We start from the raw sequence: 132,199 nt of genomic DNA, 5'->3' as shown, positions 1-132,199 counted from the left end.
AAGACACTTAATCCCATGTTGAAGCGTGTGAACGTGTGAATGGCAAAACTGTAGTGTAAAGCAGCACATCAAGACGAGATAAGATCTATATAAATACGGACCATTATCAACACTTCTGATAATTATATTTGGTTGTAACAAGTAGATTCAAGATTCTTTATTATAACACACATTCGAACATGAGGTGGGAACAAAATCGCAGTCTCTTCAGAATGATTAAGTAACAAAGATAGCAGAAATGTAGTGGAGTAAAAGTAAAAGTTGCTAGAAATATTAATAACAAAGTAAAGTACAGATATGTGAATTTTGTACTTTGTTACCTTACAACACTGACAAAATTTAATATTCAACTGTTTCTTTATGTTATTTTTTTCTAGTGATTACATTTATTTAACCTAATTTGATCACTATGGACATGGAACCATTCTGTAATGTTGAATCCAACTTGTATGTGCTTCTTATTATATATTTGAATACTTTTTAAGGTAAAATGTTATAAAGTAATGTTAATTAAGAATTACATTTTAATTGGTTAAATAGCCTTTCAGACCATCATCACTGATCTATTCATTTACATCAGGGGCCTCAAACTCAAGTTTGGTCAGTAGGGGGCCAGTCAAGTGGGAAAATTACAACTTTTTGAGAAAAAGAAATCAAAATAATAATATTTATGATGATATTTCACACAATTTCAAAATAAAAGTGTTTGTTTTTATATGGAATGAGTTCACAATAGAAACGTATGTATGATGCAAAATGAATCCATAACAGAAAGCAGAAACAGAAATAACTTTTTCTGTAACAGACAAAAACAAGCACACTGATCACTGGAAACTGACTGGAAAGTGTCCAGCTTGAAAAGCATTTGTCAATCAATTTTATGCAATTCTTTCCCCCCCCCCTTTTGCTCAGCTGACATGGAAATGCAAAGTTCTGGCAGCACTTGAAGGCAGCATCAAAGTCAAGGATTTTGTTTGTGAGGTAGAGCTGCTCATTCATTTCTTTGAGTAAAGACAGTAGAAGTAATTATCTACCTACCTATTTATATTGGCGCGTGGATTGAATTTAATTGGTATAATTAAGTCCACCAATATCATATTTAACTAATTTGCAAGGGTTTATCCACTGTGGTTCAATATTTAAAAAAACTCTATGGTACAATGTGTAATGTTGCTGGGCGTTTACCAGCTGTAATTTAATACACACTACCCATAAGTACTGTATGATTGCATAAGTGTGTAATCACGTTAAAATAAAAAAAACTTGAATTTTCATAACATTAGCATAAGCATTTTTTGTGCACTTTAGACTAGGGGCTTGCTTTACAGGGTCTGGTATAGTTCTTTGGCTCTAAGGGACATGCATTTTATGATTTGATACGATTTTACAACACAAATGAGGAGAGACAGCCCGGCCCGGATAAATCTGATGCATAAAGCAACAAACGAGAGGCAGGAAACGGCACAGCGAGGAGGAAATTTGAAAAGAACACTGAGTGGAGGAGTAAATTATTGCACACTGGACCTTTAATGGCTGATGATTATTTGTGGGGTTGTTTAATAAAGGGTACATTTGCAAAAAATCAAAGCAGAACATTACTGAATACAGGGAGCTTTCTTCACTTACATATAAAGGCAAGAAGCAACTGATGTGTGTTCCTCTGCTCTCCTACAGCAATCTGCAGAAAATAAAATAAAACCACATCGAGAGTGGGGAAGAATGTTCAAGTAATGGCATCTTTCTGAAATATTAATGGCAATGTCTGTGAATACTGAATAATGCCATACTGGTAGTAGGAAAACACCAAACTGTGGATTCCAAAAAAGATCTCAGGTCAAAGAGTCATTCTTAGAGAAATCAAACAAGTGAGATAAGATACACAACTTTTATAATAAACTTGTATCATCAAATTAGTCTACATTCCCCAAACAGTGCTTGACAAACCCGAGCCTCGTGGCTTGTGCAGCGCTGCCTCCAAGTGCAACCAGAGCTGCAGGGACTTGTAGAGCGGTGGGGCCCGTTAGCGATGGGTGCATCTGTAAACAAGAACTACTTTTTAGACGATATGTTTTGCGTGTGCCTGGTGTTGGGCATTAGGTAAGAAACCCGTCTGACGAGGAAAACCAGAGCAGTTTGTAACTGCTACTGTTCCTCTCTGGTTTCTTGGTACATGGAATTGGTTGTGTGGCTGGTTGATGATCGACAAGTCTGGATGGCTGACCTGACATGCAGGGTACATGTCCTGGCTTGGGCTGCATGCTACCAATGGGCCCCACAAAACCCTCCAGATGCGAGCGCAGATAGGCATTGAGTCGTAACTGTCTTACATATTGAGCAACCTTATGATGTATGATGTGAGTAATCTGGATTAGACTGTGTGCACTCTAGTTTCTGTATTGTCTGGGAGTTGTACTTTTTAATGAGGCAACAACCACAAGGCGTGTGAGGACATGATGTCTGTGGATCAATCACGGTGACACCTGCTCTGTTACACCAAAGCTACACCTGTAACAGTATTTCAATTAAATCTTTGAGCTGTAGTTTGAGTTGAGGAGAAATCCTTTATATGTCTTGGGACCGCTCATTACTTAAAGAAAACTTCCAGTGATAAAATTGCAAGTTGTCTGGGCTGATGTCACTTGAGTCAGCGCTAGTTGACTCAACAATATGTTGTTATAGACTGTGGATGGAAGTTCTCAAATTTCCTCCTGAAGCCAACCAATAAATAAGAATATGCTTAACTCATTTCATTTAGGGGCCACATACAGCGCAATTTGATCTCAAGAAAAGGAAAAAATGTCCCTTTGTTTGACATTTAATGAATTATCTTTTTTTACAAAATGAACAACCTGAAATTTCTTGAGAAAATTAAGTGCAATTTCAACAATATTAAGCCTAAGTTTGCGCATTACAACTAACAGATAACAGTGGATTCTACAAAGGCACAAAAAATATAGTATTTCACATTATGTTTAGATTCTAATCATACAAATTCATCCTGTGGTGCCAGATTGGACCCTCTGGTGGACCAGTTCTAGCCTGCGGGCTGTATGTTTGACACCCTTGGTCTACTGCTTTATCCTCCACATGAAGGTCACAGGGCTGCTGGTGCCAATCCCAGCTGACATAGGGTGAGGTGAATGGTGTGTCCATCACAGGGTGGTCCACCTGTCGCACCTATGGGCAATTTAGAGTGTTCCATTTTTGGACACGTGGGAGTAAACCCAAAGAATACCCACACACCTTTTAGAATAGTGCTTATATGTGAATACATAATGTTTCAACGACTGTATTTTAGTTTTGGTATGTATATTGGTGTACTTCATCTAAATGGCTTTACATAACTTTGATAATGCAGTATTAATTTAAGTTAAAATGGGAGGATTAGCCTTTTCAGGCTTTAAACTCTTAGCTAATACAAGCAATTTTTAATCAATAAATGATTGTCGGTCATTTCATCTCTGAACTATATAAAACAATATACTCAACAGAGGAAGAGTCTTTCATATACTGTGAAACTAAAAACAACGAGTACAGGCCGTACAACTATGGGATCTCATCTGTTTAACATGAAGAGCACATTTGTCCTCATCTTGTTATTCCAGTTGCTCAATCACTCGCTGCGTGCGTGTTTGTTATTTTCACTGTCTTTCGCTGCTTTAAAGGAAGCAAGTTAAGCACTTACTCTCCACCTGTCGGAGGTTTCACTGCCGGTGGGAGTGTAGCAATGGGGCACAAGGAGGGGAGAGATCAAATCGATGACAGACAGCAGGAGAGTGAAAACCAGAAAGTTAATCAGACGGTGTGCTCCTGTTGTTGGTTTTTAGATTGAAACTTGGCAGAGGAGCGCTGACATTTAACAGCGAGGAGCAGTTTAAAGTAGGGGATTAGGTGCGGTGGGTAAATATGTGTTATGTTGCCTGGGATAGTGAGGTTGAAGTAAGGTCTATAAAATGGTGAAGTTTGGGGGAGGGGAAGTTTTTCTTTTCACTTTGTCACGCCTGTTGTCCCGACCTCTTGCTGAGCGGGACTCACTTTTATGCCAGGAGCTCGCCTCCAGGTGGAAAAGCAGTCGTAAAACAAATTAGGCTACTGACAGGATGTGATTTTTACTGTTGCTTGTCCTCGCAGTTCCTCACTGTGGCTCGTTCACGGGGTTCACAAATCCTTGTGAAGAGAGCTGTATTTTGTAGTGCCTCAGACAGTGAACAAAGCTCACACTGCCATCTCCTCCTCTGGGTTTAAAAGTACAGTTCATCGATCTGTTAGGCTGAGTTCTTCCCTGTTCGTGAATGTTGAGTTAATTTTCAACAGCCTTCTGGTCAGCGTTCAACCTCCGTTTGATGGATACCTAAACTGTTGCTGAGCCAGACCCGACCTGTTTCATTTAGCCTGCTATCTCTGGAAGATAAACTGTAAACTGCAGTCACACACGCATGTCCGATATCTTGTGGAATGCGCGAGCAGATTGCAAGGTGCTGATACCATCAAGAGGCCGTCTGCCTGTCATCATCCCTCTCTGGCTTCTTTCCAGACCGTCAGAAATGCAGCTGAGCTCAAACCTGCGTCCACATTCCTCTCAGTTAACAAGAACCCTGTCATTTTGAAATGTCAGCCGTATCAGAAGACAGACATGGTGTTTGTATGTCTTCCGACACCTCGCGCGGATTTGACAGTGTTTTTCTCCTGCTTCGACAACACGGCAACAAACACACAATGCACTCCTCCTTTGTCGCTCCCGTGTCTCAATGCGTTGCTCATCTAGTGAAGTCCAAAAATCCAGTCAGTGCGAAAATATGTGGGAAGTGAGTGACAAATTTGAAGTATGCGGCAACTGGCACATCTCACTCAAAATTCCCTGAAGTTTTTGCAAGCCATAGAGACAAGGCCTGTCTTTTGTTTTAGCCCTGATGGTGATGTATCCATAGGCGTATGTATATAGAGTATGTGTGTAATTGGAGGAGGAAGAGAGGGAAAAAAAACATTCTGATATACAGAGAAAAGAAAGGCCAACGTGAAGAAAACCAGAAAATGTCACGGTTGTGCTCCTAAGCTGTTAGGGGTGGCAGAAGAGATTAGATGTTGGCAGGACCTCAAGACAGTGACATGCACAAGTCCATGCAGAATTAGACCTTGATGCCTTCAAGCTGTTCTCAACACCATACTATCAGCTCCTTCGTATCCATCTCTCAACAGCTCTGGGAAACTCAAGGAACCTCTGAACTGGGGGGCTCTGAAGAAAAATGTGGGTCAGTGTCTGTTCTGACAGGGAGCTCGGAGGCAGGTGGACAACTCGGCACAGCAAACGCGAAGTGAACTCTGCTCTGCCTTTGAATTTCACAGAGCTCAGATATGGATTAGGCCTGCAAATCTGAGCGATTCTGAAGCTTGAGGATTAGGAAATCAGTGACCAAACATAAGGACCATAACTGAACAAGGGCAGAGGAACCGGCCTTCAAGGTAAAACGTGACTTTCTAAGGAAAGTAGTCCCAGTGACCTTCCTTCAAGACGATGTCAGCTCTCCAGATTAGCTCTAGGGCTGTGATTCTCATGGCTTCCTTCAGCCCACGTCCCTTCCTCTTCTTCATGGCCCTGTGACATGAGATTTTCCTTGATGCCACACTCATTCTTCAATTCACCCAGTCTTCCTGGAATGCTGCGCACAAAGAGCATCATCCATTAGGCTCGCTGATACCAGGTGACAACCATGATAGATTCAGCGGCTGTAGGGGGAGGTTAAGGATTGGGAGCACTCTTCTTTTTTTAATACTCAATTTCTTGAATTCCTATAGGGGAGATGGGCTCCTCCTGTTTACCCACATTCTCTGGCAGAATAGTCTCCTGAATAATACTTTGGCCTCTTCCTGGGACATTTAGACATATGATTATCCCACTAATGCATGTATTCTTACTGGGCTTTGTTTTTCTTTTCAGGAACAGGAACTCCATAATTACAGTTATTAGGTTTCCTTTATCTGTGATCTTTAATCTGTTACTGTTGTTTGTTTGTCACACGCTACATACACATAACAATAGAAACTGAGTGTATTTACTTTTCAATTATTTCAAGTATTGTATGGAAGTAGAGTTTTGATTTACTGTGATTTCTTTACTTGAGTTTCTCCAGTTTTTATTTCTGCATCTTTACAGAAAACACAGAAAATAGCAAGTAATTAGATGTTGCTCAGATGTTTATTGTGGTTTATTCTGGCTTTGGATTCTGTATGTACACTTAGCTGATATTGTATCTACAGAATATTAATGTCACATTGTGATATTGTTACTTAAGGATCTGAATATGTCTTCCAGCTATACTGCACAGCTGACACGGCCAGCCAACAAGCAGAGTTCTCTCCCTATACAAATTTCCATTAACAAGCCCATGTGTTTACACAAGTAGAGAATGAGAGAAGCAAACACAGGAGAGGAGAACAGTCGGCCTATTGTGTCCATCCACATGCAAAGTGTTATATTAGCACATGGTTTGCCTTAAGAAAAAAACCAATAAACTATTCAGAACAAAACAATCGGTTAAATCTCGGTATAAACTAAGCATGATGGCTGGTTATAGAAATTCTGACCCAGTGGCCTTGTTCTTGGAGTGCTCATACAGAGAAGCCTTTATAACGTCCTCTGAATGGATCTCATTCTGCCAGTAACGAGAGCTGGATTTCGGAAACCCAGTGTTCTGACACCAGTGTGGTCTAAGCTGAAGGTGGTTCTCGCCTCATCTGCTGATTCACAGTGCGACGACAGCTGTAAACATGGGTGACAGGAGGTGACGGGCTCATGGGAAAAGCAGAGGTCAGGAAAACAAAAACACGTCTTAGTTCGGCGGAGAAGACCAAAGACGTAGTGACGTGTTTCGGGTCCCTCACAGACACAAACTTACACTCCTCAGGACTCTAATGAGGAGTTATTTTATCACCCACTGCAGCTCTGTTGTACGTTTCCATGAGGAACAATCACGATTCACACACTTTTTCCTCTTAGTTCTTAATGATCATATGTCTGACTCCTGCACGTGGGTTTCAGGTTAAATTTGCTTTCCCTTGAATTGTGGAGCAGATGTTTCGTCATCACCGCCACTGCAAAACTGTCACATACTGGTATGTTTCCAAGGAAATGCTGCGGACTAAAGTAAACACACACAGCACACATGGTGGGGAAGATGTGTTCAAGATGACTCAGTTTCATCATCATCATCATCATCGTCATGTTTTTCCTCGCCGTGTACGACAAAAAAAAAGTTTCATGCTTAAAGATCCATAACATGAAGTGGTTGCTAAATATGCAAATCTCTGTTTTGTTTTCTGGTCTCAGGTGAAAAATATCACAGGCAAGCCAAGACATGAAGCATGGCACTAATAAAGCAAAACAAAAATAACCTGTTTCGGATCTGAGTGTTCCCGAAATTCAGCCTGAAGTCATGTCACACAGCAGAGCCTGTTGGTAATTAGGACACATTTTCAACTGAGCAGGTAAGAGAGTTTCTTAAGGAAATCAGCTGCTTGGGGTTTGTTTGCCGCATCGTTACACTCACCCTGCATTAGTTAGACTGTGCTGAAACAAGGCCACATTCACATGGAGAGATCATTTCAGGGTCTAAAGCTGGTGCTCCTGGACGCAGAGAAAGTCCGAAGAGTGAAAGTAGTCACTATTCTGGACGGAGATGAAAGTGGCCGATGTGCTGACTGAGTGGAACATGAAGGCCTGGATCAGCTGCACGATCAGCTGAGGGATCATGGGAGCTGAGCAATGAGGCCGAGCACTGTGATCTCATTACTGTAGTTTGTGTTCGTCAGCGCTCAACTCCAGTATCAAACCCAGCTAAGGAGCTCAGAGATACACGGAAAACACGCACCTTTACAGAATTAATCAGCAAGTTGTCTGGCCGGTTTGTCTGTCTGTCTGACTCACATATTCGCCAGGCTGCCACACTCCACACACACTCCGAGGGTCAGATGCCCCAGACACGCTTCAGCAGGTCAAAAGTCATGTGGTAGTGTTATCAGATGTGCTCCCAGAAGAAGACAGAAAGTCATACATTTACAAATACAATTGACTGATTGAAGCAGAGGCATCGCAGCAGAGACGGGAGGAAAAAGAAGGGCTGAGCTGACACTCGTGTCCTCATTCAGGCCTAACTGAGGGGGAGCGTGTTGTGTGTATACACCAGCAGTGCAGGGGCAGGAGGCATTCAGTAGCACAAACTGCTTTTTTCCACTTCTTAAACTTTTCAATGGGCACTTTGTTTGTGTTTTCAGTCACACTCCAGCCAGTGTCAGAGTCATCTGTTCTGACATAAAACAAAGCACTTCCTTAGCGACATCTTGGAGTTTACTCATTTGACAGAGGTTTGAATCTAACAAACATCTGTGTATAAAAAGTTGCGCACCACAGTTTTAATTTGTTTCCATGTTCGGGAACCACCTAACGAGGTCCGATACCACTAATTTAACAACGATAACAACAACGGAATATAAAAACGACAAGTCAAGAAAACAATGGGGATGGGGTTTAAAGACACACCGATGAAACTGTTGGTTAATCCGTCTGCTGAATGTGCCCTGATGCGAGGCAGTTAGTGTTATTGTGCGAGCAGATACCTGTTGGAACACGGGGAGAGTCCGTCATGACGAGACATGCGTCTATGCAGGTGAATCACAGCCGGCTGAAAGAGTGGCAGCAGGTGACACAGCCACACACACCTTCTCCTCACAAAAGAGGCACGAGCAGAGTGTTGCCTGTTGCTCAGCATCTGGCTCAGATTATTACAGAATACAAATTGTGCAACACATCATTTATACAACTTTTTACGACACAATACATTATAGATTATAATTGACCACAGATGAATATAATCACGCGCTTGTGTGCCTGGAAAGTTATAAAGCATAATTTGACAATATGAATGGCAACATCAGATGTGCGTTCACATATGTCTGACACTGCATGCAGCCCAGACTACAGGCAAAAGCTAAGCAGCTTTGAGCTCCAGTCATTTCGACCGTATGATCAAAATCCCAGGATATGTCTGCAAACAAAGCCAACGATTCAGCCGTGGGCTCGCTCTGCACCTCAACCCTGTCCCGCTCTTTTCTCGCCAAGCCTCAGAACCGCCAGCAGCCTGGGGAATCAATGGTTCCATTGTATGTGCTGAGGTAACACCATAATTGTTACAATCTTTCCATTCAGGTGAAAAGCACACCCTCTTTTGACTCCCGGTGACATTTTGAGAGGATGTGTGGCCTACAGTGCTGCTGCATTAATCAGATGTAATGAAGAAGAAGGTGAATGGCTCGCACACCTGAGGCTGTGGCTGGAGCCTGCCCCCTGTTCTTCATGCATGCCGGCGTGAGCCGAGGGACCAGGGCCACAAGCTCTGTGGAGCCAGAGTGACAGATTTAATAACATCCTGATAATTCCACAAGGTGAATCTGAGATCTGTGATGAAAGAACGGGTCTGTTGGAGAAGTTTAATCAGTCTGTGCTGTGAATCTGAAAACACTGTGTTTTCTCTCTTTGGATCTCTTTATTTCTTCTCCTTCTTCTTCTTCTTGACCATCTCTTATCATAGGGATCTAAACATAATGATAGGGATGTCCGCCTACTTGTTCTCCCCACGCGCCGGACACATCCTGAGGAGATAAATCATGACTACAGGCCTGCTGCTGGGAGGGGCCACTGAGGAGGGAACTGTATGGAGGCCTGGGTGGTTCCAGCTGGTCAGCTTCCAAATAATAGTTGAGTCTAACGCAGGCCTGCAAGGAGCTTCCCTGCCTTTCATCCGTTTAGGAAACATCTGGAATCATCTGCCGGTTGAATGAAAGTGTGCACGTATGTGTGTGTGTGTGTGTCTTCGTGAAGGTTTGCCAGGAATGTTATCACAGTGCAAAGATCATCCTCGCCGGCCAGAAAATAAATTAAGGAAAGTCACTGGTGGGTTGCCAAGAGCCGTGACATCATCTCCATCTCCTTGCGGTGAACAAATTCCAGCGGAACATCAACAAGTAGTTTATGACCAGACTCCTCCTCATCACGCACGGCACAATTTCAGTCATTTTTTATGGCTTTTGACTTCTTAAGGAAGAGACTGGATGATACAATAAGAAAAGAGTGATTATAGAGGCTGGGCAGTTGCACTTGTATACTGTTGCTGTTCGGCTGAGTGGATAATGTATCCAGCGCGAGCAGGTGAGCAGACAAAGCCTGTGGTTTGTTTTGTGTTTTTTTTCCATCGGGCCTGGCTGTGTTGACAGAGACAGACGGAGGCTGGGTCAGGAGTCACACCTGTCGATAAAATACCTCTTTCTCTGCACACGAGGTGTCTTCACCTCAGGGAACAAGAGCTACACCCCGCCCCCCCCCCCAACACTAACTGACAGTAACCGGTACACAAAGATGTTAAATCCTTCTCATCCAAAGACTGGAAAATCAAGAACAGAAAAAAAAAAAAAGCATTGGAGAGTGTGTGTGCTGTGTAGGGTGAAAACCTTATGCTTAAAAATGTGTAAAAGACCAAAGACAATAACTCTTTACAGACTTTATACTTCACACAAGTATGGTTTTATGAGTGAATAACTGATGTACAATTTAGAAACAAAAACAAAAATTTGGTTTAATTTAAGTAGTCAAGTATCATTTCTCATTTGTACCCCCACCACTTGACAGAGGGGGGTTGGGTAAGATCTACCCCTATGAAATGGGACACCCCATTCATTGTGTAAGCAGCATTATGTTTGCACGTGATTCAACATGCTGTCGTAAATTTAAGATATGAAATGAAATAAAAAACGTGTCAACTGCACTGAACAATCATGAACTAGCCCTCACTCACACTCACACCCTCAATGCCTGCTGCAATGTGCAGTCTCACAGTGAGATGTCACACATTCTAACACACTGGAGCGTTAACTAAAACTAAAGAAAACAATATTTATAGGACACAATATCACGCGAGGATCTCTCCCTCTGTTTTTCATGTGCACAGTGTGTAAATACACAGAGATAACGGACGTTTGTGTCAGACGTTACAACCTAAATGTTTTCACAGCTGAACGTGTCCGTGCCGTGTTATTGGTTGCAGACTAGGTGTGTGGGGAAGAGAGTTGCTGTGTTTGGACCAGGGAGGGGATGTTCAGGTCTGGCTGAGATGACACCGGGGGGAATGTGATTTTTGGGAGTATTGGGGAGGATGTTTTGCCTCCTGTGTGGTGACCCCTGACCCCCGCCATCCTCTCCTAACCTGTATGACCTCTGTCCTATTGTAACTCTTATCAAACAGCTGAATGTTGTACACACATCCAGTCCACTGGCCTGAGTGGGAGATAACACTGGCTCTGTATCACGTCACAGCAGCCTGTGTCTGTAGTCATAATTGTTTTCTGAATCACGGCGCAGTATCTGTTCCATCTTTCAGTACATGCACAGCTTCCCCTTCCCCCTGTCCTCTCTCTCTCTCTCTCTCTGCCCACTTGTCCTGGTGTAGCCCGGCTCCTTTGCGTTGGTCTTTTGTCAGAGCGGCGTGACGTCCCCGCCTGCTAAGACAACAAGGTGTCGTCCTGAGGGCGCACCATGGCCCCTGTTGATCACACTCTGCCGAGCGGCCCTCATACAGCGTCTCATCTCCGCTAACAGACACTGACACGGGCCTTTGAAGTCATGAAGAGCAGCGTGGACCTGGGACTGGCCCAACAAAAGCAATCTGATCCCCGGATGATGTGTCCAAGCATGCCTGTGGCCTCCCGACAATGGGCTAGGACAGCGGTGGCCCCTCTCGCAACTCCTGTGTGTACCTAAGAATGGACCTGCATGTCGTCTGCAGCGGAGAGGACATGTGAAGATCTGATGAGAAAAGATGCTGCATTGTGAGTTCAAACTGAAAGAGCTTCTTTGTCTCCCCGCTGGCGTGAGGTTCAGCCTGTTCCTGGATAAAAAAAAAAAAAAAAAAAAGATTTATGGAGCATGGCACAATGTTGAGCGTGTTGGCCTGTTAATATCTTTTAGACTTGCAGGTCTTGATGGAAAGTCAATGTTCTCTTTTAACACCAAACAATTGGGTGCGGGAGCACAGGCTCCACTCACCTGCGGCACCCACACAATGCAGCTTCTCTTTGCCTTCTTTTTTGTGATTGGAACTGTTGCAGCTGGCTTTAGCAGAACTCCAAAAGCAACATGTTACTCCACACAAATGATGTTGGGTGAAGGGGAGGTCAGACAATGGAGTGGGATATGAATTTTTTTCTCCCCCCTAAATCCATTCATTTTAGCCACGTAGTATTTAATATGTGATATTAAACAAGAAAGTGTGCACAATAGCTAACAGCTAACGAGATCAGTATGTCAGACATGTGGCTCTTTACATGTCACTCGTTTCATTTTATCTCCAGAAACATGGTAACATAACAAGGTTTTTTTTTTTTTTTATAAAACAAGCTATAAAAGTCTATAAACATGTCTGCATGATGTTATGCATCATAATTCAAGCATAACATATGAGATAAGTCACCGTGCTCTTACTCTGGGGAGGGCCTCAGCTATCAGACTTGTCTCCTGTGGAACCATCTTTCACTTTGGTCTGGGAGACACACTCTCTCCATGTTTCTCCACCTTTCTTTTAGTTTTGAACCCACTGTCTGCACTTTACAGGTGACTGAATCTGGACCTGTTTTTAAAGCCAACAGGACTTACTTTCTTTCTCTTACACAGCCATAAACAAACATTATAACGGTCATCATTGTGCTTTAATGACCATCTAAGAAACTCATGTTACGGGTCACAGCATCATACACCCAATCTGTTTTCCCAGAATCATACACACAAATTTTAAACATGACATATTTTCACACCTCTCACAACCTGAAACAGGGTCAGAGGGGTGAACCCGGAATCTGTATTGTTGTCTTAACAACTCTCCAGACAGTTTTCCAGCCTTCAGAGGCTAAGTGGAGGACAAAACCTTCACAGACAATAAATATGCAAAGCTAACCCCAAAACAGTATTTACATACAAGGACGAGCATAGGGTTTTGAGCCAAATGTAATGTTTGTTGATACTCCATCGTGTGTTGTGTACACTGTTAGAACGGCTTAATCCCTGGTGAATGTCTTGTGTTTATCACCGCCCTCCTGGAGAACATGACAAAGTAACATTTGGTTACTGTTTGCCAACAAGGTCTGATGATTGTCTGGGACATAAGGAGAGAGAGAGAGAGAGAGATTGGCTGCTGATCTGGAAAGAAAGAAAGAAAGAAAGAAAGAAAGAAAGAGAAAATCCAAACAAGGCCTTACACCAAAGGATTTTCATTCTTAATCTGCAAACTATCATCATTACTCATCCACCATCCTTTTTTCCCCCTTGAGTGACACTGCATTCTCCGCCATCTCAAACATGTAATTTATAAATAAGCTATTTATATTCTCATCGCATGTCGTAAATTGGCGATGCTGCTCAGTGTCTGTGAGTGACAGGTTTAAAACGTGGCGGCGGGGACGACCGCATTCCATCTCACCAGAAATGATCCTTCAGGAGATGGAGCACAGAACCTGCTTTTTATATCTCCACCTCAAATGTACAGCGCCAGGGACTCTGCCAAACAAAAGACTGAAGGCTATCTCTGGTTTCCATTGCATGGCCCTCCTCGCTGCTCAATTATACAGCGTATCCTCTTCTGCTGCTGCACCGAAGTGATCCCATTCCTTCAGATCACTCAACGCGCTCGACACCAGGAGCCACTTCTTCAACACCTGCGCAAAACACTTCCTTGTTTGTCTTCAAAGTTTACACCAGCGCGAGTGTGGAAATTATACCCCAGTGCCAAACGAGAGCCCAAGAATTACCTCAGCGCAGAGCAACGCGGCGTGCCCCATCCACTACATCTGGTTCGCTTTAGCTTCAGCATCAACAAGTGCTTCCACTTTCACAGTGCTGCAGCTTGTTTTTAAATCTTAGCCTCTCTCTCACACACACACACACACAGAGACACAGAACATATGAATCATGCCGGACGATGTGCCACAAAGCTTTGTGGGTCACGCTGACAGCATAGCACCCAATGTATATTTCATGAGGCATTAAATGCCATATCATTCACGCCGGTCTACTCTGCTGTTTTGTTTGGATGAGACAGACCTGGACAATAGATTCACGGCATAGTGTTGGAGGATTAGAAATGCCCCCCCGAGTCTGCAAGAGCCCACGAACGCTCTTTATTCAGCGCAGGGCTCCATTCATAATTGTATAACGTGATTTGCTGTGGAGGAATTTGCTTTAACGTTTCTGAGGAATTTCTTTACATGGCCCTGTGATGGACTGGCGACCTGTCCAGGGTGTACCCTGTCAGCTGGGACTGGATGCCCTCCCCGCGCGACCTTCACGTGGAGGATAAAAGATGAAAGAAGAGCAGAGGCGTGTGAGAGAAGACTGAATGCAGTGGCTTCTGGAAGATACTGCAGCATGAGGTGGGACAAAAACAAGCTTTCACCACAGATCATGATGTGTAGGAACATCAGAAAAAAAAAATAGGGTGGGGGTGGGGTGTGCAACTAAGTACTCACTGACCTTAGCCAGGCGATATGCTCCTTAACATTGAACTCACCACATCTATAAACCTGCCTCTACTGTCATCTCTGTGCCCAGAACAATGGTCCCTTTGTCTCCTTTGTGCAAAGAATGAAAAACCAAAGACACTGTGGTGTAAATCAACTCAAACGGACACAGGTTTTGCTTGCACTTCATAACACCTACAAGTATCTGCCCTGTGATCAGTCTCTTTAGGAGCAGGCAGGCAGCTGTTGCAGCTGCTGCCTGCTCTCTGCAGAGCTGAGTGCAGGTATGGCTTTGGCAGCAGGCAAGAGCTCACGGCGACATGTCAAAAGCGTGTACAAAATAGTTTGTGAAGGATCGCCAGTCAGACACGCTGCTCTACATCTGCCGGTACATTCCAGCCGATGAGTGACTGGTGACACAATGTGCTCGCGGCTCATTGTTTTTAGGGAGGAATGTTTACATCTTTAAAAATAAAACCGTTTCTTGCTCCAGTGAAACAATTTCAAAAAGCTTCACAATTAAATTGCAAATGAGTTACAGAGAAGTCAGCAGCTAAAAAAAAAACAAAAACAAAACAGAGCAGTTTCTCTTTTTCTCCCCATGGTTTTAATTTGCTCCACAAGTACTGGTGTGTTTCCCCCCCCGTCCTCCAATTTCCTTATTTTCTTATATAATCATATTAAATGGAGTAATTCTTCATATTCTAAATAAACACGTCATCCTTTCCTGTTGTAATTTGATTTCCAAGACACACCTAATAAGATAAGGAGGATTCATGGCTGAGTTACTTAAGATCTGATGAATTGGTGGTGGATGACAAACTTTGTTGCCTTTTGTTTTATTATAGCTGGCACATAATCGTTATCATGGAGCATTTGTCATATAGAGCCGGGCCTGAAGCACACACTCGACCGTATTAGTTACAGAGATGAAATATTTCCCCCATGAGCAAGTTTTTGGCAACAGAAGCAAAGGGGGAAAAAAAAGGGTCCTTGAAGTTTCTTTCATGTGGGAATTAAAGGACATGCAGTGTCCTAATGTCATCAGGAATCCCTTACAGTGAGCAACGCTGTCTAGACAGACTTTTAGACAATGTGTTTCTCCAGTTTTAAGTTGCTGGTCATTCAGGCCTTTGTGTCCCGAAGACAGGCCTCAATTGTATCTGACTGATTGTTTTAATGAAGCTTGATAAAATTTGCAAAAAAAAAAGTTGATTATTTCTTATATATTACCGGAGGGAAGAATTACGGTGGCCGACAGGGACAAAAAACACGCTACAAAGACCCAAAACACATGCAACACTTCATCTTAGTTCACCTTATTGTCTGTATTTGGCTGTTTGTTCCTCATGGAGGTGATGCGCAAACAGCAGTGTTGTTAATCCCTTCCGATCACTTTTTACGGACTATTTGAGTATTTTCCTCGTCGAGCGCGGTCACGTGACGACCAAGACAAACTTACAGGAGAAGAAATTTTATCCTCTTGTTCAACATGACCGGGTCTTTTAATAAAGTAAGAATGAAGTAGTCCCCAAGTATCGTAACAGCTAGTCGTAGAGCTGGGAGAGCTTCTGTTGTTGGATATGCTGTTGTTTTCGCTCCTGCTGGTGTTTTAGGATTTGTGTGCGGTTTTCGCTGTTGCATCGTTTTGTTTTTGCAGCGTGTTTCTGTTGACGCGTGTGCTTTGACATTGTGCATTTGTTTCTGGATTTTTTTTGTGCTTTTGAATCGTGTTCTGTTTGGGGTCTTTACGGTGCGTCTGCCCCCTGTCGGCCACTGTATGGAATGTGCGATGAAAAGCATCGGATGAAGCAGAGAATCTTGTGGATCGTGAGAAAAGGTGTTTAGTGTGTCCACTGTGGGCTACTGTAAGAACACGGTGGTCCAAAATGGTGGCCTTTGTAGAGCTGATCCTGCTGGGGTAATGTAAAAACAACAATTATTCAAATCTTCACTTTCTGCCAAATGAAAATAACTATATCTAAACGTTACGTACTGTTCCTGTGAAGCAGCAGAGGGAGCAGGGGCAGGTATGTACCGTATGACTCATTGTGTTCATTTTGGTTGACATCTGAAAGGTTAATAAGCAGAATGAGATTCACAGCAAGACAGAGTCAAAAAAAAGAAGAAGAAAAGAGGCTGGAACTGATAAAAGCAAGGAGACAAAGTGAGCAAATCCAATTTAGCCGTATGTGATCCGATCTCCACAGCAACTCTTTGTGTTTGCACTGAGCAGTTTGTGAGCTTTGGCACCGACTCACTCTACTCCCCCTGCTATAGCCCCTTCCTAATTGCCACCCGAAAAAGACGAGCGGACGGATCGAAGGAGGAAACGATAACGGAAGGAGATAAAAATGCGATGTTGGGGGAACGGGGGGGAATGGAGAGAATGTGTGAGGGAGAGGAGGAGAAAATAAAGAGCGAGTGGGGGACAGGGAGGTGATGAAGTGAGTGGAGACCTGAAAGGGGAGTCGCAGGACATTCCTGAGCCAGCTGCGGGTTGGAGGGGGAATTCTCACTGAATGCCTGACAAATAAAACAAGACACAGGCTATTTCAGTATTCCAAGCAACAAAAAAAACCAAAAAAAAACACTGGCACATCACAATGAAATGAGGGGGGAAAGTGGGATTTTGGAAGGAGAAAGAGGAAAAAGTCTAATGAGAGAAGCAGCTGGCTGCACGGTCCGCTAAGGCAGGGTTATAACCACAGCAGTCCAGCGGTTAACCTTTCACTGCCTCTCCCCTCTCCTGACTCCTGCAGCAGCAGCAGCAGCAGCAGCAGCAGCAGTGGATGTTGGGGCCTCACAGCACACACACACACACACATTCCTCTCGCACAGACAGGTGGGGAGCTGTTTAATAAATACAGGATTTGGTGGAGAGAGTTAGTGAAGGGCGCAGGGGGGCTGGGTTGGTCGGGGTCTAAGGCCGCTGAAGACTGTAAACAACAGAGTTGAGCAGTCATCACATGACTACTGCTCTTGCGGGGGGGGGGGTTCAGGGTATGAAACTCCACTCATAATTCCTTGTTAATGACTCATCCATTCAGCAGAAATGCTGCTGACTTTATCCAAACACTGGCCACAGATAGTTGACTGTATGAAGTGGGTAAAGGTTTAAGAAGAAGCAGCTTGAAATAGCATAGTCTGCATGTAAAATCAATGGAGTCCTGTGATGTGGGATGAGCTCCTTAATATAACATGGCTGTTATTTAATACTCTCACATAAATAAAAGATAATATTGTCATAAAACTTTCTCATACAACTTTTCTCATACAGTTCATGCCATCATTTTCAAATAATTCTCAAATGATGGCATTTTAACTTATTATCCCTTTTCACTTGACTTTTAGTAAATAAACAGTGACTTTAACTCTTTATCCAATATGTTTAACCCACTGATTCAACTTCTCTTTCCTCTCTTTGTAAATGTGATGTGTGCGATGTGAGGGTCTAAGGAAAAGGTCAAGCAAATTGTGTTTGTGATGTTGGGCTATAAAATTGAATTGAATATCCCCAATGTTCGTTTAATGGGCATCAAAAACCAATAAGTTATTCCTTTATGAGGGGAAAGCCTCAGTATAGTTCATGTAACAGTAAAAAGTTGTTTTACTTCTGGCAGTTTCTCACTTTATAAATCCCTTGATATTGTTTTCCATCTATTGATGCAATGCTTCACATTTGATCTATTGTTCTAAATCCAACCTGGTGCTGCACCCACAGTCAGGAGCACATGGTGTACTCTCATCACTGCCAGGTGTTGGCAAACATGGACTGTTTCTTCAAGATACATCAGATAAAAAAAACAAATAAATAGCAGAAAGGAAGAGTATAAAGAAAAGAAAAGCACCACATAGTGGAAAAAAAAATACCAAGTAAACCATTAAAGGAAAACATGTATAACTCTGCTGTTTGGCTGCTGCACTTGGTATTTATTAAACCATGTTTTGCCCACACGAAGAACATTAACTTTTCACACTTAGATCCACACACAGAAACCGATCATCACAACTACACTGAGTCAGTGTCTGTACATGTGGGAGGAGACCAAAGACCGATGAACCTGGACAACTGCCACAAATGTGACTGTACCTGTGCGACAATGAGGACTTACTGTAACTCGCATCAGAAACAAAACAAACAATAGAGTGTCGTTTGTAGCGATGCTGTCATAGTCAACACCTCATGTGGGTCAGTGTATGTGTGTGTGTGTGTCTGTGTGTGTGTGTGTGTTGCATCACTCCCAGTTGTTTAGTTTGTCTCTGCCCGTCAGAGCCCTGCAGGACGGCAGGAGGAGGCACACGCCCTGCAGCTCTTTTAGAGCTTTCTGTGTCATGCAGCAAGAAAGACGGGGCTTTCCAGTGATCAGCACTCCACTGTTGCCACCCAGGGACAGAACACAGCGTCCATGTGTGTCAGCAGACCGCCACATCACAGCCGTTCTCCCACTGAAGTCTTTCTGATCTTCCCAACAGCATGCAAGCTCGCTTTTCCTTCCTTTGCCTCCTCTCTCTCCCTCTCTCTCTGTGTCTCTTCCCTCTAACCACACAGATGAGAGAGCAAGAGGGAAGACGGGGGGGGAACCACATCCTACAATTTTATCTTTTGTCCATGTCTCAGAAAAATGACACTATGTAATACTCGGCTGCACCAGAGACAGTGCTGCTCCTTTTTGCATAGGGCAAATGCAGTTCAATGCAAACTAAGATGATAGAACCGCTCGTCAGTCTAGTGAAGTGTGCACAACTTCCTTTGCTGGAGACTGTAGGTCATAAGTCACTTCCCTGAGTTGAGTCACTCATTGCGGATGACAGGTCCTGGTAGACCGCCGCGACCGCATCAACTGTCCCTCTTTCCTCCTCCGTCTGTACTCATCCCAGCTCTACTATTTTTCTCAGCTCGGCAGTTGGGCTCCTCTGCTCTCGCCGGGTCAAAGCGTGAGTGACGCAAATCACAAGTGGGTTCAAAGGCTCCACAAGATGGCAGACTGTGCGGTGATCCCCATTAATCCGTTTGAGAACATTAATGGGGGGAATGGTGGACGTGCCTCATGGAAAAAGCCCCGAGAGCAGCAGCAGCAGAGTTCAGTGCCGACTTCTCGTCCCACATGGCCGATGGAAATGATTAAGCATATTGGAGTGTAATTCTACCCCCCTCGGTCTGGCTCTTAAAATAGAGAAATAGAGGGTGGCTGGTCCTGGTGGACGTCTGAATTCCGCTGATTGGAACGAAGCAGCAACTAGTTATTAGGGTGATGTCGACCTGTGGTCACGGCAGCAGGCCTGCCATGTGGGGGGGAAAGGGCCAAGGCCCCCCGTCTCTCATGCAAGGAAGTTTTATTGCCATCTTGTGGTTTGCTTTTCTTTGTGTTTTATTGATTTCAAAGGCATTCCTTACATTCAAACGTAAACACACGCAGTGCTGTTCACTCTCGCATCGTTCACCCACAAATGCAGCAACAATGGAAGGAGGCAGTGTCTTTGAAGCAGTCATGTTTGGATTGGTTCTGTGTTTCTACACATGTACTGTATAGCGCTTGCTTATGTGAAACATGTGTTTTGAGTGCCCGGGTCCACAACTGGGAGTTGGAGCCGTGTAACTGTAGTGTGATTATTTATACTGTTAATAAGCCACGCACGCCTGGCACGGTGTCACTGCTCCGGTTGTGTTGTGTTCGCTGACGGCTGGTAGGAAATGAGGCATGAACGAGTGGGAGAGTTTCAAAGGAAGTAAGGGTTACGCTGCAACCATACTCGCAGCTGTCAGGCCGGTCATTTGGACCACTGCTAAACGACAAGCTGATTGTTGCAATAACAGCAGAAAGAGTTCTGGGGGGGAGGGAAAAAAAATCACATATGACTCTGGTGTTTTTCAGAGATACACTGATCTATCTCGGTGAGGTTCACCACATTATACTATACTGTTATACAGTAACAAACAGCAGATTATTAAATCGAGGAAGAAGTGATGAAAATACAAATCTCCCCGAGTGATGTAAACTCCAGAGCTGTAACAGAGGTCAGTCGTTGAGTCAGATCTCGACGTCTGATGCCACCTCTAATAGTATGGTGCAAAAGACGCACCAAAGCCACAGAAGCAATTTTGCATTTGAAGTGGCTTGGATCTGTTCTTGAAGATGAGCTTCACGAGTCCTTGTAATCGTGTCCTTCAAAAAAAGAAAGAAAAAAAAAGGAAAAAAAAGAGTCCCCATTTTAAAAGGCTCCTTGGTTCCAAAAAACCCCGAAAACAAATCCATCACGACATGACTTGTCACTTAATAAGACGAGATGAAAACCAAGTATGTGGCTGGACTGTGTATAGTCCCTGTGAGAAATGGAGGATGTAGTTGAAAACAGTTGTGGAACTGCTGTAAACAATTATTGTACTTTCATAGGAAAGTATCAAAAGTCACTGAATGTCACGAGATGACATTTCTCAATGTTTTTATTTGTCTACGACTTAGTGTCAGCTGGATTCAGCCTTTTATCCGTTTTCCTCTCTTTGTGATCAGTAAGAATTTGCTCTCACTTCTTGTCAGACAGTGACTAATAACATCCCAGCGACACTTTAAATCAACATAAGCACATTCAGAGTAGGGGTTAAGGACTCTTCATACTACAACAGAGAGTTGCATATGTGTTCAGATTAGGTAGAGTCACTCCAGAAAGAGTTTTAGAGCCACCAGATCATCTGATTTGAGAGTGACAAGCTTTGGGTCCCCGCGGTGGTGAAGTGCCTGTTTGTTTGCACGCCAGAAGTTTTAGCGACCATCCACGGTTAATGTGTCACCGTGGAGAGGGCCAAAAATTGTCTGCACTCCCAGCAGACACACAGAGTGGCAGCCTCATCATCACATGCTCCAACCGCAGACCGGTGACAGACTGTGACCCAGTTCATGCTGCTAATTGTTAACCTAAAAAGATTCGCCAGGGAAACTTAACTTAACTTAACTCCATTCACGGCAGACAGTCATCTAAGATCACATGCCCGCTTCCAGCAGATGTGCGCACATAGATAAGGAAGAGTGAAAAGTGACTCATATTATATGAAACTCGAAAGTGATGCACTTCCTGTGAACCGAAGATATCTGATGGGATTCAGCTGCTTTTCGGACAGAGAACTGCGTGGATTTACATCAGATCATTTCTTCTCTACACCACAGCCTTTTCACAAAGATTTCATTTGAGATCATCTGTCCAAAAAAAAGCGTATTTGGACAGATGCATTATGTAAACTGTGGCTCTCATTAGAGCTGTTGATTCTCATTCCAATATGCCGTAACATGGATGTTGAAATAACAGGTTACATTTCAGCGTCTGGGGAGAAAGAGATGGAATGCAAATGCCCGTTTGAGCCAAGACCTGATAATAAAAATAAAGTCAACGCTGTCCAACACAATTTTGGGGATGTGGAATGAACTCAGATTGACCAAAATGTGCCTCTGGTAGGATGGTTGGATGATAGTGTTTCTGACCTGCGTGTCAAGCACTGCAAGCAGATCCAACTGGGTCCGGAGTTGACACAAAAGCCCAGAATAGTACCTACATTATGTGACAGATGTTTTCGATTGCCTTTTTTTCCCCCTCGCCAACCACAGCTATGGCCTATACTTCAAGTTACACTTCCAGAACACCTCTCCTCTATCTTTCACTCCCACAGAATCCCCCTAAGGACCCTTCCTGAATCCCAGCTAACTTAAGAAAACTTCTTCCACTCCAGGAGTTGCATTACCTCCACATACAGTGCCGATCTCCATCCGTCCAGCCCTGGAGTCTCCAGAGCACCCACCTCTCCCTGCTGCGTTTGCCCTCCCACTGCCTGATTCAAGGGAGCAGCAGTTCATCTGAGAGCGAACATTGGAGAACGTCTCCTTTTAATTATCAGGAAACTCCGAGAGGCTCAGATAATGGATTCCAAATGGTGAGCTTGAGCAGGAGGAGGCCATGGAGGCAGCAAAGAGATATGACTCGTTCTCCGGTTGTGACCTTTGGCTGCCCCCTGCACGCCTGTGCTTCACCATAGATTAGGAGCAAATTTACTGTATTGGTCCAGGGGATGATTGAGCGACAGAAAAATCTAACAGAATTGGTCATAGCTCAGTGGAACTATCTCTGCTTCAGTGATGTTTCACTCGTGCAGATATGAGGGAAGTGGCACTGCTTTCTTGAAACAGAACTGGCAACTTCCTCTATCTGTCCTCTAACTAACACGGCGTTCCCTCAGGACCAGAAGCCAATAAAACATCTATCTTCATAGAAATGGTTGAACGTGATAGAAACACAATCTCTTATGTCCTGCCTGCTATTCCCAGGGCGCCCAACTAAGACGGAGCGTTCTTACAGCCCAAGGGCTTAACACCAGAGCAAAAACAACAGAATCACACACAGAAACAAAACACAGGCCAATTATTATTATGGCTCCGAACACATCAGATGTACACAGACATTCACACTCCGACTACAGGACCACCCGTGAGAGCTGACCTGGCCTTGCCCCCCCCTACTGCTCAGCTCTGGCGTGTGTCCAGAACAAACTGGGCCTCTCTGTAGGGAACGGCACAGGCCTGAGGCCATGCTGCTGAGCAGGCGCCGAGAGGGCGGCTGGCTGCCAGTGGTCAGTCCCTGCTGGAGCTCCTGGGAATAGCGTCACACTCACACTCACACTCACCCCTGTCTTCACACAAGCCAGCTCCCGGGTTCAGGGCTGGGGGGGTGTAGAGGTCAAAAATGAACAGCACTCCTCCAGCTGAGCAGCTGGATGTGCTGTCATGGATGAGCTCATTCTGGCCAACATCCAAACAAGAAGTGAGCCAGACCCCGTGTCGTCTGAGCTCTCATCATGGAGTCACTCTCTGAGCAGCAGCAGCAGAAGCAGCAGCAGCAGCAGCAGCAGCAGCAGCAGCAGCTCAGTCTCTGCACACACACATAGTCTTTCTGAGGTTCATCTAAGGCCAGACTGGTGAAAGGAAGAGGAGAGGAACATCTTAACTGGACTGAGACTGAAACCAACTGCATGCTCCAAGGCCCAAGAAGTACTGGATTTGCAACACAGAATAAAAATACTGAAACATTTACTGAAGCACAAACTGCTTTGAGGGCACAGAGGCAAGGGAAGAAAAAAAAAAAACAGCTGGTCTTCAAGGCTAAATTTGGTCTTATCATACTCATAACCAGCCTACTGTGGAAAAAAAAAGGAAAAAAATCCCAACAAATCTTATCTGACAGATAGACCTTGATGGCTCCTGGTGATGGTGAGTAATCAGGCCTCAGCTTCTTTCATCAGACCCAGCACCGAGGGAGACATTTCCCAGACGACCGTGAGGAGCTCTCAGGAGGCCTCTTCATATCATTTTAACCCAAACAGTCCGTCTGGGCGACAGCCTCCGTCCCTGCTGCCTCACACAACCATTGTGCTTCTTCAGTGTGCACAGGTCAGACAGATATTGTACACATGCTCACACGCGTACGATATGAACACAGGACAGGGAGTGAGGAATCTGGGAGGTGCTGGAGCTGATATTGGCTGTCCGTCCACTGCAGGCCCCGGTAGCGATAAGGAAGGCTAATTGGAGGCCGCCTGCTCTCTAACGAGGCCAGTTAGTCCTAGGACAACACATAAGCCAAGGAAACAGTTTAAGAGGTCTAAATCAAATCTTCTGACTGCTACGATAAAGTGGTCAGAGCGCAGACCAAGTGACCGCTGAGGAAGTAACATAAACAAAACAAAACAGGACCAACACAGGAATTAGAATTAGCCAAATTATCCATAAGATATAAAAACACACTGCCCATTAACCTGTGGTCTATAAAAGGACACAGGCTTCGCAATTAACCCACATTCCCAAACTTATCCAGCTGTCTCCATTTTCAAATGACTATAATTCCAAACAACATGGTAATTTCCTCGGCAGAGAGCGCATGCCTGGTGTGCTGCTGATTATGGCTTTTGGAAACTTATAAAGACTGTGGTTTCCTGAAGGGAAACCGCATCAGCTGTCATATTCATAATTATAGCATTTCTGCTATTCCTCTCGATCATGTAATTAGCGTATCTCTGCTATTTCTATCAGGTCCACTATTTTCTACCTAAACGCTGCGTCTGAAATTTCCCTCGTATACGCTTTTCTTCATAGTTCTTCGGTCTTTTTCTGTCCGTGCTATTTTCAGCTCGGCTTGGTCTCGATATCAATGTGGTTTATTCGCGACACGCAAAACCTGCGACCGTTCCACTTCGGTATTACTCGTGGGTCCACAGATGTAATGTGATGTCTCTGTACAGTAGCTCTCCCCCTCAAATCACATGCAAGTGAAAGCAAAGAGACACTAAGACTAAAAAAAAAAAAAACACGACAACTCAGCCCAAACTGGAGTGCAGTAACAGCTGCTCCACAGGACCACCACTCCATAAATTTGGGGCAATTAAGCCGTGAGCTCCACTAATGAACCAGACGAACAAGCTGGAGGAGGGCATTTGCTGTTGCACCAGGTGTTGAGACCACGCACAGGAAGTCCCAGCAGGGGTAACACCTGGGCATAATAAACTCTCTACGTAGACAATGGGTCATAATATGGCAACAGCTTAGGAATATAACAAAGTGAAGTTTAACAAACAGACCTGCATTATGCTTTCTTAAAATATGATTCTTCAAACAGTTTGCAGCTGCGTAAACGTTACTATCGCGGAATCCTTGATTATTCAGTGGTCACATTAGCCTCTGTGCGTAGTGCTGCACATTTTTTGATATTATTAGGTTATGGCAAGAAAATGTTGCGGCGTGATCTTGGACGTGTCCTCAGTTTCCTTTCACCCACAGAAACATACAATCTGCATAAAAAGGCACCGGGTGCAACAGTCACTCCCCGTTTCCTGCTATGACTGTGAAAGAGGAAGTGACTTTTGATTACTCGCATACAGCACAGGCGTGTGTGATGTTGATACCAATCAGCGGATCATGGGGAAAATAAGAAACACACCGTTTTCCTCCGAGCAGAGAGAGTGATAAGTATTCTCACAGAGAACTGACTTCATTCACGGGGGAAACTGCACAAGCGCTCACATTGTCCTCCTGCGGGACATGGGACACATGAATTTCAGAAGAGAAGAATGATAATATTCATGATCTTTAATGTGCTACGTGGAGACAAATCTCACATTTATAAGCTTCTCCACTCCATAATCATCTGCTGAGGCGGTGCTATATGGCCACCACTTAATCTCCTAATGACCAGAACAGCGGGAAGTGCAAGTACGCCTTTCCTAATATCACACCAAACTGAGTCAGGGAGAGGGAGAGGGAGAGGGAGCAGCCCCCTCCTCCTTCTCCTGCACTCGGCTAAAAGGCCACCATTGTATGTGCAGAATCGCCATGGCTACTGCCAGCGAACTGTAAGCCTTTTAGAATTATTAGCATTCCTCACTACCCTGAGCACTGTAGCAAAGCTGCTCGCTTTACCATCAATCCGCCTTGAGAGAAAACACACCATTTCTTTCATTAGCCAATACAGGAATTTCCATTTGGCTGGGAATTAATTAAAGTCGAATTATGGGCTGCAGCAATATTGAGCCGCCCCGGACAAATTCAACAACCCCCATGCAGGGTGAGTGAATGTGGCCTTGTTAATGAGAAACGTAAAAAAGGGGCCTGTGAAGACACTTCCTCAGTAGTTGTTGTCCTCAACACCTACACTGAATGAAACATCTTTTCAAAAGCCAGGAGTGTTCTGGTTCCCCCGATGATGACAGAATGCAATGTTTTATTAAGTTTAATGTCTTTAAATGTGCAACCTTTGTGTGTCTAAAGGCTGGTAAAAAAAAAAAAATCAAAAAAATCATGTTCTACTCGGTCTTACTAGTTTGTATTCCTAAATAATGGCGTCACAATTAAAAATAGCATCAAATCTGCACACACTAATAAAAGCTCCCATTTCTAAAACAGGTAACGTTTAATAGTTGGCAGAGACATACTTTATGGCTTTTAGAATAAATGCTAATGTCTTGATGAATGTCAGCTGTTTAAGAATAACCAGATGTTGTGGCAGCACATATTTTTACAGGAACTACTGAAATTTAAAAAGCTAAAAAATCAAATATCCTTGTATTTTTCTACAGTTTTTACAAGGGTTCAAACACACTTCAGTTGCTACAGCAAAAGACAAACACGACAAAAACAATCGAACTACATAAAGAAAGTTATGCAACAACTGAAGAATAACATAAAATCAAGATTTAGCAATGTCTGACAAATGGGTTGCAAAAGAAATGCAACAGTTGGACCATTGTTAGTGGCCGGGACACCGGCTAAAACAATGTGCTCACTATCAGATTCTAGATCTGTCCACAGGGACCGAGTGAGGCTCCACTATCAGGGCTCCGCCAGCTCCTGACACCCTCACTGATGCAGAGAAAGTAGGTCTGCACGGTACCCAGGGGAGAGCAGGGCCCCAGTGACCATTTTCTTGAGAGTGCACTCTTCAGTTTCAACTCTCCGTGTTGTTCCAGGTATACTGTAAGTAAACAGCTCTGGTGGACGCATTTGCACCCGTGTAAGGCACAGGAAACCATGATGGAACACAGATGTGCTGAGGTTTGCTCAGTGTTTGGAAGGTGCAATAAAAACACGGAAACTCTCATTTTATATCACCGACGTAATATCATCAAAACACAGACCACGGGACAAAAACATTGTTGGTAAAGCGGAGATAAATGATTCATTGAGCGCTTTTTGGTTCATCAAAGTCCAACTTACAAAAATCTGCAAACGGTGAAAACGGAAATTCTTGAATTAACTTTTACGGATCACAGCCTTGAGTATCTACAGATATCAATATCATCGATATCTAGGGCTACAATTAACGATTATTTTCATAATTAATTAAGCGACAGGTTAATAGAGTGATCATTTGGTCCATACAATTTTAAAAAATATAGATCAGTGTTTGTCAAACCTGCAAAGGACGAGGTTCTCAAATGTCTTGTTTTGTCCACAAACCAAAAATGATTCAGTTTTAATGATTTCTTAGTAATATGGCGCCAAAGAAACAAGACAATATTCACATTTAAGACGCTGAAAAATCACAAAAACTAGTTTTATTCTTTAGAAAACACTCAAACCGAATAATCGATTATCAAAATAGTTGACGATTCATTTAGTAATCGTTTAATCATTTCAGCCCTAGCGATATCTATGTGATACTGTCTCATTACAAAGTAAAACTCATCCGTTTTCCTCATTTCTTCTTTTATCTTAAAAATAAAGAATCCTTCACTTACATTCTGGTCACGTGACATTTGTGGCATTCATCGTCATTTACAGCCAGTGCTTCACAAACCATTTATTGTATATGTATTTTTGGACTCGATCAGATTCTATTATCATTTTTAGATCCTGTCATTTGTAACAGTATTAGACTTCTAATAATTGGTAAAAAACAACAAAAGGGGGAACACAACTAATGTTTTTGTGGCTTTATTGTCACATTAAACTTGTACATGATTACATTATTCTTGGTCCGTTCCTAATTTTTACTACGTATTTTCCCGCTGATGTTCACAGGCAACTCAGGGACCAGGTACAGGATTCTGCTGACAAAGACAGTAGTCAGGGTTAAGACTGTGGAACAAATGGTTATAGAAAAGCATCTATTTACAGAAATCAGGTCAAAAACACAGGTTTTAACATCATTTTAACGGTTACCTTGGCAACCACCCTCGGCCTGGAGATTCCAAACCAGTCACACAGCTGATTCCTGTGAACCCGTACTGTGTCCAGGTCATTCCCCCTGAAACAGACACCCAGCACATGTCACACACTGTATATGACTATTTAAATACTGCATCTGGTTTCACCACTAACCAGTCAATATCGCTCAGCAGGGTCAACACATCATCCAGCAACTCTGGATCGACGACATCGTCGTGGATCAGCAGCATCTCATACATTTGACTCGCTGTGCTCCTTCTTACCTAGAGTTGTCAGAGGAAAAGTTCATCTTTTTGTTTATCAACATCCAATAGTCCACAAGTCGTTTTGCCCCAAACCACAAATGTCAACCTCAAGGTGTCAGTACAATAATTCCAGTATTTGTTGAGAAATTTCAGACTGAGTTAGTTGCCTTTAAAAGAACCTTTAAAAACACAAGTTTACAAAGTGCTTTGACGGACAAAGCAAGAGACGGGACACAAAGGGAGAGAAACACAAAGACATGTCAACAACAGACAAACAAAACCAAGAAGACAATGTCACGCAAAAGCAAGTAAGTAATACTATAAATAATACAACATAAAAATAGGTTAATAATGGCTATGAGAATGACACGACATAAGACACACAGTTCAAGAAACTGACACGATCAGTTTACTTGATGAACCGATTGCACATCTTTTAACATATGAAATGTTAAGACTTGTTTATACGTTGTTTATTTGTGACTGCAGACCTTAAATTGGACCCATGGTGGAAGAAATCAAGTTTTTTCTATTTTCTTTTTATTCTAAAACACAGTCTATCATTTAGATACGAGTGTTAATGTGAGCAGCCGTTATCTTGTGAACGTACCACAGGGAAGAAATGGCAGAGTAGCATGAGCAGCTGGGACAGAACCTTCTTCCTCACCTCACCCTGGAACTGCATCAGACCACAGAAGCTGGGAAACACGAGTCAGCACAATCACCACCGACAGTTTCAATTCATTCATTCATTTTAATTAAGTGCTATACTGTATATAATGTTCACGCCTCTCATTGAGAGAGATACTTACATGGCGATACAGGCAATCAGCTTTGTGACATCTTTGGATTTCCTGAGCTCTTTGCAAAGATCCAGAATATCCACACAGAACTGATGACTAGAAAAACAAAACAAAAACAGAAAAATGTTAGTTCTCAGATGGCATGCAATCTATATATATATCTATATATATATATATATATATGAATACATATATATATACATAAATATATATATACATATATATATATATATATATAAATAAATATATATACATATATATATATATATATATATATATAAATAAATATATATATATATGAAAGAACACATTCAGCAGCACTCACTTCTCTTGTGTGTTGAAGATTTCAAAGCAGCCGTTTGTGAGCAACAGATTGAGCATCTTAAGAAAAGGAATATTTACCCTAGGAAATGACACAGATGACCAATTTAAATTTGCACTGCATATACATTTTTTCAATTATTTTTCCATTTGCAGCCGTATAAAAAATAACTGTGTGTACCGGTCATTGTGGAGATTGTCTCTGAAGATGGAGAGCAAAGTATCTCCAAACTGTGTCAGAGCAACACTGTCGTCTTGGATTCCTTTCAGGTAGTTGAGCAATGACTGGGAGGAAAAATTTACCTGAATAGAGGCAGAGGAGAGCAGCAGTTAAAACTAAAACTTAAACATACACATTTTTTGTTATATCACTTCCACATTGTAAAATGTGTACTCGTAGCTTTTTAGTGCGCACCTGAGGAAGGCCTTGGAAAGACAAACAGGCTGCAGTAAAGACCGAAAGAGTCAAACCCTGACTATGTGCTGAAGATAAACAAAGTCACATGGAAGTTGATTTACTGAGCAGTTGAAAAAAAGTATATAGCGCATGAACGCTGTGAAATATGTGTTTGTCGACCAGAGACAGTTTTTTGCAGAGCTGAAATGAACGCTTTCTCTCTCTCCGACCGTGAGTGCAATTCCTGGAAAGTTGGTGGACGCTCTGTCTCTCTCTGGCCTGTGGTGTGAGAACGGTAATCTTGGCCTACGTATTGATGCAGCCTCGGCTCAGTTTCCTTAACGCAACCCTGTGTAAACATACCAGGCCTCCCCGTCTCTGAGGATGAATCTGTGGCAAAGAAAGGCCAGAGGAGCAGGAGGTAAAATCATGACGAGAGCCAGAGACCGTCTCCGAGGGAATACGTTTACAGCCTCCGTTGGCAGATGAGTTCAACTTCAACTGGCCTCGCTGCTGCTATTACATGCATTACATGTTGAAAGTTAAAAATAACCTAACATTACAAATCTTTATAGGAAAGCCTTTTTTAAATGACCGCTAGGTCACACAAAGGGAGGAGGGAGAACTTGATCAACACTAGTTTGAGGCCCCAGCTGAGTGATGGGGAGAAAAAGGTCAGGAGTGGAAAGCAGCAAACATGTTTCTTAAGACGTGATTCAGCTCTGTATCGTCAACACGCTGAATCTGAATCTCGCCACAAGAGACACGTTTGATTCATTTATCTGGACAGTTTGATGCTTGATGCTCAAGTGGCTGCAAACTGGCAGAGGTTGTAAGATTCAGGAAATCATAGCCAACAGACTGATCACTGAGAGTGTCAGGCTTTCACAAGAATACACAACATTTAACAAATGGCTCCCTCTGCTGGTTTAAAGTCATCCTAAATAATACCAGCTAAGCAGGACTAAACACCAGCTACAATAGATAAAACAAAGCAGCACACGCTGAAAAAAAGAATGCCATTGACCATTGAGTGATTATAAACATTTTTATACACTGTCCGTTTTCAGGGGCTTTGGAATAATTGGACAGTTGACTAAAAAGTAGTTTCATGGCCAGGTATTTTTCTGTTACCTCACTATTCCCTGCAGATAAAGGTCTGCAGTTGATTGCAAGTGTTGATTTTGCATTTGGTGGCTTTTCACTGAACGTTTCAATATGAGGTACACAGATATGTCAATGCAAGTGAAGAAGGCCATCATCGAGACTGAGAAAACTAAATAAACCTATCATAGAGAGAGCAAAAACATTAGGAGTAGCCAAATCAACAATTTAGACCTAGAAGACCACGGACGACAAGTAAAGAGGGTGATCACAGAATTCTTCTGAAGGTGAAGGAAAACCCAAGTCGAGAACACACTTGAGGTGGTAGACGTGTCAGTGTCTATAACCAAGAGATGCCGTCATTAATGTAAACAAAGAAGGGTTTACAACAAGGTGCAAACCACTCATAACATTAGTGGCTAGATTATAATTTGCAAGAAAATATCATGAAAAAAAGCCTGTAGAGCTCTGGAAAAAGATTCTCAGGACAGATGTAACCGAGCTGAACATGTACCAGAAAGTAACAGCTCATGATCCCAAGCATACCACGTCATCAGTCAAACATGGAGGAGGCCGTGTTATGTCATGGCTGCCAGTGGACCAGGCTCACTTGAGTTTATTGATGAGGTGACAGTTGATGCAAGATTATAATCCTCTCTGCTCAGATTCAGCTAAATGCTGCAAAACTGAAAGGACAGCATTACACATTACAGATGGATAATGACCCAAAACATGAGGGTAATAAAGGAAACCCAGACGTTAGGTATGTAGTCATTGACTGCAAAGGATTTTCTACCAAGTATTAAAAAGGAGCCTTTAATTTATCATGATTTGAGTTTGTCCACATTTTGAGGCAGAAGCTTAATATGCAAAAGAAGAAGAACAACATCATTCAGGTTGTGCAAAGGCCCATCTCCGTGACCCTTGTGGGAGAGGAAAGGGGTGAGGGGGGTGAGTCACACTGAACGTATTATAAGATGGGCCAGAAGGTGGACTTCATAACTCTCTGTATCATAGATTGTTTATGGTGGAAGTTTATGTTCTCGAAGACCATGATTCCAAAATTTGGTGTTTTGTTAATGGTCTTTCTAATAAGTGAGTCACAATTCGTCTATTGCTATTTAACTGGGTTGAGCTCCAGTGACTAATAAGGCTACATGTATTCACTGAACCGGTTTGTCCCTCAGTCTGTCCCCCCAAGTATAACACATAATGCTCTCATTCGACTAAGTTACTCCCTTCAAAGATGACCTACCGTAGACTCGGTGATCCCTCCCACAGACACGGTGAGCCCAAGCAGGGTGTGGTAGTGATACTGTGGCAGTCCCAGCAGCTGACTGCTATAGTGGAATGACTGGGATGAAGCGTTCCAGTTCAGACTGGTTATCGTCTCACTGAAAGATATGACACATTTTAAATGATCTTACATTTACTTGGCTCCACATCAAGCTGATACGTTAAATGCTATGTACAGTATTGGTTAAATAAAATGTAGGCTTTTATTTACAATTTGAATAATGAAAGATCCAGAAAGGAGACTCTGACACAGTCTAAATCCACAGAAAATACAACTGTGGTAAAATCTCAGAGTCGCTTGGAACACGCAAACTGATATTTAAATTAAAACAATGTATGTGTTCATATTAATAGTAATTAACTTTATTTTTATAGCACTTTTCTTAACATTGTTAACAAGATAATTAAAACCAAGTGCAAATAAAGTGCTCAACAATAAGTAAAACAATGGTAGTTAAAACCACACAAGCAGTTGACTAACACAGAGAGAGACATGCAGAATGAAATAAAACCAATAAAAACAAATATGTATCAGAAAAACATAAAGCACAGTGATTTAAAGTGATTAAGGGCATTTAAAATAAGTGATTTAAAAGAAGCTTAACAAGAGCTCAACAAATGCAACACAAAGTTGGAGCAATGTTTTACATGTTTAAGATTATAATAGATTTTAATAATTCAGAGTTTTGCTTGACTTTTATTAAACAGAAAAGCTGACGGTTGAAATCACTGCAGCAGCTACTAGAGTAAGTGAAAAGCAGGAGTTACTCACATAGGAAAAATGGCCAAGACCTCCTCCCGGTGGGGGATATGTGGTACTGCAGGCTCTGTGCTATGGAGGAGGCGCAAGAAGATGTTGCCGGCGTGAGCTCTGGATCGGTCGATCTTCTCAGCTGCCTGCTTGGCCAGGCCGCACATCATGCACCTCATCCTGCATCACACGTAATACGATGGAAGAGAAAAACTTAACCAAACTTCACATTTTTGAAAACTAATAATGATTCAGGCTGGACTGATTTAGTGCTGATGTACTGACATTGATTTTGTCTGACACCAAAGACCAAAAAAGACACTTAACACTAACTGAACATAGAATCATTAAAAGTTAATAAAAACAAATGAGCAAAGAGCTGATGTCAGTCAAGAGTTTTTAAGATTTCTACTCACTGATCTGGAGAAAGGATCTCTGGAGCAGTGCTGGCCACCAGCAGTGTCACATCCATCAGACTGGTCATTGCTGCCTCCCTCACCCTGGTGATAAAAGTCAGTGGAGACTTAATGATTACAATGATGGAAGTGACTCTACTTTACACGCACTGACCAGAATCACCATGGCCTCAAACATCTATAAATGCAATAAAGTCCTAAAATATGATCTTTTGGTTTCTCATGTACAGGGAAACAAGTCACCAGATGAATATTGTTTTTAGTGTCACTGGATTGTGCAGGTTTCTACAACTTTTACAGCTTTGTGGCTGCAGGGCATAATTTGTTTATGTGACATGTAAATCACAAGCATTCATTCAAACGTCACGCCCTGAAACAGGTGCACACAGGCAACAAGAGGAACCTCTGACTGTTGGCTTATTGGCAAATGTGAGGGAAAAGGAAATTAAAGACCATTTATGTTGTGAATGATAAAAGATAAGAAAGAATGTGTCCCTTTACGGGTGTGGCAGGAATGATAAGGATGTGCAAACAATGAGGAAAAAAGAAATAAAGAAAAAGAATGAAGGAAAGGAAAAAGACTGCAGTGCTTGACAGCCTGAAAGAAAGTGCCCTTCCCATGCTATGAGGACAAGTGACAAGCCTGGTGGCATTCCAGGCGAGTCACTAAGCATGGCCCAAGGCTACTACTGAGGGAAGCATTTGTGTCGTCTTCATGTCCTTAAGTGGAGGGACAGAAAATCTCCAGAGGCCTCAGGCAGTGGAATGATCTTAATGCCTTAATGGCAAATGTATGGTCTTAAGTTTTAATCATCAGTGTGTGTATGTATATCTTTTGCACATAATGTGCATGTTCACTCACCAGGCTCCTATGTCCCCTCTGCTGTCGGTTGTGTAGTCGTTGATGTTTTTGAGCAGCGTGTCATACACCCCGGCTACATTTTCACCACAAAGAACAGAGTCTGGGGAACCGTGGACGCAAACACCAACCGTCACACACACTCTGAGGGAGAGTGAAAAGGGAAAAAAAATACTCAAGGATGTCACATGAACACTGTAAACCAGTTAACATTACATTTCAGAAGAACTGCATAAAAATAGTAGTAGATGATGATAAAGTGACCAACACATCATTCAGGTCCTGCAGGTATTGTCACTTGAGTGTTTATTTTACAGACTACACAACTATGTTGTTAAACTAGCAGACAGGCAGGACAAAGGACTGAGGAGAGACAGAGGGGCCTTTGTAACCTAAGCCCAAACCATTCTCCAATAACAGAAATTCAAATAAGAGAAATAATAGACACAGAAGGTGTTAAAATGAGGAGTCTATAAAAATGTAAGAATGTGAGAATACTGACTGAGAAATTGCCTTGACAGCATCTCTCCTCGCCTCTGTAAAACTCGCCTCCTGGGTCACTGTGCACATCTGCTGAAGACCTTCCAGAATCTGTGAAGAAAACACCGTCAGAGTCTGGTTTGAGGACATTAATCTCCTGGAGACTCACTCTTAACTTAACCATAAGTACTACTGGTCTAATCCGACCCGTAGTACCTAACCTCATCTGAACCATACAACACGTCTTCACCTTAAAATGTCCCCATAATGTGACTGTGTAAACAGATTTAGGTCCGCGCAGCATCCGTTATACCTGGAACACGCACACACAAAATGCCCTAATATTGAGGCAGTGAAATGTCAAATGCAGTCAAAATGGACACATAACTTCAAACACACCTGTTCCAGTTTACCACTGATGATAAATCTCGGCAGACAGCCGAGGGCAAGGGCGGATCCACAACGCATGAGCATCTGTGGACTCTTGAGTCCGTCAATGTATCGAGATACCAGGGCATCTACACATATGCACAGAGATACACACAGCACACACAGGTTATTCTCAAACTAAGACAAAGAGTATCACGCATAGGTTTAGACAATGCAATCTACCTTGGATTTGTGGGTCAGCCTGTCCTGACTGTGTCTGGTAGTATTCCTCACACAAGGCAGACAAGGCTGCTATCACAGCATCCTGCAGAGAAGGTAAACAAACAGTTTCTTTTGTGAATTCAATCCTTTAACTGTCAAGTGTAAGGTGGAAAAATTCAAATTCTGTGGCGAAAATCAGAAGCTGACCATCATGCTGTCCTTCACTCCAGAAGAAACAAGATGAAGGGTTCGTATGGTGTCATCAATGAATTGCTGCCACTCGGCTGAAACACAGTGTCACGACATTAGACATCTGCGGGTGTCCTACTGACTGATTACTGTCTAAAAATAATGAACTTACCGATAAGTGGGTCATTCTTAAAAGGCATTTTGGACAAGGACAGCTTTTCTATTAGGCTGCACACTGCAGAAATAAAACAAACAAAACACCGTCATACAAGTTGTCCTCCATTGTGTTTCAACTAATTAGAAAAACTATTAAATTAATGTTGGTGTTTGCTTATACTCTTACCTGCTGGTCTCATTAGCTCTCCACCAAAACCCCTGCAGGACAAAAGCATAACTTTAACATGAATCCAAAATGACACTACTAACAATATAATCCACTAACATAATAAACGTACCTGTATTGTTTTCTGTTGTGTAGCTAATAGAAATTAAAAAAACAGAAGAAGCAACAGAAGTCATTTTGACAATTCATTCAATCTGGCACAATTCTTTCTTTTTTTTTGCACTTGAGGCACTCTTACGTTTTGGTGAATGTTTTTTAATGCATCTACGCATTCTGAGGAAATCATGTCCACCACAGTCCTACGTGACAAATACAGAGAGAAGGTGCATCCGTTACCATTGCCTTTTGTTAGTTTAAGTTTAGTTCCAAGTTTTCACTCTTTATTATACACCCTGCACAAATAAAACAATGTTTGACCACTATCTCAATTCAACAGTTAGACAGTAACAGGTTCTGCTGCTGCAACCAGCATGTGAGTTTTAAATATTCCTGGCTATTTATCATTTGGACACTAAATGTCTATCAGTGACTAAAATTAATACATGACATCCATGATTTACTGAAGAGTCTACCTGTTGGTCTGAATGCCCAGTTTGTAAAGAGCATGCGTGACCTCTGCACATGCCAGAATAGCTCCATGGCGACCGTGAAGGTCAATGCCCACAGCCATGGTCAACAGCTTTGGCAGAACTGAAACAAAAAAGACGTTTATGTTCATTTTTGATCAAATTACAATATGCAAAGTGAGCTCACGGAGGAAAAATGTAAATCAAACCAGCGTACAATTTTATAGGTCGAAATATAATCTAAATATTATTCAGATTTTTCTTCTGTTAGCATTTTTCACTCCTGCACCCTTGCACAGTGTATATTCATGACAAATAATTATGGGCTTCAGTTGGTTCCAAAACGAGGTATGTTGCTTGAGCATTTTACTTTTGTCGAGAGCTCTGCTTCAGCTGGGGAACAGGTGAGGTGACATTGTTTACCTGTTGTTGCCATATAATCAGGCGCTTGAGGCGTCAAGTGGTGAAGAGCTTTACTCGCGAGCTCCCGGATCACGCTGCAGAAATGCATACAAAGATCAAACAAAACATCAATATTGATTCGTCCTATGGGCTGGAATCATGAGGGCTAAGCAAGTACTTACCCGTCCCAGTGGTTGATCTTCATGGCTATTAAATGGTCTATCATAGCATTGGTGTACTCTGGGAAACTGGCTATGTAAACACTGTGAGAACAACAACAGAAACAGAGTGAATCCAGCTTCAGACACATCTCCATCAGTGGGAAATTAAATAATTCCATCCAGCTCTCACATTCTATACATACAGAGTGAATGTTCTCTGTTCAGTGCAAACCTACATTCAAACATAACCTGAGGGAAGCATCTTTATCCATTTCACTACTTGGATATTTGTTCTTCTGCATTTCTGCCAGAGGTGAAAATGCCTGAAAGGTTTGAAGCTTAACTTTGCAGGACTTAATAGACATGTCACATAATGTGCTGCTGTTCATAAAAACACACCAAGCAACAAAACTGCACATAGAGTGTAGGAAAACATTAGCAACTCCTATAATGTGTGACATATTAAGGTATTCATTTCTTATTTTTTACTGATTTTGTGCCACATTACCCAAATAAAACTACAAAAAGGCATTTTGTGTTTTGTGGTATTCCCTGAAATGGTTGCAAATTCTTCAATGTATATTTAAATGTAGTTTGGTGGTTGAGAATCAGGAGAAGAAAAGTTTATGACAAGAAGTTCTCTTGTCTTCCAGTGACACAAAAAAATGAATAAAATCTCAGGGAGGAATGTGTAGAAATCATTCTAGTGCACATTTTTAATTTTAACAATGTGACAGTTATGGTCAACATGGCCCTTGTGAGTCCACTCAGACTTTCTTACCTGATGTTCAGGTAGCAGCTGTTGAGATTTCCAACAGCATAGTAATCTGCTGCAGTTAAAATGTCAATACCATGAGGAAAAGTTCCCTGTTGAGACACAAACAAGCAGAAATAAGCTCTTATGTTTTCATTGTATTGCATAAGAACGGTCTAAAATGTTCAAAACTCAGCAAAACGATGGGCAGTCACTGATTTGACCCCAAATTCAACTCATGATCTCACTTTTTCCTCAGTCTTTGCTTCACAAGATTTCACTATCAAGGCAAGTTTGAGCAAGACCTGTGTTTTGACAGCAAATTAAATTGGAATCACAGTATTTCTCTAAGTCATATTGTAGTAGCACAGTCACAAACCTGTCTGCCGACATTCTCCTGGAAGGCAGCCTGGGACAAAATGAGAAATAAAAGTTAAAAACTTGTGTCGTGAAACTGTACATATTTAATACAAAGATAGGAGGAGGTCGACCGGGGAACTTACAGAAGCAGCTCTGCGGCAGTTAACGTTTCTATCAAACACGGCCGTGATCAGCAAAGCACTGCAGAGAGAAACACAAAGTGTTGGTTGAAGGATATATAAGATTTCATGGAAAAAATACATGTTTACACCAAATGCAAATGCAGAAGGTAATTTGCTAACACAGAAATGTTTTTACACATACTGCTTAACATTCCCTTTTTAACTTGAATATTTTGGTTCAAAAGGACAGAAAACTTTGTGACAGCAAGTGAGTGTTAAAAAAGCAGGATTAATTCTTTCTATATAGTCTGTTTGCTTTTTTTATGCAAGTCCGGTCAAATTGCACAAAAATATGTCTTACGTGGATTAACAATTTAATAGGTCCACACAGCCCCGGTTCGAGCCCCGGTTGGAACAAGGGCCTTTCTGCATGGAGTTTGCATGTTCTCCCCGTGTGTGCGTGGGTTCTCTCCGGGTTCTCCGGCTTCCTCCCACAGTCCAAAAACATGCAATGTGGGGATTAGGTAAATTGAACACTCTAAATTGACCATAGGAGTGAGTGTGAGAGTGAATGGTTGTTTGTCTCTATCTGTGTGTGGCCCTTCGATGGACTGGCGAACTGTCCAGGGTGTACCCCGCCTATCGCCCGATGTAGCTGAGATTGGCACAGCACCCCCCGTGACCCTCTGGCAGAGGATAAAGCGGTAGATGATGACTGACTGACTGACTGACTGACTGACTAATTTGTTAAGAATCTCTGACTCAGATGTTTTAGTGACGTCTGGATTGCATCACCAACACAAAACAGATTTTTCTGAAGCGTTGCACAAGTTCCCAGCAGAAATACGTAAATGTAATCACAACATGATTAACAGCAGGGCTGTAAGGACTATTATCACTTGCTTGGTCCACAAAATGTCAGAAAATGTTGATCAGTGTGTTTACCAAACTTTGAAATGGTGATGTTCTCAAATGTCTTATTTTGTCCAAAAACCAAAATGAATCAGTTGTAATGATTTCTTTGTTATATGGAACAAGAAAACCAGAAAATACTGTATTAATGTATGTATATATACTGTATAATGTATTAATCGTTGCAGCCCTAATTAACTGTGACCCTACCGCAATATGTTCTGTTTTTTTACCTCGGAATCCTTGCTTCTTTACACTCTCTCTCCAAGTTCTACAAGTGGATTCGAATGTCAGTTAGTGACGGTAAAATGTCCGACCTAAACAACTAAATATCCATCTGCCACTAACTGCTGCTCACTTTGTTTGCTCACCTTCCATGTTCTGCGTTTCCTAACAGAAAGATTCAAGCCTGCAGCTTTTATAACTGGCCCATTTTGCCTTCAGTTACTGCCCTTAGCCTGAGGGCTTGAAAAAGAAAATGCAATTAATATTAATATTACACTCTGAATCCCAGTAACTCTAACTGTGGAAGTAGAGACACTACTGTGTGTATGTATGTGCCCCGGAGTCACTTAGTCCCACATTAAAAAAAAAAAAGTGAGTTTTTTTTGTGTCATCAAACTGTGATGAACAGAGCAGGAACCAGCTTGTCTAACTGTTTCTGCCAAACGGCGACCGAAACCTACAGCAACAGGCGAAACCTGGCAATCCTGCAGGCTAGGGAAAGGGAGGGTGTTGTCGCGACTGCTGATGATAATGGCAGCAGGGGTTCGAACTGACTCTGCAGAGCTGGTCTGCACAGTCAAAGGCCACAGGTCCATACATGCACGCTGAGAGAGCGAGGAGGAGGCAAACCGTTACTGTTGACAAAGACGGCGCATACATGACTGGATGACGTTGCAATTTAGCTTCTCTAGCATTGAGATCAATCACATTTTTTCTTCAGTCATCTACTTGAGATTTGCATGAGATTATCTATAAACGTTTTTCATATATACACCCATTTCCTTTAATCTCATAACACCTCAGCCTTGTGTCTGAATAGGCATCCTGGTAATTTCTGTAAATGACTCATGTGTGAGGAAAGAATATTGACATAAAAAAGCAGTTTATGTATGCAGAGGAATATACTTTTTACATCTCATTTCATGTGTAGAATTATGTTTTTAAAGGTATAATTCCATGCAGCCAAGAAGGTTGTTATTTCACTGTCTTTTTGTTAGTACAGGTTTTTATTAATCTGTCCCTACATATGCAGATACCACTATGACTATACGATTTAATTCAATTATTATAAATATTATAATATTTGACACAAAGTATATAATTTCACATTTGGCCAGTATGTAAAAAAAATAAAAAAGGCTTAAGGCTCCTAACTGATGTTTCAAAACTGAACTGGTTTCACTAATGACTTTCCCAATAGCAATGATCGTGGAAGACTTTCGGGATGTAGGGCTTTATGAAACTGAGGAGTGTATCATTATTGTGTCAGACGGGGAAGCAACAAGGATTTATTTAAACAAAAGTGGCACTGGCACTGAGCCACAAAAAGATCAACAGCACATATAAACTGGCAGCAGTGCAATGTTCATTGAGAGATCGAACATTATAGTCATTATAGTCCAAAAACACCTGTAGCATATAGCAGTAGTATGTTTGTTCCATTAAACATAACAAGTGTATTGCAAACGTGTGCTGGTTACATAACTTCCAAGATGTAGTAGAGAAAAACTGGTTTCAGGCAGTAAGTAATGGCTCAGAGAAAATCCTTTTTAACAGTTTTTTGAGAAAGATTCCCCTGTTTCAGTTGTGAGCTGCAACTCTATTCATATTTGGCCTTGTCAGAAGGGGATGGGACTCAGATATTGAGTGTGCTAGTTATGCCATTGTGCAGATGTCAAACAGCTGAAGCAACATTTTAAAATGAGAGATTTTGATTAAAAAATGTAAGGTTAATAAATAGTTGGTATTGAAATCTTGTTATTAGGAATTACGTATGTTTGCACACACGCACGCACACAACAGGGTGTAAACAGAAGCAGTGGACAACACACATTTGCACCCCTGGTGCAATGCCGGTTAGGTTCCTTGCTATGGGCCACCTTAGCCCTTTACCTGTCTGTCCTGAGATTTAACCCTCCAGTTACAACCCCATTTCCCTACCACTTGTCCACAGGCTGAACCCTCACAAGATTGCCTTTCAAATCACTTAAACCAGTGGGTTCTCAAAGTGGAGTCCAGTGTTCCTTTGAAACCCCTAACATAAGGAGATTATTTGACAGAAACAAATGTGTTGTTGGTTTGGATTTCTTGAGACCTAGGCATATGACAGTTTTAGGGGGGGAAGAGGACTTACCTGGCAATCTGAGTGACGAAAGGCTGGAGCTCTGTTGGCTCATAAGCTCTGGCAAATGACCAGCACACATAGCAGGCAGCATCTCGCACAGTAGAACCAACACTGCATGCTCCCCTCTTTTCATCATAGATCAGTGACTTGATGATGAGTGGCACAACTGCAAGTGATGAAAAAAAGTCATAAAGTCATCAACTATAATGTAGAGCTGCAGCTAACGATTATTTTCATAATCGATTAATCTGTCCATTATTTTCTCGATTAATTGTTTGGTCCATAAAATATCAGAAAACCTTAAAAAATGTTGATCGGTGTTTGTCAAACCTGGAAATGAGGATGTTCTCAAATGTCTTGTTTTGTCCACAAACCAAAATGATTGACTTTTAATGATTTCTTTGTTAACCAGAGCAAAGAAATGAAGATAATAGTAGTCGATTAATTTAGTAATCGATTAATAATCGATTAATCGATTAATCATTTCAGCTCTACTATAATGCAATTCTAATTCCTTTTGAATGTAATGCTTACTTCAGATTAATGGTGGATATATAGATTATTTTTGAAGTAAACAATTCAATTTTCCAAAAACTGAGAAGCAAAGCTGTACTTGGATTTTACTAAGAGGCAAATCGATATAGATTTATATAGATTGAACTGAAAGCAATAGCAGAAAGGTTGTGCACAAAAAAAGAAACTACTATAACTACTGTTACGTCTATATTAGGAAAACAAAGAAAAACATGTTGAACAGTTTCACCTGCTGCGCATGTAAAAATGCTACTGAACTTGACGCATTTCTGTAAATGAGCATGTTACTTCCAGGATCTGCAGAGTGATATCCGTGTGGTCATTTCCACAAAAAAGGAGAGACGGACTAGGATAGAGGAGGAAGTTGAATTAGCGCCCACCTGACCTCATCATGTAAATCATCCCTTAAGGCTTGACTAATATCAAGTACATCAATGTTGCCCGAGGGCCCTGCTGTTTCGGCTGAAGCCCCACCCACTGAGACAACACCTCAGAAAAAGGAACTCACCACACAACTACCATCACCAAATGCAGCACACACATGCACCTTCACTCACATTCACAAACACGCAGTGAAGTGAATGTCCTGACGAGATCATAACACTGGCTGTGGAAGACGGACTGGCTCTCTGCAGAACACTTACTCGGGAGAGAACACTGTTACTACAACAAGTGAAGGTAATCTTATTTTTAATTAACGTTTACTCAGTAATTCTGTCTTTTTGGAAAGAAAGCCATTGTTTGGTTAAGGGGTTTATATTTAAGTAGGTTGCACCTGTTGCCAATAGATTATAATTAGCATCTGCTTGCACTGCTTTCACTGCGGACCTTCTAAAAACTGTTCAAAATAGTTAAACAACAGACCACATTTAAACAGATATTTAAACTGAGCTCAAAGAACCCAATCATATATTTTTTATGAAGAATCCTACCATATATATTTTATGAGGACAAAAGAAAAAAACAGGAAAGTGTATCAATATAATATCATGTTAAAAAGAGATTTAACTTCATACGAAGGGTGTGGTTTTGTGTGCTCCTACAGTTGGACAGAAACTTGAGTGACAACTTCTTGCGACAGCGCATGACAAGCAGGTTCCTCCGAGCGACACCCAGTAACTCTTGACTCACAGCTTTAGGTGATGTTTCATTTCAAAGGCGGACCTGAGGAGTTTCAGATGCCAACTACTACACCTGTTTTAGCTGGTTGGTACATAACCAGGAATCAAATTATTAAAGAGTTACTTCTAATGATCTTATTTCTGCAGAGCTGGTGAGCTCATGAAATGATGAATGAGAGCCGAGTGCATCCCGCAGGTGTAGTCATGGGAAGCAGGTGGCTGGTAGTTCCCACGCCGACAGCAGATATTAGTAAGGTTGAGAGATAATTCATGTCTCTGCATGCCCTCCAGGGCCGTGTTAGTAAGTGTCTCGTCTGCTTAACAACTGCCTACCTAGTGCCTTAGCAACTCCCTAACTGTACAGGACACATGAGTGCAGGAAAATCATAATGATAGCAAGATGAGCACACAGGCCAGCGAGAAGCGTTTGCAGGCTGCTGTCAATCAACCACAGCCAAAGTAAGGTGCATGTGCACATGTATGCAAAACTGCAGGTGCCTTTTTGCATTCAAGAGACAGATTTCCATTTTTAACCATGCTCTGCTTGGTGTCCAAACCAGCGCAAAGTAACAGTTGCAGGAATACATTAGCCTGAGGGCACAGTGTTTAGTGCAGATAGAGATTTTCTGACCAGGCAACTTAAGGAAAAACTGAGACAATCTTAAGAACCGCTCTCCACCTAAACCAGTCAAACAACTTTATGAGCCTCATTACTCAGTGACAATCTGGAACAAAAGCTGCAATGATTCACCAGTTGCTCCTATATGCTTAAGTGTCATGTTCCCCAACAGCTTCAGTATTTATGAAAAAAGAGAAATTACATCTAAAAACTGCTGCTTTTTTCTCCTTTCAAAAAATGTGCATTAGAATCAAGATGGAGACTGTTCAGGAACGCAAGCCAAAAAGGCCACACTACATTCCACGACCACCGGGCAAGCCCTTCAAGTACCAGTGTTTCCAGTGTCCTTTCACCTGCAATGAAAAGTCCCATCTTTTCAACCACATGAAATACAACTTGTGTAAAAACTCAATCTCGCTGATGTCACAGAAAACTGGGCAAACAGCTCGACAGGCCAAAGCTGTAGCAAAGGGAGTCCCCATCATATCCAAGGATTGTGCAAGTCCAGCGCAGGCAGCTTTGAACGACAGCCTTGAGAAACAGGGAGCTGACGAGGACAAAGCGGAGAGCAGAGAAAATACAGAAGAAATAGATGTGGGGTGTGACAGTCCGGTGAATAAGGACAGTCGGAATGTGACAACACCAAATACATCTACAGAGAGTGAAAATAGAGACAGTGATGAAGCCATGTCTTTGCCACGCCCATCTGCCTTCTCCCCTGTTACACCCAACCGTGATGGAACAGACGCCTTCAAGTCATCTGTGCAGCAATCAGAGGATTCACAGTCCCCAACTCCAACTTTTAACCATCCAAGTTTACAATGGGGCACTATTTCATCATCCATCCCCTTAAAACCATTACCCCCTCCCATGGTTCCTGAATACCCAACTTATCTCATGCCAGACCGGTCCCCGTATCCACCCTACTACTTTGCAGGAAATCACCACACAAACGAGCCAAATGCTTCTTCTTTCCAGCCAGAGTTTCTGGACCCCCAAAGGCCTGTGGTGCCACAACCAATTGCCCCACCTCACACTTCCCCCTTTCCAGCATACACATACAGATACTGCCACCCTCTTCACCTGCCGACCCCTCTACATTATGCCCTGTATAGACCACATGAGCTCTCCATGCCAATTACAGGACCCAGATATATTCCTCTGGAGTTGTATGACCCAAATTTTAGGTCCAAGGATTATGATGTATACCTGCATTCAGGGCCGAGACACAACAGCTTCAACACGTCTGCACAAGAGCAGAGCAACCATGGACAGAGTGGAGACAAAGCAACCAGACAAAGCCCTAAAGAGGGATGTTCAGCTTTGGGCTCCCCCGACAGGCCGAGCCATGCACACACCATCCAGAGAGAGGCAGAGGCACTGAACTATACCAGCCTTGGTGTGACACAAACAACTCCCCAATTAGGACACACAGCTTCTGACTTAAGACAAGAGGAGTCTTCAGAGAGTTTGCCACATCTAAGTAATCAGCATGTGGACAGAAGGTAAGCTAATATTTGTATGCATCCAGAAGCAAATATTTCTTGTTAAGCTCAACTGTGTCGCTATATTTGCCTATAAAATGTTCATTTTTGGCCCGTCCTTTTTAGGTCATCAGAGAGCAGAAGTTATTCATCCATGTCCGTCTCAGAGACATGTCCTGAAACCATGTCAGAACAAGATGATAAGGACAGCAGAGTAGATCTGGCTCCTCTCAATCTCTCAACAAGAAAACAGGATAAAGAAAATAGCCCATCTGACCACAGACTGAGGTATTCCGACACATTAAAGGGGGAGATGTTGCCTCTGAACCTCAGTCTTCGACCGTCTTACAGCAGCGCTGACGATCAGCTGAGGCCAGACAATGAGCTGGAGGAAGAGCCATGTGACCAGAGGCAGACTGCAGCACTGGCACTGTGTCAGCTAGCAATTGCAGGCTCTGCTGTCTCGTCGTGTGACTTCAGCACTGCAGTCGTGCCCTCATATGACTGCACAGATGCTCGAAGCCCGAGCTCTCCTGATGACACTAAGCATAAGGTAACTGGCATGAAAAGAGCAAACAGGGGTGAGTCTGAAAACCACTGCCATAAACAAAATAAGCAAGCAAGAGCTCCACGACGGGTTCTGAGGAGGAGGCATCGCTGATGCTGACAAAGTATCTCTCACCTGGACAAATGTAAGCCCCAGCGTATTGAATATCATGTTAAAAAGTATGAATAAAGCACTGAAAGATTAGATCTAGTTCTCGTCAGAAGAGAAGCAACATATCAACAGAACTGCCACAAGAACAACTACTGAAAAACTGAAAATGTTGTCACAGGTATATGTACATTATGTTTTGTTACACTTGATTTAAAGAGGTGAAAAGCATTTTTTTAAGGGTTCTTATTATTTAAACGTGGACACTTTTGTAATGTAAATGTTAACACTGTGAGATGTGGTAATGCACTGTAAATGTAAAACATGAACATTTAATAATAAAGAAATAACAAAAACAGCCTTGCATACAACAGGCCATGTATCTTGTAACATGTGAACACATACCATCTGTCAATCTGGAAGGCAACAGCAGGCCTCGCCTACCAAGTTCTGCCAAGGCCAGGCAGCCTCCATGCCAAGCATTGTCAGTTTCCTGGAAGCTGGAAGACAAATTACATGTGTTTCTTGAATATTCAGCTGCTTGAAAAAGTGTCAGGCATTGTGAAAAAAAAACACAAAATGAAACTAATGATAAAAACACTGCGTTGCTGATGCCGAGAGCTAATACACCCCAGGCATGAACCTACCTCAAGCAGTCCAGCAGTGATCCAACAACCTCATCTGCCAATTCCTTGGGAAGCCTCCCAGTCACCCTCCCAATGCTGAAGGGGTAAATAAAATTGATTCCTTAGAAGAGCCTTTGACATGAATAATTCCAAAGACAAGTAGCAACAAGGACAACTTGTTATCAGCTCCTGTAAATTTGCAGTGTGAGGACACATTGTTACCCTTTTGCTGCAGACCAGCGCACCACTGTTTCCTTGTCTTTCAGTCCCACCAGCAGATGCTCTGTAATATAGCATGTACATTAGATTTAAAGAGGAGACATTATGCAATGCCAAACATTTTTAAAATGAGTAGAGGTGGGACCTCACCAATAACAGTCTCTACTTCTTCAGGTATGTCAAAGTCCTCCTCCTGTTCCCGTGTGTCTGCATGAGGAGTCACAGCATCAGCTGTTACAGCAGTTTGGGACATGGAAAGGTTTGCGGCAAGGGAGCGGCTGCCTCTCTGGTACCTGAAAAGCATGGGACATAAATATTTAAAACACTGAGTTATGTGCTCATAGTGCTTGCTCATGAAAACAAACTATATTGTGAAACATTAATTACCAATAAAAAGCAGCTAGGAACACAAACAAGAACGGGTAGACATAGGCACTGACTTTATACATTAAAGATGTTCAGATGTAACATGTTTTACACAACTACACATTCAATGTATTTAATCGTTTTATGACTGACCGCCAAGCAGCCAAACGTGGCTTCAGAAAATTGAGGCCAAGTCTCTGCATTAGTTTGACACTGAACTTCCTCAAAATGGCCTCACTGCTCTCTAATAGATGTTTCTGCTCGAGACATTGCAGAACTGTAGGAGCTGGGAAACAAATAAAGACACAATTAATGCACGTTGTAATACAGACATAATTTAGGCAACTAATAGACTACATTATACACTTACTTACAGTAATAATACACACAATTCTGAAGATCTGTCTTGCAGCTAAGGCTTTTTGATGTAGATTTAAATATTAACATAAATTAACAGGCCTCAGGAACAAAAACAAAAACTGAACCATGCCTTTCGTGTGATGTGATGCACTGACTTCAAACCAAGGCAAACAGGACTCACTTTAATAGGATTTTCATACTTACCATACATACCACATCACATTATCACCTGAACCCAAACCAATAGCAAAGTGAATTACTACTCTAGACAAATAGGAAATATTCAAATATCTCTCCTCTGGCATAGTCCATTTCAGTACACAGAAATAATCCAGTTCCCACAGACAAAAGCAACTTAATTGTAGGTTGTGAATATCACAATGGCGCACTCAAATAGGGCTGCAACTAAAAATTATTTTCATAAGCAATTAACTTGTCGATTAATCGGATATCGATAGAAAATGTTGATCAGTGTTTCCCCAAACCTCAAAAATAATGATGTTCTCAAGTGTCTTGTTTCATCCACACAACAAAATTATTCAGTTTGAATTATTTCTTTGTTATATAAAGCAAGCAGCCAAAACATATTCATATTTTAGAGGCTGAACAATCTGAGAACTCAACTCAAATGAATGTAGTGATCAATACTTGATCAATAATTGTTTACCGGGACTGACTATGAAGGAACCTTGCTGCCGTGACCTTACCTCATATTAAATTACATTATTGTCCACAGTTTAGTGAGCCCACAAAGCTGAAGTCCACATATGATGAATATGATATGGACATAACATAACAAGGCACATTTTATTTAGGTTGCGCTGTCCTGATAGCTCACTTGTCTTTCGGAGAAGCCTGTGAGACCAACTGGTTGCGGTTAATGGCAAATGTCAATGGATCTACGTTCACTATATACAGTCAGTAAACGGACAAACACAGGAACCTACCATACTGCAGGAGGTCATCTCGTTTCCCATGTTTAAAAAGCTTTGCCTAGGGAACACATAAAATGACCAAGTCAATCTTGTACTGTAAACACATAAGATAACAGTAATATATCCAATATATGGAATGTTCTCCATAATTTACAGCAGTACTGTACATCCTGCCAATAGTAAGTCATTTCTGGCTGTTTGGGTCCATATATCCAGATATTGTTTCCTCAATGCCCACACAAATAAGTAATCATTAAGGCTGAACAGTGAGCAACACCCTAAGCATAATAGAAGCTGTGTTCAGACTGATTTCAAGTACTTTCAAGTTCTTTCTCAACATGTTACACAGGTTTATGTGCTGATGATAGTTCTGTAATGTACTTTCTTGCAGGGGGGGGGGGGCAACTCATCACCTCACCTCAGCTGACAGGGAGTGAGATTAAAAGAAAACATTCATTAACAAAGAGTGGCAGTGACAACAGGTGTAATTGGAGAGTGCTTTTCATTGGAATGAAGTACCCACAACCCAGTTCTCATTTGCTGATGAACCGTTTACCTTAAAGCTATGGATTAAACTGAGACAAGTCACTTAAAGCAGGTGATCTCACACACGCAACAGGTGCATTGTACACCTGCCAGAATAATATTAAGTGTTGGTTGAAACATAGAATTCATGTCAGCTCTTGTAAACAACCCACTGCAGGTTGAAATAGCATCGTGCACAAAGAATACACTGGCTTAAAACAAACATGCAGGCATGCGTGCATGCAAAACAAACTGTGTATGATCTTAAGTGTGTGTTTACCAGAGACTGCAGGGCACCATCCAGCACCCTAACATCCGTCAGTGACTGATCACTGGTCTGGGAAATAATGCCGAGGCTCCAGTCCAAAAAATCTCCGAGGCACTTCTGTTTCACATCAGGGCGTGTCATGAACCTGTATAGTCACGTATAATAAGACAAGAAAGAAAGAAAAGTTTTTAACTGGATAAACACAAGCACACACCAGCAATTATAGGAACAACACTGCCCTCTATTGGTTATATTAATATTTGCAGTTAACAACTTCACATGGTTGCTGTAAGCTAATAGTATCCAAAATAAAACTCTAAAACGAACATCAAATTGTATTGATTTGATCAAAACAATAATATTGTTTTGCATCTGCTATTAATATGAATAACAAACCAACCTGATGTCAGGCAGTATTATATTTATATTTCATTTTATTTTTCTCTGGGACCTCTTCATAGAACCCTTGGGGTCCCTAGACCTGCTATTGATAAACGTTGTTCAAACTACTACAATAGTTTATCAGGGTTCTCAAGTTTTGAAGTCAGTTCAGAGTGAGATTTTGTCGGGAAGGACAGCGGTGTTGGTGGCGGGGGGGTTATGATTGTGTGTTGTAGGCGTTGGTGGCAGATTTTGAGGCCTTCAGGGTGGGGGTAGGGTGCTGACATCTTTGAAACAGACAAATGTAACGATTAATGTATTCATGGCCAGGATATCAATTCTAAAAATTAAATATTACAACTAAAAGTAGCCTGTAGTCCTGACTAAAATGGACTATGCAACGATGAACCTGTATTTACTGCAACAGTGCTGCAAACTGTTATTTCAAAAAGAAAAGAAACAACAACAATAAAAACAGATGATGGAAATATGACTACACTCATGTAAGGACAAGAAATGATAACAGAATAAGCCACTTCCCTTCCTATATATTTTTCAAGTTATTACATTTCAAATGTTACAAAGTTATTATGTCCAGTTTTTTATGTATTGTATATGTATTGTTCTGTGTAGCAGTGTAGCTCACAAAATAGTATCTGTGCTCCAGTTTTTTACATTGATGGAAAAGCTTAGAAATCACACTTTCAGAATCTGTAAATAACTCAAAATGTCCCTCCGCCTACTTGTTCCTGGTTTTTCCATGGCTGGTCACATATTTGTTCTTAGACAGCTATCGATATACTCCTACCTTTTAGACAAAATGTTTGATATGTGCATGTGATTATATGTTGAACGGGTAAAATTATTTTTCATCTTTCTTCTGTGTCCATAAAAAACAGTTTTTTGGACCTATTACACAATGAAAATGTCCTGTTTTTGTACTTACTTTGATACCAGTACGGCTGCAGCATCCCTGGGTTTACCGCTGACGACTAGATAAGACTGCAAACAAGCAAATCACTTGTTATTCATACTGAATAAAAACATTAATGTTGAGCAAAACGCCATGCTCATTTCACAACATTTTAGTTCAGGTATTAAAAACACCACTAGCTTCTGTGTTTTTTTTTGACAGTAATTGCAGAGGAGACACTTTTTTACCGTTATTGTTGATAGAAGAGCAACAGATGCTTTGTTATAAGTTACTTTCTGTCGAACCTTTTGCAACAATACTGCTTTAAGGCAGTTAAAGTTACAGTAGTTACTGTAGTGTTTGTCACTTGTTTCCTCCCCAATATGTTTTTGGGATAACGGGTCTCTGTCCTGAGCTACTGTCATTAGATGAGCATGGACAGACAAACCCCTCTTAAGGGCTGTCACTTGTTACAAAAGTCAAGTTCCACCATATATTATGTGTGACACGTGTATGGAACACCTGTTGCGCGGATATCATATCATTCTGCCTTCTAATACTTCACTTCGTTCACACATATACAAATAACTTGCCTTTGCAATGTTTAAGATGCGGTCCATAGTGGATTCTCCAGTGCAACCTCCACCTGAGTCCAGGTGGCCATCCAGGCGAGAGAGGTCAAAAGGTATGAGGCAGGTCATGGACAGCCACAACAACAGAATGTAGCGAGTTTCCCAAGTCTGCAATAAATAGAGTAAAAATAAAATGTTCACTGTAAAGACAATACATAACATATACATAAGAGGAAGTAAGTAGTATTAAAGTCAGTCTCACCTCAGTGTCTGTGGAATCCTGTTTGGACAGTAGGTCCAGAACTGGCTGGAGATCAGCTACCTCATGAGGCAACTGATGCATGAAGATTTTATAGCCTCTTACCTAGACAGAAAAAAAAACAATTAAATACATACATATTTAACCACCCTAGAGCCTACATTACCAAACAGGATTATTGAAATCTGCAACTGTCAGCAAGAGCGTAGTGGGTTGTTTTTTTTTACTGACCTTCGAGATAATATAGAGAAACCTGAAGCCCAGGTGAACCAGTGAAGAAGGAGACTGTTCATTCTTTACAAAGTCCAGTATCATGTTTACCATCCATTCTAATACCAAAATGGAGAGTGGAGGCATTTTAATTAAAAATAATATATATATCCTGTCCAAAATTAATCTACAGAAGTGACACAGATCATTTTAGTCATGTACCTAGATGTGGGTCCAGCAGATGAGGCTGATCTTGGTATCTGTTCATTATCACTGTGGGGAGAAAAGGCAAAAAGTAAGGGACTGTGAGCAAACTGAAAATCAAAAAACACAGATTCAACTTAAGTAGGTACAGCTGTTCATCTAGTGTATTTTAATGCATTTGTTTAATTTGACATTGCATTTAGGCATATATACATGGTCAAAGCAAACTGCTGAAGTTCAAATTGAGCATCAGAATGGGGAAGAAAGGTGATTTAAGTGACTCTGTGTATGTGGCATGGTTGTTTGTGGCAGACAGGCTGATCAGAGTATTTGAGAAACAGCTCATCTACTGGGATTATCTCATTCAACCATATCTCAGAAAAAAGAGAGTATATATCCATTGAGCAGCATCTGTCTCGCAGACAATGTTTTTTGATGCTAGGCATCAGAGACGAATGACCAGACTGGATTAAGGCTAGTGGCAACTAGTTATGATGTCACACTATTTTGAAGCCTTCAGAATCTCAATTTGGCCAGAAGTTCAGAGGCATCACACTAGTGTCCACTCATATTTATGTGCTGTAATTTATCATCCATTTCCCTCTAAATGGAAACATCATTTAGGACATCTACATTATGTGTGGCTACACAGTGGTTTGCATTGTTCCCTCATACAGTAGGAGGTCACCAGATCAACCAAGAGCCTTCCTGATTGCATGTTTTCCCTGTTAACTGGACACTCAAAACATGACTGTGGGTGTCAGAGTGAAAGATTGTTGGACTGGCTACCTGTCCAGGGCGTACCTTGCCTCTTGCCTGTCAGTTAAAATTGGCCCCAGTTCCCTTCATACCCCTCATATGGAGGATACAGTGGTAGAAAATGGACGGATGGAAAATCATGTGCTACTGAAAAACGCAAAACTAGTGATTGGGTTCATTAACCCGCAGGGAAATGTTTGCCGATACTATAAATCAAGCAGCTCAAGTAAGCTCATCCCATGGACGTCATGCTATGCATGTATATCCATGCTATGCATGTATATCCATGCTATGGGGCAAGAGTAATACAGAGACTTGTTTGCAATAATAATGGTGCCATGAAACCATATCTGAACACGCAACATGTCAAATCTTGAAGGTTTGGGCTGCGATGGCCTGCAGCAGCAGAGGATCGTACCGGCGGCCACTTCTTGTGTCATGTGTACCTAACACTTCTATGTGAGAGTCTGCAGTCAGAGCACTGATTTGTTTTATGAGTTCTGTTGATGAATGTCTCACCCAGAAACCGCTGTTCGGTGGTTTCTCTGGCTTCCATGCCCTCGTGGACCTCCGGCAGACTAGCGATGAGAGTTCTGGTCTCGTCGCTCTCACTGAAGCTGTCGAAGGCACATGCTGCAAGAGTCACGTCGGACTCTCCGCCGTCCCCGTTGTCCGGTGAGGCCATTTCTAAAATAGCGACAAATAATCTTTTTGAAGAGGCTAAACTTAGTGTCTGATGTTACGGCGCAGGCACCAGTTAGCTAGCTAACCACAGAAAAGAAATGGATGTGGGTAAGAATTGGCCCGGGAAACCGTGGTGTGACACGGTTATATGGTGTAGAGAACCTTAACTTTTTTTTTAACTCCCTTGAAATAAAATTAATTCCACAAAACAAAACCCTGGTTCCTTATTATTATATTCCTCTGTTGTGATGCTGCAACTACGTATCTGCGTAGGTCCACACCCCGCCCCAGTACGGAAAGCGAGAAGTGCCTATAAAGGAGTGACGACTTAAAAGTCACTGGGTTACCTTTCAGATGCGCAGTTCAAAATTCAGCAGATCGTTATTATCATTTACATTTTTGACTCATTCTCAAGTAAAACGTGTTTAAAGTAAGAAACTTATAAATAAAATAAATAAATAGCTTTTAAAAATGCAGTGTGCCAGGACAACTGTAAACAGTATGTGTGGTTCAATCTCAGGGTAAGGTTATGTAACAGTCTAACATGTAGTAAAGCAAAGAAAAAGATAAATCAGTTTAAAGAAATATATACAAAATGCAATTTTACAATAAATATAAGGATGAACAACAGCAGTTTAATTCAAGATAGAAATGGAAATAAAACTAGAACTATTCTTGTGTCGTAATGAGAACATTAAAACATTGTATAAAATATTGTGCAGCTCATTTTTTCTATAACTTATCTTTCAAACCCAATCACATGCTGCCAGCACAGCGTCTTGCCAAAGAACACATCAGCTCGTAGACTAGCAAAATCCACAACCTTCAAGTTGAAAGACCACTCACTCTACCACTCGGATGCCATTTTTTATAAATGACTCCCTATAAACTGTATTTTATAGAATATTGAGGTCATATTCATCTTGTGTATATGGCCAATGGATAATATTCTGATACTGAATCCTGATCAGGCAAATATGATGTGGCATTTCAAAATAAAGGCCCTCTGACATATCATAATCAACATATATTCTACCAAAGAAGAAGATATGGGTTTATACTGCAGTTTTTAAGACATAGCAAATAATAGATCAAGACAAACACTTTTGATCAGCTCAGCATTTATTGATGGATAAGCAGTGAATATGTAAAAGCATCATTTGTATACCTGCTGTATTAGTCTCCATTACAGTGACATCAACATCAATCAAGGAGGAGTAAGGATATGATGTCCACATATATGTAAATTAAAAAATGAGGTTTAATTTTCATTATAGATACACGGACAAATGAATGTAGGAAGTTATTATAAAAAATATTGAACTAAGTTATATTCTTGTTCAACTTAAGACTTTTGCTGGAAAATACAGATTTTTGAGAAGTTTTAAAACGAAGCTGGCATATTTGATTTTGTCATTTGATTCTGAATGTTAAACACACTATAACATATATTACAGTGTCAACCTGTTAAGTCTATTCAGCAATCAGTCACACACTGATTTTGGGCAATATAAATAACATTGACTTGACTCACCTAGTTTTGGTCCAAAAAGCATTGATCTCTCACTCTCTCTGTATATATTACATATGATACTTGGCTCAAGTTTAAGACATGCAGCATTCTACAAGTGTTACTAGTGTTACTTAGAAGTGCATTCTACATTTACTTCAGTAAGTTCTTCATTATCTTTATTGAGGAGCCTCTATATCCTCCACCAAAGTGGTTCCAGTGATTCAGATAGTGGAACAGCTGGTAAAGCTGGTTTCTCTCTGCAAACCCTGGTGCTTTGATAATCTTTTCATGGTAAGCAGAGTAAAAAGATCTGTCAAAGCCACCAAACATCCCTGCAATACTCAACTCATACTCTGAATGGCCATAAAATGATGCAGGGTCAAAGATGACTGGGCCCTCTGCAAACTCTGCCACATTGCCACTCCATAAATCCCCATGGAGGAGAGCAGGGACAATCTCCACACCTGTGAAAAACTGTGGGATCTTCAGCTGCAAAAACAAACATAAAAGGTAAGGTGCACTGTCAGATTACTAATACAATGTTTGGCTTCTTATGAGGGTTAAAGGAAGGGTGCACCTGTAGCTTAGCCCACAGTTCTCTGGCCTCCCTGTCTCCATAGGATTCCTCTACCAGGTTAAGCTGATGCTGCAGCCTCTGCTGGGCATAAAATGTCACCCAGTCATCCTGCCACTCATTTCTCTGGTGAGACAAGGAGAAAAGAACAATGAGATCAAGTACACAGATGCAATCCATCCATCCATCCATCTTCTACCACTTTATCCTCTACATGAGGGTCACGGGGGGCACTGGAGCCAATCCCAGCTGACATAGGGCAAAAGGTGGGGTACACCCTGGACAGGTTGCCAGTCCATCACAGGGCTACAAAGAGACAAACAATCATTCACTCTCACACGCAGTCAATTTAGTGTCCAATTTGCCTAATCCCCAAATGTGCATGTTTTTGGACTGTGGATGAAAACCAGAGAACCCGGAGAACACACACACACACACATACACAACATGCAAACTATGCAGAAAGACTCTGGTTCCAACCAGGTCGGGAACCCGGGTCACACAGATGCAATGTTTAGATATATACTTTTTAGTTTTACCTGTGGTAAATATCCACAGCATGTTGTTACACCAAAGCCAAATTTCTCAACCGCAGCTGCCTCTGACTGTCCAGCTCCTTTTCCTGTGTACCACAGAGTAAGTTCATCCAAATGTTTTCATTCTCTCTTAAAATGTGTCTTTTCATGTCATTAATAGTCACTTGTTACTTAATGGTGACTTACCGACTGTCTGCTGCTCTTTACTCAGTTTTTCTAACTGTTTCTTGTTGTGAAGATGCAGATCAGCTAGCTGCTCCCCCAGGTGCTTTGTATACCTACATATTTTAATTTGGAAGAAAAAAATGACATTCAAAAGAAACTTTAGCATAGACTGCAGTGTGTAAACAGTAATTGCATTACTGATATGGCACTTAACTACTTAAGCAACAGAAGTCTTACTTGTTAAGATGTCTCATGTCCATATGCTCCATCACAAATACACAGCCTCCATTGTCAAGTTCAATCACCCTCACAGGCCTGGGGACTTTCACAGTGTTTGTCTTTAAAATGGCCTCCAAACTGGCCATCTCCCCGTCAAACATCAATTTGGCCTTAGAGCAAATATCAAGATTGTGGGCTGTTGTGCGTGAAGTTTACATATTCACTAAATTAATCATTTAAAAGTTGCAAAGTTGTGGGGATTTTAGAGGGTATGGGTTAGGGATAGTGAAACAACAGCACATATTGCAATGCATTAATTGTTACTCTTGTGCATTTCAATAAAATCCTATTTACCTCGCTCTTGTGGTTTATCTTCACAAACACTCTCCCATTGTCAGTGTCGTAGCTCTGGCCCTCGCTGATGCATCCACCTGCTGAGTGACCAGTTGACTTCAGCACGGTTGTCCCTAACTCTTTCTTTAACTTAGCTTCCATTGTTATTTCCTCTGAGCAAGTGAAGTAGCTGAGATCAACCACACATGTTGGTGAGACGTGTGGGGGCGTTTTCAGTGGATTAACAACACGACGGTTTGTTGTTTTGTTTTGCTTCCGGTTAGTGATGACGCCAGTGAACTGGTAACCAATCAGAGACCAGGCGCGGGTGATTGACGTTTTTTTTGTCCTATGGCATTGGCGCGTCATTCACGTCGTCATGGTGCCGTTGTAAGCTAGCTCGACTAGCATGCTACCAGCGTCCTGAATATGAGCAGAAGTGAAATGTGTTTGCTTCTTGGGGCGACAGGGGTTGGAAAGACGTTGCTGCTCAAACGTTTGCAAAATATCCTTTGTGTTCAAGTGAGTGTTTTGAACGAGAGCTTAAACTGGTGCTTTAAAAATGTTTGGTTTACACAAGTGTTGTGTTTCTTAACTCTAGCTAATTTAGCCTTGATTGGCTAAGAAAATGGTAAAAAGTTTAATTTTATTTTCTTATCTTTCGTATTCTTATCAGTGTTAAAGAGAAACGAAGCAACGAAAAGCATTTAAGAAATTGAAAAGTATTTTTTTCGTTAAAAGAAATACTATAAATCAGTGGGTGGTTCTCAAACTTGTTATACCAAGAACCACCTGAGAAAATATTGACCTCTCAAAGTAACACCATTATCACCAAGGTTAGAAATACAGTGGTGTAAACTGACAAATAGGTGTGTGTGTTTGCAGTGTCTGAATTAATTTATTGTTACTTAATAAAATCAAACGTATCCCACAGGATTTTTCTCTTAACACATTTTGTTCACAGCTCAGTGTGCATGGAGCAGGCGAACTGGAGCCAACTCCTGCTACTCTTCCTACGGTAAATGGCAATAAATGGTAGTTGTAATTGAGAGTTCGGTGACAGCACAGCCCATTTTTCCTCTGTTTCGTTTGATCCTCTATAGGTTGGAACAAACCTGACAGACCTGACCCTGAAGAAGAAGATAATAACTGTGAGAGAGCTGGGAGGCTGTATGGGCCCTATATGGCTCAGTTATTTCAAGGACTGCTCTTCTGTTATTGTATGTCTTGTACACAATGTTCTGTTTGCAACAGTGGATGTTACTATGGATGTAACAGATACCTGAATGTTTCCTTGTATTTTTTCATAGTTTATGGTGGACTCGGCCAACATTGCTCAGGTATCCTCCTCCTGTATCCAGCTGCTATCAGTCCTCTCTGCTGAGCCTCTGCACAGCGCTTCTGTGCTTATTCTATTCAACAAGAGGTAGCACTTTATATACGAACCAGTCCTTAACATTCACTTGTCATACACAAGCATCATCAGGTTCAACAAAACATAAATCTCATATGTTGTGTTTTCTCTCCTTTTGTTTTGTCTTCCACCTTTGCCAGGGACGTGCCCAGCACTATGAGCCTTGTGGAGATAAAGTCACTGTTCAGATTGGATGACATTGTTGCATCTGCTACTCAGCCAATCACATTGCTGGAAATAAGTGCCCGCTCTGGACAGGGACTTCCGGAGGTTCTCAACTGGCTCGAGTCCATCACAGTCAAGTGATCTATCATAAGTTTGGATCTTTGAAGAATGGTTAAAGCCTTGTGGCAAAAAACTTCGGTGTCCTCAGTGCGTTGAGATTGTTTACGCAACGTTATCAAGAGGATGTGATGATGTGTTTAATGTTAGACTTCTTAAAAATGTGGCAAGATATAGGACATAAAAACTGGAAAATCTTTGGTGCCATTAAACAAAGAAAGCAATGCATTTGTGATATCCTGACAGGATGAGATGGCAGTAACTCTGGCCTTATAACACCGAAAAAGCAACATTTCCGGCACAACCTCAAATACTTTCAAGATGCATGAAGAAATCTCAGAAATGTGTGAAGAGGTCAAAAGTCCAGGAACAATTGCAGTTTATAGAAGAACTTTATTGTTGAGACTGTTGCATGTTTTGCTTGTGGTTCAGCACTGCCGTCTTACCTGCTGTTATTTATACTGGTTACTAAATGTTTACTAAATAGTTCCAGATAAACTGCAGGTATTCATGAATGACAGTAGTGTTATCATATGACATTGTAACATTGGAGTAAAGTTCATGAAAATAAAAGTAAGGAATAAAGTAACCTCTCGTATTTAATGTTTAACAACCAGTAAAGTTTGATGAACAAATGTAAGAAGACTAGTTACTCTAAAAGGGATGCAGTGTAGTGGAAATTAAATGTCACCAGCAGGGGGCACAAGGCCCATAGCAAACATTGAAACTGGTACTGGGCGTGTGCCTGTGTTGTGATTTCACATTGACTAATGATATCAAGAGAATGAGAAAATGCAAGGCAATAAAATCAACTTCAGAACGATACTGCGTTATAATAATACCCTTATGTTTGACGAGAGTTCACAAGAAATGAAGGAAACTCATGATTCAAAGATGATTCTAATGTTGACTTGCTCATAGGTCATAGTGAAATATGTATATTCCTCCAAAGTTATAATTTAATTCACATAACTCCAGTAATTTACTTCACCATAGTAAAATTCTATACACACGGGTCAATTCTGGTCCAACAAAAGCTTTATGTTCTTAATGTTCAATGCAGTAACATTTAAAAAGCTGGACAAATTTGTTTCCAGTTATTAGATTTCTTTGCAGGAGCGTATACGACAGCAATAGTGCAGCTAAGCTGATCATACAAACACTTCAGTGTGCGGATTTGCTGACTAAGTGAAAAGCTGTAAAACATTTGCCTGGTTGTTAGTGATGTATTGTATAGACAAACAAAATATTATCAAACTGTGCTTTTGTTTAGAATTTTGACATGACATTTTGGAAGAGGAGAACCATGTTGCATCAGTCTATGTGTTACTGTATTACACCACATTGTAAAAACAACCAAGAATTGGGTTTTCATACAAGTCCTTGGGGCTATAGTTTGGTCTGCCGTTAGAGTGATTTCATAAGCATAACCTAATTGGCAATCCCCTTCCAAAAGAACCCAAAAAAAAGTTTAGTTGGTCATAAGAAAGGGTTTTGACTACTCTGTGCAGCCAGTGATTCTTGAGTGCTGGCTGAAGAGAAGGGCAACAGAGGCTCAGGGAGTGGCCCCGGCAGGTCCAAGCCAGGCTGAGTGGGGTGAGTCAGTGATGAAGGGAGGCTGGCAGGCTGGTGGCTAATGGGCAGTGGTAAGGAGGCACTGTAAGGAAGAGAAGTGGTGAGAGGAGGCATAGAGGTGACGTTGGAGCCGATTTGGTTTAGAGTTAGTTTGGGCTGCTCAGCTTGGAATGGATTGGTGACCGAAGGTGCACTCAGGCCTGGAAAGAAAAAAGTAGTGGATTAATTTTAACCAATTATTCTTATTAGATCCATCATTTCTGATACTGAATCTAAAAGCTGATGAATAAGACGCTTATGTCAAGTTGAAGTGTCTCCATTGTAGGGTTCCTGTCAAACTGCTAAATGTCCTTTTTTTGAGCTCTTTTTGTGGTCACTTCTTCGTGTTTTTGGTCATTGCTCACAATAGTTGTATGCCTTAATTCACACAAACAATCTACATAATATATGAATAACATGACAGTATTATAATTGAATGGGCTAATTCATGCTACATAGCAGGGTGATGTAGTGTTCAATTAAATCATTTCCTGGTCATGAAACAAAACATGTGTTACATTTGTAGTTGACAAAGCAAAAAAAAAAACATACCTGATAAAAAGGGGTTCTTGGCCTGGGCTTGGGGATTTGCTGGGATCAACCTTTCCAGATTCACCAAAGATGCTGCTGTGGGGCCCAGGAAGGATTCCGGTGTTTGGCATTTCCGAGGGCTGGAAACCGCCAGGCTTTCCCCAAGACCTGACAAGTCAAAGAGCTCAGGACTGCCCTCTCTTCGACCATTGACATTTATCTGACCTCCGTCCATGGCCTCATCAAACAGATCCCCATCTGACAAGACAAAAAAAAGGGTTTTGTCGGATTCAAAGACAGACGGTGAGAGAATGAGCAAGAGAAAGTTTTGTTTACCTGAGGGGCTTCCAGTTCGTAGAAAAGCTTCCCCAACAGCTCCCTCAATTACCGATCTTTCTGATGGGCCAGAAAATGGATCGACTCTCGAAGGGGCTATAAACAACAACAACAAAATGCTACATGATTAGATATTGTGATGCACTTGTACTTCATCTCCGGTTCATCCTCGGTCAAGCTGTGCGAGTGCATGCACATCACAGACTTACCTGTGTTTGCATGAAGAGCCCAGGCACCGTCTGTGGCATTGGAGACATTGTTAGGCGGAGCATCCCAAGGATGAGTTGGGGGCTCCCATGGTGGTGGAGGGCTGCTAGAAGGTGGTGGTACCATCCAAGATGAATCCTCTCTTGAGGCGTAAGTGCTGCCTTCTTTAATACATGCAATTATGAAATACACATTTCATAATTGCATGTAATTCACTTCATATTTGTGTCCTAAAAAGACTGATATACTGTACCTATAATTGACGAGGCTACAAAAGCTATTGCCTTCAAGTAAAAATACATAATGACCATGGTAACACATGTTATTTAAGTCCCTGTGAGCTAACTTAAGGCTCACCCATTGTGTCCCACGGGTCTGTGCCGCCCATTCGAGCCGCTGCCTGGTGTGCATTATTCCAGCGATGGTCACTAGAAGGCAACTCTGAGGGAACTGCAAAAACATCTACCAGGTCCATGAAAGAGGTCTGTACATATTTAAAAAGAAAAAAAAAATCTTTTCATTAGATTGCTACAGTACTCACCATTACTTCTGTAATCCCTAAAGGTCCAGTGTGAAAGATTTAGTGACATCTAACGATGAAACTGAGGAAGCTTGTCAGGAAACTACGGTCTGCGTTGTTTCCGTTAAAAGCTTTTGCTTTAAAATGTGAAACACACTGTGGCTGACTTGTCCATTCAGGCAAAACATATGTATTCACATTCTGCCAATGAACTCTCACTGAATTCTTTAAACCACATACAAGTAAACTGGATTTATTTATGACTTCCATAAACAAACTAGATTGAGGTTTTTACCACAATTTATTTTCTGAGGGTAAAACTAATAAATCCTGAAGCCCAAAAAAACTATAATAACCCCAATTGTCTAATCATAAAGTATTATAGTGTGTTTCACTGTGATCCTCAGGCGATTCAAATCTGTGGTTATATTTCATCACCCCATTGAGGTATTCCATACCCCAATATTTCATACCCCGCCTTTAGTCTCCATCTCGCGTTTGCTCTCCTCCAAAGCTTTCAGGAGCATCGACTCATCTCCTCGGCGACTGAGTTGTTCCTGTCAACAGAAAAAAATCACATGGTTTGACTTTGGGAATGGCTTCGAGCTAAATTCACATATTGGCACATCATATTTATGAGTCAGTGGAAGCACAAAAGCACAAAAGAGAGTTTGTAACTTCTTTTTTTTTTTCCTTGGGCAACATATAACCCAGAGATAGACATGTGAAATGGGCAGGAACCAGAACATTCTGTGGTCACAAAGGGGAGAGCATCACTGTGTTCTCTAACAGAGCAGTTTTATTGTGCCCCACTTTACTGACACAGTAAAGGGTGGGGGGGTGGGGGGGGATGGGGGGGGGGGGTGGAGAGGAGCAGACAGACAGAAACATAAAGAGAGCAAGAGAGGAGCACAGTAGTTGGATGAGTGAGTTAAACATCTGATTGTGGGACATATAATCAGGAAAAAAAGAGAGGATGAGTCAGATTACTGAGGGTGAGGATGGAAACCATGATGTGTACAGCCATCATGTTTGGAATCCAAGTGAAGTCATTCAATTTAGGATTGTTAAGACTGGATTCTGGGTAGTCTTCCAGTTTCAAACGTGAAGGAAGTAAGTTTTAGCCAACAGAGGGCGACTCAGCTGGAGACAAAAAGAACTCCGTTTGAATGGAAGTATATGGGAAAGTGTGCTCACCTGATATCTAACACATCAAGTGAACAGTTTCAGGTCATCTTCAATAACTCATGATGTCAATTTTGTTTCCAATTAGAGGAAAATAGACGATAAAGTATGGCACATATGGGTGAACGCCAGTGACAGCGAGGTGATGTCTGTGAATTTCTGGTTTCTGGTCCATTTTTTATGCAAAATGTTGTTAATGTCAGTTATTGTTTCAAAACCCCTGATAGTGTCCAAAGCATTACAAGGCAGCAGCACCCCCATCCCTTCAGTGACCCCCCAAAGCAAACCTACCTGCTGGTGCTCCTCCTTGCTCAGGTTCAGCGCTAACTGGAGCTGGGTATCCTCGTCCATATCCACTGCAGGAGGTGCAGGTTGGACCGTCTGTGCAGGTGTTAACCGGGGAGAGTGATTGGTTAGTAAGTAAACATGTCAATAATAGCTGGACACAGTCTAAACAGTGCATTGCATGCAGTCGTACAGGTGTCCCAAGTAGAGTAAAGGGAATAAAAACCCTTTCCCCTTCCATGACACCACACCAGAGGAGGTTAAACTGGCCGAGCTCTCCTACTACTGAACCAAGAGGAGAGATTTATTGGTTAGTGGAGGAGAAGGATGAAACCACAGCTGACCAGCGGAGAGAAAGTGAGTAGCATATGCCGGGTTTTTTTTTTTCCGGAATTCACAATAACTGGAGTGTGATGTTGGTTTTAGTGCACAGAGATACAGGGTAAAGGATGCAGATGAAGGATCGTCCCTTCTCTTACTGTACATATACCTTATGTGACTCCTCCTTGCTGAGACTCATAGCAATCTGCAGCTGCGTCTGTTCATCAATGTCCACAGGGGGAGGTGGCTACGGTCAAGGGGGAAGACGAATCAAAGGAAAACGTACAATCACGTTTGAGAGCATACAATGATTTGCGGTAATTCAAATGAGAGCAGTACAACAATTTAGATCTTCATTTGATCATCAATGTCACAGCTGATGTGTTTGATTACAGAAGTGGAAAGTGCTGCCCAGCCAAAAAAAAAGGGTCACCTATTTGCTTAATGCCTATTGTGCAAGCCTGTGGGTAGTTCAGCATGTCAGCTGAACTACCTAAATATACTCAATGACTAGGTTTTGGGGGACATTGGATGACACTCTAAATGGACCCAAGTAACCAGGGGGGCCCAGATAAATGGGACAGTTGGAAGGGCATCCAGTGTAAAAAAAATATCAAACAGCCAAATCAAATATGCAGATCATTGAAAAAGCAGGTGATCCACTTTGGTGACCCCTAGAGAGAGTGATGCCGCCACAAATTCCAGACCTTAGCCCCATTGAGAACCTATCTAGAATCTTAAGGAAGACTTAACACAGAGCCCAACTCCCATCATAATACAAAATATTTTGGTGAAAAATGAATGCAACTGTGGACTGAAATAAACGCTGTGACAACGCATTAGCTTATCAGTGTCACGGCAAATGCATGTCTTAATTAAAGCTAAAGGCAGTGCTATAAAAATTCAAGTGTGTGACCTTTTATTTGGTCGGGCAGTGTAACTCCCTCGTAGACGAAGAGAAGCCCCAGAGGGCAAAGAGTGAACAGCTGCCCTTGCCATGGAGACCAGGGTGGTGTGGCTACTTAGGAGTGGATCAATGCACACATCCTGCCTGGCTTCTCACCATTTCACTCACAGCATCCTGACTCTTCGCCAGTGCTCACGCTGATTGGTCAAAGTGCCTTTACTGACCACATCAGAGGCACAGTTGATGCTATCAGTTTCTGCGAAAGGTTCTGGGAAATGGTGGCGCAGCAGAGGACCGACAGTGTCCGAGCACGTGTATTTTACTGCTGAGTTACAACATAACATGTCAGCAGCAGGGCAGCAAAGAAGGCAAAAGCCTCCTCCTGACAGACTGTAAATGCTGTGAGGAAAAGGGTTTTAAGCTCAGTGCATGTGTGTGTGTGTGTGTGTGTGTGTTATCTTAGTACCTTTTCAGTTTCTTCTCGGCTCATGGCCAGGGCCAGCTGCAGCTGCAGCTCTTCTTCTCCACTGGTCGCGGGCCGAGCTTGCTCCATGTCAGGAGCAAGTTGGGGAGAGGAAGAGGAGGCTACAGAAACAGAGGGAGGGCAGACATTACTGCAAAGAACTAAAGAAAAAAAAACAATTATGATAGATTTTAATGTCAAAATGGAGCTGGCACTGCTATTGAATATTAACTTTTCTTCCATTGCCTGTTGTGCAGGGCCTTCGCTGGCATTGCTTGACACGGTCCGCCTTACTCTGCTGGCACTGAGAACAATGGTGTGTCTGTGTGGAGAGCTAGCCTGGTGAAGGGGGAGAGGAATGGATGGGTTGGAGCCTGGCCCACCTTACTACCCTGAATCATTTGGGTGGGATCCATGATTCAGGTCCAGGTTTTGGGAAGGGGGGGGGGGGGTTGAGGGTGGGCAGCTGGCTAAGCCAGGCTCTGTGTCTGTGGGTCATGGGGCTAAAACAGTGCAGCAGACCACACACTGGCAAAGTGTGATCTCAGAAACCAATCATTTACACTTTGCTGCCCTTTGATGGCTCCCCGTCTGAGCTCGAGAGCTTGCTATCAATTAGCCACTGCCAGCCTCCTCATCCATACCCATGCCATCTATCAGCACTTCAACAATGCACTGATGTCCACGGGCCCTCAGACAGGCCACCACTGTTCTCTCTACTTGCCTTTAAAATCACTAGAAGAAGAGCAAGAAACACAGCTTAAGTATTTTAACACCTACAGCAGAAATGTTTTATTTATCGTCATTACAGCCTTTTTGAAACCGTTCCAATTTGGATGAAGACCCAGTGATTTGAATTACTTGCAATGATCGCTGAAGTGTGAAATTGTTATGATTATCCGTCATGAAAGCAGGCCTCTGTCTGAGGATCTGTGGCTTTAAACCTTCATGCAGTGTTATCGGGTTTATCAACGCATCGGTGTAATACAAGGCATCATTGTGCTGCAGCATCGCTAAACTCGAGATCGAGAGGTTGGAGGTTGTAAATGGCCACATGTTCCCACTGGCACACATATTGGTCTAGAACCAAAAAAAACAAAAACACAGAGAGACATGAAAAAGAAAAAGTGAAAACTTGTTTTGTTAAAAGAGGAACCTTTGAGGGATTGGTGGTAATAAAATGGTCAGATACCATCTGGTCGGTTTTCACCATGAGAGAAGCATCAGACATCAAAGTTTAACAGAAGAACTGGCTCTTTCATCTTCCAGTAAAAACCAACTGACAGCAGAACAATTGAATTACTTGATTTGACCCAACACTCACACACTCGCAAAGAAGGGGCCATTTAGTCCTTATATTAATGCCACAAGTAAACATGGCACCCACTTGTGGTTTCACCTCGGAGTGAAACTAGCACAGATGGGCCACTGCTCTTCTGTAAATCCAGTTTAGCTGACATGTAAACAGGAGAATGGGAGGAATGCAGATGTCTAACTGACAGTAGCGGGTACGACTCAGACACTTAAACATAAAGGATTAAGCTGTTGTGTTTACTTATCCAGGCTCGGATGGCGACTGATTGTAAAATAGAATCTGTGTCAGCGGGAAATCAAAGGGTTAGAAATGACGAATGTACTTGTTTAACAAACACTGGACAGAGACCAAATCTAAATACTGACAGCGCCCATCATCACACAGACAGTCTTGATAGGTCGTTGCTTTCGTCATTGGTGAAAATTGACTTGATAAATGCTGATAAAACCTCTCGACTGGTCACGTGTGCTTTCCTGACAATGACAGGTCACAAACTGCACACAGGAAGCATTCAGATATCAGACATGTTTGACATCCCAGCTGACATGGGGGGGGAAAAGGTGGGGTCCATCACAGGGGCACACATAAAGACAAACAACCATCCACTCTCACACTCACACCTAGTGTCCACTTTGCCTAATGCCCAAATCTGCAGAAAACCCACGCACACACTCGGGGAGAACATGCAAACTCCACACAGAAAGGCGTACATTAAAACACACAGTTTGTCATTTCTGTTGCTATGTGTCTCGATGATAACAACAACAAGAAAAGCCCTAGTTTAATGATGACGTCAGGAAGCAGCGTGGGAAGCGTGGGATTTGTGCTCTTGTTGGGTTTCCTGTTCATTTGCACTTAGAAGCAGAAGAACGCCCAGCAAAGCATCCATTAGTGACAAAGATACACAATAATATTCCTCCTGCTTAATGTTTCACAGGGGATTTGCCCAGTGATTTATTATAGCAGAGAAACATTAAGTGATATGGTCCGTTACCTTCAATCAAAATATAGATTTCCACGGATCTGAAGAGTGTTGGAAACGTTTTGGATAAAAATATCTAACCTTAAGCCTTTTCATTTTTATTTTTCACATGTTTAAGGTTGACACAGTGCCGATGTCCCTGCTACTCACAGTTAATGGAGGACGGCGAGTCCTTGCACTTCCTGAAATCATCCCCATAACCCGCCGCTGAACTGTGATGTCCCGAGTATGGCGGCGGCGTGGATCGTGAGCCCATACTGCTGGTGCCGCCCATGCGTGTCTTCGTCTTCAGTGCCTGGCTCCTTTCCCTCTTCAGCTTCTCCTCATCCTTCAACAGAGCCACCAGCTGCTTGGCCTTCTCCCGGACGTTGATACCCTGGTCACGTCCGTCCCTGTCTATGTACTGGAAGTCTCTCAGTGTATGGATGGTGTATATGTTCTCCCGGCACTCATGGGCCACACGCTCAGAGCCAGTTTTGATCAGGTAGTCCAGCAGCGTCAGCGCCTTATAGACATGGCGCCAGTTCTTACCGTGGTCATTTAGCCGTTTCCAGATCATGCCCATAACCTCGGCGAAAGCTACAACATTGAAGGTCAAGTCTGCGATTTCAGACATGAGCGAGCCGGGAGGCCCCCAGTGGTCATTGGAGGTGGCCTCTCGGACCTTGATCTCAGCCTCCGTGTAGTTGTTGACCATGTTTTTCATCTGCCGGCGCAGTGATGAGGTCTGCATGATGGCAGCAGTGTTTTACAGGTGGAAAAAGGAAGTCTGACAGCAGGCCCGTCCGCTGTGTCGCCCTGGGGTCACCAAGGTCAATGTATGTATTGAAATGTATTGAAGTCGTCCTCTTCTAAGTAACTTCAGTCACGCCCACAGTGCTGCGGGAAAAGAACACACAAATGACGTTGTTAGAAAGATTTGATCCCTTACAGGTTTTTTATTATTAATATTTTTAGTATTCAGTAGAGATCTTCCTCTCGTTTAACCAAAAATACACCTACATACTTATTTCACTCGGTCTGGAAGGAAAGAGGAAGGAAAACTAAGCACCTGAAGCAACATGAAACACAACACCGCAACAAAGTTTAGTTTCCGCGAGACAACTTAAAGAGAACTGTGTGAGCACATATTCAGTTGGACGTTCCCAAGTAAACAAACATGAGCAGCTCCTCGGCTATTCCTACTTTCAAATGTGCAACTTTTCCTTACCTAAAAGGGCAAATATTGGTTTTAGAGTTCGGAACAGCAGCCCAACCAGCCAGTGTACTTTGTTTTTTTCCCTTTTTGTTTTACCTCAGTGTTATCAGAGATGGGAGGGGCTCCAGCTCCCCCCTGTTTTTCTGTACACATTACATCACCACCACCACCACCACCACAGCAGCAGCAGCAGACACACAAAAGTGCAACTAAACAGTTGCAAGGACACACGCTTACAGTCCTTCACCAGAATACCGACAATCTTTAACCTTTACATAAGATATTACTCTAACTTTAAATCGAATGCAGTGAAGTATCCCAGTAACAGTACATATACTGCTTTGACTCGGACGTTGAACTTTGTCCCGTGTTGTCATGGAAGTGAGTCAGCTCAACTGATAACCTGTTACTCCCAGAGCTGTCTCATGTTTCCAGGATGAATGAAAATAATCAATCCTTGTTGTATCATGTGTAAAATATTAAAAAAAAAAAAAGATCCTTGGAGTCTATTGCAATACAATTCTTTTTTTAATCAACTTTTAATACATATATACATATCCTTTCCCTTTTAACTGTAGATATGTAAGATATGTTATTTTAAACAATGACTATTAATGTCTTATGTGTGTATGTGTAGGACTAAATATAGTGTGTAAGAGAGCGGGTATGTGTGTGTACATGTACATGTACATATACAATTATTTGTGGTATTTGAGTTGTCCTCTTTTTTTACTATAGGCGCTGTGGATGTCCTGTTTTGTAACGTTGAACAAAGAAAATCTGTCTGAAATGCACAACACACTTTCAGAGCTCGCTGTGCGACAGCGGGGCTGGAAATAGGTTTATCAAGTGGGCATGAGGGTCAAAATATTTGTGGCTCACGGTGATGACCCAGGTTCACCATTTAGTGCCATTACTGTATCTCCTGCTGCTTTTTAAGACGTGAGATTAAGTCAGCTAAAACGTGTGTTTGTTGTCAAAACTACTGGTCCTTGTACAGGGACCTTGGATTTCGGGAAAGGCAGTATAGAAATTGAAGTTATTACTATGATTGTTATTATTATTGATAATAAAATGGAAGATGGTGAAGCAGAGGTGGTTTTTACTGGAACAGAACTGGAGGATCACAGGGTTTATGTGGAAACTACGTTCTCCATGTGGACGGATTTCTAATCGATGTCCATTATTCTTGCTCCCACTCTCATAATGCACATCAATAAATGCTGGGACATAATCTGGCATCTTGGGTTGGACTAAACATGATCCTCACATATGTCAGACTTGACAGAACTGAAGGAATGGATACCATTCATGTCAAACACACACCCTCACCAGATCTGTTTTCATGTCATAAAAGTCAAGTCATGATGATTCAGTGAATAAAAACACATATTTTGGCTATGAGATCGATTTCCCACAACACTCTTTCCCTCCCTCTACCTCCAGGAGGCGAAGTGAAAGGCCTACACGCTCGGTCAGGGTGTTCAGCAGAGCCGCACAGATGTGTGTGGTAAAGCAACAAAGCAACAAAGTCCCTCCAAAGTGTCAGTGTTATTCCTCTGTTGTGTCCTGATTGTGCCACAAACAATCATCATGTATCCATGCGCGCTGCGTCAAATGGGATGATCGGCTCAGTGTGTGTGTGTGTGTGTGTGTGTGTGACGGTGACTCAGCTACGTTTCCGAGTTTACAGGGGGAAGAAAAAGTTGAAACAAAAGCGAGAACATTGTATCGAAAAGACCCGCTTCGCTGCTCCCACTCCCTCTTACCTTTATGCCATCGCGCGTCAGTTTGATCTCAATTTGGGGAGGGGTGTTTTTTTGGGAGGGGGGGAGAAGAAGAAGAAGTGGTGGTGGTGGTAGTAGTAGAAGAAGAAGGAGAAGGAGAAGAAACGCCTCTTCTTGTCATGTCCCGCAGGTTTCGCGCAGAATGGAGAGAACCGGTATGTTGAGAAAAAAACGCCAAGGGCGAGGAAAAGGAAAACATCCGTTTTCAAAAGTGAATCCCAAACTTGAGCGAGCCTGGTGCTGATTTGTTGTCAAAGTAAGTTGTGTGTGCACAAGCGCAGGGCATGTAGATGGTACAGCCTCTCTCTCTCTCTCCCTCCCTCCCTCTCTCTCTCTCTCTCTCACACACACACACACACACACACACAGCAAAATAGATGGAGAGCAGAGAAAAGGGAGGGAGGCCTGCTCTCTGAATGCACAGTCAGACTTAACCATTTCACTTCCTGCTCTGTGTGTGTGTGTGTGTGTGTGTGTGTGTGGAAGCATATGCACAGGTGATCACACAAAAAACCCTGTGTTGGGAGGAAACAGTGAAAGCAGAACAGCTTATGTTAATAAATAAATAAATAAATAAAACAACAACTAAATGAGATCCTTGTGATACATTCCAGTGGATCACCTGCTGGTAGTAGGCTGTACATATTCAGACACAAATATGGTGACAATGCACATTTGCACGAGGAGGTAAAAATAAATACCATAAACTATAACAGACACTTTCCCTATAGAGATATAATAGAAAAAAGGCTATGCTGTAACATTGTATAGCAGACTAAGTGAACATGTTATTCCGTGGGGAATTCTCCAAAGTGCCACATTTCCCTTTCAGCAGCTTCATCTCTGCATCACTGCTCTTTACTTATTTATCAGCACTAATGGGTTGTTGTGTGAAGTCACATCTCTGTGCATTACAACCGGACCAGAGTCTTCACTTCTTCTGTTGTTGTTTTTTTTGTTTTGGTTTACTCTAGCTCACGTTCAGTGCTTGGTCCCAAAGTAATCTGCTGGCTGTCATCTACACGTTTGAGTGCACAGGGATCATCATCACACACACACACACACACACACACACACACAGTTGAGCGTGTAGTGATTACCCAACAGAGGCTCAGTTGACTGAGCAGGATATACAGGAAATACCAGCTCCACCTTGAGAGAACAAAAGCTATGAGTCTTGAAAATGACAAGAGGGTAAAAGTGTACAGGAATCAAAAGTTCATCAAGCAGAGTGAAACTAGTTGGAATATAAGTTTGTATATGTGTCCCTGTGACTCTATATATACCTCCTCCTCTCTGTCATGCCACCCTATGTCTTTATTTCTCCTGAAAACAGATGCCTGAACAGTCTTTGTTTCCCAACAAAGGCTTGGCGAGGTCAGTGCGGGGGGGGGGTGTCATGCAGGCAGGCAAGGTCTGGGAGAGCAGAGGGGGAGGTGAGAGAAATAACACCAGGCCACTGTTACAGAAAGAGAAAATCTGACTGTGAGTGTGGTGCAATTGAAAGAAAGAAATTGGTTGGGTTTTTTTTTTATATGTGGTAATAATGGAAAACATGAATGAGTAAAAGCCTCATCACTGATTAACTCCTGTGCTCACAACAAGGTTCCTGTGTTTCAAAAACTTTCCCTTTTCAGTGTCCCCTCCTCTTTGCTGCCATCTAGTGGGACTAAATCGACCCCCACCACCACCACCACCACCACCTCACTGCCATCCCCAGCAGGATGTTCTGTTTCTGAGTCATGCGTTCATTTCCTGGAGAAGGAGGCAGGAGTAATGCCTCTGACTCGTTTGTGTCTCACACTGCAGCACGGCGGTTTCAGTAAACCACAGCACATCGAGTGCCTGGAACGGGCTGTGAGCCAATTTCTAAAAATACAAAATCCAGCCGTATATGATGACATGAGTCTCTGCTGTAGGTTCACGACAATACAACCGATAATAGTCTAGTATGATGTTGCATTAGTGATGCTACAAAACTGCCTTGCACCAGAGTCACAGTGCAGGAACTCTGATGTTTCTCACAGATATCGCCTTTAGAGTTACGATATCATTTCTTCCGTCAAGCTTCAATTGAATATTTAAATTATTAAGATTATTTAATAAGATTATTAAAATTTTAAATTCATATAAAACAATAGAGCAATTAAACTGCAGCCTCAGCAATCCCAATACCTATTTCTTCTTGTTAGCACAGTTACACAGTATATAAGAACAAATATACAGTGCCTAACTTACTGAAAAAAGGAATTATAGACAAATGTATTGTTTTGTTTTTAGATGGCGGGTGAATGGATATAAAACAAGACATATCTGCTATTTGTGATTTAGGACAAGACGTGAGAATACCTTGCATCCATTGTATTTAACCATTTTAAAACAAATTCAAGCTGCAGGCTGTGGTTCCCTAAACAGTTGCTTTCAGAATTCAGTATATTCAAGAATGTCTCACTATAATCTTTTCAGTATCAGTGTTGTTGTTTTTTTTTTTGCACAACACAGTGCACCAGTTCAGTTCAGTGAAAGTATTAGTATTTCTTTCCTTCACACTCTCCACATTTATACAGCACAATGACACTCACTGGCCACTCGCATGCAAACATGTAATCAGCCAATCACACGGCATGGCTGCTGTTGCCAGGGAGGCTGATGTGTGTGTGAGTGGGAATCGAAGAAGCTGCTGATCTACTGGGATTCTCATACACAACCATCTCTACAGAGAATAGGTCCCAAGAAGGGAAGTATCAAGTGAGTGGAAATTCTCTGTTGATGCCTGAGGTCAGAAAAAAAGGTTTGGAAATAATAAAAACTCAAAGAACCACTAATTTTAACCAAAGTTTATAGATGACCACCTCTGGACAGATGATAGTAGAGCATCACTCCTGCCCCTGTTATTTATGTCCTGTGTACCTAATTTAGTGGCCTTTAAGATAACAGTCTACTGAAAACAACTGGCCACATTTGACTTGGCTTAAAATCAAGTTAATGTTTGCTGCCGACAAGATCATCTACGACAAAGCAGCTTCTGGAGTCCAGAAATAAACGCTGACTCACTTTCTGTTTGAATTTATGTAGTACAGGTATGTTTCATTTCAAAACACGAGTATTTAGATCCAAGTACTCAAAATAGCATTGCTTAATATACACTTAAAATAGTATAATGTACTGCTAAAGCAGCCGGTTCTATTGTGTGGGCTGAATATCCACAGTGTCCTTGGATTGAGAAAAGGATGGTTAAGACAGTGATGTTGTATTTTCTTGTTCCTGCACTGAAGTACCCAGATCAGAACTATAAGCTCAGGCAAGGTACGATGTGTCCTTTATCTTTCACCGCTTCACCTTGCTGCAACACAGACCCGAGGTAAGTACACATGTGTCACGCAAATTAAATAATTCATTTTCCTCCTCTAAGAGGAAAAATGGTAATGATTTATGCTCCTGAATTGATGCTCCTTTCAAATGTTTCCATATCAGGTGGCATTTGCTGAGGCTGGTGGTGCAACAAATAAATCATTTCACAGGGTTTGTGAATCACGGTGCAGGGCTGCGAGTCGTGATCGCTGCACAAAGCAGCAGTGCTCACACATCACACTCGTCCCAGACGCACAGTTTACGTCAGGCCCTGCAGGTATGTACTGTAAATATGACTTTAATTTAAACACACTGTGTACAGTCAAGATTGTGCAAACATGGAAATAGATAAAAAAAAAAAAACAAAAAAAACAACAAACAGGCCACATTAAAACATTGAATAAACACCATGACAGAATCTCAGAGATAATGGTGAATAAATTGAATTTGTGTCCATGGTGACGGCGATTTGGGCAATTAACCGGACACTCTGTCCACCAGCTCATACACACACTTATCCATAATGAGGCAAAGAACACCTGTACCAGATGCTAAAAATAGACTGGCACATTTAATGAGGTGTGAATCGACCACAGAGTGGATTTTTTTGAAAGGTTTGTCTAAAAATAAATTGTTCAGAAGCAGATTTGAGCTTTTATCACTTTTTGAACATATTTACATAATGAAAGCTGTCAAACCACGGGGAAAATATACAGACTGTGTCTAAAGATTGTTTCTTCAAGGGAAAATTTGAACAGTTTTAACAGAGAGAGATAGAAGGAGAGAGAGAGAAAGAGCTTATTTGTGCTTCTATAAAAGGAATGAGTCCAGGATGACGAGCTGTGACGCAGACTCTGCGCTTGCTGTGGGAGTATAAGAGATGGTGCTCTGCTCTGTTTGAGAGCACACATGGAGAGGAGACTGGGCCGGTGATACTTCAAGAGCCTCTTGGTGCCTGGAGACGATTGGAAGAACAAAGAGATGAACGCAACTGAGAAGTTTTACCTTTCGGTTGATGGCATCCTCGAAATGTTCGACTCTTTCACCGGGCATCACCAATCACACCTTGCGCACGCGATCCTGCAGAGCACAGCCCTCACTCCAGCACTCCTGCACCCCAAAGTCACAAACATATCGAAGACTGGCATGGGCATCCTCAAGACTGTTCAAGGTTACTGGAGACAACAGGAAAAGAGAGTTTCGCGACGTAGGTCAGCCAGCTCTGGCAAGCGGCACGCGTCCACCGAACGACTGCCCAAAATGTCCACGGATCTGCTGGAGTTGGGTCTGACCAAGCGCACGAACTGTCGGAGAATAGTTGTGCTCGGTGCACCCAAAGTGGGTAAAACCAGCATCGTCCAGCACTTCTTGGGTAAAGACTTTGAGGAGCGGTATGAGCCCACATCTGAGGACTTCCACAGAAAGCTATTCCACATAGGAGGAGAAGCGTACCAGGTGGATCTTCTGGATGCTTCAAGTGAGAGGGCCTTCCCAGCAAAACGGAGGTTATCTATACTGACAGGTGAGGCCAGTGTGGTCATTGACAATCTGTGAATGATGGTATTGTGTTGTTTTAAATATAACTCGTTATTGTTTTTAAGTCGCTCATCCTCACTTTCTCTTCCAGGTGACATGTTTCTGCTCGTCTTCAGTTCGGACGACAAACACTCCTTCCACGAAGTCTGTGAGCTGCTGGAGGAGATCAAAGCTGCGAAGGCAAAACTACACAAACAAAAACATCCCGTGCGACTGGCAGCTGTCGTATGCGGGAATAAAGCGGATCTGGAAGCACAGAGGACCGTCAGCCGGTCCGAAGTGCGAGAACTCTTCGGGGACGAGGTCTCTTTCTTCGAGACGTCGGCTAAAGATGGCTCCGGACTGGAAGACATGTTCAGAGCTCTCACTGCTCTCGGTGGACTTCCCAAAGAGACATGTCCATCCCAGCATGAGATCATATCCATCCTCACCTACCAGTCGCTGTACGCCGACCAGCGAGGGAGGAGGGGAAGCCGCATGCGGGGGCGCGGTGTGCCCCGCGCCGCTGTGGATCCTTTGGCGCGCCGGCCAAGCTTCACCAGCGACCTGCAGATGGTGCTTGGATCAAGCACCAAGCAAAACAAATCGGAGAAGTGTCAGATTCAATGAATTGTGAACCTTCTCCACAAACCAATTGTAGTAGTATGCTGCAATGTCATATCATGTGAAGAGTTATACTCTCTATAGCACATGGCTGGACCAGTGCGTTCATATTTTTTGTATAGACCCATGTCAACTGTCTTCTATGATCTTGCATTAAAATGTATTATTTCCAAATGTTATTTGTGCTATTTTATTAAACGAGGAAAACAATTCCATTGAGAGTAAGAACTTTTTTTTTACCCAAATGACACCTGGTAAAGACATCAAGCTGCAGATATAAAAGGTAAAAATAAAATATTTAGATTCACGACTAGTCGTGGAGAACCTGCCTCATTCTGAGTTTAAATGCATTAAGTGAGCTTCCAGTCGTGCAGCTCATTTTTAGCCACAAGGTGCAGAACTCTCAAAGGCCCTTAAGATGTGGAGGTTACTCATGAAACAAGATGAGACAGAAACAGATTATGGTCACGAGAAGTGATGACGATGCAACCTGGCAACTGCCTACGTATGTGGGAGAGCGATGACTGCAGCACAAAAACCGCGAAGGTCTCCCAGCGTTTGCTGAACACCCACAGGGTTGTGATGGGCTTCAAAGCCTGAGGTGTGACAATGACCGTTAATCAGCTCCATGGCATTTTGAGGAAACAAGTCATTATTTAATCAAGAGGGTTGGTGGGCGAGATGAGATAGAGAGGCATAATTTCAGGGAAATGGACAGACAACTGATTAGTGAGCCCAGCTCTCACTGATGAACCACTTATGAACTTAAGTGTCCGGACATGAATCACGTCCATAATATATTGACATTTAGTCATTACAACTAGTCGTATATTATTATAATAATAATAATAATAATAATATTAATAATAATAACATAAGCCAACCCTTTACAGCATAAAAAGGACACAGATGGCTACATAGAAATAAAACAAAAAACAAATTCAGCAAATGGTCAAACTGGATATGCTAAGTGATTAGTTTCGCAGATTAGTCCATAACCAGATTTTGGTACCACAAGGTAAATATCCATAGATGATATCCTTGTATGATAACCCATCCTAAGTAGTAGCTTCGTGACAGTTATCAGCACATTAAGTGAACACAGAATTTATACACCTTATTTATGCTCATTCTTCAGTTATGAGGGCACGTACTCGCTTTCACTAGCAAACCTATTTTTGGTTCTGTCTAAGAAATAGAAAGGTCACATAAGCCCTTCAAACTGTCAACTGTCAATTCCTTTTCTACAAGTTTTGCCTAAACTGTAATCTGTTTTTTTTTTATAGCTGATGGTTAGTGTTATACATATGTATTCCATCTCTTTTCCCAACTATGGACTTAAATACCAGCTGAGTTTGTGCTTTTGAATCGAAGCCCAAATCCTTTGCTTCTAAACTGGGTTAGTGTGTGTGTGGAGTGTGAATACTAACACCATTTGTGTGACCTTACTATGAGTACACTTGTTATGACGTACTGCGTGTGTGGCATTCTGTTTGACACGTGTTTCGAGTTTCTCTGTAGTAAAAATGTGCTCTATGAATAAATAAATGTGGCATATTCCTCCGCTCCTCCCCCCCCCCGTTTCTCCTTTCACCCGCACTGACTGAGGCAGATGGCTGCTCTGCTCTGAGTCCGGTTTCTTCCTGTTAAAACGCAGGGGATTTTTTTCCCTCCACTGTCACCCAAGTGTTTGCTCATGTATGCAGTAAACTCTCGGCCTTACTATGTAAAGTGCACTTGAGACAGTTGATGCTAAATAAAATGAGCTTATTTTCGATAGAAATTTTATTTCCAAACTTTCCAAACCCCCATAATTAATGCTACATTGCATCCAAGTTGAAGATGATGTTGTTATGAATCCATACAGAAAAATGATTAAGTGGTAAAAGGTTTTTACTAAATACCGTTTGCAAGGGTTTTTCTTGGCAAATACAATCTGTGGGGCGTCAGACTCCTTTATAGAGGGGGGCATTTAAAATGTTGAGTGCTTGTTTCAGCAGAGAGTCGTCATAAGACTGGTGAGGTTTTGGTGGTTTTAAGATATCAGGGCAACTAAAACAGGCAAATACTCAATGATTTCAAAAGAAAAAATGTAAAATAAAATGAGAAAAAAATATTAAAATAAATATGGTAGCATTAAATGTTTGATATGTTAGACTGCTTCGACTGATCACTGGTCCCGCCGGTCTCACCCGAAAACAAAGCTTTCACCATTACAGTCATCGTTGGCTGGAGGTCTCCTGTGTTAAGTCTCTTTGTAGCTTTTGGACAATCTGTGTTTCCAGCTCCACCAGTAGAGCTGGCAGTATGCTGTCCAGGAAGGCCAGTCCATCCCAGGAGCTGCGCAGACCTCTGAGGAAAAAAAAAAGGAAACACAAACTTATAAAAAAAGAAGCAGTTTACATCATGATAGACTGATTTCTCACAAAAACTCCTCTTACGCTACATTCTATCCAGTGTAAATGTATTCAATTACATCTATATTATCATCAGATTATTACATTATATTTAGACAGTTTAGACCATTTAGACATATTTGGACAGTGCACTCACTGGCCACTTTATTAGGGACACCCATTCATCTGCATGTTAACACAAATGTTGAATTAGCCAATTAAATGGCAGCAAGGTAACGCAGTTAAGAATGCAGACATGATCGAGACGACTTGCAGACGTTTAAACCAGCTTTAGAACGGGGAAGATGTAGGTGACATTCAACACGGCTCGATGGTATTTTAAAAACGGATGATTGACTGGAACTTTCATGTATAACCATCTCTAAAGTTTACAAAGAATAGTCCCAAGTTGATGTTAAGGTCAGAGGAGAAAGGTGAGATTGGTTCGAAATGACAGAAAGACAACAAGGGAGCAGAAGACAACCAAGGTATGGAGAAGATGCAAACTGGGCACCACTCCTGCCACTTTATTAAGTTCCCTGTGTACCTAATAAAGTGGCTGGTGAGTGCGTATAACAATCATAAGTGACCTGTCATCGAGAATCAGCTGTCCATTACGCAGCAGGTCTTGGACGTCGGCTGAAGTTCCAAAGATGTCACGGAGGCCCAGCTGAGGGCTGAACAACTCCCAATGCTGTGACAACACCAGACAAAAAAAAAAACATCACCAGTTACTCACAAATGAACTAAACACTGAGACTGTGTTGAACAGAATGTTTTCGATTCTGTTGCTTTTGAGTGTGCGAACATCACCTTGTGATTAATGCCCTCGGTCAGTCTCAGTCCCATCACCAACACCTCCTCCAAACTGCCAAACAACACAATGATTTCAGTGACTAAACTTTGATAATGACAAGGACAAGGACAGACCGGGAAAGTGGACGTGTCTGATGAGATGGTTTGACAAGGACAGAAGGTCTGAAAGAACACGCATATTTATAGCAACCGCTAACACTACGCTTGTCACAGTGTGTTAAATGACTGAGTGAGCTGGCTGATACGTTCCACAGAACGATTGTTGACTCTCGTGCGTTAGAGCTGAATACACTAATTATCGCAGCACTGCTGCCTGTAGGTGCAACAGCTCACAGTTCAAGGTGGCTGAGCTGAATCCTCCTCCGCGTCCCATGTCCCTTCTGCTGGACTTCACGCATCCATACGTCAGGCTCCAGAGTCTGGGTCCGGGCTTCGCGAGCGACGCCTCCCTCCCCAAAGGGAACAAAGCGCCCGTGTGCACCTGTTACACAACAAAATGCTTCAAAACCAACGTTTTCCACAAGACCAACATTAACCAATCTGGAATCTATTCATCTATAAATAACTGATAAATATTACCTGGGCCAACACCAATGTACTGTTGCCCTTTCCAGTAGCTCAGATTGTGATGACTCACTGCATTCTGCACGACAGGGTTAAGAGTTAATGTGTTGTGATTATGAGCAGATGTTTGCCGGATGTGTGTGTGTGTGTGTGTATATACACACATATACACACACACACACACACACACACACACATACATATACATATACATACATATATATATATATATATATACACACACACACACACACATACATATATATGTACATACATACATATATATGCGTTTTTATATATATATATACATATATATATATATATATATATATATATATATATATATAGATGGATAGACATATATATATATATATATATGTATTCATGTATATTATTAACCCTTCTAACACAGAGGATTTAGGCTACTTTTTCCCCATTACTATGTTAAAAGGTACATATATACAGAGGCTATAACAATGTGCAATTATATCCCTTTTTTTCAGCACAACATAGGCAATCTGATGAAATTCTTATATTTTTATAATTTTCACCAACTATAAAAACACACCTAAGCAAAAAGTACTCCTTATTTGGAAATAGATCACAGTTCAAAGTGCGCTTGGCTCATTTTTTTTTTTTTTTATGAACAAAAATAAAAGAAAAACTGTCTATTTTGTGACTTCTGCACAATTACCATTTTTTTGGCTATTATTAAACATGCAACATAAAATGAATCCTAAAACATAAAACTTTGACTCAACAACACATAAGAAGACGAAATAAAACACATTTCGGAAAGCCTGAGGAAGTGATCTATAAACACCCCCCCCCAGGATGTCCATTTAAGGAGTTGTGTATTTTTCCCACGGCAACAGATCTGTGTGTGAGGGTCAACAGTGGTTAAATCATTTCAGAAAAGACAGTGTTCATTAATCTCATGAGATTTCCCACTGCTCTACTGCTCAGGACTACATGTGCTGCAATCACCGTCATTTTATGCTTCAACATGAAAGACTAAGAAGCAAAACTATTTAAAATAACAATAGTGTGAGAATTTACCTGAAGAAGTAATGTGCTTAATTTAGTACTCAAATGATTCCTATGGCTATATTTGAAATCAGGAGAATCAAGGGCTGATTTAAGTGAGAACTTACATTCCTTGCGAAGTTGGACACTTCATACTGCACAAAGCCACTCTTGTGGAAAGTCCTCCTCGCACACTGGAACATCTCTGCCGTCACATCGTCGGCCGGCACAGTGACTTCCCCTCGCTGCACCTGTTTGAACAGCTGCGTGCCTCGCTCCAGAGTCAGCTGGTACAGGGAGACGTGGTCGTCACACACCTTCAGCACCTCAGACAACTCCTTCTCCCAGGAGTCAACTCTCTGTCCGGGTCGCCCGAATATGACGTCTACCGACACCCTCCCCGGGCACAACCTCTGGGCCTCTTCGATGGTTTGCAGAGCCTGATGAGAGCTGTGGTCTCGCCCCAGAACTCTCAGGTCATCGTCCTGCAAAGACTGAAGGGTTGAAAAATGGAAAAGTGTGACTTCACTGTTCAGTCTTCAAGAACTACTCTCGCTGGCCACTTTATTAGGCACACAGGACCCCCTAATAAAGACGGACAAGAACTTTTTTGCAATTTATTTTGTGAGATCATTTGTTTTGAACTTGAGCTACAGCTCAATTCATACTATAACAGATTTGACTATTAAAACTAAACACTGCTACACTGAGACACAGAGAGAGTCATGTGAAGCTGGTGGGATTAATCAGCATTGTGTGAACTCATAAATTCATATTTAAAGGTCACCCACTACAACTTAAATGGAAATATGTGGACTGATTTTTAGCAACATACAAACACATTTAAAGTCACTTAAAACACCTTTCTCCCTGCCTCTGATGACTGGTTTGAAATATTTTAAGTCCAAAAACATGCAGATTTGGGGATTAGGACACTCTAAATTGACCGTAGGTGTGAGAGTGAATGGTTGTTTGTCTCTATATGTCCCTTTCATAGACTGTCGACCTGTCCAGACCCCGTCTTCCATCCTATGTCATCTGGGATTGGCACCAGTGCCCCCACGACCCTCATGTGGGGGGATAAAGCAGTAGAAGATGCAGTTGAACAAGCTTGTACCTACTAACGTGTCTGTTTATTCACCTGGACCCCAATGGAAAACCGGTTCACCCCAGCACGGCAGTAATCCTCTAACTTTGACATTCCCTCAGGAGTAGGGTTGACCTCCAGAGTGACCTCTGCCCGATCTGAGAGGTCCACCTGCCCGGAGACAGTTTCGAGGATTGCACCAATGGTTGATGGGTTTGCCAAACTCGGAGTCCCACCGCCGAAAAACACAGAGGTGATGCTGCAAATCAAAAGAAAAGGGTTGTTTTTGATGCTGCGATGGATGTCGGATGACTGAACGTGACACCTCTATAGACATAAATCGACATACGATGACACCTGACTGAGCTGCAGCAAATGCACGGCCTCCCGCTGCAGGCACTCGGTCATGGCGTGGTGGTTGTTCTCTCTGGGTATGTACTTGTTAAAGTTGCAGTAGGAGCACCTCCTGAGACAGTAAGGCCACTGTAAAAATGGAGACGGGGGGGGGGCGATGAAACAATCTGGCAAACACATGACATTGTAGATCGCGATGGCAGCGCGACACCGAAGCTTCGATGCGGGCTTCAAACCCTGAACTAAAATTCCATAGAACTGCAAAGCTTGTTTTGACGTAATCAACTGCTTCATGGCCTCACTGAGTCACCTGACTGGTTCGCGGTCCAATCAGGTGATTCACTGGCACTGTTCCTTGTGGGCGATTCTTTTTCCAAATGTGGAGAAGTTGTGAAATAATACTAAAAATAATGTCCCTCAATAAAAGTCATATAACCACCCCCTGCCTCAACCTATACCATATTTTCCCAGCAATGTCTCTCCTCAAAACCCCCATACACACATTCATCAATCTTTATTTGTAAATAGAATATAATATTCAGTCTAAGTGTGTGTGTGTGTGTGTGTGGATCAACTAGGCTGCCTAATTTGACTGCAGCCCTGCACTTCGCCAGGAGAGGTCACTCTATCTGAAACTTCGAGTAAAATGAACCCATTTTTCGAAACAATTAGCTCAACAAGTGCTTCACTCAGTGCGTCACAAAAGCTTCATTTGCTCATCACTTCTTGTGTATATTAAAACCGGAAACCATCAGTGTTTTTGTGCGTATCTCTCCATAAGAGATGTCTCATTAGGTAAAGTGGAGTAGAAACCAGCTCACGTGAACATAGAGAGACGCCTGCTTTGTGAGCAGTGAAGACTTTGTCCTCTCACATTCTTCTTTCTTTATTTCTCCGCCAGACGACGAGAAGCGCAGACCGGGGCCGGGGACACGTCTGCCCACAACAAGACACGTGCGCCCGATCATTGTATAGAGACAGTACTTGTTTATTCCGCTCTTATCTGTCCAATAAACTGATCAACGTGTCCTTCACTCCCGTGTGACAGGAGTCGCACGCGCCTGGCTCCATGACAACAGGGAAGACCGTCAACGTGACCTCAGCCGCACGGATTCTGCAAACAGGAAACACGTGCAGTTGGCTTCCTTTTGTATGTTACAAGGTTTGACCACACGGAGGCGCTGTTTTACTAGTCACCCATCGAGTGCAATGGGGACAATGGACATCATTGTGGACGGATCAAAAACAATTAATCGACATTTATCTGCAATTTTTAAATGGCAGGAGCCAAAGTGTGTCAGTTGTCTCGCCGTATACACATATTTTCCTACAGACAGAAGAGGACATCTTTGTTTCTCACGGATCTGCACAAATACCACACAGTAATCATTCTAAACATGTTGTATGAGTGTAAATAAGAATAATTATATATATATATATATATATATATATATAATATTATATATTATATATTATTCAAAGTCGTTCAGTCGTTCGATCAAATGCAACATTTTGCACTGTAGTGTCTTTATTCTGAGAAGTAATCAGTCTAATTGTTCTAAAAGCAGCAAATCAGTCCAACCTTATTCACATGTGAATGATTAAAAGACGAATAGGGAACTGAACCCTCTTATGACCATAATTATAACCAGGCCGCCTGGATTTATTTTGATTTTATGGCTGCAATGAGTGAGTGCTTTTGCCCCCTTTTCCAAGATAACTTCAACTTTCAATATCTGGCAGTTAATCAATATTACTGCGTGTTTTGACTGTTTAAATCATTGCTGCAGCTTGGTACTAATAGTATGTGTATTAGATGTTACATCAAATGTATTTAATGCAGAAGTATTTCTCATGTAAACGTCACAGAACAGTAATTTATTGATTAATTGGACTTGTTACACAGGAAAAAAGCCATGACATATAATATCTGCACAACAAAAGAAACTCCTATTCTTAGATTTAAATTATTTGTTTTGAAGTAAATAGCCTAGTTGTACCAATGGGCACCCAACCGTTCATCCCTCTCCATTCAATTACAGTGTGCATTTTTTTAATCAAACAGTAAGTGTGCAGAAACAAATAGTTTTGTTTTTTTTGTGTAGTTTGTGTTACCAGTGTCAGCCATGGATATGTGGATAGTTCATAATTACCTTTATACATAAGGCTGGGTTAAACATCAGCAGGTCTCCTTTGTAAACAGTGGTATTTGTTGCTGCAGTGATTACACATGAAGTCCCGAGTCTATATTTGGAGTGTTATCTGTTCACACAGGATCAAACTAATTTAATGAGCTATTGATTTCCCTCGACCCAGCGAATACATTGCCTGGTGGACTGATAATAAAATAACCTTGTGCAAGCAAGGATCACCTTTCAAATTAGAATATTTATTTTAACATTGATAAGACACATGTGTGTGTGTGTGTGTGTGTCTGTGTCACTCAACATCCACACCATTATTGCTTCCTTGTCTAATTATTTACACATACACATATTTATTGTACAATTAATCAACAAAGTATTTAATTAAAACAAAAACCCCACTAGTGATTGTGAATGTGATCACACATGTGACCGTTTCTGACCCTAAGGACATTTTCCACTTTATATTAAATCTGGTGCCCAGTTACCTCATCAACAGAGAGAGAGAGAGAGAGAGAGAGAGAGAGAGAAAGGAAAATCAGACATGCGCTTTCACTATATAACAGTTACAGTGATGAGTTGAGACACTCAACTTTAAAACAGTGTGTGCCATAAATTTGACAAATGGATAAAAGGAAGAAAGGTAAGCTATTTAATTTATTACGTATCTACTGTATGTGCTAAACAAACATTGCATGGAAAAATGTAAATGAAGCTCTAAGATTATAAAGGTTAGTCAAACAATATTAATTATGTCATTATGTTAGCGTTTATCTAACACTCCTGGTTTGGACTTGTTGTTGGGTCAGTGTGAGAATTGACTTCACATTTTAATTAGATAACCATGATTTCTATTTCATCTTGATCTACTGACACTAGGTCAATAGATAGGTCAGTAGGTCAAACCTTAGTGAATTGCACTTACTTCAGTTCTTTCTGAAGTTCAACTGAAATGTTCTTTCATTATAGGCTCAACTGAATTAAGGCTTATGGTGGTTGGTAGCAGTGGACCATCTCAGTTCCAACTAACCAATGCCATACTTGGGAGAGAGGAGTTTCCTAAGGATATCACCAGCATTTCTGGCAGCATGAAGAATTCTGGAGAGCTGGCTGGTAGACGAGTGGCCGTGGTTAATGGACCAAGCATCTATGACAAGGATATTTCTCAAGCAAAGAGAAAGATGGAGCTGAGGAGGTCAAAGTGCTTGTGCATCCCTGGTCCCCATGCTTTTCTTGTTGCCTTTGACATAGAGAATATTTCCCCGAATGATATAAAAACTCCCAGACTGATGAAGGAACGCTTTGGGTGTCACTGTCTGAGGCACTGCATGGTCCTCCTGGCCACTGAAGGACATCTGGAGGACGCTGTGTTGGAAGACAAGGTGCTGAAGACCAACTGGCACCTGAAAGAACTTATCCAAAAGTACGGAGGACGCTTTCATACTTTCAGCAAGAATTGGAGAGATCGCAGCCAGGACCAAGCACTCCTGCAGAAGATAGAGTGGCTGGTGGCCTCGTTAGGAGGAGGTTGCTTCTCAAGCAGAACCTTCCAGACGGCAGAGGACTATGTGAAGAAGGAGGAGAAGAAGCTCAGAAAGCAGAGGGCGGCAGAGATAGAGAAGGCATGGAATGAGATGGAGAAGCAGTACATAGCAGAGGAGCTGTATCATCAAAAAGATGCCTACACAACCAGTGTTGGTGCTGAGATAAGAGCTAAGGCAGAGATGGACAATGAGTGGCTCAGAACCTCTCTGGCCAGAGGACTGGGGACAGGGTTTGTTGTGGGAGCTGTTCTGGGAGCGTTGGTTGGGTCTGTAGAGGGTCCAGGAGGAATGGTTCTTTATGGGATCATAGGTGGTGCAGTTGGAGGATCAGCAGGAGGAACAGCCCAGGTAGCTATAAAGCACATGGAAGACAGAGTGGCTCCACCTGCCCGACTCAACTTCAACTCAATCTTTATCAACCGCTTCTTCGCAGCTCCTCGACCATGATGATGAGACACTCACTTTTTATCTGTTAGTCAAAAAGATAGTAATCTTGGTATCTCATTGTTGATTATGTAGTTTCAGAAGATAAAGTAATGGACGATTCCTAAACATGATTACCACGCATACTCCTTTGAATTTGATCTTTTTTGGATAGTCAAAAACAATAAATCTCAGTAAATGAAGGTATATTAAATAACTGTAGTCATGATTATTGGCGGCTGTTTTGTTGTTTGTTACGTAACCATATAACATTTTGTCCATCCCCCAACATTTCCTGGAGTCTTGCTGTGGGTTAGTTAAAGTGTAGCTCAGATAACATTCAGGGTGGAGTCAAAACTGGGAGTGCTATTGTTTGAGACAGCCCCGTCCTAGACAGCTCACACACACACACACCTTAATGCACCTGTTAAACATTGCATTCCTTATGTTACCTTGAAACTGTGAACCGAAGCAGTAGAGACCGACTGCAGTGCCGTCCGGATAAGAACAACTGGTGTCGGTAAGAACACACTTGGCTCTTTAAACTTTTCTTTGTTGTTTTCTGTTTCGGTTTAGGGAAACATTCCTCTGAATCAAAGAAGCACGTTACCTAATCTGAGGTTGTCAAAAGTCAGGAACCACACATGTCATGTCGGGCAATTTTAAGTATTCAGTAATGATCATTTGTTGTGATGTTGTAGCGATGCAGCTAACCATTTGTTTGCCACCTGTTTGACAACATAGTTGTCATTTCAACTTTCACAAAGCTGCTTCCGTTCTCATGATCACAAAGAAAATTGGTTTAATTCTAATGTTTGTGGTAGAACACAATCAAAGGGCTGGACTAAACATAGCATGAACTTGAGTCCAGTTAAAAAAGAAGCATGTATCTATCTGTTCTTTGTTCATTATTTTAAATATGAGAGGAATGTTGTAGTCAAGAACATGACCTCCATTCTTCCACATATGGTTGTTATGTAGTTTTCAGAACATCAATCATGCAGCAACATGTACTCAGTGGGGGAGATAAATACTGTACATCAAGTAGTGTACCAAGAGAACTTTGTCTTTACATTTAATTTTAGCATTTATATTTTCAGTTAAGTTATACCTATACTATATTGAACTTTGCACTCTGGTTGATATACAACATTACAATACAATACACGTTTCATTAAATAACACAATAACCTTTTTAAAAAAAAGTATTTGGGGGCCTCTGATTCTTTACTAGAGAATCTGTATTTAGTATGTTCCACTTTTCCAACATTTCAATTAATTTGAATTTAAGTAGCAGAATTTTGTTTTTCTTCATCCCTCAACCCCTCAGATTTTTCTTGTGGGAACCACAGGGAATCACTATTCATAAAATATATAGTCTTTGTCAATATAGTCTGCAGAAAATCCCTCAATACTTTGTTGACTTTACCATAATGTTGTCATTTTCAGAGAATGGCCTCCACCATCAGCCTCCTCCCCGAGAAGCACTTTCTGTGCTCTTTGTGCAAAGACATCTTCACCAACCCAGTTACCATACCATGTGGACACAGCTTCTGCTTGTCCTGCCTCTGCCACTACTGGACACGACACCTGTCCAAATACTGTCCGCACTGTAAGAGAATCTTCACCGACAGGCCCGACCTCAGTGTCAACCGCATTCTTGCAGAAATCTCAGACAAATACAGGAAAAACCGACCACAGAAACCACTCGATGCAGAGAAGGTACTAACCTATCATATAATAAGAGATGGTATAATGAAATAATTCATAAATGCAGTATATTTGTGTATGCTTGTGCCACTGCTGCGCACCTACAGGTTATAGATGTGGAGCAAATGATTCAAGAAAGGCTGCAGAAGATAGAAAGGTTGAAGTATTCTCTCGAGCTTCAGAAGGTGTGTTGAAAACCCCCTGTTAAACAAATAATATCTTTAATATATTTATTCAAAATGTATGACTTTAAAAGATGATGATCATGTCCAATCAGAGCTCTTACCTCAGAGAGGTGCGGGACAGCCAGAAGGTGTTCTCTGCCCTGGTGAATGCCATGGAGAAGAGTCACAAAGCAGTTGTTGCTGCAATTGAGGAGCGACAGATAGAGGAGGAGAAGAGAGTAGAAACACTGGTGAAAGAGCTGGAACAGGAAGTCCAGGAGCTGAGGAAGGAGACCACAGAGTCTGACCATCAGGTTCCTGAAAATGCTGATCAGAGTGACGATACAAAGCAGGTACGGCTGGTATGCACCTTCATTTACAACAGATGACACAGCTATCATGCTATCAAGTGCTAACGTCAGTGAAAACTCTTCTCTATGCCATGCAGAGCACCGTTTCCACTTCCATCACTGACATGAAGGACTGGTCTAAGGTTATCATAGAAACTGACCCTTGTATTGGCGTCACAAGACGAGCCTTGTCAGACATGATGGATATGATTAAACAAGAAGTCAACAGGCTCTCCAAATCTGGTGAGAAATAATACAAATGTTTTCTTTTAATATCTTCCAATCAGATAACTAAATATATATAAGTGACATGTCTTTTTCCCCTATTCCCCCTCCTCTACAGAGCTTAAGAGAACAGAGAAATATACAGGTAAGTCTTTGGCTGCACATAAATGGAAATTACAGATGATTTAGTAGATTTTTGGAGGAGAACAGAGAAAGTTCTAAAATATTTCAATACCTAAAGAAAGAAGGAATTGCATAGTCATAAATGAAAGATGCACAGTACTTGGGGCAGCCGAACTGAAACTAAACCAAAGTCAACTGGTGGTACCAGGCCTAGTTAGCTGTGTTTTTAACCATGATGCTATTGCATTCATGAATACAATAGCCATACAGTTTAAGGCAGGGGTCTCAAACTCAAATGACCTGTGGGCCACTGACGGTCTCGTCTGGTCAGTCGGGGGCCGTCAAGTAAAAAAAAAAGCCCAACTTTTTTGGGAAAAGCAACAGTTGCAGTGGACGTTATGAGCTCATATCATTAATATGCCGTATTAATTCCTTTTTTTTAATATGTACTCTGTTGCCTTGTGTGAGCTTTTCTGTCCTTTACTTCTTCTGTCTTTTATCCATTATTCTGTACAGCACTTTGGTGGATAATTTCAAAATATAAGTGGTTGTTTTAATATGCAACAATAAAAAAAAACATATTTATGATGCAAAATTAATCTATTCATTTAAAAATAAAAACGTATAGAAATTACTCGTTACAACTTGATATTGTTTGGAGGACCACATGAAATCGGTTGGTAGGCCACATGTGGCCCCCGGGCCGCCACTTTAAGATCCCTGGTTTAAGGGGTTTTCATTAAATTGTCTTTGTGGACTAATGTAATAACATGCTTTTTGTGGGCCCCAATCGCCCTGGTCATTAATTGTCTTTGTAATATTAAAGGATGACGATGTCTTGCCTTTTTTAGTTGCTGGATTTTTAAAATAGATGAAGGGTGTTGTTTCTGTGCTGTGGTGCTCTGTTTTGTTTGCCACCTCCTTAAACATTTCGTCTCTGTCTCTTTCCAGTGGATATCAATCTGAGTGCGAAGACAGCTCACCCCTTCCTGTCTGTCTCAGATGACAGAAAACAGGTGAGACACATAGACAAGCATCAAGAGGTACCAGATAACCCCAAGCGATTTGACCGGGTGGCAAACGTGCTGGCCAAAGAGAGCCTTCAAAGTGGGCGGTGCTACTGGGAGGTGGAGGTCGGGGAGAAGATTGAGTGGAACTTGGGTGTTGTGAGGCAGTCCATAAACAGGAAAGGCAAGTTCACTGTCTGCCCTGCAAATGGCTTCTGGACTTTAAGCCTCAGGGCTGGAGGTCAGTACATTGCCAACACGTCTCCTGTCACCACAGTGGCTCTGGAGCAGAAACCAAAGAAGGTGGGAGTGTTTGTGGACCACACAGAGGGCCGTGTGTCCTTCTACTGCGCAGAATCTGGTGTCCATATTTACACATTCACGGATACCTTCACTGACAAGCTTCATCCATTCTTCAGTCCAGGTCGCCTACATGGTGGTAAAAATGCTGCTCCCCTTATCATCTCTTCTAGCTTTTGTAGTATCTGAACATCAAAATCAGTAAAAGACACTTTTTTAAACTCCAGTGCAATATCTATTCTGTTTGATAAAAAAAAAATATTTATTAATTTATACAATGAACCACATTTACACTGAACAGTGAACAAGATGTTGTATGATGGCCAACTCCCTACACTCAAAAACTTCAAAAAAAACCATAAACAGATTGAAAAGAAAAGAATAAAAGAGAAGACTCTCATAAATGAACAAGTGAGTCCGAACTCAAAAAAAAAAGAGAAGAAAATGGGTTGCTGAGTTGGATGGATGTAAGGGGGTGCAGGGCTGGGACAGAGGTTGAAGAGGAGCAGGGAGGGAGGGCACAGAGAAACAGCAGGACATTGTGCTCGTACACCAGGCACTGGGAGACACACTCAAACACGTTCATGCATTCACTCAACAACACTGCTGTGCACACAAGCGCATGCTTCTGCCCACTGGCACACAGACTTGCGCTGGCATCTCGGAGGGCAGCCCCATCTCCAGTCCAGTCCTGGGTGTCGAAACGGATCGACCCCCTTTACTGTAGTTCAGCTTAGCTCAGAGACTGAGCCGTCCCTCCTTTCCAGTCTTCCCGTGGACTAAAACTGAAATCTCAGGGACGCCATTCACAACTTCAAGCATCTACAACTGATCAACACAAACAAAGGACCAGTGACAATATCCAGTGAACCAAGGGGAACAGAGAGAATCCACTGTATTTCATCTGAGGTAAATATTTTCAACAATATCCTCTGTTTGTTAAAAAAAAAGTGATATGTTTGAGTTCTAGAAAGTACGTGTGTGGTGCCTTTTATTACAATATTCACAACAAGTGTTACATTTCTGTGAAATTATCCTGTTTTTCCATTGCTTGGTCATTAAAGCATTATTCCCTGAAGAGTACTTTAATCAAAATAGGCTTGGCCATTTGTTGAAGCACTGATAAGGCAAGTATTTCAAAAGCAAATGTCTGAGGGCCTTCAGGAAACACTGAAGGATTTAGAGAAACATTCATTATCACGAGTGTATGCACAATGTTTTGTTACAGTAGGAGAATGTGGGCCAATCAGAATGTTGTTTTTTTCCACAAAACATATATCTTTCCTACTTTTCCTTATATATATTATCAAGTAATAATCTCCCTATATGGACACCTAAGATGTTCATTTGTCTACCAGAAGCCCTTTGTTTGAGATGATCTCGTACAAGTAGGTCTTGATTCACAGAATTGGTCAAATGTGGGGAGACTGAGAGCTGTGATATAGAGATGATACAGGTCATCCTGGCCCACTCTACGAGCTTTCATGAAAGCTGCTTGTGTTCGAAGTCTCCTCATGTTTTCCTGAGATAATCCACTCACCCAACAAGGCGTAGCTGGACACCCACAGCTGTGTCAAAGACGGCTATTCTCTGTGGTTCTTAGTGGAATCCACTAAACATGGGCCTCACAGCCCGTCTCCAAATATTTATGATAACTATATGCCCCATTAGTCCTTTCATACTTAGCTAATGTGATGCAGTAAATTATTGAAAGAAGTTACAGACATTTTTGTATTTGTGAATTTTCACCATGCTGAATAAAAACTGATTTCAATTGTTTTCTGAATTTTAGGACACCTAACCTGACGCAAGCTGACCTACATCAACGTCATCGCAACCAGACTGAGGATCCAGTAGTTGTGGACGTTTTGCAGTACTGTAGACTGTCACATTTCTTTACGGGACTGTAAGTGGGCCCTCTGCAACAGACAAATATAAAACCAAGACAAAGCCAACCCAATTCAAACAACACCATGGCTACCACGGGCATGCAGTTGCTGGGCCTAATCCTGTCCCTAATGGGCTGGGTGGGTGGGGGAGTGGTCTGTGCCCTCCCCCTGTGGAGGGTCACTGCCTTCATCGGTAACAACATAGTGACGGCTCAGACCATTTGGGAAGGCCTATGGATGACTTGCATTGTGCAGAGCACAGGTCAGATCCAGTGTAAAGTGTATGACAGTTTACTGGCTCTGCCCAGTGACATGCAGGCTGCCCGGGGCCTCACCGTGTTCTCCGTCCTGCTCTGTGGTGTGGCTCTGGCCATGGGGGTTGTGGGAGTCAAGTGCACCAAGTGCATTGGTGTAAACAGCCTCAAAGCCCGCGTTGCTCGCATCTCTGGAGCCCTTTTCGCTATCGCAGGGTTCCTCTACCTTGTGCCCGTCTGCTGGACTGCTCACTCCATCATCAAGGATTTCTATGACCCACATGTTGCAGCTCCACACAAGCGTGAGCTTGGTCCTGCCCTTTACATCGGCTGGGGGGCTTCAGCTTTGCTCCTTATCGGAGGGTCTCTGCTCTATACTGGGTCAAGTCCTCCCGGTATGCCAGGTTCTCCCACTTTTAGCAGTGGAGAAAGTAGTCCTCGCAGGGCACCTGCCTCACAGGTCAAAGGTTATGTCTAATTCCCCAAAACATCTGATTGCCTTTAAGTCTGACAAACCTGTTTTCTCTCCCATTGATTTCCCCTCCTGTAATGATTTTATATTTAATGTTTTTTGCTTTTTTCTTTGAAAAGCCACAGGAGGCTGTTTAGGGAAAATCGAACTCATTCTATGACTCCAAACCTGATACCCTCAAATAACATGTTTCTCTGTCTGTCAGTGTAAAATACAATAAAGTTTTTGATTGTCCAAATCTTCTAGTGAAAGAATGCGAGTGTGTGTGTGTGTCCACATTTTTACATACATAAAAGCCGTTAAACGCTCTCACAACCAAATGAAGATGCATGTTTAAGAAGGCCAATATTTGTTTGTCTCGTTTATGTAAATGCAAATATGTGTTCAGCTGAGAAGAACAATAGAACAATAGGAGTGTGTGTACATTTGCTTGTGGCGCCATATTATGAGTGTGTGTGGTCCACTACTTTCCATCTCCTATCCCTCTCTAAGCTGACACGTACTTGGCACAATATATACAGTACTATAGTTATGTAGCTTTTTTTTATAATATAAAAATATTTCTCATAATAATCAAGACCTATAGCACCATTTCAAAACCGCCTCCCACCAACATCACACCTGATAAGATAAGAAATCAGTGAAGAGGGTGAAGGCCATACGATCATCATAAATATTATCACATTATATTAAAGCAGCTCCTGTGTTTTTCAAATCCGTCAGATTTTGTCCCCAATTAGTAGTAAATGATCATCCTTGGTAAAAATGAAACATAATTGTTGTTTTTGTGTGTGTGTGTGTGTGTGTGTGTGTGTGTTTCAAACCAAATGTAAACATTTACATTGACTCCTTACAAATAAATGCCCTGTCTCCTTTTAACAACAAATCTGACCATAGTTGTAGATATTTCAGTTTTTCTTTTCTTTTCTGTCTCTGACAGCAGAGGACAGAGAAACACAATGCCACTTTATAAAGCAATACAGCACCACAGTAACAATGGGCATCAGTGTTCCATGTGCCAGGTAGTGACTCATTCATGACCTAAGCAGGCCTTTTTCCCAGTGTTGTGAATACAGTAAAACAATACGTGCTATTGGAAAGCAGAGTAAGACAAGTGTGCTATCTTCGTAGTAAAAAAAGAGGTAAGATTTAACACAGAGGGGACAAGTATATACATCATGCATGCACACAATATTGTATTCAGTAAGCTACATCATTACCATATTTTAGTGGCAGTGTTTGCTGGTATATGTGCATGTATATAAGTAACTTTAGATTCAGGAGAAGTGAAAATAACTGGGCAGCCTTGGTAGAAGTTTACAGTATGCTCTCCGAGTGCTTTCTCTACTAGTTTATTTAACTTATCTACTGCACAGTTTCAATTGTAGTGCTAACTAATCCAGCATATTATGTTTTATTTACTCTCTAATTGTATTCCCTGGTATTACTCACTCTTACCCAGCCATTCTGCACTATTTAATATTATTCTTTATTTATTGTACTGAACTTGAACTCTGCTCCTGATGTCTCATTGTTGGCAGCCAGAAAAATTAATAGATAAGTGTTAGTGATGAGTCATCTGTAAGCCCAGGGTTTTGGACTTGCATGGTCAGTTTCCCTTTGCAGTGAATAGATCGGTCAGATGGTGAAGAATAGAGTCCCCTCGCCTTCCTCTCTCCATCTTGGTTGCTTATACTGCTCCAGGAAGCAGCCACTGGCAAACCTGTGAATAAAATGAAATTGTGTGCATGTGTGTGTGTCTTCTCACCTGTTGCACCTGTTCCTTTTGTATTCCACTGTGACATAAGTGCCAAGTAGTTATCTCAGAGTTAATCAGAGTCACATGAAACTGGTTGGAAAGATTTTAACTGATTCACACTGCCCGGTTGATTGCTGAATGATGTATACTGTAATATTTTTGTGTGTGTATTTTATTCATTGGTTTTAGAGACATTTTTATATTCATGATTCTTGAAATTTTGCTGTCAGTCGATGTGTCTGTTGTAACCATGTAAAACAACAATAATACAGTAATAAAAATAAATCCGGCTTTGATCTTCGTCCTATAATACTACTAAATGTTGTAAACAATGGGTGGAGTTGTGGATGTACTAATCTTGGTACCTTTGAAGTGTAGTTACACGTAACTGTCGCTGGAGGAAGAATGTTCCTGTTGTTGCTGTTTCTGTGACGGAAGCAGGAAGTAGGAAAAACTGCCCAGCTGTGCTCTGTGGCTAACAGAGAAGCTAACAGGCTAACAACAGCGGTGGAAGTACCAGGCTCCGGCGATTAAACGGGACCCCTCGACAGCTACTTTGACACTTCGAGTATAAAATGGGGAAAGGTGGAGGCACGTTTGAGAGGCTTCTCGGTAAGTTACCCGCATATTCGTCAACATCCATGATATATTAAGCGAGTCAAAGTGCGACGTCTTCCAGCGTATTCTTTTGACAGACGCTCGGGCTGTGGCTGTCGGGCCAGCTAATTTTAGCCTGCTAACAAAATCGCTGCTTTTGTTTGTTTTGGGGCCCAGTTAAGTCTCCCTACATTTAGAAGCCACGTTAATTAGCGAGTACGGTCTTATTGGTCCTTGCTTTATTTTCTCCTCAGCCGATCTAACCAGATACTTTAGTAATCTTTGAATTATTAGTCAAGAAAGAAAGAAATCAATCTGTCGAGTCCTTCTATCAGCCTCAAGCCTGAAATGGTTCATCTCTAGTAATCCACACCAACATAAATAATGTTACTCGTGAATTACAGCCAAGTACTGTATTGTCATTACGTAGTCATTAGTTTTTAGTCAACAACAGGTAATTCAGTGTTATATAGCCACTGTAGTAATATTATATGTAGGCAATTCTTTCCCTTTAGAATAGACAATTAATGATTTCACAGTTTCGTTGTTTGAACTAGAGGATGCAGAAATGTCAGTCGGTATTTCCTAAACCCAGAAATGATGACATATTCATCATTACTTCTGACGATTTCTGATGTTCTGATGTTGAAGAAGTTTAAATCACAGGACTTGCCTTTTTTGTAAATTAGTAAAACTAAAACATTCAGTGATGAAGTCATTATCAAACCCGTTGATAATTAGTTGAGTAATAGATAATTAAAAACAACAAATATTTATGTGTAGATGGTTTCAGAAATAATGCAGAAAATTGACAAATGGGCACATCGGACAAAGTTAGATTAAGAGACAGGCGGTGAATCAATTATCAATAACCTGTAACTTGCACTTGAAAAATAAATCTGATGGATGGAACTCTTAAATAAATACGAGGTGCTGGCACCTGTTACAGCTCCATTTAAAAAAAAAAAAAAAAGTCATTTTGTAATTTGAAACACACAAACCGATGCATTAAGACCTGAAATTAATAATTAGTAAGCAATCAATGCAAACACTTCATGTCCCCACACCTAAAATTGAATCAAGAAAATTTTATTTTGGCTATGAATATTTAACTACAGTAACGGTTTCTGAGAAATGTGTTGAAATGTTGGCCAGACAGCTTTATAAATATTTTTAACTTACCACAGAGAAACGCTTTAAGTCCAAATATTATTTTAATTTATTAATTTCACTGCGACACAAGAAAGGGACAGGATAAGTGACTTGTGGTTGATCACTTCACTCGGTTTCACTATGGGACAATAAAGTATAATAAATATTGATTGCTATTACATATCTAGAGATATCCGCTACATAAACATGTTTTCTACCATCTACTCTACTCATTACAGATAAGGCCACTAGTCAGCTGCTGCTGGAAACTGACTGGGAATCCATTCTGCAGATCTGTGATCTCATTCGACAAGGAGACACACAGTGAGTAATTCTGTTAATGTCTGCCTTCATACTCAAGTTCATTTGACAGTTAAGATTTATTTTTGATTTGAAGAAAGAAAACTATTGAGCAATATTTCTTCTTGTCCTTGCAGAGCAAAGCATGCTATTGGGGCCATTAAGAAAAAGCTAAATGACAAAAATCCCCATGTGGCCCTGTACGCACTGGAGGTAAGACATTTACAAAATCACAGCATATTTACTGATGTGCTGTTTTGTTGTGATGGTGTGTATGACAAATGTGATCGATAATAATGTCATCTTACCCCTCAGGTCCTTGAGTCAGTAGTGAAGAATTGTGGCCAGACAGTCCATGATGAAGTGGCAAGTAAACAAACCATGGAGGAACTGAAGGATCTGCTTAAGGTCATTGAATATTCATTTCTTAGAATAGAGAATCACACTCCTTTTACAATTCATTGTAACGTCCTGAATTTTCTTGCTTTACAGTCAAAAACAATGTTGTAAACAGAGAAAAAACAGCAAATCAAACTCCTTTTGATATATTTAATCATTGGTTAATCAGTCATTAGGTTTATTTCTTCTGTGTAATTATGTATTAGTTATCTTCTGTGTCAAAGTAACACCAATGACTGGCTCGATATTTAAATACAGTGCTTTCAACTGGGGCTGTTGTGGTAAGGGAATTTTGTCCTCGATAAATTAAAGTGTTGTAATACATACATTTTAGTAACAGACCGCTAGAGTTGTCTGACGCTGTATTTTGGCTGGAATCCTTATCACCTTTTACACCCTCGCTCTCATCTGTTTGCTGCTGTCAGGCAGTCGGCTATATGTCAGCATGAGCTAGCACTATTTGATTGGATCCTTGTTGTACCACGTGACCCAGGCTCCTGCAGCTCATGCTGGTTTTGACTTCCTGATGATGTCATTGGCCTGTGACTGAAGTGTTCTTTTAAAACCAAAGCAAAGAGCTTCTCTTCTGACCTTTTGTCGGGGTGCTCAGATATGTTAATTTTTATGTGACCTCAGAGTGGTAGAACATATAGGAAGGATTTAAGAGTAAATAGATATGTCCTTTATTTTCTGTGGTTCTTTTACCACCAGAAACAGACGGAACCAAATGTCAGAAACAAGATTCTGTACCTGATCCAGGCCTGGGCTCACGCTTTCCGTAATGAACCCAAGTACAAGGTGGTTCAGGACACTTACCAGATTATGAAAGTGGAAGGTATGTGAATGCTCATGTATTGTTTTTTTTATTATACATGCCTCAATTGAGGTAGACCTATTCATTGGGCCAATTTTGCTGTTTTTTAAATAACCTGCATTGGCCAATTATTAATTATTAATCAGCAGTTATTGAAGTTATGCATTTTTGTTCTCAGAAACTTGATAAATCCTGTCACAAAAATTGATTTATTTATTAATGTATTTAATAATTATTTTTATTGAAAATACTATACTATTCACCGAAGTGTAGACATAAAATGTATATTGGAGAGACAGACCATCAGTGTTGTTCACTAACTGGTCATTGAACTTCAGCAACATTTTGCAATTTTTATTGTTGTTGAACAGTTATATTTTATATGAGCCAAAATGATTGCCATCAATTACTGGCTATCGCCCAAAATGTTTTTTAACTCTTTCAGCTACAAGAACGATGTCTTTACACATTTAAGTAATTTATTTAGACAGCATCAAGAATGAACTCAGGTTTTCAGTTCTCTTTGCTTAACCAGTTTGTTTTCTTTTCTCAACAGGTCATGTTTTTCCTGAGTTTAAGGAAAGTGATGCAATGTTTGCAGCGGAGAGAGTGAGACATTTACGTTTTTTCTTATTTTACTGTGGTAGATTTGTGTTAAAGAAATAAGTGATTTCTATAGTGTGAAAGTATACGCCATAAACATAAAATGTGTTAAGCGCTTAACTATTCAGAACAGATCTTTATTGATTGTATGCATACCAATCACCAGTTTTTTCATGTCAGTAATATTTGCTGTCTGTTTGTGGTCTAGGCCCCAGACTGGGTTGATGCTGAGGAGTGCCACCGGTGCAGAGTCCAGTTTGGAGTTATGACAAGAAAGGTAGGCCACACTTTCTTCTAACTAGGACACATGCTAAATTTATGGTTTCCTTCATTTAGTTACAGCAATAAGTGTTGTACATGCATGTAGTGTGTAAATCTATAGCTTGAGTGAGGAAGTTGACCTTGATTTGTGTTCTGTTGTTTTTCCCAGCACCACTGCCGAGCATGTGGCCAGATTTTCTGTGGCAAGTGCTCGTCTAAATACTCCACCATTCCCAAGTTTGGCATTGAGAAAGAAGTGCGTGTGTGTGAGCCCTGCTTTGAGCTGCTTAACAAGTGAGTCCTGTGAAAAATGTAAATTATGGTGATGGCCCTGGACAGTACAATGGTTTATTTACCTTAAGCAAAGTAGAGATAGTTTAGGTGATAGTAAGTGTGATACTTTTGAAATAGTAAAATATTCTCCTGCTCATGTTTTAATTAATTATTCCTTTAAATACACTTGACTAGGGGTGCAACGGATCAAAAAGCTGACGGATCGGATCGTTCCGCGGATCAGAGTCACGGATCGGATCATTTTTCGGATCAGCAAAAAAAGTCTGTCACAATTTTTTCGATGAAAAAAAAAAGTGGGTGCGCGACGGCGCACCGTCGTAACGTGGCTCAAGCACTTTCAGCATGTGTTTAAAGCCCTTGTTTTGCACAACATAATGTAGCCTCATGTCTGCACCTATAAACACACCGATAGTCTTTGTGATGTCTGATTGTGCAACAAGGGGCTGCTTAAATGCCGCGGTGATAAGCGGTTGTTGAGCAGCCTTCGTTTTCACCCCTGTCGGTCAAACACTGGGATGATGTCGCTTCAAATGCGTGGTCATGCTTGATGTGTTTCCACTGTCATGTGGCTTTCTTGTGCCACAGTGCCGACACACCGTCACGTTGTTATCCACTAACCTCTTTCCTTCGTCATTATATTTGACAGGGAAGCCAGAATGCTCCCATACAAGGGATTTAAATGACGCGGGGCGTTCGAGCTCCTCCGTTCCTCCGCTCGCCATGACCACGCTGTGTGTGCGCACAACTTTTTTTTTTTTCATAAATCAATCCGCGGATCACGTGTGTGCCGAACCGAAGATATTGATGCGAACGGATCACGGATCAATGATGATCCGTTGCACCACTACACTTGACCATTTTTAGCTTAAAGTTTAAAGATAAAGGAGTTGTTTTTTCTAAGCTTATGTAATTCATCCATGTTTGTACTTTGAACTGCACTTTGTCTTAGTAAGTTTATTTTTATTTTTTTTTACCACCATCAAAGAGTTAATCAGACTAGTGTAACAGTGAGTAGAACCATCAGAGAATAGTGCAACAAATAGGATTTTTGATTGTACATTTTTTCCCTTTTTTAAAAATCATATTATACAAAGGACAAATACATGATTCAAAACAAGTTTACATTTATTATTACTGTAACTCTTCTTACATGAATTCCCCTGGTCTGTTAAATTGCAATTACACACAAACCTGCCTGCTGCATTTAGTTGCAATCGCACAGAAACCAAGTTTGCAGAAGGCGTTGGTTTGCTCGATGTCTGAAACCAAAACAAACCCTGTGCAAAACCACACCAGTTACATGCCACTGAGGAGACTAAACCATTTTCAGGAACACACTCTTCACTGCTTGCTGCTATCTTGTTAGTCTCTCAGGGGAAGTGCTGGTGTGGCTGAGCTGTAATGCTGCACCACTATGAACTATGGAAGTGGTAGTAGACAATTAGATTTTCATTAAAAATGTATCTTGCTTAACCATTCAATTTGGTTTTAGACCAAGGTCTAAAACTTTCTAAGCTTTCCTTTAACAACTATAACAAATGATTAAAAAAGAGCAGACATTGGTGTGAACTTGCAATTTACTTTTTGTTGTTGTAGAATGCTCTCCTCTAATTTACAAGGTTCTTTCTCCTCCATCATCCCTTTTCCTCCCCAGCCACCCCTCCCTGTCTCCTCCGCTTAGGAAAGCTGAAGTGAAAGCTGCACCCGCAGGCCCCGCTGAGCTGCCTCCGGAGTACCTGACCAGCCCACTGTCGCAACAGTCGCAGGTTATTTTTCAGAAATAATAATGGTTTAGAAAGGGGAATAAAGTATATTAAGTGCACATGCATACATGCATTTTAATGATCTATGGGTTTTTCCACTATTCATACCACTGCTCTTCTCTGTCACTAGATGCCGCCCAAGAGAGATGAGGCAGCACTGCAGGAGGAGGAAGAGCTGCAGCTGGCCATTGCCCTTTCCCAAAGTGAGGCTGAAGAAAAAGAGCGAATGGTGGGTTGCACTGCTGCATTTTTATTGGGCATTTGTTGCAACCTGTTAACAAAAACCTGACTCACGGTCGCGCTTGCTCTTACAGAGGAATAAGAACTCGTACTCTGTGTATCCTAAAACTGATCCCACCCCAGTGACGTCATCAGCACCACCAGTCAGCACCCTCTACACTTCCCCTGTGGTAGGACTTCACTCTCATTGATTTACACTACCAAACGTTTTTTTGACTGATTTGATTGAAATATGTTTTGCTACCTAACAACATGAACTGTTCACTGTTCTCTAGAACTCCTCCGCTCCATCAGCTGAGGATGTAGATCCTGAGGTAGTGATGTTCTTCTCTTCTTCAATATCTGCTTAACTACAGATTAATGGGAATGCTATATGGTACTAACAATACTGATATGCTATTATATTCCAGCTGGCACGTTACCTGAACAGAACATACTGGGAGAAGAAACAGGAAGAGACTCGTAAAAGCCCCACCCCCTCAGCCCCTGCTCCTGTGCCACTGGCTGAGCCCCTCCCACCTATCAGTCAGCCTGTAGAAAGTCATGTACCTGCTGTTCAGCCAGTCAACATAGTGGAGGTATATTGAAATACTTTACTCTTGGTTAATGTAAGATGCTACAGTTTCATGTATAGTTGACCTGCAAAGGGCTAACAAATGACTCTTTGCCTCCTTGTCGTCCTTGCCTTCAGCAGCAGTACCAGAACGGGGAGTCGGAGGAGAACCATGAGCAGTTTCTGAAGGCTTTACAGAATGCTGTCACCACCTTCCTTAACCGAATGAAGAGCAACCACATGCGCGGTCGCAGCATCACCAATGACAGCGCTGTGCTGTCCCTCTTCCAGTCCATCAACAACATGCATCCACAGCTGTTGGACATCCTCAACCAGCTGGATGAGAAAAGACGTGAGTGTCAGCTGCTCAGGGTTGTGTGTCTGTGTGCGTGTCTGTCTCGCCGGGTGCCTAACCTCTGAACCTTGACATCTGCAGTGTACTACGAGGGACTGCAGGACAAGTTGGCTCAGGTGCGCGATGCTAGGGCAGCTCTTAATGCCCTACGTGATGAACACAGAGAGAAGCTGCGTCGTGCTGCAGAGGAAGCAGAGAGGCAAAGGCAGATCCAGCTGGCACAAAAACTGGAGATAATGAGGCAGAAAAAACAGGTAACCAAATGAGGCTTTCAAAGTAGAATACCAATTGCCTTTTGATTCACTAATGATTAGCATGCTCACAAATGTTTGTCACTCAACTGCAGGAGTACCTGGAGATGCAAAGACAGCTGGCCATTCAGCGCCTCCAGGAGCAAGAGAAGGAGAGGCAGATGCGTCTGGAGCAGCAGAAGCACACAATCCAGATGAGAGCTCAGATGCCTGCTTTCTCTCTGCCCTATGCCCAGGTACACACCGTGTCCTGACGTGTGCATGTATACACCATATTTTCTCTCTTCATAAGTCACCCAGCATAAATATGTCTACATGTTTACATCTGTATGTGCTGCTACACAGATGCAGTCCTTGCCTCCCAATGTGGCAGGAGGGGTGGTGTACCAGCCTGGTGCTCCACCCAGCTACCCAGGCACCTTCAGCCCTGCTGGTTCAGTGGAAGGGTCACCTATGCATAACATCTATATGAACCAGCCTGGGCAGACAGCACCTCCGCAGTACCAGGCAATGCCCAATACTGCCACAGGTGAGGAGGTCACGAAGAAGATGGAAAAACCTGGATATAGTTAAATCCTCTTGATAGCTCCAGGTCTTGAGTAACTGTATTATATTTATTCCATGCCTGTTGTCTTTCCACCCAGATCCAAATATGGTTAACGCATACATGTACCAGCCTGCAGGCACAAATGGGCAGCCTGCTCCTCCTCCTGGTCAGGCTCCACCCACAACAAGTCCACCTTACTCCAACTATCAGCCCACGCCCACACAAGGCTACCAGGTCTGGCTGACTCCCATTTTCAGTTTGCAGTTTATGCCACATAAAATAATTTGTCATAAAATCATGCTAATTCTTGTCCTGGTTTCTGTGCAGAATGTGGTTTCACAGGCCCAGAGTTTGCCTCCCATGTCCCAGCCTGCACCCACAAATGGCATGGGTTACATGGGCTACCAGCCATACAGCATGCAGAACATGATTTCAGCATTGCCAGGACAGGACCCCAATATGCCCCCTCAACAGCAGTACATGCCAGGGCAGCAGCCAATGTACCAGCAGGTCAGTCTCAGCAGCATAACCCTTTTCTCTCTAATGTATCTGCTTATTTCCGTGTTTAATAATCTTCCTGTTTTTACTTGGTCTTTTTCTTGCTAGGTGGCTCCCCCTGGTGGCCCACAGCAGCAGCAGCAGCAACAGCAGCAGCCAGTACAGCAGCAGACCCCTCAGGCTGTATCAGGCAGCGCGGAGGCACAGCTCATCTCCTTTGATTGAAAGCCTACGCGCTGCAGGGTCTGACACACTACACGCTCTCTCTACCATTGGTCTTTTCCCTCCATCTCTGGACTCTGAGGATGCCCTCCAGAAACACACACACACACTCACACACACACCTCCTGCCTGCCACCCTAGCTGTGATGTTGTGGCAACGTGAAATATTGTGATGTTGCAAAACTGTTGCTCTCCTTGCCTCTCACTCACTGGAGTATTTGAATGTGAGGCGAAGACACAAGGGAGGGTACCATTAACCAAACCCTTCCTCCCTCGTTTTCCCTCTTTCCACCTGACATGTATGTAGAACTTCCTTATTAAATTAACCTCGGAAATAGTCAGTGCTATTAAAGTGAAAGACAAATATAACAAATATGACATTAATTGAGGAGAAAAAAAAAGACATAACCATCATTTGCCTCATATTTTTCTAAAGCAAAATCTGCATGTTATGTTTTAATAATTTTTTGGAATGGAAGTTATATAATCGCAGTGTGGGGAGTGATTTAGAGACACCAGTATGTGCTAGTACTAAAGGTTATGGGTGTGTGAGTAAGTTGTGACACATTTGCAGCGATAGCACAGTCAGAGCCCTGAAACAAATGGCACCAAGTCTCCATCACTGTCACGTTCACAGCTTCATATTCCAGGTGTAGTTTTCATCTCCATCCCATCTATGCACATATGCACACACAGACATTGGTCATCAAATTTAGTCATGACATTTGTTTGTCATGACTTTGCATTAGGATGTGTGGTATGATGTGATGAAATGGGGATTATAGATTGTGGGAAGGGTACAAATTTAGCTGAGTGGTTGTTAAATCCTCGGTTAATGTTGTTTTAATACATGAAATCATTAAAATCAACTAAAGACCATTAATATATACATTCTAAAGCAGTCCAGCAACTCTACAAGGATCGTGCATCTCTTTTATTCAAAGACTCATGTTGCTTAACATTGACTACCATGAAAACACAAAGGAGCATATAATCCTATATGCTGTATCATGTGTGCATTTGTGACTCACAGATGAGGGTGTCAACTTAGTAAGTTCAGGTAGGTGTTCTTTTTGTCAAGTGTACTCTGTCTCCAGCAATGTGGAAATGATTGCAGGGTGAACATGACGTGTTGCATGTATGTATCACACACCCAACAGTGATTTCTGTAACTGGTCAGTTGCCATCTGTGAACTTTATTCTTTGTTCTTCTTCTTTATTCCATCACACTGATCTGTCAGACTTAAAAGTAATTTTGAAATTATATTTAATAAATATCTGGTTCTTATTGTCCAATTGCTTCATTTGTTTTTTTTCTTTCTTCAAAGAATTTGAAAAGACACATATTTGGATCAATGACCTTTATTCATGCATCATATGTCTCGTATAAATTGGACTTTACAGTAAACAAAAAAAGAATATTTTGAAAGCTCCGTGCAGTTCACATTTTTCTGAAGATGAGGCATTTGTTGTATTCTTCTATCTCAATCTGAAAATGAAACGTCACAGGTGTAAAGGCAATATTAAACTCTCAAATTACTAACAAAATTCCAGTATGTAACTCACTATTCTCTCCATACGCATCCCTTTCTCATAGGCCAGCTGTCTCAGCACATCAATGTCTGGAAGACCCACCTCTGGATTCCTGTGTATCAGAATAGGACATGGAGGCAGTGTCTTTATATTGTACCAGTAAAGACACCAATGCCCATTGTTGTAACGCAGTTGCGTAAAATAGTTATAGTTACTGCACTCACATTTTTTGAATCTCTGCATCTAGTTTTTCATTACAACTTGGTGTTATGATGCCATTAATTGCAAACACCTGGAACATATAAAAGAAATGGGAATCATAGGGGGCTGTTTTTACATGACTTTATAATATAGTCAATATTACTGTTGGCACGTATGTACCCCGTATGTTATGAGAAGGCCATTTGGTTTGAGGATCTGACCTGCTCCACTGAAGACACCCTTGGAAAATCAGCAAAACAAAGAAGAGAATTGGCATGATGTTCATAAACCATTGTAGCATCATCGGTTTTATGGCAAGTCGATTCTCTGATGATCCGACTTACCTGTGCTGTTTTAAAGGAACTGTACTGCAGCAAGTTGATGGCAATAACAACATCACAGGAGTTGCAAGGAATCCCTGCCCATTTCTCCCATGGCTCGCTGGCATCTAGGTGGACAGGTTGCAGTATTGTCTTTGCATGGGTTGCAGCGATGTATGCTTTGATACTGTAAAGTGCAAAGTGTAGCTTTCGTTTTTAACTTGTTACATTCCTGTGGCCCCAATCATACTGAATGACCTGGAAAGTGTGTGACCGGTTGCCTGTGAATCTCATGGTAACACAGCTGGGTGTATTGCTGTGGTCGCCAGTCACTAGAGTAATGTTCTTTCGACATGATTTTTGAATGTGTCAGATGCACATTAAACACAAACCTGCCCAGGAGCTCCTCTTTGACGTCTGATGGTTGCCAGGTGACGAAGGGCATCTTCTGGGCAAAGCGTACGACATGCTGCCCAGTGCCAGAGCCCAGCTCTAAGGCAAATAGCTGCCTGTGGGACTGGTCCTCTAACACATCTTCAAGCACTGAACATAAAGCCTCCCAGTTCCTCTCTGCCTGAGGAGACAGCAGCATGGTCTGGAAGAAATATATAATGTGGTCCCAGCCGTTTCATTGACTCTTTTCTCACAGAGGGTTCTTCTTACCTTTTCTTGTGCTTGTTGACAGGAATCAAGTGGGAAATGGGAGGATGGAGCAGATGGTTGTGGAGATTACCTGGCTAAGAGGATTCTCTGTTTGCTCCTCCCCAGTGTCCAGCTCTGGTTAAGAAAACAGACAGAGATCAGTTCAAATGTGTGTCTATATATTAGAATTGTATGGGATAATATAATCAGGACATTAAAAATAAGACCCATATGTTTGATTTGATTTTATGAGTCATTACACCTGAAACTATCAGCATTATCTCACTTGTCCATGTACAGTTTGTACAGTACACGAATGAATGTACTTTGATTTTCTTACACGTGACCCTCATGAGCTTCCGTTGCTGCTCGAACAGTTCACGCAGGGCATTCTGGGTAGGTCAGGCGCCATGTGCTTTTGAAACAGGGGGACTAGAAGGAGACCTGTTTGAGGCGAAGCTGGCCTGTTTTTTAGGGGAGACACCCACCGGCATTCACGGCTCTAGTTGACGTTAACCATGTACTGCACTCGACGCTGCCTCCGGACCGCGCTGCGGGCCGCGGCGACAACACACCGGTACGTAACGTCCTTCGACATCCAGTCACGTCACACCGGTGTAGTAGCAGCAGCGGTAACGGGGTCCATGAGTGTCTGACTGTCTGTCTCTTCAAGGGCAGACTGTCAGTCACTGCTGCGGCAGACTGTGGTCGTTAAACCCGCACTTGTCTTCGTAGCGTTGGTACGTGCAGAGGGTGAACATTAGCGGCAACGATTAAACAGACGCACGTTTAATGGTTGCGTTTCTAGAAGGTTCGCTAACATTAGCTTGGTGCCTTCACCCTGTGGTTAATTTAGCTTGGAAATGATCACTAAGTGCAAACTGCATTTTCGTCTCCCGAAACCATTTGTCATCATTACCTTAATTGTTATTAAAGAGAAAGAAAGCGAATATCGTAGATGAATCATCCTCTTTTTGGCTGCGGTGGTTTTGTCTGACAAGGTCACAAAAGAGAAACTTGACATTTGTGTTTTTGTTGATCCAATTACAGCCAGCTTCATTTACAAATTTGTGCACTGTTCCTCACTGAGCAGCTGGGATTCCTTTGCAAAATGTTGGATTACATGTTCGATTATTTATGTCAAGTTTTTGGGGTGGGAATCTTTTGGTTCCTTACGAGTCGTTTATGATCACCATTCAGGGGTCACGGTTAACGATGCAGATAGAAAGCTGGGGGGTGTCAGCATTCCAAAAGCTTGATGGTGATGTGGTTAAAGGCTGTCTCTGAACCTTGCAATGGTTTGTTTTATTTTCCCCCAAAATTGCATTCAAGCCACATTTGGAGGTTCTTTGAAACAGTTGAAAATCAAATTGTCTTTTGTGTCATTCTTAATACAACACATATCTAAAGTATTCACTCATCGTGCTGTTGTAGTGAACTTCCCTACTGTACAACAAAGCTGGCTGTGATGACAGCACAGCAAATTGTAACATGTACAGTCTCTATTGTTAAGTTTTTGACCAATGGTTCTGCAGCTCGACTTGTGCAGTAATTAATCATAGAGTGAGATGTTGCTCCTCCATTTTTCCTGTTTCCGTAGCTGTACTGTAGATAATCTCATTTCACTGTGGATGGGTTCTAGATTTGAGTTGTCCCATGTCTTACTCCCACCCATTCAGCTCATACATTTTTCATTTTCCAGGCAACAGCTTCAGCGGCAAATACCAGCCCTGTGTACTCTCAGACTTCTGAGCACCAGTCCAGCTCGGTCAGATGCCATAGCCACGCCTCCAGTGGATGGAGCACCCAAGCAGTATCCCCCCAAAATCCAACAACTTGTCAATGACATAGCCAGCCTCACTTTGTTAGAGGTGTCAGACCTCAATGAGCTCCTCAAGGTTTGTGACGGAACTTAAAAACATGTCTACAACACAGTTTTCCTCTTCAGTTGTTATAGTGATCCTGTTACCATTTTTTTCTTCTTTTTTGTAGAAAACACTGAACATTCAAGATATTGGGATGATGCCGATGGGGGCGATGGCTGCAACAGGTGCACCTGTGCCTCAGGTGAGAATTATCAAGACAAACGAGTACAATTTAATAGGGGTGTCACGATTCTCCAAATCCTTGATTCGATTTTAATGTCATAGTTTCCTCACCGGTGATTTGAGAGAAGTGGGAGGGGATTTGAGTTTGGTCGATGTGTCGCCCAAATCAGCAGTTGCCATGGTTGCTATTAGTTGGCAGCAGCTTCGTGTTAGCGGGAGGAGGTAACGTGTAGTCGTGCTGCAATGGCTGCAAACACAACCCTCTGGTACGACTGCAGGACATGGTTAAATCCTCGGTTCAACCTTTGCTTTTCGAAGTTCGAGATTGTGACGTCATTCCAATCAATATTCGATTTACAATCGAGATCGTGACACCCCTACAATTTAAGTATTTACTAAAACGTTGCATCAGTGCTCCTCTGATGCAGTTTTGTGTTAATGTCAACCTACTTCATAGCACACATTTAAATATGCTGCTTTCCCCCTTGTGAACCCAGGCTACAGAAGAGGAGGAGGCACCAGTTAAGGAGAAGACTCACTTTACAGTAAAACTGACAGATTTAAAAGCAACTGACAAAGTCAAACTTATAAAGGAAGTGAAGAACTGCATCCAAGGCTTGAATCTGGTTCAGGTAAGTTTTTTTAAAGGCCAAAGTGTAGACTTTAGAGGTAACTATTGGCAGAAATATAATTTAATGGAACACTGAATGTAGAGTTGTACAGTTGAAATGTATTTATATATATATATATATATATATATATATATATATTTATTTATTTATTTTTTTGATTAAACATTTTTACATTGGGAGAGACATGAAGCTACAGTCCAATTTAAATTTGGTTATACTGCCAAATGACAAAAATAACAGATGCTGCATTTTCTAGTAAGAGCAAGCTTGTGTCTCATTATCAGAACCAACCACTTGTTCACCTTTAGTTTTCATTAACTGGGTGGCACCTGTAGTTCATAATAATATCCAAACGGAAATAGTAGTTTTAAGTTTGATTTCACATCACTCGGAAAGAAATGTCTTCACCAGTACCAATCAGTTTTTGTATTCAAGCTGATGCTTCTGCACAGTGAGCCCAGCTCTTCTGACAGAAGCACTTGTGACTGTGGCTTTAATAAGGTAAAGCAAGTGCCACTGTCTTAAAACAGCTTTCAAATTCAGAGCTGTGGCTTGGGATAAAGCAATTTCTCTTCAGATCAGATGGTCAGACAGTTTTTTTTCCCATCATGTAACTAACTTAACTTTTTCCTCTTTTCCTAAACCAGGCAAAGAAACTAGTGGAGTCTCTTCCCCAGGAAATCCGGGGCAGTGCACCCAAAGAAGAGGCTGAGAAATTGAAAGCAGCCCTGGAAGCAGCAGGTGGAACAGTGGTGTTAGAGTAGACCCATGTGCCCATGGTTTCACCACTTGGCTCCTCATGCACTTCGTCCTTCATTCTCTTATTATTATTGTTTTTTTTTACATGGCTAAGAAGAGAGGATCCCAGGAGAGAAACAAAGGAATGCCTTATGACATTAATACAGTCTCCCCGTGGCATCAGGTGGGGCGGAACAACTCGGACTGAACTTTCCAGGCATACAGCCTCCACATATGTCCGTCCTGCTGCTTGCCTTTTCACCTCTGTCTCAAATTTGTGTAGCAAACCAAGCTACATAAATGCCAGCCTGTGTACGAATGAAGTCAGTTTGTCAATCTGAGGGCTGGTTCTGTCTGGAGGAAAGATTGTGTAGGGACATGGTTACCAGGCATTGTCTCTGTTAAAAAAACACACAAGATTACTGTATTTAGTTGGAGGGATTTCAGGGCTGAGTCTGTACATCACTCATAGAATTGTTAATAATGTGATTAAAGTTGAAATCTCCACATTTTCCCTTCTTTCCTGTTGTTGGTTTTATGCAAAATGCTGGATATGCAAACTTAAAACAACTGATATGAGAGAAACTGGAAGGTGAATGTGAGGTGTTTGTTGTGGTTTAAATGTGTTATGCAGTTGTATCTTGTAACAGATGAAGAGGTAAATATTCTTATTTGTAGTGGAATGTGTTACTGCTGCTGACCAGCAGAGGTCGCAATAGCTCTAATGTTGACTTCCCACAGGGTTAAGGCTGTTACCTCGTGTAAGTCAGGCTAAAAGTAGAAAGCACCGTTTCATACAATTAAGTACTTGCTGTATAAAGAAATGTTAAGACCATTACACACTTTTTTTTTCTATTACACTTAAGATGTGCTGCAGCTTAATGCTGTGTGACGGGGATGTGTGGTGCTATTCTGTTTCTGTTCTATCTCTGTTTGATCTTTGTCAACAGGCATGGTGTTACGTTGTTTGTGCGTCACATCCTTCATTTGAAAATGGTCTCTGTCGAGCAGTACTATCAGACCTGACTGAGTGTTTGTGACTTGCCAAACTGCAGAACAAGCATATTTTTTAAGCAGTAGACTTCTTTGAAACTATTTTTTGTGGGCATTATGTTGTGTTTTAAGTCATAGCAGGAATGTTGCCACATGTGATACAAGACCTTAGAACCACTATACTGAGAAACACAGCGGTGAGGAGCTGATGGGCTTAATCAGAATTGTGTGAACTAATTTGACTGGGTTTAATCTAACGAATATTTGATTATATTCTATATTTCAGTATAGTTTTGAGTTGCTATTTTCTTGTATTCACTAATCTGAGTTGCATGACATCAACTGTTAAATGTAACTTTTGCATTACAGTGTGTTTGTTAATATGTTTCTGTTCTGCAGGCAGTGAATCTTTTTGCTTGAAGATACCAGTGAGTGTAGATCACCACCAGGTGGTGTACTCTGTCTCTGAGTTTATGTCTGTAGTCTTGTTGAAAGAGAAGCGTGATCTCACTACAACTGGCACTTAACTTTTGGCACCTGTGAGTTTATTCTCCCACAATAATCCTTTAGTAGGCAGCTCATTAATTCATGAAATGATCATGTTTCATTTATTGAGGCTGTGATTTCCTGAATGTGGACATGAATCGTAAGTAAAGCCGATGAGGTTTACGCTAAGTGACATGTCGGGAAGAGGAGATCCAATTGTGTTTAATGTGATGTCATCTAGTGATATCATCTAAAGTATTGTTACACCAGTGTCACTGCGTCAACACAACGAGGAAACGTGAAAATAACTGGTGACTGCTGGCAGTGTTTTTTGTAACTCATTTCTTTCAGTGGCAGTGTAAAGTAAATCTAATCTAACATTTAATTTATATATAAAAAAATGCATTGTTGTGGAACAGTTTTCAGTTTATTATGTACACCTAGTTGAAAAGAATTCAGCAGTGTTTTTCTATAATATTGCACATTTATATCTGTAGTGCAAAATAATGTACTCAAACCTTACTGTAAGGAAGGCAGGATTTAATTTTGTATTACATTAGTTTCAGCTCAGTGTTTCTAATTAACATATGTCAAGTATCACGTATGCAGTATTATAATAAGACATTTTTCAGAAACACAAAACCATAGCACAACCATGGCTCTCTTAAACCTGGAGCGGAATCCTGATTAATGTTATTGGTTAAACCTGTGTTTGTTCTACTGTTTCATGTCGACAAATATCTGCTGTGAAAAAGGTTGAATCAAGACAAACTTGAGAGGTGTAATGCTGCCCTCCACTGTTCTTAAATTCCTAAACATTTCAAACTCCTCAGATTGCTAATTCAATTCCATTATTCCAATCCAAATGCTAATGAGTGAACATAAAAGACATAAAAACAACTGAGCTGGTGGTGCCCTGGGACCTTTGCACAGCACTGTACACTGTATATAAAACTGTGGGGTCAAAAGAAGTGGTCCACGAATCCCCACAAAAAAAGACAGATGAAGCCCCTGAACAAATGAAATAATAAAAAGCAAGTTTTAGTAAAAAGCAAGTTTACTAAAAAACAATAAAAATGTATATAATTAAGTTACAGCACAAAACATAAGGGATGAAAGAGTCACATGTCTCTTCCTGGGCGTATCACAACAGTCCCACATGTCATTTTGTTGAATTATACATATTAACACGTATTGCATAATAACGATTGACACATTTTCTGTAATATCATTTGCTGTCGTTGCACATGTGTCACGTCCAATAGCCGTCTGCTGGTGTTTTGTCTTCGCTCTGACTTTGATCAAGTATCTGGCTACTGTGTGTGTCAACTGTCAGGAGTTCAACAATGCAGTCTGGCTGCCCCTCTCAGATCACTGCTGCACAACTCATTTAAAACCAGGTCACATATAACAACTAAAACAGATGCCTGCGCGTCACAAACTACAATAACACTTAAGTTAGTAAATAAGACTAAAGCGATGACATCATTTTTAATCTCAACACCTCAAGACTGGATGCTTTTGTGGGATTGCTGTGTCTATTACATATTTGCTGTATGTGACTGCAGTAGCTGAGGACGGGCTCCTCGATGTGAGAAACTAAAATTCTAATAAACAAGAGGAGAAATTTAACTGACTTTGTGTATTGCACATTTAAGATGAGTAGTGACTGTCCACCAGCAGCGTTCAGGGGCAATAATGAGGAGAGCAGCCCTAAACAAAGCTGTCTCAAAGCTGCTTTGAGAAGCCGATACTAACACTTAGCAGGATAATGACTTTTATCGTTGGCATTTCAGTGGAGTCTCGTCCAGCTCAGCAGCCTCTTCATACATGGGGATATTAATTAATGTAAAAGATACACCTATTTTTCCTTTTTATTCAGCTGCCACTGGAGGAAAAACTTCTCATCTAGGAAATTAAGAAAAAGATCTACTTGGGCTTTAATGACCTAATCGTGGGTGTGTGTTTTTTTAACTTCATCTCTCTTCCTGTTGAAAATAACCTTTGGGAATAGCTTCCAGTTATATGGCCCTGATTCATTTTTCCTTATTTTCAAGCGTTTCAGTTGAACTACTCACTTTGGCAATAATGTGTCTAAACTACTTCCCTCAGTGGCATTTTCAGCACAGACCCACTGATTGGGTTTTGTATTCCCTACAGATATTACCCAGCTCCTGAATGGATTTCTCTGAAATTCAGCTCTCCGACTCAATGTTTGTGGTTATGTTTCAATCTGACGTAACCGCCCAAGTTGTCCGCTCTAATTTAATCATGATAGTCAACCCCTTTACGCCCTGTACAAGAAGATGTACACGTGTGACCGACCCTCTGCTGCTTCCTTGTCGTCATTTCCACGTCTACAAGTGTAATATTACAGACACGGCAGGAGGCCAGGGTGACAAGAAACATTATGACTGCTAACATGGTGAGGAGAAAAGGTTATCTCACGCTCCACAGTGGCTCCAGTCCATCCCTCGGTTGGCAGGTGGGAATCGACTCACATATTAAATTCAACATGCACCTTTTTCTCTCCCTTGCATGATTCTCTAGCGTTATTTGCCATTTGTATAACGGTTAAAGTCAAGGCTTCTACTTTTCTCTAAGGCAGGGGTCTCAAACTCAAATGACCTAATCAGCGTTATGTGAATTTATTTCACAATGGCTTCAATGTAGCAAACAGCATTATATTATTACCCACTACAGCTGTAACACTTTTAAAATCATAAAATCACAGCATGCTGCGCTTTGCTTTTAGTGGCTGTTGCTGTACAGCTGCAGTTCTCTCATGGGGAAGCCTTAAATTTGCCCTAAAACTGTTGTCAAATCTGCTTCCTCAGCACTGAAGCTATAAATCATTCAGAAAGGCTTTTGCACTGTACTAATAGTCTTTTTTTTTTTATTTCAGTGAGGATCGTGTATTGAGTTAGATGTAGATTTGACTTTAATAAGAAAAGGTGGAAATGTTTCACCTGCTTTATTTATATATGTATATATATATATATATATATATATATATGTATATATATATACATATATACACATATGTATAGGACTGCCTTTAAATCACACAGTGAGTGATGTTTCCCTCTTATAGTAACTGTTTTGCTCCTGCACTAGACCAGTATTTTCCGTTCCTGGTCCTCTGGGACTCCTGTCGTGCACTTTTTAGATGTTTCCCTGCTCAAACACACCTGATTCAAATAGTCAGCTCGTCATCAAGCTCTGCAGAAGCCTGACAACAACCCGCTCATTTGAATCAGGGGTGTGTGGAGCAGGGAAACGTCTAAAACGTGCAGGACAGGGGTCCTCGAGGACCAGGATTGGGAAACACTTCACTAGACAGACCATTAGATTATTAGGAACGCTTGGACATGTTCCATCACCGAAGAGAAATATCTATGTGATGGAGAATAATAAATACCATTGTCAGCACAACACTGAAATGTAGGCTATGATTTTTCTATGAGATGGTACTATTTGTCCTTGTTACATGCAGTGGTTGCAGAAATGCTGAGAATCCCAATTCATTCCATAGTTTAAGCCCTTTTCACAATGCCTACATTTCCTTCTCATTCAGCTGTTTTTCTTTTTTTTTTTTTCCACACAGCTGGAATGAGAAAACCTTGGACTGTAATTGCTTCTTCCAGAAGTGCACTGGCCCATCAGACAGGTAAAGAACTCTTGTTTTTAGTATGTGAGCTATTTGTCCCTGCAGCTTAGTTTATGACCAGTCCAAACAAACAGTTCTGGCTGCAGTCTTTGGCGTGCCATTGTTTTATATGTGTGATGTCGTGCAGGGTATATTTCACTGGCAAAGTTGAGACCTAGGGCAAAGAGACCTAGGGAACAACTGATTATGTTAAACCTAGTTTACACTTCATGATTTTCCCCAATAATCTGGTCACCAACTACATTTGCCACTCACACCCCCCTCTCATCGGCACATGATCGTCAGTTGGCAGTTGCCACATGTGAAATGTAGACCCACTGACATCTTTCCAACATGTCGCAGACATCTATCTCATGTCCAGTGTGCTGGAAATTTGATCCGATACCAAATACCATGAACGAGGTGATAGCAGCTGATACTCAAACAAAAATACCCGTTCACCAGAGAAAAGTCATCTGGAACATGAGATCAGAGGCATCACTGCTACGATAAACACTCAGCTTTCGACCTGTAGACAGGAAAATTAGCGCTGGTGTCACGTATCATTCATTCCCCCGCGTCACCTTCAATGTGTGTTTTTGTGACAACATGTGTTGTGATGACAAGACATTCCAGTGGGGGGGGGGTTCTTCCTGATGACAGATCATGTAGTGTGTAACATCCCCATTACCGCAAACGCATAACGACTGCAAAGACAGCCGATCACATGGGAGAACATGTTGTGCTGAGTGGGATGCACAGTGATCCTGAAAGTTGTGTAATGTGAACTTAATTAACAATGATTAACAATGTCTTTTTGTTTGTGTGTCCTTTCTCTGGACTGCACATACTGTATAGCTGAGGTCTACCAGCAGAAGGTGCACATTAACCAAAGTGCTAATGTAGTTAGTATTAGAAGAAGTCAAAGAACATGGAAGCAGCTGTATGGCCACATAAAGTGGCTTCTGAGCTGCACCTTTGCCAGGGCTGAGGAGCTACTGCTTTTGGATAATTGCTTTTCAACACTGCTGAAACAGAAGTGAAAAATCCCCCCCCACGACAAACTCTCTCCCCTGGATGTAAACTGTGTTGACTGTTGTTGAATGTTTTCCCAGGTTAGCCAGGCAGTAATCTGTGTTTCCCAGGGACATCTGTGTCATTAGAAAGAGTGTTTCCCTGCGGCCAACTTAACAACAGGGTGACATGCGTGGTATTTTTCGAGTAACAGGTTTGTTGTTTTATTTAATTCATACAACCTTATTTTCACCACTAATATCAGTTTCAAATCTTAACCTTCAAGTCTCAAGTCTTAACCTTCAAGTCTCAAGCAAGTCTCAAGTCTTAACCTTCAAGTCTCAAGCAAGTCTCAAGTCTTAACCTTCAAGTCTCAAGCAAGTCTCAAGTCTTAACCTTCAAGTCTCAAGCCAGTCTCAAGTCTTAACCTTCAAGTCTCAAGCAAGTCTCAAGTCTTAACCTTCAAGTCTCAAGCAAGTCTCAAGTCTTAACCTTCAAGTCTCAAGCAAGTCTCAAGTCTTAATCTTCAAGTCTCAAGCAAGTCTTAACCTTCAAGTCTCAAGGAAGTCTCAAGTTTTAACCTTCAAGTCTCAAGCAAGTCTCAAGTCTTAACCTTCAAGTCTCAAGCAAGTCTCAAGTCCTAATCTTCAAGTCTCAAGCAAGTCTCAAGTCTTAACCTTCAAGTCTCAAGGAAGTCTCAAGTTTTAACCTTCAAGTCTCAAGCAAGTCTCAAGTCTTAACCTTCAAGTCTCAAGCAAGTCTCAAGTCCTAATCTTCAAGTCTCAAGCAAGTCTCAAGTCTTAACCTTCAAGTCTCAAGCAAGTCTCAAGTCTTAACCTTCAATTCTCAAGCAAGTCTCAAGTCTTAATCTTCAAGTCTTAAGCAAGTCTTAACCTTCAAGTCTCAAGCAAGTCTCAAGTCTTAACCTTCAAGTCTCAAGCAAGTCTTAAGTCTTAATCTTCAAGTCTCAAGCAAGTCTTAACCTTCAAGTCTCAAGCAAGTCTCAAGTCTTAACCTTCAAGTCTCAAGCAAGTCTCAAGTCTTAACCTTCAAGTCTCAAGCAAGTCTCAAGTCCTAATCTTCAAGTCTCAAGCAAGTCTCAAGTCCTAATCTTCAAGTCTCAAGCCAGTCTCAAGTCTTAACCTTCACGTTTCCAAAGTCATTCTTGCAAGAATCAAGCAAGTCGAGTCAGTATATGAATATAGAAGATGAAGATGATTTTCCAGATATTCCACATTAAAAAATACAAAAAAAAAAGAGTCATGTCATGTCTGGCCTGTTTATGTCTTCTTTTTGGGAGAACAATATTTACTGCACAGTTGAAAAACTATGTCTTTGAAATGACTCAGCACAAATGTGTTGTTAACAGATTCATAGTTCATAATGGTCTGCTATCGGATTGATATCGATAGATACTCAAGTCCCATCTCTAAGTGTGAGCTTAAAATAGAAAACCGACTGACTTCCTGTCTTACCTTTCTTTGTGGGATTTGAAGTGTCAAATGTAATTTAATGTTGTGGTGTTGGTGTTGCTTGGTTGCCAGGTTTTTGTACGCAACCCAGTGTAACGGTAACTTGTTAATATTTGAGAAAATTTAAATATTCCAAATGTCAAGTCATTTTACTCAAGTCTGCTTCTAACTCACCAGAATAGTGGTATTATTTGTATCCGTCTTGTACCTTACGTAGTCTGCACCTACATTATCCTTGAGGAGCATTCTGGTGCATTGTTCATCACCTGTGAGAAGCAGCAACAATTCAGGTTGACTTCAGTGCCGGACAGCATCATCATTATGAATGCAACTCTAAGAGAATCCAAGAGGTATCACTAATAAAAAGAACACAGAGGAAGTCACGCACACCGACATTTGCCGTAGAAGATTCATTATTATGTTACTGCACATTCTCCACAGCCATAACCCACAACGGAAGGGACTCATGCATGCATTCACATTTCCACATAAGGCACTGAGGTATAATGACAGGTGATGTCTTCTGTTTTCTTCCACAGTATAACAAACACAGATGATTGACATTGTCGCACAATATCTTCCATCAATTGTATTACAATAAATATGAACAGCACAAAGAAGACTTGACTATACTATACTCACTATACTAGAAAATAGTGTATCTATCGTAAGCTTATAAGTCTTGTTTGTGTGGATGTGTATTAGGAGGTACAGTGGGGGGTTTCCACTAATCAGAGGGTCACTGGTTCAATCACAGAACCTACATGTTATCTCTGGATTCTGTGCATATTATTGCGATGTGAATGTGAACTGTAATGTAAAGCACATTGAGTCAGTGAAATTAGAAAAACATGCAAAATATTTAATATATTTTCAAACTATTAGTTACATTTTATAGTATCACTAGTAATAACTTTTGTTATATACCCCTGATATTTGATGATTTCAAAGGGCATTGCACCTACTAGTAGGAAGAAAAACCTTGACTATACTTTACTACAGTGTGACTGTATTTTCATGGCAAGCGAAGCAAAATTCATTTAAAAAAAATAGTTTTGACTTTTAAATTCTGTAAGTCGTTGTGGGTGGTTTAGCCGCAGTATGTGGGTTTTTGGTTTCTTATTATTCAGTGATGTTCCAAGTATTATTGATTCCCACGTTTTACCTTCTAGTGATGCACAATTAATCATACTCAGTCTCAGATGACACCTGATATTATTCCATGTGCCATAGTTCACCTAATGCCAGTTTCAATGTCAGTATTTGAGTGATGATAGCTGTCTTCTGGGGTTTGATGCTCTGTTTGTGATATAAAAACTAAGGCACAAAGACAGATTAACTTTCTCACTGTAGTCCAAACTGCTGACTGACAGATATCAACAAGAGATTAATGTGTGTGGGCAAGCATTTATGTAAAACAGCTCTTTGGCTAGAATAATATGACAGTGTTGGTTATATAACCTAACAAAGTCATCTAACATCAAGTCAGTTATCATCAGTGGCTGATGCGGAGCTCGCCAAGACTGAAGAACAGCATGATGACATGCTGCAGGTAGTTAATGACAAATGACACACCAGGCATGTTTAACACACACACACACACACACACACACACGTACACACACAGAGAGAGTGTCTGTCTAATTTCAGTGGATGTTATTTTCTTACCACGGCGGCTTAGTGTGTTTACCACTTCAGGCTCTCATTCACTGATAGAATACAGATTGACCACAATTCTGGAAGAGCTCCATTGTGGATAATGATAACACACGCACACAGGTATGAAAACAACCCATCTTTCTCCTTGTTTTTCCTCTTTATTTGTTTCTGGGAAAGAGAAGAAAGGGACCTCAAACTCTGGTTTAAAGCTGAGAACTGACAGACGGAATATCTTGGAACAGTCCTGAGTACAAAAACAGAATTTGAGATTTCAAACAGGAATAATTCTCACAGCAGATGTTGAAGACTATATCTGGACATTTGGAAAAAATATTCATAGCTTAAGCCTGATATGGTGCTTGATATATACAGTGCTGTGCAAAGGGTGCAGTGCACTACCAGCTTTGCTGTTTTAATATCTGTCAAATACTGTGATCACTGGCATTTGGATTGGAGTGATTTGACTGAAAATTGGTCTTATATATTAGCAAACTACCAATGAGTATAACTCATACAACATGTGTGTCTAATAATGAAGCATGCCTTGAATAAACCTGGTGTAATAAATGAAATGGTAGTACAAACTCAGTATAAGAGAAGGTCACACTAAATAATTGATACTTCATCCCGTAGACCATTTTTTCTTTGAAAACTGTATTTTCTGGATATGTGATTGAGTAATAATCATCTTAATAATTATATTTGTCAGGTTTACTGGCAGAGAAGAACCCTAAAGCATGACAGAGGCAGAAGTCAATTCAAAGGAGTGCTAAGTTTACATGCTCAAAAACAGGCGGAGGTCCAATCAGGCAAAGAAATCTAAATAACGGCTTCAACAATCCTGAGATCAAAATAAGAAATAGGTCAGATTGGGTAGACTACAAAACCAAAATGCGGGAGAGACAGTCTGGCAGTGGTAAGGTGATAGTGAGCAGGTATAAATAGTGGGAAACTAATGAGCTGCAGGTGAGAAGAAGGGGCGTGGAACAACAGGTGAGGAGAATGAGCTGATTGCATAGGAGGTTGAACAGTTACAATATTGACTTGTGTCTCCTCCAAGCTCAGGTACTCTGAAGTGGCCCCACTTCTGAATGAGTGTCCAAAGTCACTCTGCCACTTTGTGATAGCTGAGGGGATTCAGGCCTTTATAGAACAGTAAACAATACCAATGGCTACCAAAGCAGGACTAAAAGACAACACAGAGACTCTTATCACTGCTGCAAAATTGCTGGCCCTAAACTCTAGTTCAGTTGAGGCTGGGATCTACTACACCAGGCAGAACCCCAGGTGTAGGCTGTGTAAAGATGCTGCTGAGACAGAGGGAAGGCGTACATGGAACCCCACAACCAAGTCAACCCATCAGCCTACTACACAGTTTATGAACAGCAGGTTCGCGGCATGGCTGCCCGGATCCTTATAGACCCCTCCCACGCTCTTTTTCCTGCGTTCTAGATGCTGCCTTCTGGTCGCAGGCTACAGTGTCCGGCCTGCAGGACCCAGAGGAGGAGAGTGACCTTTGTTCCCCAGGCGGTTGTCCTTTTAAATGTGCTGTTCTTTGCCCTTGAATTACCCCACGGGATAGATAAAGTTTTCTGAATCTGAATCTGAATCTGAAAGTGGCTGGAATAATGTACAGGAACATCTGCGCCGAGTGTGGACTGGAGGTTCCATGATCGAGACTGAAGAAGCCTACAGAGGTGGTTGAGAATGACAGAGCTAAGATCCTATGGGACTTCCAGATCCAGACAGACAAACTGGACACAGTGGTCATTGATAAACAGCTGAAGAGGGCAGTGGTGATAGATGTGGCAATCCCAAGCGACAGCAACATCAAGAAGAAGGAACACCTCAACAACCTGGGAGAGCGTATATGAACAGACATTCTTTAAAGGTACTTTCTTTTTTATTTTGAACCACATGCTGTGCCATTTCAAGCCCATTACATTGGGTTTCTTTTTCAACTCTGTGATAGAAAACATATACTATATATACATACCATATACTCTAGGTCACACAATAAGCAAATACTAGGCATCAGTTGCTCCCTTTTAAATGGCAAGACATCTCAGGGAAGAGTTATATGTTTAGACAAGGCAGTTCTGAATCAGTTATGACATATTCAGTACTACAATGCCATTTACACGCAGTAGCACAGATCGTTAATAAATATTAAACTGATATCAATTTTAATCATAGCATAAAAATGATGGCAATACTACTACTGCTAATGATAATAATAATTATAATAGCCTTGAAAGTGGAAAGGCACAAACTAGAGAGAGAAAGAAGGTTAATGACATGTAATAAAGTCATATTCATTCCCTCCCTCATAAATATAGTGTGAGGGAGTGAGTGTGAGTGCACCACAGGATTTATAGGTCTATAGCAGCATAACTAAGAGATGATTCAGGTTTTCCTGAGCCAGCCATAACTATAAGCTTTATTTAAAAGGAAGGTTTAAAGTCCAGAGAGGGTGTCTGCCTCCCGAAACCAACACTGGGGGCTGAAACTGAAGGCTCTGCCTCCCATTCTACTCTTACATACTTTGGGATCCACAAGTAAGCCTGTATTTTGGGACCAAAGTGATCTGTTGGGATGATAAGGAAAAACTAGTTCTATAGGTATACTTCTAGGTATGATGGAGCCTGATTATTAAGTGCCAGTGTAGAGAAGCTAACACTGACGTGATATGGTCTCTCTTTCTAGTTCCTGTCAGAACTAGAATTGAATGAACTAGAGGGTTTTAACAGACTTGTTGGAACATGAGTTGCAGTAATCCAATCTAGATGTAACAAATGCATGAACTAGTTTTCCAGCGTTAAGGACAAAACGTTTTCTCAATTGTTAATTAAATGTTCCACAGGTGGAAGAAGGCTGTTCTGGAAATTAGTTTTATGTGTGAGTCAAATGACATATCCTGGTCAAAAATAACTCCATGGTTCCTCACAGTGGAACTGGAAGCCATGGTGATGTCATCTGTGGTCTAATGTGTTTAGGGCCAAGTATAAAGACTTCAGTTTTGTCTTTTGATTTTCAGAGTAGAAAGTTGCAGCTCATCCAGGACTTTGAGACGTTCAACTCCAGGAATGTGTGTTGTGATTCCTAATAATTAAGCATGTATAGGGTAAAAAGTATAGGCCCAAGCTCCAAGCCTTGTGGAACTCCATAATTAATGTTTGTGTGCAACGAAGCATTAGCATTAACAACAAGAACAAACGGAAATCTTTCAAATAAGTATCATTCAAAACAGCAGAGCGCAGTACAATAGATCCAAATATTGTGCTCCAGTATCTGTAATAGAATATTATGATCAATGGCGGCAGACCATTATCTGAGGCCAAGAGGAGGTCGTTGGCAACTTTCCGCTGAGAAAACAGTGTGGTAACAATGACCCTGACCTCAGCAGTCCTTGTCCATCCATAAATGTTGGTTAAACATAAGTCTATACCAAGAGTTGCCTTAAATACATATAGCTGTCACCAATTTGATGCAATAAAAATGAATTTAATTGGATTACATGGATACATACTGGGACAGTAAATTAAACCTGATGCACCACAAAAACAACACAGACAGCTGGTATTTTCAAGCAGATAAATGTAATGACTGCTGAGTACTGCTGTCTATTAAGGTTCTGCTGGTGTCTCTTCTGGGGAACACCACTTCTCAGAATTTGATTTCAAACTTTGGAGCCTCATTTTAATTTGGGGAGGCAGTGAGGAGGCATTTATCTCCCACCTCCTGCAGCCAGCCAAGGAAAAACAGTAGCTCCTTCTTTGCTAAGTTTGCCTCCTGGACTGTAGCCGCAACATTCTATTCACACCATAAAAGACAACTGTGTCTTTAGCCACCAGCGTTTTCCAAATGGAACCTTAAAGCGTTCTCCTATAAAACAAATCAGCTGATGTGGACCCTTTAATAGATATGATCTTTGTTAAATACTGTACATGGAGTGTCTAAGTGTCTATCTTTGACAAGCACTTGAATGGATGTTCCTGTTTTTGTTTGTTTGTGTGTTATTGTTTCTGTCAAGCTGCTATAAGTGATGATGTGATGATGAAGTGTTCGCTACATTAGTTTTTTTTCCCGGTTGGGGCTAACACACTTTCAATTAACTCATGTTAAATTGATAGCTTACTTGTTACACCGATTCTGTTTATTCTGTAATTGACATTTTTTAATCTTCCACTATTATCACTGTAAATTCCACGTTTTTCAGGTGGGGGCAACAAGGTCATTGAAGTGACCATAAACCTGTGTCCACTGCCTTTGCACTAAGATGATCTTCGATTCTCCTCTCAGTATTAATATTTGCAAGTCCCCTGAGCGTTTATAGTCAAGGCAACACCTGTACCAGTCTTGGCAGGTTGTACATCTACATTAGCCTTCACACAAGGACTAGCAGAGCGGCCGCTGCCATACCACCTATCCAAAATGTCTGAGATTAGCTTATTGGAGCCAAATGTGCGGAACAGAGAAGCCGTAAATACATGAAATTACACAAATTATAATTACAGGAAAATAACCAAATTTGCAGTTTCCAGGTTGGGTCACTTGACACCACCACTTTGTCTCTCGTTCTCTCTCATGAGTCCTTTTGTTGTCTGTTCCTTGGTGGGTGGTAACAGTGCTTTGGTTTGGACCAACGACAACATCGAGAGAATGAGCGATGGTTTCACATTATGGAAAAGTTTGTGGGATGGACTATGGGAGCCAGGCTTTTCTCTTGAGGTTTGACTGTGATTTTAGGCCTACGTGCCTCTGTGCTCCTGCCTCAGGCCACTTGCAGCCAGCCAGAACAGTGATCATCACACAAACAGGAACTAAAGCCAAAGGGGAGGATGTCCCAAAGACAAATAAGTCATTCTTGTCACTGGCAAACCAGAAGTCTGTTTTTGATTTTTGGCTTTTTCAAATTTGGTCCAGAAGCTTGCAAGCATGTGCCACATTAGAACAAATAAATAAAAAATACACAATTGTTTTTTCCCCAATCCTGCTACATATTTGCAGATCTTTGATTTGGTCCCAAATCTGACAGGAGTATGTGCCATGCAACTTTTATGGAAATAAGTCCAAATTACAGACGAAATATTTCATATTTCATGGTCCGTTTTATTTTCTCTAACTGAATTTGGATTCTGTGAATTGTGGTGCGTTCAGTGGCCACCTGAAGACGGCTGATAGAGACAAAAGCAAGTGGGAACCAACATGTTTTGTTCTCAGTGGAGACTAAAATCATCAGAGCAACACTTCATCCATTAGTCTGTGACATCAGGAGTGAAAATAGTGGAATATATTTTCTTACTATTGTAATATCAGCAATGATGGTGACATGTTGTGTTACATAGACATATTCTACGTCCTGTTTCCATGAAGCAGAAATTTAAGCTACAAATCAAAAACAATAGCTGGACTATGGGGGTTTGGATTCATCCCAGTGCTTAATAACATCAGTGGACATAAAGAAGCTATTAGTGGATTTGCTTATCAACCTGATGTAACTAGACACTGGAGTCAGTCAAACTGAACCCTGTAACCTTTGCTTTTTGGCCTGACTATGATGATAGAGAGTGAAAAATGCTGATTGGAAAATTTAGAACTGAACTACCTTTCATTCCATTGGTGCAGTTAACTTGTTCTGCTCTTAATTTCAGTCGCAGTCGCACTGGGCTTTGCAAAGCTCACTCGTGCAGATCTGCAGCTCCTCTAAAATCTGCTGGAGTTACTGCTGGAGGTTTGTCTTGTGCTTTTTATTCTCTCTTGTTTTATTCCTTGGGGGATGCCATTAGAGATTCACATTAAAGCCACAGCCAATCATATAAATTTCCTTCGATGTCTCGAAAACGCAGCATGCGTGATCATTTCCTGAAAGTCGGAAAACAGTGAGCCCATTGCTGTAATGCAATGTAGAGGGAATGTGAAGTTTTGGTTGGATTTACTCAGTGAATACAGTGAGAAACAATAAAACAGCTGCGGCTTCACTTGCACTATTAAACTGTGAAACATAATTAAATTCAACTTAATAATGACTCTGACAGCTTTACTACAAGTGCTACTCCACAGGAACGACTTGCAGATGTTTGACACTGGCACCCCGCTTTTATTGTTATAGTAATATTTTGGAGACATCAGCTTAGAGAGGAAATATTGGGCACTTGACTTTTAATCGACTTAATTAGATGATGTTAAAAAACAATTTGCTGTTGACCGGGGTGCTGTTTTGATAATTGATGAGGCATGATCTCATTACTCTTAAGAGTTGAGGTTGGAGGCTATGGAACTGTTAGTTCCAGTAGCTGGTTACTTTGGAACGAGTGCAGGAAAAGTCGTTTTTTTCACCACCTTCCTCAGTGTTGGAGCGCTTTCATCCTCAGTATTAACATAACAAAGTAGGATTTGTTCTCCGGTTCCCCCACAGTTGGTAAACAGTAAAATATATGACATGGTAACATGTGCATTTGGTCTGAACATGTTGTCAGACCAGGTACAGTAGCCTGTGTTATAGCACTCTATACACATGGTACACAAACACATACTCATTACAATAGAGTAGAAACAAAAACTAACCGTGAAAAAGCAACAAAACAAGGATAGTGCTTTAGTTTATGTAGCTTGTGTTTTCAAACCGACTCATATAATAGTATTTGGATGGACAAGAGGACGAGAGGACAGCCTGACCCACAGAAAGCTCAAATGCACTAGATATAGATGACAAACAAACTATTTAAACGTACAAATCCAACAGTAACAGGACCAGGTCGCACTCGGTTGAGGTCCAGCTGCATATTCTATCATTCTCATTAAACCTCATCGGTGTTTGTGCCGCCTCTTCCATGACATCAACTCAAGTAACATTGTCACTTGCCGTAAATTAGAATGCTGTAGTTCTTTCTGTGGCACGGACCCAAAACCACAAGTTACATGGTGCCAGTGCAGGTGATGCAGACCTGGTCTTACTGCCATTGACGCTCTTATGACCTGATGTACTATCAAAATAATCTTGAAGACATTATTTGAAGGTTGAAATCCTACAGTGTGTTTCTTAATTAATCAAGCTCAGTGAGTTTTGACAACAAGAGGTGACACGGGTGTTCTTCTGAGCTTGTGATGGACTGGCAACATGTCCGGGCAAGACACCCCACCTTGTATTCCTTTATACACTAACGACTGCAGTGTGTTACTTAACTTTTTTGTGGTTGTTGATGTTATTATTCTGCTATTAGACCTGACTGAGGGAGTGTTTGTGCGTGTACAGCTGCAGCGCAGGGTGCGGGCGAGGGCAAGAAGCATTTAATCCATCAAGCTGCTGAACAACCGGGGGTCTTTTTGGCAGTAGAATTCATGTATGAAATTTTTTCGTGAACGCTATAGGTTTACTAGTGCAACAAAAATCACTTCCTGTGTGCAGCAGAGTAACGGAAACGTCGCTATACCGAGAAACACAGAGAGAGAGAGAGGTGTGTGGAGCTGATGGAGTATGCTACTGATATGTGTTTATATTTAAAAGTTACAAACTACAGTTCTTTGCACAGCAATAATAAAAAAAAAGGAAAATAAAATAAATACCTGAGGAGAATCAATGTACCCTTTATCACTGCTTCAGGATGTCTGTCAGACACTTGGAAGATTCCAACTTTGCCGCTGGACTCTGTGTCAGTTTCTCTTTTGTTAACGTTGTACATCATGTGTTTCCTCACATCGTTTGTCCTCTGAGACGACCTCACTCCCTGTGACTTCTTAATATTGACATCACCTGCTGCATCCTAATGAGTTGCACCTGTGTGTCGTTAACTAATTACTAAACCACTGCTCAGCCTTCAGTTTCTCCCAGTTCATTTTGTTCTGCATGTAAATGTCCCAGCATTTAGTTTGGGATGTCCCCACTTCTAATGAGCCTAATAGTTATGATTTTTAATTTTTAATTTTTAATGCCTGTGAACTAACCTTTTTTAGGAATTGTCAGTCAAATGGCGATGTAGCAACACCAAAAACACATACAGTCTATGCCTTTTTCTAAGTCAATGTTTCTGTATAGTTTTCTACTGCATACAACACATTAGTTCCAATTTCTTGCTTTTGGCAACATGACTTCAGAACTATTTTGACGCATGTTTTTAATCCCTTCCAGACGCCACTTTTTCTACTGAATGCCAAGACATAATAATATATAATAGTGAGGGAATTCATCTGAGACCTTTTTTCTATTTCTATTTTTATTAACTGTAAAATGTTCAACAAATCCAAAGTCGTGCACATCTGAGTTTAACCAGAAGATCAGAGAAAACCACTCGGAAGACTGTAATTACATTATTTACCCTCTGCACTGTAGACAATCACTGTAGTTCAATATACTCAGAAAAATCTCTTTTCAGTCTTCTAAAATAATGCATTTAAATTGCAGTCCCAAATTTTATTTCGTATGAAAAATAATAAATGTTTGTTTTTTTCATTTATATCACTATTTCTACTCTTATTTGTACATGATTAATTTGACATTTGAGATTATTTATTCCTCGAGCTGACTTACAGTTGGTAGGTTTGATCTCTGCTGACTGATTCTATCTACATTTAATTTAAAAAATATAATTTAATGATGGTGGACAGTCAATGCATGGGAGACATTTCAGGAACCATAAATGGGAAAAATCATTTCTGGTGGCCCGCGAAGGCACGGACGACCAAAATACATTTCAGACAAAGACTGTACCGAATGAAATCTAATCTTTTATGTTTATAATAACATATCTCGGGCTCTTTAAACAGGCTAATGCATCTGAGACAAAACAAACACCAGCAGTGTTCCCCTTCGCTTAAGTCTAATTTCTTCTAAACTGCTCTGACATTTACTCCAAATAGATAGATAGAAATAAAATCACATATTCCAGCCTTTGTGTGCCTCTAACTCCGTTTTATGTTTTACATCGATGTGTCTGAGGACAGTTCTTTGTCCATTAATGCATAAGACCATTCAAATATTGTTTTGCTGCCACATTATATGACAATTGTTTTCATTTCCTTTCCTTGCATGTTCTGCCCCCGGCTCCAAATTGGCTTGATTTAAAATAAACAGCACATGCACCGATAAATGCATATTTCAGTCGCGGGAAATAGCACCTGGTGTTATAGCTTGAATGTTCTTTTGGACGCGAGCCTGTTGCTGATGTCTTTAAGCTTGTCATTACAAACCTAATATGTCCCCTCTATTAAACAGCGGAAGAACAGAGTTAGTGGGATGTTGTTTTCTTCACACCTTGGCCTCACATAAAGAAACAATTCCGAGGGAGGCGGATGTCTGTGATTAGCGGGGCTGTGTGCCACAGACAGTGGATTGAACATGTTCTGGCAAAAATGCGACAGGTCAATAGGTTCTAGCAGTTTGTATTCTGAGTGACACCGTGCTGCAGCAGGTCATGTGCAGGTGATGGCTAAGTGCACTCTGTATCTGCAGCATCACACTTTGCCTTGTTTTCATACAACAGTGAAGTACAGTTAATTAACTGCAATATAATGTCCTTTCCTAGTTTGCAACTTCACAGCATTTATGCAGGAGTGGCTCATGGCTCATTCCTAGCTCCTCACTTTTTTTTTTTTATAAATACTTTTACCTCTAAAACTTAAGTACATTTTATACTTTTGATACTTAAGTACAATAAATGTCATATACTTGAAGACTTTTATTTAAGTAATATTATACAAAGAGTGACTTCTACCAGTGTTATTTTCTGGTAAGATACTTTTATTTTATTGAAGTATCCCTTTTAGGTACTTTATACAAGACTGCTATGCACTAATATCACATTTATTTAAAGCTATGAAGATAAGCTCATAAAATATAAGTATTGCTTTGTAGCCAAGAGCTACCAAACTAAATTTAATTATGTGTACACATACTAAGAATTATTTTCTTAATTCTCATCTTCTAAACGACAGGTTTTCATTAGTAATGACTTCTCAGTATACTTCCCAATGACGTTTTTTTTCCTGTTAAGACACCAGGGTGGTGGTTTCTTCTGTGTGTCTGCATGTGAGTGTGAGATGGGTTGCAGGTGTGCACACTTGATTGAATTATGTGTGTGTGTGTGTGTGAGTGGGTGGATCCTGGGAGCTGATTGGTCCTGCACAGGAAGTTTCAGTACAAGAGGGCTGATCATCACAGCTGCACTGGACTTCCCTTGAACCACTCACAGCTCACAGCCAGACTGCCAGCAGACATTTTGTGCTTGTTTTTAAATAAACCTTTAAAATTGATTGTTGTACCATTTGTTGCTGGTGGTTTGGAAAGTGGGAGTCTCCACATTCATGGTGCGATCAGGTTTCCCCCTAGGCCTGCTTGTAACGTTCCTCACATGGTCAAAGGCAGCATTTTACCAAGGCGAGGCAAGTTTATTTGTATAGTGCCATTCTTACACATAGTGCTCTACAGAGGCAAGTAAATACGTTGGAAATTAAAACAAAATCAATTAAAAAATCAATTATAGAAATAAAAACAATTTAACAACAATTTAAAATCAAGCAGACGAAGAATTTTTCCTCTGTTCTGTGTTTGCCCTCCCTTATTTGTCCCCGATGTGCAAATGAAATAAGTCACAGGACTTACACTCCCACACGGTCCCCCGAGTCTCCAAGAATCGACAAGTGCTCTTTTACATTTTCTTCAGAGAAACACCGAACAGATAAAGCATCTGTCAACTTCAAATTAATGAAACATTGGAATGTAATTTAAAATCGTTAAACAAGCAGATATGAAAGTTAAAGTAGTGGCAATATCAGAAAGCTGCAGTTAGCAATAATGTTTTCAACCCTGATTTAAACAAGCTGACAGTTTGTGCACACCTCAGGTGTTCAGGGAGCTTGTTCCACAGGTGAGGACCATAGAAGCTAAATGCAGCTTCGCCCCGGTTGGTTCTGACCCCGGGGACACTGAGTAAACCTGTCCCTGACGACCTGAGGGGTCTGGATGCTTCATACCCAACGAGCTGCTCCGACATGTATTTAGCACAGTATTTTACCAGCACAGTTTCCTTATAGATTTTTTACTTTACTTTACTTTACTTTACTTAATTGACATGAAAATAACTGATAATAAATAGAGATGAGCTAGATAAATAAAATGGCCTTGACTCTGTAAGCCTCATCATAATAATAATGTAACAAGACAAATTGAGTTACTTTAACAGTTGGTAGCTACTGCACTGTGGGTATAAACAGCTCCACCTCCAGGATTGACAACAATATTTTTTAATATCATAACAAGTACTTGGTATTTTTGTTTACATATTGGATTTCCTGCATTTCAGTTACATCACCTTTCTTTCCTGTGGTTCCTTTTCTCTCTCAAACTAATGTAAACTACCAAGATGTGTTTTCTGCCTTTAAATGTGACTGTAGACTAATTCATCACAGCATTTTGTTTACTACCGTGTGTTTATTTCTGATAGTATAACTAAAGAGGTGCACATCCATATGATGCCAAAAAAGGTAAAACAATGCGCTGTACTCTCTGTGCGCACGTGTTTCCCAACGTGGGCTCTTGATGACAGCCGTTGAGATACGGCAGTGGTTGGAATGGAGGATGTGATTGCCACTGTCATCACTGGGGTTATTTGCATTTTATGTGCAGTGATTCTCGGATGAAAAATCTCAAGGGGGGAAAGAATGAAAAAAGGTAAATGATCCAGGAAAATGATACTTGAGAGATACGACGGGCTTGAATGGAAATATTGCTTGTGTTTATTAGGTTCAGCCAGAACAACAGGGCCGTGCTTATTCCCAGGCTAACAATTTGGAGATACACTGCAACCTGGATGCTATCTGGCCTTAACTCTGTCTGCGTGCAGCCTCTAAGCATCCGGTTCCCTGGTGGAAACAGTGCCACGTCATCACTGAGATGGTGACCATTAATCCCACTCAGCTGAGAGCACTAAGCCTCTTTAACCTCTAATTGATTCATTATCCCTGTTGAGATTCACCCGTACGGTGGAAATATAAAACCCCACGGTGAAGAGCCTGCGAGAGAGGCTTTTCAGGCCTCAGTCGACTACCTAATGTGGTAAATGTGACAAGTCGCTCTCCAAAATCCCACCACAGCAGGAGTAAAGCGGTGTACTAAGAGTAAGTGTGAAAGGGTCGCAGGATGTTAACTCCTGGCATCCTTTTATTGGCTTTGAGCACTGCATGATGACTTCCAGCAGGCACCACAACTCTTTTGCAGTTTGTGGTTACAGTGAGCTGAGAAGCAGAAGCAGGCGTGCTCTCCTTCCACTGCATGTATGCTTCATGTGTGGGCAGGACAGCTGTGGAAATGTTTCCTTGCACATCTGCAAACTCGCCCAAAAGATCATACGAACACAGAGTGAACTGGCGGGCAGCAGGTCTACATTCTGAGTGACCCTTTCATGGTAATCGTGATTCACATTCTTGTCGGAATCACAATCATTTCCTCCAAGGGTTTTTATATTGATCACACACTGGAATGATTACAACTTTGGAACAAAATTGACACAAGCTGATTCCACTCTGGTGTTTGGACGGCGAGTGAAGCTACCGCTGACAGCTGGTTATCTTAGATTGGCACGATGAGAGGAAAAATTGGGAAAAACAATTAGGCTTATTTGAGTTTGTAGTTTTCTGCCTCCAGTTTTTGTGCACGTTACGGTTGACGGCTGATGGCTTATTTTCTTTTTCTTATTATTACTATTATTATTTTTTGTTATTTGTTAACCCATAGACATTTGAGTAGCCAAGCAGCCTACTGCTTTTTATTGACCGTTTTAATTAGAAAACACTGCAACATAGAGAAACACAGAGAGAGACCTGGGGAGTTGCGTAATCAGCAACGTGTGAACTCATTTGACAATCATTTGATTTGTTTATATTTGAACGTCATAGTTATACTTTGTTTCTAGGACACTTTTTATTTTATTTGGTGAAATTCACATTCATAGCAATGAATAAATACAGTTGTCTGGAAATAAAAGAGAAAATTGCTGGGTCTGTTGCCCTTGCAATATTGTAACAAACAACCAATTATTTCATTAAGGCCGAAGGGCTTAATTCACTGGTGCACCTGTCAATCACTAAGTTGCCTACAAGGGGGCGACTCCACTGTTGCACAGAGAGCTCCTGAGGAGTAAATTGTTGCAGAGATGTTTGATGATAAGGTGAGATGGCCTATGATGGAACCTCTGGAGTCAGTAATGAGATAAGTTGAAAGATGTTATTGTAGACAGCTCAGATCCGAGGAGATCTGAGACAATGCCTGACATCTGAACAGTTAAGGCCGTGCCGTGCCGGTCTGATACATATAATTAGTAAGACTTGAGATAGTGTATACGGTCCAGATGCCTGGAGCCTTGGTATCTATAGGGAGGGAACCTTGAAAGGCGCCTAATACGTGTCTTATCGTACGTTATGGCTGTTAATACTGTACACCGGGTCTGGTTATAAGAATATGTGAGTAATTAAACTTCAAGTATATGCTGAAGATTAGAATTTTCTCTCACATAAATAATCTTGCTTGTCGTTAGTTTCAGGTCTTCAGTTGCGCATGGTGTCAATTTTGTAAACTTTATTTCCAATGAGAAGAAAATAGACGATAAAGTGACACTAAATTTCCAGTTGCAAAATCTCAACATGGTGCCGGGAGTTCAGATTGTGAAGGTGGAGTGACAGGCTACACTTCCAGATTCCTACTGCACTGGAGTTTTAAAAATCATTTTCCTCCCAGGCTTCCACAACAACAAACAAAAAAAACATGATAAAGTGTTGAACAAACACATTTAGGAAGCCGACTTTAATTAAAAAACAGAACACA

General features: G+C 41.5%; 12 protein-coding genes across 24 annotated transcripts; 7 read left to right on the top strand and 5 right to left on the bottom strand.

The window, feature by feature from the left end:
- Positions 1–28,000: 28,000 nt before the first annotated feature.
- tbcd (tubulin folding cofactor D) lies at positions 28,001–53,650 on the bottom strand. Of its 2 annotated transcripts, none has more exons than XM_058653241.1 (39): positions 53,202–53,650; positions 51,942–51,992; positions 51,741–51,838; positions 51,513–51,614; positions 51,272–51,418; positions 50,712–50,767; positions 49,397–49,529; positions 48,604–48,649; positions 47,450–47,582; positions 47,081–47,223; positions 46,934–46,994; positions 46,733–46,807; positions 46,491–46,585; positions 41,682–41,838; positions 38,432–38,489; positions 38,308–38,337; positions 37,956–38,041; positions 37,196–37,276; positions 37,035–37,108; positions 36,618–36,735; positions 36,284–36,344; positions 36,158–36,180; positions 36,046–36,077; positions 35,875–35,937; positions 35,721–35,797; positions 35,535–35,616; positions 35,322–35,440; positions 34,945–35,033; positions 34,446–34,586; positions 33,584–33,667; positions 33,189–33,347; positions 32,376–32,514; positions 29,801–29,922; positions 29,624–29,701; positions 29,308–29,394; positions 29,106–29,193; positions 28,404–28,513; positions 28,245–28,329; positions 28,001–28,132 (listed from the first exon to the last, which is right to left on the bottom strand). In XM_058653241.1, the coding sequence occupies exons 1-39, from the start codon at positions 53,365–53,367 to the stop codon at positions 28,109–28,111; spliced, it is 3,573 nt and encodes a 1,190-aa protein (XP_058509224.1). In that variant the 5' UTR covers positions 53,368–53,650; the 3' UTR covers positions 28,001–28,108. The 2 variants fall into 2 exon arrangements, with proteins under 2 accessions (XP_058509224.1, XP_058509225.1); XM_058653242.1 differs by having other exon boundaries at positions 28,001–28,129.
- On the top strand, positions 42,794–46,443 carry znf750 (zinc finger protein 750). Its single transcript, XM_058653243.1, has 3 exons — positions 42,794–42,884; positions 44,195–45,451; positions 45,557–46,443. The coding sequence occupies exons 2-3, from the start codon at positions 44,202–44,204 to the stop codon at positions 46,089–46,091; spliced, it is 1,785 nt and encodes a 594-aa protein (XP_058509226.1). The 5' UTR covers positions 42,794–42,884; positions 44,195–44,201; the 3' UTR covers positions 46,092–46,443.
- Positions 53,651–54,470: 820 nt separating the features above from the next.
- On the bottom strand, positions 54,471–56,956 carry fn3krp (fructosamine 3 kinase related protein). The gene is made up of 6 exons (XM_058653205.1): positions 56,728–56,956; positions 56,392–56,543; positions 56,176–56,267; positions 55,993–56,075; positions 55,457–55,579; positions 54,471–55,368 (listed from the first exon to the last, which is right to left on the bottom strand). The coding sequence occupies exons 1-6, from the start codon at positions 56,866–56,868 to the stop codon at positions 55,030–55,032; spliced, it is 930 nt and encodes a 309-aa protein (XP_058509188.1). The 5' UTR covers positions 56,869–56,956; the 3' UTR covers positions 54,471–55,029.
- A 123-nt stretch (positions 56,957–57,079) lies between these two features.
- Positions 57,080–58,991, top strand: arl16 (ADP-ribosylation factor-like 16). 2 transcript variants are annotated; one of them, XM_058653207.1, is made up of 5 exons: positions 57,080–57,212; positions 57,670–57,724; positions 57,810–57,926; positions 58,017–58,132; positions 58,261–58,991. In XM_058653207.1, exons 1-5 carry the CDS (start codon positions 57,136–57,138, stop codon positions 58,424–58,426), a joined length of 531 nt encoding a protein of 176 aa, XP_058509190.1. In that variant the 5' UTR covers positions 57,080–57,135; the 3' UTR covers positions 58,427–58,991. The 2 variants fall into 2 exon arrangements, with proteins under 2 accessions (XP_058509190.1, XP_058509189.1); XM_058653206.1 differs by having other exon boundaries at positions 57,088–57,228; positions 57,671–57,724.
- epn3a (epsin 3a) lies at positions 58,776–70,379 on the bottom strand. 4 transcript variants are annotated; one of them, XM_058653203.1, is made up of 11 exons: positions 70,036–70,379; positions 67,219–67,947; positions 64,775–64,893; positions 63,571–63,648; positions 63,087–63,176; positions 62,084–62,167; positions 61,448–61,574; positions 61,093–61,251; positions 60,884–60,979; positions 60,569–60,805; positions 58,776–60,177 (listed from the first exon to the last, which is right to left on the bottom strand). In XM_058653203.1, exons 2-11 carry the CDS (start codon positions 67,799–67,801, stop codon positions 59,882–59,884), a joined length of 1,869 nt encoding a protein of 622 aa, XP_058509186.1. In that variant the 5' UTR covers positions 67,802–67,947; positions 70,036–70,379; the 3' UTR covers positions 58,776–59,881. The 4 variants fall into 4 exon arrangements, with proteins under 4 accessions (XP_058509186.1, XP_058509184.1, XP_058509185.1 ...); XM_058653201.1 differs by having other exon boundaries at positions 61,093–61,254; positions 70,036–70,378; XM_058653202.1 differs by lacking the exon at positions 70,036–70,379 and adding an exon at positions 68,279–68,347 and having other exon boundaries at positions 61,093–61,254.
- Positions 70,380–74,046: 3,667 nt separating this feature from the next.
- rsad1 (radical S-adenosyl methionine domain containing 1) lies at positions 74,047–82,924 on the bottom strand. 2 transcript variants are annotated; one of them, XM_058654558.1, is made up of 10 exons: positions 82,608–82,924; positions 81,782–81,915; positions 81,487–81,691; positions 80,474–80,839; positions 79,335–79,398; positions 79,089–79,236; positions 78,753–78,807; positions 78,530–78,633; positions 77,736–77,895; positions 74,047–75,498 (listed from the first exon to the last, which is right to left on the bottom strand). In XM_058654558.1, the coding sequence occupies exons 1-9, from the start codon at positions 82,752–82,754 to the stop codon at positions 77,763–77,765; spliced, it is 1,356 nt and encodes a 451-aa protein (XP_058510541.1). In that variant the 5' UTR covers positions 82,755–82,924; the 3' UTR covers positions 74,047–75,498; positions 77,736–77,762. The 2 variants fall into 2 exon arrangements, with proteins under 2 accessions (XP_058510541.1, XP_058510540.1); XM_058654557.1 differs by lacking the exon at positions 74,047–75,498 and having other exon boundaries at positions 77,311–77,895.
- rasd2a (RASD family member 2a) lies at positions 74,386–75,612 on the top strand. The gene is made up of 2 exons (XM_058654560.1): positions 74,386–74,926; positions 75,032–75,612. The coding sequence occupies exons 1-2, from the start codon at positions 74,386–74,388 to the stop codon at positions 75,547–75,549; spliced, it is 1,059 nt and encodes a 352-aa protein (XP_058510543.1). The 3' UTR covers positions 75,550–75,612.
- Positions 82,925–84,554: 1,630 nt separating the features above from the next.
- Positions 84,555–86,080, top strand: LOC131475247 (GTPase IMAP family member 4). The gene is made up of 2 exons (XM_058653223.1): positions 84,555–84,573; positions 84,900–86,080. The coding sequence occupies exons 1-2, from the start codon at positions 84,555–84,557 to the stop codon at positions 85,919–85,921; spliced, it is 1,041 nt and encodes a 346-aa protein (XP_058509206.1). The 3' UTR covers positions 85,922–86,080.
- Positions 86,081–86,134: 54 nt separating this feature from the next.
- On the top strand, positions 86,135–92,629 carry cldnk (claudin k). Of its 2 annotated transcripts, XM_058654185.1 has the most exons (8): positions 86,135–86,417; positions 87,347–87,619; positions 87,715–87,792; positions 87,885–88,124; positions 88,220–88,364; positions 88,465–88,491; positions 89,421–90,685; positions 91,569–91,698. In XM_058654185.1, the coding sequence occupies exons 2-7, from the start codon at positions 87,350–87,352 to the stop codon at positions 89,963–89,965; spliced, it is 1,305 nt and encodes a 434-aa protein (XP_058510168.1). In that variant the 5' UTR covers positions 86,135–86,417; positions 87,347–87,349; the 3' UTR covers positions 89,966–90,685; positions 91,569–91,698. The 2 variants fall into 2 exon arrangements, with proteins under 2 accessions (XP_058510168.1, XP_058510169.1); XM_058654186.1 differs by lacking the exons at positions 86,135–86,417; positions 87,347–87,619; positions 87,715–87,792; ... (1 more) ...; positions 88,220–88,364; positions 88,465–88,491 and having other exon boundaries at positions 89,970–90,685; positions 91,569–92,629.
- Positions 92,630–94,591: 1,962 nt separating this feature from the next.
- On the top strand, positions 94,592–104,295 carry hgs (hepatocyte growth factor-regulated tyrosine kinase substrate). Of its 5 annotated transcripts, none has more exons than XM_058654173.1 (21): positions 94,592–94,762; positions 96,139–96,223; positions 96,337–96,412; positions 96,515–96,607; positions 97,310–97,433; positions 97,969–98,021; positions 98,224–98,292; positions 98,446–98,570; positions 98,745–98,831; positions 100,225–100,336; positions 100,464–100,562; positions 100,648–100,743; positions 100,849–100,887; positions 100,984–101,151; positions 101,268–101,478; positions 101,563–101,735; positions 101,828–101,968; positions 102,078–102,261; positions 102,377–102,513; positions 102,607–102,789; positions 102,886–104,295. In XM_058654173.1, the coding sequence occupies exons 1-21, from the start codon at positions 94,726–94,728 to the stop codon at positions 103,000–103,002; spliced, it is 2,409 nt and encodes an 802-aa protein (XP_058510156.1). In that variant the 5' UTR covers positions 94,592–94,725; the 3' UTR covers positions 103,003–104,295. The 5 variants fall into 5 exon arrangements, with proteins under 5 accessions (XP_058510156.1, XP_058510155.1, XP_058510157.1 ...); XM_058654172.1 differs by having other exon boundaries at positions 94,594–94,762; positions 101,265–101,478; XM_058654174.1 differs by having other exon boundaries at positions 94,595–94,762; positions 97,316–97,433; positions 101,265–101,478.
- Positions 104,296–104,359: 64 nt separating this feature from the next.
- zgc:103625 (methyltransferase-like 26 B) lies at positions 104,360–106,023 on the bottom strand. 2 transcript variants are annotated; one of them, XM_058654201.1, is made up of 8 exons: positions 105,958–106,023; positions 105,717–105,830; positions 105,446–105,648; positions 105,078–105,240; positions 104,914–104,973; positions 104,757–104,824; positions 104,566–104,644; positions 104,360–104,488 (listed from the first exon to the last, which is right to left on the bottom strand). In XM_058654201.1, the coding sequence occupies exons 3-8, from the start codon at positions 105,643–105,645 to the stop codon at positions 104,441–104,443; spliced, it is 618 nt and encodes a 205-aa protein (XP_058510184.1). In that variant the 5' UTR covers positions 105,646–105,648; positions 105,717–105,830; positions 105,958–106,023; the 3' UTR covers positions 104,360–104,440. The 2 variants fall into 2 exon arrangements, with proteins under 2 accessions (XP_058510184.1, XP_058510183.1); XM_058654200.1 differs by having other exon boundaries at positions 105,446–105,830.
- A 55-nt stretch (positions 106,024–106,078) lies between these two features.
- mrpl12 (mitochondrial ribosomal protein L12) lies at positions 106,079–109,627 on the top strand. The gene is made up of 5 exons (XM_058654204.1): positions 106,079–106,272; positions 107,398–107,593; positions 107,688–107,762; positions 108,241–108,375; positions 109,023–109,627. The coding sequence occupies exons 1-5, from the start codon at positions 106,214–106,216 to the stop codon at positions 109,137–109,139; spliced, it is 582 nt and encodes a 193-aa protein (XP_058510187.1). The 5' UTR covers positions 106,079–106,213; the 3' UTR covers positions 109,140–109,627.
- The last annotated feature ends 22,572 nt before the right edge of the window (positions 109,628–132,199 follow it).

Source organism: Solea solea, chromosome 16 (genome assembly GCF_958295425.1).
Source record: "Solea solea chromosome 16, fSolSol10.1, whole genome shotgun sequence".
NCBI lineage: Eukaryota > Metazoa > Chordata > Actinopteri > Pleuronectiformes > Soleidae > Solea > Solea solea.
The sequence above is the reverse complement of the archived record's forward strand: the minus strand, read 5'-3'. Positions and strand labels throughout refer to the sequence as shown.

Excerpts from the sequence above, each read along its gene's own strand:
- fn3krp (XM_058653205.1), bottom strand. The coding sequence starts at position 56,868 with ATGGAAGCTAAGTTAAAGAAAGAGTTAGGGACAACCGTGCTGAAGTCA. Across the intron at positions 56,544-56,727 it reads AGATAAACCACAAGAGCGAG|GCCAAATTGATGTTTGACGG; the intron begins GTAAATAGGATT and ends ATTTGCTCTAAG. Across the intron at positions 55,369-55,456 it reads AACTGTGGGCTAAGCTACAG|CTGAAGATCCCACAGTTTTT; the intron begins GTGCACCCTTCC and ends TTGTTTTTGCAG.
- rsad1 (XM_058654558.1), bottom strand. The coding sequence starts at position 82,754 with ATGATCGGGCGCACGTGTCTTGTTGTGGGCAGACGTGTCCCCGGCCCC. Across the intron at positions 81,916-82,607 it reads AGGCGTCTCTCTATGTTCAC|TGGCCTTACTGTCTCAGGAG; the intron begins GTGAGCTGGTTT and ends CCATTTTTACAG. Across the intron at positions 78,808-79,088 it reads CAGCTCAGCCACCTTGAACT|TTTGGAGGAGGTGTTGGTGA; the intron begins GTGAGCTGTTGC and ends GTTGTTTGGCAG.
- mrpl12 (XM_058654204.1), top strand. The coding sequence starts at position 106,214 with ATGTACTGCACTCGACGCTGCCTCCGGACCGCGCTGCGGGCCGCGGCG. Across the intron at positions 106,273-107,397 it reads GCCGCGGCGACAACACACCG|GCAACAGCTTCAGCGGCAAA; the intron begins GTACGTAACGTC and ends TTCATTTTCCAG. Across the intron at positions 108,376-109,022 it reads AAGGCTTGAATCTGGTTCAG|GCAAAGAAACTAGTGGAGTC; the intron begins GTAAGTTTTTTT and ends TTCCTAAACCAG.
- hgs (XM_058654172.1), top strand. The coding sequence starts at position 94,726 with ATGGGGAAAGGTGGAGGCACGTTTGAGAGGCTTCTCG. Across the intron at positions 96,224-96,336 it reads ATTCGACAAGGAGACACACA|AGCAAAGCATGCTATTGGGG; the intron begins GTGAGTAATTCT and ends TTGTCCTTGCAG. Across the intron at positions 96,413-96,514 it reads TGGCCCTGTACGCACTGGAG|GTCCTTGAGTCAGTAGTGAA; the intron begins GTAAGACATTTA and ends CTTACCCCTCAG.
- epn3a (XM_058653201.1), bottom strand. The coding sequence starts at position 67,801 with ATGCAGACCTCATCACTGCGCCGGCAGATGAAAAACATGGTCAACAAC. Across the intron at positions 62,168-63,086 it reads GCAAGGAGGAGCACCAGCAG|GAACAACTCAGTCGCCGAGG; the intron begins GTAGGTTTGCTT and ends TTCTGTTGACAG. Across the intron at positions 60,178-60,568 it reads CAAGAACCCCTTTTTATCAG|GCCTGAGTGCACCTTCGGTC; the intron begins GTATGTTTTTTT and ends TTTTCTTTCCAG.
- zgc:103625 (XM_058654200.1), bottom strand. The coding sequence starts at position 105,645 with ATGCTGCTGTCTCCTCAGGCAGAGAGGAACTGGGAGGCTTTATGTTCA. Across the intron at positions 104,825-104,913 it reads GCCTTCTCATAACATACGGG|GTGTTTGCAATTAATGGCAT; the intron begins GTACATACGTGC and ends TATATGTTCCAG. Across the intron at positions 104,489-104,565 it reads GGATGCGTATGGAGAGAATA|ATTGAGATAGAAGAATACAA; the intron begins GTGAGTTACATA and ends TTTCATTTTCAG.
- rasd2a (XM_058654560.1), top strand. The coding sequence starts at position 74,386 with ATGAACGCAACTGAGAAGTTTTACCTTTCGGTTGATGGCATCCTCGAA. Across the intron at positions 74,927-75,031 it reads GAGGTTATCTATACTGACAG|GTGACATGTTTCTGCTCGTC; the intron begins GTGAGGCCAGTG and ends TTTCTCTTCCAG.
- znf750 (XM_058653243.1), top strand. The coding sequence starts at position 44,202 with ATGGAGACTGTTCAGGAACGCAAGCCAAAAAGGCCACACTACATTCCA. Across the intron at positions 45,452-45,556 it reads AATCAGCATGTGGACAGAAG|GTCATCAGAGAGCAGAAGTT; the intron begins GTAAGCTAATAT and ends CGTCCTTTTTAG.
- cldnk (XM_058654185.1), top strand. The coding sequence starts at position 87,350 with ATGGCCTCCACCATCAGCCTCCTCCCCGAGAAGCACTTTCTGTGCTCT. Across the intron at positions 88,125-88,219 it reads AGAGTGACGATACAAAGCAG|AGCACCGTTTCCACTTCCAT; the intron begins GTACGGCTGGTA and ends TATGCCATGCAG. Across the intron at positions 88,365-88,464 it reads CAACAGGCTCTCCAAATCTG|AGCTTAAGAGAACAGAGAAA; the intron begins GTGAGAAATAAT and ends CCTCCTCTACAG.
- arl16 (XM_058653206.1), top strand. The coding sequence starts at position 57,136 with ATGAGCAGAAGTGAAATGTGTTTGCTTCTTGGGGCGACAGGGGTTGGA. Across the intron at positions 57,229-57,670 it reads AAAATATCCTTTGTGTTCAA|CTCAGTGTGCATGGAGCAGG; the intron begins GTGAGTGTTTTG and ends TTTTGTTCACAG. Across the intron at positions 57,927-58,016 it reads AGGACTGCTCTTCTGTTATT|TTTATGGTGGACTCGGCCAA; the intron begins GTATGTCTTGTA and ends ATTTTTTCATAG.
- tbcd (XM_058653241.1), bottom strand. The coding sequence starts at position 53,367 with ATGGCCTCACCGGACAACGGGGACGGCGGAGAGTCCGACGTGACTCTT. Across the intron at positions 34,587-34,944 it reads GCTGTCAAGGCAATTTCTCA|AGTGTGTGTGACGGTTGGTG; the intron begins GTCAGTATTCTC and ends ACTCTCCCTCAG. Across the intron at positions 28,514-29,105 it reads TCTGCCATTTCTTCCCTGTG|GTAAGAAGGAGCACAGCGAG; the intron begins GTACGTTCACAA and ends TGACAACTCTAG.